The sequence below is a fragment of the Colossoma macropomum genome, unplaced genomic scaffold (genome assembly GCF_904425465.1).
Source record: "Colossoma macropomum unplaced genomic scaffold, Colossoma_macropomum, whole genome shotgun sequence".
Taxonomy (NCBI): Eukaryota; Metazoa; Chordata; class Actinopteri; order Characiformes; family Serrasalmidae; genus Colossoma; species Colossoma macropomum.
Window position 1 is genome coordinate 11,458,996 of NW_023494786.1, and position 144,179 is coordinate 11,603,174.

Sequence of the window (144,179 nt, forward strand, 5' to 3'; positions counted from 1 at the left end):
GAGCTGAGCCCCCTTGTAATCTGACCCTGCTAAACTTCTGCTGCTGCTCTTATCAGGGCTTATCTGGCCACTTCCAGTGAATTTATCTCCTCCACACTTTAAACCGTGTTTGTGAGCGAAAGTGTGGAGGAGATAAATTCACTGGAATTTTAATCTTAACAGATTAGATCTGCCATGTGTCACTGTGGTTACTGTACTGCAAACAGTAGAGTCAAATTAAGACTAGGATTGGTTGAGCCTCAAAGACATGGCAATGTTTTTTTTTCTTTTATTCTTATTAGTTGCAGAATCCATCTGTCTAATTAGGGGCTTTTCCACTGATGCAGTCTCTTTGAAGAGACCTTTTATAAAAATGTACATATATATTGCTGGGTGACATGAAAACAGTATTTTACAGTGTTAAAAAATACTGTTTGTTCTCTGGAGTGCTGTGATTAATGATATTGGCAGAGTGGTTAGACTTTCCCTCCACACTCCAGCACTCGTAAACTTCAAAGCTGCCTCCGATCCTTTCCTTATTTCCTGTTCTGATACTGTCATTGTTTAAATGCTGAGAACTTCCCCAGCCTCCGTCTCCACAGAGAGAGTTTTGTTAGTGCAGGCAAGAGCTGGGGGTCAGTGTGTGGGCTGGACTGGAGCTGAGTAGCTCTGATCTCCACAACTGGGTGACTCATCACTTCAAGCCAAACACTCTTTTCTCATTTCCCTTTATGAATGACACATAGTCACCAAAATGCTTCCTTTTTTACTTTTCCAATGTACTTACATGACGAACTTGAAGAATTACTCAAGCACCTTGTGGTTTAGTATTGCCTGCTCAAATACACCCACGTCAACTCAATAAGGACTTATGAATGAGCTTATGTGTTGAGTTACATGTCTTGGGAGTGGGGTCTTCATGATTCTGGACACTCAATCAGTGGCTTGATTTTTTGCTAAATTCGGCAGACAGATAGCTGTGCTTACAATATGGTCTAAGGCAGATGTCAGTTCTGCTACAGAACCCAATCTTCTCAGTTATCACAATGAAGTGCTGCCTAGTCCCAAAACATGTCACCAACAGCATGTCTTTCCATTGTTTCTGTGTGTAGTTTGGTACATTGGTTTTGATTTACATTGGCTGTTTGTTCATAGAGCATCGGATGGATTTCTGACTCACTCCATGGCAACTTTCATTACCACTGCACAAAAATGAATCAGCTGAATCATTTGATTCATTGAAACAAACAGAATGAATCAGTTTAGTAAAATGAATTAAACTTCCCACCACGATATTTTAAACAGATTTTTTACTTCTAGGGCTGGGAACTGGGTAAACACGTTGTGCACGTCAGTGTATACTTCACGACCAGGAGCGAAACACTGCTGTAGTATATCTGATTCTTTACAAAGCCCTGCTGGTGACACCCCTTTTAAATAAAAAAAAAAAAATGTGTGGCCACGCCGTGTTGACGCGTGGGAACGCGTCAAGATCCTAATGGATGGCCATGACTCAGTAAGACTTGGAAATGAGATCATGCCTTATTAAACTGTGTTTAAGGCATAATTATCTCATTCTCACACCTTACTAAAGAAATTGTAAGGAAGGAACTTGTTCCCACGCCTTATTAAGTCGTGGCCACGCATTAGGATCTTGTTCCCACGCCTTAATAAGTCATGGCCACGCATAAGGAACTCGTTCCCACCCCTTACTAAGTTGTGGCCACACATTAGAATCTCGTTCCCATGCCTTACTAAGTCATGGCCACACATTAGGAACTCGCTCTCACGCCTTATTAAGTCGTGGCCACACATTAGGATCTCTTTCCCACACCTTACTAAGTCATGGCGATGCATTAGGATCTTGTTCCCACACCTTACTAAGTAGTGGCCACACATTTGGAATTCGTTCCCACCCCTTACTTTGTCGTGGCCACACATTAGGATGTCATTCCCTCACCCTACTAAGTTGTGGCCACAACTTAAGTATCTCGTTCCCACGCCTTACTAAGTTGTGGCCACACATTATTTTTATTTATATGGGATGTCACCAGCAGAGCTCTGTAGATTCTGTCTTGCTGAACACAAAAGCATCTTTATCTTAGGTTTCTCAAAAAGGGTTCATCTTTGTGTGAAGACCCCAGACAAAAGCATATTTATAGCAGAATCTTTAGGTCTCCCTCACAGACCAAACTCTCTGCTCACACTGGGAGATGGTTCAAGTGCAAGTCCAAGGCTTCTTCCTGTGCGGTAGAGTAGAGGCCTGGGGGGCACTCTTCAGTTACAGACAAACCACAATTCCTTCGAAAGCCGACTTTTTATATGACAGGATGATCTCACACTTCCTAGACAGGAAGACAGGCCTCAGAGGACCCCGTCCCACTGCGCCATCCTGTATACAGGCTGGGACCTATCCTGTGCACTTCCAAAATACCCTCAATCCCTGACTGTCCACAATTTATGTTAGCACATCCCACATGTTGACCAAATATGCCTCTGCCCTGATTTAGAAGAGGAGAGTTTACATTTTGGAAGTAAAGTTCCCCAGAGAATTGGCTTATATTGTCTACATTCAGCTGAACTCTTATAGGTTCCTCCCCTGCTTCACCCTCTGTTGTTTGTACTTAAATGATAGATTTTGGTAAATCTGCTTTAGTGAATAAAGAATGCTTAGCACAGCTGCATTCAGTTACAGGAGTGAACTTCACCAAATAAAAAGCAATTATTCTCAGTCTCCCTTTCTCAGGGATCAATTGCCATTGTTGATGATTTTAAGTATACCAATAAACACCATACTCAATGTGTTAAACTTAAAAATAGTGTTATTTTTGGGTTATAATTAAACAGTGATGTTGTTCTCACCAAAGTAATATGAAAATATGGAATTTTATTGCACACCACAAGACAGGTTTTTTCATTAATTAAGTTTTGAAGCTGCCTTTTTACTAGCCCACCACCATGGCCACTTTAATTAGTGGTTATTTAATCCCACTAGCAAAAAAATAAAAATAAAAAAACAGTGGGCCAGACAGATGTGTTTACTTCACAGTAATCTCCTCCAAGCATCTCCGTTGTGCTTTGGCGGAAAATCAGCAGCACTGTGACTGTAGGCCAGTTGAGGCTGTATTTCTTCTTCAGAGGATATTGCTAATGTAATGTAATGGCCGAAAGCCCTGTTTCCAGCCCCAGATCAGGCTCAGGTCACCTCCTACTGCCTGCAGGTTATCTAAAGCTATCTGTGCTCGCCCACACATCCCCCCTCCACGTCTGACCAGACACTGTACAGATAAGTTTTGCAGGGCTGTTGCTCTGCAGCTTTTTCCTCTCTGAATCTGCTCTTTGTTGTACCCATAAAAACAGTGGAAGAAGCAATATAAAATGGAAACAAAGAGGCTCGCAAAAGGTGTAATTATGTGCGCCCTGAAATAATATGAGCACGGAAAGAGCGCGTTGCACTTTGTTTGCGAAAATTGTCAAACCGTTCGCTGCTGTTTGTCTCCAGGGGTGGATTTGCCAGGATTATTGGTGCTTAGAGGGGGAGAAAGCACTCTTTTGTAACTTTTTCCACGCAGCTTAATTAAATGCAGTGCTTCATGTTCATCTCTACTCAAGCAGCAGATGGCCACCGGCGGTGTGCACCTCCAGGGCCTCTAAAATGTCATTCATGAGCGACTCTTTCTTTTTGAACGAATCTTTTGGGTGAACAAAGTGAAATGACTCCCCTCCTTGAAAGATTCACTCTGTTCAGCTAATGAGAAGCACCGCAGGAACCTGAAGGAATCAGGGCCAATTTTTGTTCCTGGGCTGAAGTTGCAGGAACCTTTTAAGTTCCTCCTCCAGAGAAAGTACTTTTCTGTGGACTAGTAAAAAAGAAAAAAAAGTTTCTAAAGTAGAAACATGTGTACTTTTATGTACACAGTGTTAATATCCTACACAGAAACATGTAAACTTTTGACTGATTTTATTGACAATTCTTCCAAACTGGAATGTCGGACTGGAATATTTTGGTATTCAATACAATATTTGTTTGAAAATTTTGATCATAAAGAAAACAAATATGTTCTGGATCCTGAGAATGTCTTGTGAAATTTTATATGTGTAGTCCACTCATAGTGTTCACATTAGCTAACCTCAAGTGTACTTAAAGTGCAGTTAAAGGTATATAGCGGTGGGTAGCGCTGTCGCCTTACAGCAAGAAGGGCCTGGGTTCGATTCGACCGGGGTCCTTTCTGTGTGGAGTTTGCATGTTCTCCCCACGAGGGTTTCCTCCGACAGTCCAAAGACATGCAGTCGGGCCAATTGGACATGCTAAATTGCCCCTAGGTGTGTGTGTGAGTGAATGTGTATGTCTGTCTGTCTGCCCTGCGATGGACTGGCGACCTGTCCAGGGTGTATCATGCCTTCCGCCCAATGTCAGCTGGGATAGGCTCCTGCACCCCCCGCGACCCTGAGGGAGAAGCGGCTTAGAAGATGTGTGTGTGTGTGTGTGTGTGTGTGTGTGTGTGTTAAGTTCCCACGACCCTATCTGGATTAAGCGGTTAAAGATGATGATGTTAAGTTCACGTAAAGAAAACTTATACTTATACGTATACTTGCAGTATAAAAATGATTAAACTAGTCGTTTACTGTGAGTATACTTAAAAGGGTACTCTCATAGACTAAAAAGTGAGATAGAAGTATTGTGGCTATGGAGCTGCTGCGACCACTCCTGTACACACACAGCTGAGGACAGATGAGGACTGTCCACTAAGAATGTCTACAGCTCTTTTCCTATTAGACAGTTCTGACTTTGGGTTTAGGTTATCTGGCTAAACTGAGAAATCCTGCTTTGTGAAATACCACCTGGTCTAAAGGGACAGAAAAAAAGGATGTTGAAAGATGTGAGATAAGTTTAGTTTGGTTTATGTTTGTGTTCACTAATGTATAAATAAAGGGCTTCACGTTGCACCTGCGCTGGTTTGTCAGTGTGTGTCTCTGGGCCTGCATGGGCACTCAGCCAGAGTGGCTCGGACCCTCCTCAGGCTGCCACCACAGTATACAACTAGTAAACTTTTAGCATAGCATAGTTCACAATATAGTGGCAGTACAAAAGACTTAGATGTGAACTAGTCGTGTACTCAAATTTTACTACTCTGAAGAATACTTTCTTCAGTATATATACTGTCATGTACTAAAATGTGGACTAGTATTACATAAGCAGTAAACTAACAGTGTATATATTGTAGCGTCCTGGTACCGGCTGGCGCTGACAGCGAGAGACTCTGGAGATGTGGCTAGGCAGATGGCCACACAGTTCATGGTAAGCACACACCCTCTGACAAAGAGACTAGTTGTGTTGCTTATCGTTGTTGTGCTGTTCTGTGTCGAGGGGCGTGTAGGTTTTGTGTTGGGGGCTGGTCAATGTCAGTGTGAAGCATGTGGCTAGTGGTAACCTCCCTTATAGTTACGGACCTCTATTATGTGCCCTTTCTCCTGATGTGTTAAATAAAGAGGATTTGCGGCAGAATCATGGTTGCTGATGCTACACTGGTGCTAGAAGTGGGATAGCACAGAAGTGGGATAGCACAGATATTCACACCTGAATATCTCCGACCACAGTTGCAAAGATCCCAACTTCAAAATAAAAAACAGGGCTATGGCACTAGTGGTCACCAAGCCTGATCCTGGAGATCTACCTTTCTGAGTCTAGTTTCAACCACACCCTGCCACACCTAGGTGTCAGGTGTGCAGGCAGATTGAAACTCTACAGGAAAGTAGATCTCTAGGAGGATGGTTGGTGACCACTTGCAGGCACATGCTAGTTAGGATCACACTGATTGGAACAAAACCATATGTGGCTCTCATCTAGGAAAGTTCTGGAAGTTTGTAGTCGTTTATATGTGTTTATAATAATGGTCAGTATGGCTATTCTATAGGGAGATTTGCCCTAACTGTTGCCTACTTGCTATCAATTCACTTTCATAATGGTTACATGTGTTAAACTGATTCATGAGTGATTTGCTGCTTGTGTGCATAATTTTGATTGTAATGCCTGTATATTTTATATTATATAGGTTTGTCTATGTATTCTGACAGGTGTGGATTTTGTTATTGTGCATGTTGATGTTTCATATGTTTTATGATGTGTTAAGTCACTTTATGGTGCATTTAAACACCTGGCCAGGGACAACAGATGAAAACTCTGGCTTATTTACAGTTCTGTTGATCATCTTTATTAATGAACATTGTCCTTGACAAACAAATTTGTATAAAATAAATAAATAAATAAATCAAATTTTGATTTCCTGTTATGCCCATAAAGATATAAAACATTGGTCAAGTGAGTTCATACAGTACAATTCTTGAGGAAGAGGAAGTCTGTACAGTCATAGCCTACAGGATAAGAGTATTTACCCAAAGGAAATAAATAAATAAAAAAGAGATTTCCTTAATATCCTTAAAAGTTTCTCCTAGATAGCAATGGGATCAGATGGAAAAACAAGTAATGTTTTTTTAATCAGTAATCTCACATGCATCTCCTCTTGAGTTTTAGAAGAGATCTCAATAGTCAGACATTGTGCTCATATTTACCAAAAACAATAACCTTCATCTTTATCTGTGACTAAACTCTCAAACTCTCATCTCTACTTCATCTCTCCTGTGTCTCAAATCTCCTTTTTGATCATTAGGTCTTGGGAGACATCAAAGGGCAGCAAAAAACTTTCCTCTGGGTATCCTATGTGACACACAAAGTAACTACATAGGTTTGTTTGCTTGTGGCACCTGAATGATTCTAAACTAACCATTCTCATTGTGTGATTCAGGGAACAGAAATAACAAACTGTGGTTACACAATCTGAAAATATTTTATTAGGCATTTGTTTCCCTCCTATTGGCCTACTAAAATGACTTATTTTGAGGATTAGATTCATTTAAATTCTGTATTGCCCTCCAAAGAGGAAATTTCACAGTCTGTGCCATTTTTATATTGCACTGGTATGTAAAGCAATCAGACATTAGAGATTACATACATTCATTTAAACACAAAAGCACATGTAAGTACAGACATCCCCACCTATAAAGCACCAACAGAAATATGACTACAAAAGGAGAGCTGTATGACTACCAAACCCTACTAAGTGACAGAAAGTATCATACTTTTGTGCACTCTACTGCCACTTTAACTTTTCCATCCTTCCAATCCTAAAACTGACCAGTTCCATCTGAGACCTACCAACAAAAGCTTCCCAAAGGAGGCACTGACATTATATTCCCGTTCAAAGAGACATTAATGTTCACATAAGCAACTACCCAAACACCTTAGCTGCCTTACACATTTCTTTCTCATGTGCACATAGGAGCTACAGAGACATTTCTGAAGAGATTAGATATGATATTCCACTAGCATAATGAGATGAAAAGTACAGGAAAATAACGGTTTTCAAAACTGGAGTTCAAAAAACTATTAAAAAGATACAGAGAAAATGGGACTCCTTATGCTGTGCAAGACCTGGTAGACCACAGGTGTTTCTGTCCATCCTTCCACTGTGTGAACTCAACACTATGAGTCTGAAAGGATGTGTAGCTGTTAAGAAGCCTTGCTGAGAAAAGGAAATAGACCAGAAAAATGCACTAGAGCACCAACACTGGACATCTGAGGTTTTATAGACTGATTGGCCTAAATTTGTAACTGAAATTACTTGGATCATAAGACGCAAAACTTGCAACCAACTTTGAAGACTGAACTTTGGAGGTGTGGAAAAACATCTTCTCAGATTTCTTTGAAAAACCGAAACCAAATCTCTTGAAAACAATAGAGAAAGGTGAAGACTGGACACATAAACTACTAAAAGTTTTGATATATTTAGTTGTTAAGGCTTCTGTGTAATTTTCTGTCAAATATATCTTTTCTGTTTTTTTCCTGATGCTGAAAAATGAATGACATACTCAATAGCTGTTTTGACTGTAAATTAAAGAAGTGCACAGGTGGTCTCTGACTTTTAAACAGTACTGTAAATGGATTTACAGCTAGACCAATTTGAGGAAGTCCTTTTGGACATGTTTTTGAAATGGAGCCCAGGTGATAAAAAACACTTGATGTGAGTGATTGTGTAGCTATGATTTCAAATTATAGCTTGTGTAACCGGTTAGTGAGTCATAGTTTTCTGGTGCCGCTATGGTTCATGCTCTACTCTGCACTCCTGAAACAATGAATAAGTCAGTGAACAACTGAGAAGGAACACATTATTTGTCAAATGATCAACCAGAGCAGTAAATTAATGGTTACTACCAACTGTTTAGGTTTATTCATATGCCTGATTACACGGCAATTTTGTTAACCTTATGTATTTGTGAAATAGATCCAACAGTGCCAGTACATTAATCAATTAACCACTGAAATTATGCTATGAAAGAAGATGAGTATTCACTAACATTGAATACTAGTTTGCAGAAACTTACTGTTTTCTAATTGTACAGCTGTAGGACTGTAGGATCTACAGCTCCCAAAGCTGCATGGACAGAGCATGGCAAATTGATGGCTGCAGTAAGAGCTTCACATACAACTGTGTCTGCAATGAGCACACACTCGCCTCCCCCCAGGGAGCTCTCATTCACAAGTCCCCTGTCAGTATATGAAATCGTTTTGAGACAGATGGATCAAGCCCCCTCCAGATGTGTGCAGCACGAGGCCTAGGAAAGCCCGGCTCCAGTTCTCTAATTATGGAAAGACGCAGTCTCGTGCATGGCAGTGTAAAGTAGAAGAAGGGGAGCAGCAGCCATTACGCTGTGAGTGCTTTGACCTTGCATAATGGTGAGATAAATGATACGTCTGCCAGCGGCATGTAAACGTGGGGTATTCTTTCATCTTTCATTTAAAGGTTGACATGAGAGGTACTTGCACATATGCTTGAGTCGTTGGGGTGGGGGGTGGGTGGTTGGTGGGGAGATTGGTAGCACCTTCTCAGGATAGGCCCAAACATGTTTGTTTATTTTTGTAATCTAAAATACCTTCTTTTCTCCCCTTCGCAATGGGAATTTCCACGGCGCGAAGAATTCGGGAGTCCGTCTGGAGACAGCGTAGGCATCTCTCAAGCAGCAGATGAGTTCAATTAGCACGCCAACCTTTCAAGCGGCTTTCTCTCTTCAAACACACACTTTGGGGTGGAATCCTGGCTTTGTTGGAACAGTCCCATCTGGAAGCTGCCTGCTGGAGTTGGTGGGTAAACAAGAAGCAGGGAGAGAGCAAACTAATAGATGCATGGTTTCAACCCCACTTGCTTCATTTGCTGCAGGAGACTCAAGTAATTCCTGATTCCTCTTGAGATCTGTCGCCCCACTCTCTGCTTACAAAGACTGCAAGAATCCACCAGTGGGGAAGGCTCAGGGCTTCTCGGCCTTCAGAGAAGGCCAAATGATTTATGTGAAATAAAAAGAACATGTCTTTAGTTCACTTTGATTTAACTGAATCATCATGCTTCTTGTATTACAAACACCGCAAGTATTGCAGTAATTTTGTTTTCAAGTTTAGGTTGAAAACAAAAGTTTTAAATTTGTGAAAACCCCAATGGAAAATTACCCGATCAAGATTTTTTTCTCTGTGTGTGATCTAGGTAGACACAGGCAAACAAGCTCTCCCATTGATTAGGAATTTAGGAACTGAATAGAAGGCTTCACATATCAGGATTAATTTAATTAGGAAATGACAGTGGAATCGACCAATCACATTGTGATTTCCAGTGAGTGGGACCACTTTTGTGAGAAAAAACTTTACTTTAAGCCAGGGGTCAGCAAACCAAATGTTAAGAAGAGCAATTTTTTCCTTTCAACAAAAATCAAACCACCTTGGGAACATTTTATGTCCATTTTACACTCTTGGCTGTAAATATGTCTCGGTACCAATGTATTAGTATAGGCTAAAAATATAATATAAACAAAAACACAGTCTTACTTTGCTCTGCTTTAAGCTTTAACTCAGCTACAGACACTTTTCTCACATCTCTGGCAGGAAACTTTTCCTCAAAAGTAGAACAGTTTCTTGTAAAATATCTCTCAATGTTTGACTTTTCACGAGGCTGAAGTCACTTCTCATTTGCCAGTTTCTTGTTAAAATTTTCCCGTTCCACCTTTAATGGTGCCTGAGGCGCCAGAATGTAACCGCTGCACCATTTAAGCTGGAATGGGAAAATTTGAACGAGAAGGTGACTTTGCGACTTTTTAGTGTTTGACAGTTTCTCATTGCAGATTAAACGTATCAGGAAACCAACTGGAGTGCTTATAAATGCATCTCTAAATAATGGATGTTCGTCTTAAATCTCTCTCTTTGCCTTTTCGTTAGCTACTTGCTAGGTGAGATTGTTGCCTGTGTTGCTATAGTGACCAGCAGTTGGTGTGCCGATCTTCAGGGTTAAAGGTTGGTGAATTAGCACGTATAGTTCCAGCATTTCAGACCAATTCGTGTTAAAGTGGTGTTAGAATGATTCACAGAACTTTATTTTACTGCAAAAGAGGATTATTTTATTTTTTACCTGAAAATGTAATTCTGCTGTGGAGCCACAACAGGGCAGTAAAAGAGCCACATGTTGTCGACCCCTGCTTCAGGCCTTCTCGAAGACCTAGATACATAATTGACTGTGAGTACGAGTGGTAGCCTGACTAATGCATTTCAATCAGATGTTAGAACAGGTCTATGCCAGCGCTCTTTATTTTACTCTGTAAAACTACTACAAGGTAAAACATATGTAAATACATTTATTAGAAGCTACAATAAAATATGGAATTTATAAGCTTTAAATGAATTGCTGTTAGCGTAGCGCAACATACTACTAGAATCCAATAGAATCGCTTTAGCAGAAATGACTCAGAAATTAGTTTTATTTCCTTTTTTTTTACTAAGTTTTGACATTTATGGTCCAAACTGAAGTTCTACCAGTCACAGTTCATCACTGGAATCCACCATAAGAGGACTAGGTGTAGTGTTCTGCTGCCCCATTCTGAAAGCATTCTGAAGGTCTAATGTAGCGGTTATGGTTAGATGCAATGGGGAATGTGATATATTGTACATGTGCAGCGCAGATGTGTTCGTACCAGGGTTGACAGACTGAGGTGACGTTAGACATTCTGCAACTGCCTATGCCTTGTTTTGCATTCACTCATCACAGACAATCATAACGCCCAATCTAGAGTTAAATCTCCTTTAACAGCCTCTGACACAAGAGCCCACATTTATCAATCTTCTTGGAATAAGGATCCTGATCTGGGATCAGCTCCTGCCTTTTCTATAACACTGTAGAATCACAGGAACAGATGAGATCTGATGAATGTAAATCAATGTTCTTATTCTGAGATGGCCCTAGAAGCCCTTCAGATCAGACCTAAGGATGGGCCTTCTAATGCTCTTCTGTTTAGTCTATACTAAACTAACTCCTGTCCTCCATTTGTGCCTGAGCTCCTAGGGCTGAAGCGCTCAGACAGAAACACACTTGTAAGAGGATATTCCTCCCTCCATGCCGGAGCAGCCTCTCAGCGCTGGAGCTCCAGTCCCAGATATTTCCACTACTTGGAAGCAGCACAAGTTCAGATCCAAGCAGACTTTCTATATAAACATCACAGTCCTGTTCTCACATCTCCTTTTTTTCCTCTCTGGAAGAGTGATTAAAGCTCTCACCCACACACTCAGTTTGGAAGAAGAAGACTCAAAGTCTAATCTACATCACTCCTCCTCAGCACCATGCAGAGGAACAATCATCCAATTTCAGCCAGTTCTCCAGACAGATCTTCATGACTCAACTATTCTGCTGAACTGAGTCAAAGGAAAATTGCACAAGGCATGGATGAGAACCTGATTTGTCAACATACTGTCACTTAACTGGTGTAGAAACCACGCATGTCCTAATCCGAGAAATTTGAGAGGTCCCAATATGGCTGTAGACACTGGAGCTAGTTCAAACACTTCCTCTATAAATCCTGTTATTTTATGCAGGACTGCAATGTTCTACCAACAAAAATGAACCTGTCAGGAAGAATCTGTCAACTTATTGCCAAGCGATCCCAAGAAACGATGGTGCCTTAGACCTTTTTTTCAACAAAACAAAAAATAATCGTCAGTTCAAAACTTCACTTTATTGTACTCTATTTGAAGGAAATCTGTTTTAAGCTCCTTTAAACTTTTAGCAATGGACGGACCATAGGTCAATCTCAAATCTCACTGAAGCAGGACAAAAGCTCTTTGCGCCATAAATCCTCTGGGCAAGGGGGCATTCTTACACATTCTTTAAACAGAGGAATGTAGCATTAGGGCCATTAGAGTCCGGCGCCTGGTAAACTGAAAAGCCTCACTCAAAAAGCAGAAGTATAGAGATGAAAAGAGAAAGGAATACTCTGAATATTTTCTTGAATAAACTAAAGGCTTTCATAAACGCAATGCTTTGTTATCACTTGAAAGAAACCCATTTAGCCCCACAGATTTACACAACTTTCTCCTCATTCAGAATCTGGTGAAACAGCCAAGACAGTATTGCGCTGGGTCCATGTTGCTAAGCAGTAATGGATGCTTATACACAGCCAATTAGCAAGCCTAAATCACACAATTGCCTCAACCTGTTGTTAAATAATTTCAGATAGACTTGATTATGTGGTTTCAGACACTGTGGGCCAGTTTTGTGAAAAAAGATTGAGCTTAGTCTGGGACTAAATTATAATGTCAGTGATGTTTACCGTTGAAAGCTTTTTTATTCTAGGACAAGCTCAATCAAGATCTGGGAAACATTCCTATATGATATCCCAGTATCACAGTAGGCATTAAAATGTCATTTTTTCTTCAATGACACTGATGGAATAAGTTTCAGTGGAAAATGTATAATTTACACAACCGGAAGTAAACTGAATTTTTGTCTTCGTAAGTAAGAAAGCAAAGGCGGCATTTATAAAAGTCGCTTTATTAGGTTTAAAGCAGCACTTTGTAATATTTTGTTAAAACTGAAAGAAGTAGCATTACTGAGAATGGAGAATAAAGAGCACATTAAAATATGGTGTATGTGTTCTGCTGTAAGTCACCCTTTAAAGACTGAAATAATGAAGGATGGATTTTGCAGGACTTTTTTGGACCATGTGATACATCATTATGTATTAACAATACACGCACGGGCTTAAAATGAAGGTCTCATGTTTAAGTCTCAAATGCAAAATCAACATTATGCCGATGAAGATATGATGACAATAGGAGATAATTCACTTACATTCTCAGAAGACACGCCCTTCAAGTTTTGACTGAGCTTCTTCAAATACTCTTTCAACGCACTCACAAAAGTCAGATTTATGTGCTTGTGGGGGGTCTAAAGCACAACCAACATTACAAAATGTTCTTCTGCACATTGCATGCAATTACATATTTCCATCAGAGAGCTCTCCAGATCCCAAAATCCTACAGTGTTGCTTTAAATGGCAATTGTATGCAATTTTTTGATAGGAAGGAAACTGCTATTGTCCTTTTTATCACGTCTGTCTTTGTAGAAATGTGTGAATTGTTCCCTCCCCTTTAACTCCCCATTGCTCGTTAGCAGCTTAACACAGAGTATAAATACATTTTACACACAGAGAGCCAACAGTGTCCTAGTTAATTAGATAACAGAGTTAAAGGGAAAAACAACTTATTTTAATAATTTAAATTTATCCCCCATGGAAGCCTTTTTTGAAATATCTGAGCTGATTTCTATTCCACTGATGGAACGTTATTTGGTAAAATATTACCAGCATCTCAGAGGAATGGTCTGAAGGAATTATCCCTGCACTAGCACTTTCGGAGTGCTTGAAATGATTGTGCCAAGGTGGCTGGGGAGAAACACACGCAGAATCTTTAAAAAAAGGTTAGAGCATTTGCCACCTCTTCATGGGAGTTGAGTCTCGACAAGCCCTTATTACATACATACTGTATACAGCAGCTAGATGTTAATCTCTGAATGGAGAGAAAGACGCATAGGGTGGTGTGGCTGCTGCTGATTATAATGGAAACAGAAACAGATACAGGACTCGTCAGTGCACGTCCCACTCAATGGATTACCATCTTTACACCATGCATTGAAGGACCACACCATTTACTTACATTACATTTGTAGACATCCGTTACCAGTAAAAAATTCCATGAAAAAATATCATCATGCACTTCTGTGCTCGGCTCTATTATCTATATTAGTGTTTGTTTTTTTAGGCATGCTGGGCAACTCTCCGCAAGAAATAATATTTTATTCTTAAAAATAACTTTAACTTAAGTTAAAGTGTGTTTAAGTGTGACTAAAATGTTACTATAAAAATTAATATAACATAAATATACTATGTGGCCAAAATTATGTGGACATCTAACCATCACACCCATATGAGCTTTCCAAAACCATCAGCATTAATATGGAGTTGGCCCCCTTTTATATGGCATTTTCTTGCCATCCACCAAACCCAGATTTGTCCTTCAGACTGCCAGGTAGTGAAGTGTGGTTCATCGCTCCAGAGAACACATTTCCACTGCTCCAGAGTCCAGTGGTGGCATGCTGGACACTACTCCAGTTGACACGTGGCATAGTCTATGGTGATCTTAGGCTTGTGTGCAGCTGCCTGCCCCTTTTCATGAAGCTCCCAGTGCACAGTTCTTGTGCTGATATTTCTTCCAGAGGCAGTTTGGAACTATAGTGAGTAACGCAATAGAGAAGAGGCGATTTTTACACATGATGTTGTTCAGCACTCAGTGGCACCGCTTATTGAGTTTGCATGGTCTGCCGCCTCATGGCTGAACGGTTGTTGCTCCTAGATGCTTCCATTTCACAATAATAGCACTTATAGTTGTCTGGGGCAGATCTGGCAGGGCAGGAGTTTCACAAACTGACTTGTGGCAGTTTAAAGTTGCTGAGCTCTACAACACGACCCATTCTACTGCCAGTGTTTGTCTATGGAGAGTGTATGGCTGTGTGTTTGGTTTATACATCTGTTAGCAATGGGCGTGGCTGAAACACCTGAACTCAATCATTAGGAGGGGTGTCCACATACTTTTGGCCATATATTGTACTTGATTTGTGCTTTTGTGACATGCTGATATTCAAATTTTAGGGGGGTTGAAAATGGAGACATGCTACTGTATATAAGGTTTTATATTGACCAGATCAGATTTTCAAAAGATACTTCGCAATCTTTTTTTAAATGAAATTTGTATTTTTCTGAGCAAACTTATCTGTATAGTATCTTCCAAGCTTAGTAGGATCAGGGCACATAGACAACCTTGTCGAACCTTGAAAAATGTGTATCATTACATCACTACTATTAATACTGTCAGTGAGAGGCACATAGTCTGCTCTCCCAAACAACCTTCCTGAAAAGGGTTAACAGCATTGTTAGCAGTGCTGAGGCCAAAGATGAAGATAACACGCTTTGTGAAAGTGGGTGAAACGTACTGCAAGCAGAGCACTGTGGAGCACACATACTGAACTCCATTGAGAAATATGAGATGTGGCAATAAAAATAAAAGAGCAGACCATGAAGTAGAAAATCTGCTGATTCGTTTGTGCTGAGCCTCTTCAGCGGAGGGGTGATTTTCAACCCGGCGCACAGCAGGTGTCGGACGGCCACTCTTTGTCCCACCGCAGACCAATAACTCAGCTCTTTTATGGCTATGGAAGTGTTTTAGTGGTCTGAGCATTGTGTGGCAGGAGAAAAGACACTGCTCCGGGCAACACTGGTCCTGGCAGTGCTCTGTGCATGTACAACTATATTTATGTGTGTGTGTGTGTGTGTGTGTAATTGTCTGATAGCTGGATTGCTTACATGTCTAGTTAATCATGAACTTGGTGTATACACTGTGACTAATCTGACCACAGGAAGACAAAAGGCACTTTACACTGTATAGTGCTGTTCATCAGTAACACGAGGGCTTTGATATCTAAACAGATAAAAAAAGGAAAAATGGAACTTTTTACTTTCTTAGTTGTGTGCCTGGTCATATTAAGCAAAAGTCATCACATCATACAATTTAACAGACAAAAGCTTTTTTTTTCTATTTGTAATAGAATTGTGGTGACTTTTATCAGCCTTGCAAATGTCTTTAGATTTTTTTATTTAATAATATTAACCAACAAGATTATGCTTCACATCCCCCTCCCACCACCACCAGCACCACCACTTATCAGTTTCACTCAGAAATATTTGCAATAAAGGTTAAAAATGGGTTAAAAAATGAAGAGTAGTGTACTGTCCATTCAGAGCCCTTCATTTGTTTAATTTCCACTTAGTAGAAGTTGTTCATTTCTCAGGAGATATTTCTTGAGGAGATCAAAGGGAAACAGAGAAAAAGAGAAGTCTCCAAAGCTGGAACTCAAAAAATGATTAAAAGATGTAGAGAAATGGGACTCTTAACAACCGTGCAAGACCTGGTAGACCACCAAGACTGCCCCCATCAGATAAAGAGCATTTCTGTCCATCCTTCCACTGTGAGAAGACAGTGCTATCAGTCTGAAAGGATGTGCAGCTGTCAATAAGAGGAAATAGACAAAAAAGAAGAAAAAACGCAAATCAAACAAAGAAGCCGCTGGCTTTCTCAGAAGAACGGACTGACCACCCCAGAGTCCAGACCTCAACAATCACTGAATGTGTTTGGGATTATTTTGGATCGTGAGAAGCAGAAACTGCAACCACCATCTAAGACTAAACTTTGGAGGCGTGGAAAAATATCCCTGCAGATATATTTGAAAAACCTGAAAGCAAACAAGAATGGAAGCTGTAATAAAGGCAAGGCATTTGCACACTGAATACTGGAAATATTTTATGCTTAGTTGTTGAGGCTTACGTGTAATTTTCTGTTAAATAAATATTGTTTGCTTTTTTCCTGATGCTGAAAAATGGATAACTTGAACTTAATGGTTTTAACTAAAAATTAAATAAATGAAGGGTGGACACTTTTGAACTTTACCTATATAGTGTACCACATTATGGGTATCCAGGGACTATATGCAACACATGAAAAGATGTATGAAGAAATTTCTTCAACATTCTTTATATTTAGTGTGGTATGAAGTCAAAAATATTTACAACCAAGAAGTATATTTGCTGCTCCAAGTGATTCTAGACTTGTATGCATGTGACAAATATAATGAAAAAGTCAGAGAAAAGGGAATGGACTGTGGTTCTCTTTCACTGCCACCACAGCTGGAAGTACTTTGGGTTTGCACACCACAAAGCAGCAACGTTTACCTGACCTCCTCCCCTCTAATTTATCACTGTGTTGACCAGAGTGCCGGGCCAGCTGACACTGTTTGCTGAAGTTCAGTGCCTGCGTGTTTGCTCTTAACTCCAGTCAAACTCTCCTCCTCCACAGGGTCTCAGTGCTGAGGCTTATCCCAGGTGGGCTTCTTTACCTGGGCCACCCAGTGAGAGGCTCCTCACCTGGGAACAGGAGTGCTTTGGAGCAGCGGCTGCTGTGCATCCTCCCATAGCGAAGTAATGCACAATTTAATAGGCCACTTTGATCACCCTAAACATCTCCAGATGTTGCTCTCTCGGTGTGTGGCACTTCCTCCCTCCCTTTTACTGTCATACATCCCCTTAGGGGTGTAATAAAATAAATGAAAGAACGCACCACAATTTCACTCAGACTCAGTGAACTATAGATAACATAGACAGATTATACCTCCATCTCTTACACTTTGAAAACGTATTAATTTATATTTTAGCTGTGTTTTATGATCATAAGTCTTGACATATGAAATAGAAGGTAAAGATCTTCAGTCCTCTTGGTTCATATTTGGGGAAATGAATGCATTTCAAGCAACATGAATGTGTCTGCCCAGTTCATTTTTTAAGTATTCCTTTTTTCATTTGAAGTGTTCAAAATAGCCCTATGATAGCCAGGCGACCTGTCCAGGGTGTTTCCTGCCTTCCGTCCATTGACTGCTGGGATAAGCTCCAGCTCCCCCCGTGACCCAGAAGGATAAGTGCCTTAGAAAATGTGTGTGTATGTGTGTGTGTGTGTGTGTGTGTGTGTGTGTGTGTGTGTGTGTGTGTGTGTGTTTGAAATAACAGATTAAGTTTATATATATATTGTGACGCTGCCACTGGATGTGAGGTTTGGGCCAACTGAGAGAGCAAAGAGGAGCATGCAGAGGGCGTCCAGAATGCTGGGTGCCTCTCCACTGCCATTGGTTAGTTTAAATTCAATGTTTTAATGTTGTTGGTTATTAGTTGTAATATGTGTTACAACTTGGCTGTGGTTTTTCACATCCTTTGTAGTTAAACTAGTGTGTTCAACGTCTTTGTGCTGTGTTTGGCTGTTTGTGACCTCTCCCCAATTTCCCCTGTGTCAGGTTGCGCCCCTCCTGTTTCAATAAAGAGCATTTCCTGAAGAGAAAGTGGTAAACTCTGGGTCTTCTCCTGCACTGATGCCACAATATTTTCCAGTAGATTTGTGTTAAATTAGACAATTATTGTTTGTTACAATAAATATGCATAATTTAGAGTGGATATAAATATCATTTATTATAAATTCTGTATGATGAAAAACTCAGAGACCACCCTTTCATTTACATAATTCCATCTCAAAAGACAGCAAAATGAATAAATGATGAATGCTGATAAGTACAAATACATTTTAATACATCCTGTAATACCTTCTGAAAAATGTTTAATTCTGAAGAAATTCAGCTGCTGGTGTTCTCAGAACAATGGACTGACCAGGTGAGTTCAGACCTCACCATCACAAAATGTGTTGGGATTATTTGGATTGTGAGAAGCAAAAAAATACAACCGGCTTTTAAGACGGAACTTTAGAGGTGTGGAAAAAAAATTCTGATTACTGCTACATTATATATACCCAGTGCACAATACTGTTATATATAGACATCACTTTTATTTTTTCACATGATATATTTCTTATATATAATCTTATATAAGCATTATATTCTTTTTATATTGCAACTTGTCTTTATTTATTTATTTTAATTGTATGTTTTATATGACTATTTGCTCTTATTGCTGAGCTGACCTGTTTTCTCGTCAAACACATTTCCTCGTCCAGCTGACCTTGTGTTCACCGCCATATGACCACTACTAAACTGAACTGAACTGATTTCGCTGGCTGAGTATTTTCAGGGCGCTGCGCCTTTAAGAGCCTCCAGCGCTGCCATGCCACTGAAACTTTTGGAGGCCGTACTGAGAGCCGAGCTGCACTTTGGATCACGAAGGAAGTGACGGATCTCGGTGAGCGTGCGAGAGGAATGAAAAAGTGAGGGAGCTAGAAAAACAGAAAGTAGCGCTGAATGTAACGCTGAAGCTCAGCATGTTGAGTGGAAGTGAGTGTTGTGTCTTAGTGCGAGCCTTCAGCAGCAGCTCACTCAGCTCTCTCCTCTAATCTCAGCAAGGTCTCTCTCTCTCTCTCTCTCTCTCTCTCTCTCTCTCTCTCTCTCTCTCTCTCTCTCTCTCTCTCTCACCAACTTAGCGGAGTTTCAGCACTGCGCTCTGTAGCCGTTTAGAGAATGACGGCTCCTTCACCTCAGTCTGCCCAGAGAACATGGACGGAGAAGTGAGGAAGACAGGGCGGTTCTGAGATATGCCAGCGAGGTGTTTGTGTCAGGACTTTGGTGGAATGAGCCGAACTGTACTAGCACCACTGTTTCCCCTCAGGACCTCCAGGAGGATTATGTGTCTTCTGTGTGAAGCCTTCTGCTGCTATTGAAGCTTCTGGAAGCCCGTTTCTGCCCGGTCTGGTATGTTGGTGTCACCTGGACCTCCTCTGCTGCTGCTCTGTGCCCTCCTCACCCTCCTCACCCTCACACGGTGCTCAGAGCTGAAGGTGCGAGTCCGCTTGGCTGATGGACACATCACAGAAGAGGTGCTGGAAGCGGACAGCGAGCAGGACTCCATCACTCTGGAGTTCAAGCAGGCTGATGGGACGCTCATAACCTTTGTGGCTGACTTTAAGCAGGTAAGGTGGGAAAGCTGACACAGGTGAGCTGTCCGGAGTGGCCAGTCTTGTCTTTCTTGGCTTGCTGGGCTCAAATCTACACATGGATAAATCATATGTGGTCAGTTTTACTGTCAGCATGGGGCTCAGACCTCAACCTTTACTGTAAATACAGACTTTTTGTGCTACACATGCATGAGAGAGCTGTGAATGGCTTTGTGGAAATAGTATTGGATTTCAGTAGCTGAGTGCAGAGCCAGGCTGTGATTTGAGCAGCCTACGTCCCACGGATTACTTCACATTCGGTCATATTTGGCAAAAAATATGGCCTCGTGGTCTCACTGTAAGTTTTATCCATGCAGTTGCTGACAGTATTTTAACTGCTGACAGCTGACTGAATCCTATCACATTTGAAATCAGTTGAATCTGCTCTTTCAGCTCTTTTACAAAGCTGTATTTCATACGTCTTTCGAAGGAGACGTCTAACCACATGAGAAATCAGCTGCAAATCTCTGTTTAATTGATCTTTTGAAGCAGTTCAGGTCCTGAAATCAGACTTTCCTTGCTGTCATGCCAGCCCGCATTGCTTCAAAGCCTATATTCAAAAACTGAGGGCAGATTCTTAATTGTATGTGATTAACAGCCCTCATTCAGGCGTTCCTAGAAACCTAACTCGTGCTGGAAGCCCTCCGTCAGCACATCTAGATTGTTATACTGACGCTGTCTAGGCCAGAGCTTTGATTGCACATGGCAGGGCTCTTGAACTCATGCTTTCCTCTTTTTTTATCAGTTCCACACAGAGGCCTGTCTCCATTCCTCGCACATGTGTTTCTCATCTACGTCGCGCAGTATCTCGAGGATTTATGGAAAGTTGAATTAACTGTGACTTCCAGCTGCCTTCCTGGATTTATTGTATGCTGCTCCAAGAGTGCTTTCACTTTGGTGCCAGCAGATAAGCTTTCATGCAGACAGATACTACTGCGTGGATCAGGTCACCAGCCTTAGCTGATGCTTTTGTGTGAACTTGCATGGAAATTTCCCTCGAATAGATCTCATGATATACGTCTTTTTAATTAGACACTAGCCGTCATTCAAGAATAGCTGAATTACAGTCCCTAGTCAGAGAGAATGAGCTCTTTCATTTTCTCACAGTACAGTATTTCAGCTGTACCAGCTAATGTGAACCTGGCACCATGTTAGAAATCAGTCGAATCCAGTGGTTTGATGCATCTAAGGTATAAAAGGATGATAAAGGTGGTATAGAGCAGTGTTATGGAGCAGTGGAAGAAGTTGGCAAGATTGTAATCTCTTCAGGACTTTGTCCTGTTGGATAGTCATTAACCAGAGAAAGAGCATTACAAGTTTGAGTTGGCATGATATGTTTTGTCAAGCACAATCCTACTTCTAGGGTCATCTTTGCAAGACTAGGAAACATTTCGTTGAAGACCCTTGAGCAGAGTGCGGGAATTCTATTTTGTCCTAGCAGGGGGCGCAGCTGGGGTCTGGTTTTGGCTTAGAACCAAGTTGGATTGGAGCAAATTCAATGAAGCTGAGTGCTATCTGTGTTTAAATGGGCATTCCGGCCTAAAACAAGGATTTAATGTTATCTATCTTGTTATGTAACATTCAGTACTGCATCACTCGGCCTCATCAGTTTGACAGAATTCACATTTTTTGCGTTTTCATCGATTAGTGTTCTCTCACTACAATGCCCAGCATGCCCTGCAGAGATACATCTTACAACCACTGGGAATCCCCCACACAGCAATAAAGACACGCTCTGATCTAGGTGTGATGTTCGGTATCATTAGCTATCTGGCTTCCTTCTATATTAGCCAGCTAGCGGGGAAAAAAAATCAGAACTTGTCCTCAAGTACATGCCCCAAATCACTTTTTTAAAAGTTCCTCCTACCTTCAAAGTGCATCATCATCTGTTTTCTCATCTGTTCATCTGGAAAGTCTTAGTCTCAGGACTATTGTGACGCCACTGTGGGATAAGAGTAGGCGTGTTTACAACAGATGTTGCCATGGTATCATTTTTTATTTTGGCCCTAGTGTCACTTTAATGACACCTTCACCTTCTGTTCCTGAAAACTAAAGGTTTGGAAGAAATCACAGGTTTTAGAACTGCACAGCATATTTAATACCTGCAGTATTAACCTCTGCAGTGTTGGCATCACATGAAAACAAATCACTTTTTACTGTATCCTGAGCCAAACTCATGAGTTTCATGTTAAATCTTCACCCGTTTTTTATTTATTCCAAGGCCCAGTATTTATAGTGTAATCACAATAAGATGTCTTGTTAATGTCCTGCAGAACACTATGTTGTTTTACCACAAGCTAAGAGCCTGTTATGATTTTGTTTGTTGATATATGTGTGTGTGTGTGTGTGTGGTGGTGGGGGGGTCATGCCAACTAACTGCCTGCGCCAACACTGCTCCTGGACGTGAGGTAATTGGGACCCATCAAAACAAAGGAGATGTGTATGGGAAACAGGGCAATGATCACACGCAATTACAAGAACGTACCATGCTGTAAAGGCGGGAGTGTGAAAGCTCGCACTAGCATTGTCTTAAATCACTCTTTTATCTCTTGTTCTAGCTGTATAGTGTTTCTAGGCCCTCTTTCTCTCTGCCCTTCGGCTGTTTAATATCTAGGCTGCCTTCAAAGAACAGGCAGTTATGGGGAAAAAAGCACACACAGTAAGTGGTGATAAATGTGAATTGATTTATTTTGCCTCACACCCACTGCTGTCTAAGGAGGAGAGCGTAGTGGTTGGCCTTTTGTGCATCTCCCCATTGGGATATCCTTGACCCGCTTGGCAGAGTCCCATCCCTTCTTCTTTCACTGAAACCGCATACAGTATCTCCCAGTAACCTTGGCCATGGTGCTGGAAACTTGGACATTTTGTAGCTATGAATTTAACATTAGGATATTGTTTTATTTATTTCGTAACTACTCTGTGCTTTTTCTTTGCCTCAGTTTGGTTCTTTCCAATTCCCCAGTTCCCAAGACTTGTAAGCCTTTTCCTGTATGACATGACAGTACCGGGGGTTGCACATGCTTTCTCAAAGACGGGAGGCCTGTTGCATCATTATCTTGAGCCTCCAGCCTTAGTGCGAAGTTACAACATTCGTGAAAATAGGTGACAGAAGTGTTATTTGGAGTGATGCCATGGAAGAACTACTTTTGGTTCCCTAATAAAACTTTTAGTGGATGATTCTTTGAAGGAATGTTCCAGCATTTTTCAAACGTACTGTCAGTGCGCCCCATCTGTAGCTCATGATTGCTTACCACAGATAATAATTTCAGTGCTTTTCCCCTTGTTCAGAAAAATAACAGACAACCTGTTTACTCAAAACACACTTAAACAGGAACTGAGCCCATTCTATTATAAATGCATTTTGAGTCAAAGGGTTTTCTGTTCTTGTGCAAAGTACCAGAGGTCGACCGATATACGGCCTGCCTGATAATATCTACTAATATTGATGACCCACTGTATTATCGGTGTTGGTGAAAATAATGCAGATAATAACCAGCTTTTTTGGTCATGGGGTTTGAACATGCAGTCACCTGATAATAGTGTGAAACCTCAAATAGTTTTGCTACTGGAGACCCCAACAAGAGTCATTGACTGTAACTATAAAACAGCAACGCAGTCTGAACTGGTGAATTTTTGTGAACACATTGTGTACAAAATCATGGTTAAAATAACAAAACACAAAATGTATCTAGATCTAACTAGTAGCATGAGCTTGTTTGAGGCTTGTGCCTCTGTTTTACTGTGTCTGCTGCCATTGTTAAAGGAAATTCATTGTTTCCTTGAAATTCAGGTGCAGAAGAAAGAGAAGTGTAATTTTTCTATTCACATGGTTCGTAAACAGCGCATTTAGGCTCGTGTGGGAGTTTCATACTGAGAGTTCCTGCTGTTTATTTGAGTTCAAGAAGTGTGACCATTAAAAAAAACTCACAATTATTTGAGTAAAGCACTATTTAACTAGGTATGAAGGTATTAGGTATGAAACTAAAGTCTAAAATATATATAAATATATATAAATAATATCGGCTGATATAATTTGAGTCCTAAAAAACAGTATTGGTATCGGGCCCTAATAAGAATAGGGAAATGCATTAGGGAATACTCCTTTAAAGAACAAATCATTGAAAGTTTCCTGAGGTAACCAAAAGTGGTTCTTGCATTTGCTCTCAAACCTCTTTTTACAGGTTTACTTTTAAGATTGTGTGTGGTTGATTGGATCTGTGCATTACTCTACAAAGGAGTGGCTTGACTTAGAGGTGGGCAAAATGGGCAGAAATTGAATATCACGATACTACAATACCTGAAGTTTTCACGATACACGGTATCTCAATAAATATTTATTTATTTATTTATTCATTCATTTTTATCATTGACATATGATCAGTTGGAACAGACAAAACAACAAGTGGTGCTGCATTAGAAACAAATACTATCAAAGACCCTGAGCACAACCATTTTAATTCAAAATTTCACATCTTGCCTGGCACTAAATCCAGTTAAACAGGATTAATTATTCTCTCTTTGTATTGAAGTTGTATTGCAGTCGTTCAGTTTTTCTTAAATACCAACAATATCCAAGATATGCTCAGAAAAGCATATTGTGTTGTTTTGTGACATAATTTATCACAAGAACGATAAATATTGTCATATTGCCCAGCCTAGCTTGCTAGCTTGACTCATATCCTCCACTGCTAGTGCAACCAGTTGTGCCTGCCTCAGACTGTGATTGGTGCATGGCATGGCTTGGCTTCACTGTTGTCTCATTGTTGAACGTGCTTCATTGTTGAACATGTGTGAGCATATCTTCATGGGCTCAGTGCCATGGCCCCACTCTTGTTTGGGAACAGGAAACGTGGGCCATGGTGTAACCGTCACATTCATCAGAGTAAACCCCTACACAAACATGTTTACCGCCTGAGTGGTTAATGTTCCCTGTCTGGATTTGAGTTCTCCCAGCTTGCCTGCTGCGTCACTTGCAGGAACTTGTCATGGCTTTTATGTGCCAGTGTCACCTTTTCCGGGCAGCAAGCACTCGCTGTGTCTCTTTAGGTGCCATCTAGGTGTGTGCACTTGGATTTGAGCAATCCTGCTTGTTGTGTGAAGTCACATGGGAACGGTGTGGCTGCAGGCACTGGCAGTAGCTCTTTCACCTCCTGTCAGTTTCACAGCAGTGACACAGTGACTGTTCAAACAGATGATGTGGTGGATTTGGCCCTTCCCCTCTGTTGTTTTCAAAGGCATTCTGAAGTGAAAGTCACTTCAGAATGTAAGTGATACCTTGGAATAGGTGTAGCGGTTTGTAGTGAACTTTGTTGGCATGCACAAATGGTGGGCAATACGACAACACGTTATCTAAGGGGTGGGTGATTATAACACAAGTACAATATCATGATACACGAATAATTTTCAGGATGCACAATATGTGTCACAATTACAACAGTCATGCGCTTAAAATAATGAATTGTGATTAATCGCGTTATTTTGTGTAGTTAATTGTGATCAATTGAATTTGTCTTCTTTGCTGAAATTAGAGAAAGATTTTTTTTTTCATTTAAAAAGCAGGGAATTTTGATGTAGATGTACAAGCAGACAAAATAAACTTCATCAGAATGCAATTATTACTTTCAGTAATTCAGTAACATTATTTTCATGATGTGAATGCAGGGTTTCCATGAACCTGAGCATGAAAATTACGTGATAGGATGGACACAGTTTTCCATTTTCATGGCCATCCAGAAAGAGCAACAATGACTTGTTTGTCCTTTGCGATTGTAGCCTCTCGCTTTCATACCTCTACATTATGTGTTGTTTTGAGGAGAACAGGAGCTTTTCACTTTGCTGTTGCTTTTGTTAGTTTGCTGCTTGTTAATTTATCCACCGTTCTCCTGCAAGTGCTGTCCATTGTAGTTTGCTGAAGGCATCCCCCAGTGCTAATATTACTGATGTTACCACATCAGCACAGTGTTTTGATTACTTAAGACTCAACACCCTTCTCTGATAAGATTCAAGGCATTGCAGCAGCTCAAAATAACTTTCACTTTATCAAGACAGCCATCAGTAAACCTTCTTGCCATTTAAAGACTGTATTTGAGCAAGAGGTCTACAGCATGCGAGCAGCTGGGCTTTAGGATGGAGCTACAGAGAGTTCAACTAGGTATATGCATTAAATACTGTTGTTAATCATTTGTTGTATTAACACAATACTTTCACTCCACTCCACTAATCACAATATTTAGTTATTAGTAAATTGAAACCGGCAGAATAACCAGTAGTGTCACATTTCAAAAATATTATCAAAGGTGAGTACAATGATTTGTGTACTGCATTACAATGAATCATAGCCAATTAGAGCTGGGTGATATGGCCAAAAACGTTACGATAATCGATAAACAAAATTCATATCATCCGATATCGATACATATCGCGATAAATGTCAAATCATGATTTCTTTCATGTTTGAAGGCTGATTTTGCTCCTGGGTGGTTAACTGTGGTTTTAAACTATCACTTATGGTCCGATCATGACAAAACCTCGGCAAACAGTGGAACATTTCACTAATCTGTCTTAGGAGAGTGGGAGAAAGTTTCTGAGCTGTTTTTATCAGCTTGAAATGCACAGCTGCAATTTTTGTAAAAGTCATGATTTAAGAAAGAAAACAGATTATTTTTCAGCTGTCTGGTGACGAGCGCTCGGCTACCCCGTTACAAATGCTAAACAAGTGGCCAACAACAGTGCTAAACTCTTTAGTTTCTCAACAACAGCAACTCGGTTCGGGAGGTCACTGCTGTCACTCCTCCATCCATGTCAGAGCAGATCACAGTACTCAGACACCAGCTAGCAACGACTGGATTTCTCTGTGCTATCGTAGTAGTTTAAGGGGTGAACCGCAGTATATCTGACGTTCGCTGTGCAAAAGCATTATCTGCAGTGTGAATCTCTCACACCAGACAAACTGAGTCCTTCTTTTAGGTATGTTTAAACTGAAAATGGTGATTTTGTGTCTTGTTTGATCTACCGTATCATCAATTCACCGTGTTGTGCCGGAGCGCTGCTTCAAGTTAGCAAGCAGCTAAAAAACAGCTAGCCTGGAAAGATAGCGCTCTCCTGCTCTCCAATGCCTCACAGCTTCCTCAGTTTACTTTCGAACATGAACCCACTTCTTTCTTTCACTTTCGTTGCTCAAGAATGCACTAATACTAAAATATGACGGTTTGGCGCTGTAACGCGGCGCTGCAGACGTGATTTAACACCGCTAAAGTTGTTAGGATGCACGGAAAGAGGTGAGTTCAACGTAGGACAGTACAGTTACACCACTGACCTTGTCACTCACACTCGGTCACAGGAGAACAGATCGCCGGTCTCTCCACTCAAACAGGGACTGTATAACTCCGCGTTTCAGACGTTGCTAAAGTATATTTGGCGACCCTTTCTTTACTCGTGGCCCCCTCCCTCTCTAATCAAGTCAAAAAATTCGGAAGTGCGCCCTCTCTTGGCGACAGCAGAGTAGTGTCGCTTTCCTTGCAGTAGAAAACGCCACCAGGGCTTTCGCTAAAACGTGGAAGTGTGAGAGTGGTGTGTTATATCGAACATTTATCGAACCTGTCTTATCGCTCTATCGAGGAAAAGTTATATCGCGATACTTATCATTACCGTTTTATCGCCCAGCCCTACAGCCAATTATGCTGTTTTTTTTTGTTTTTTTTTATAAAATGTGCAGTTGGTCAGTGTTCTTTAAATACTGATGATATCCACGATGTGCTCAGAAAAGCTTATTATGACATAAATACCATTGGTCAAATATATATGGACAGCTGACCATTACACCTATATGTGCTTGTTGGACATCCTATCCCAAAACTATTTGGATTAATATGGAGTTGCCCCCCTTTTTGCTATTTCAGCCTCCACTCTTCAGTCAAAAGAGCATTTGTGAGGTCAGGCACTGACATTGGAGGAGAAGGCCTGGCTCACAGTCGCCATTCCAGTTCGTCCCAAAGGTGTTCAGAGAGGTTGAAGTCAGGGCTCTGTGCAGGCCACTGGAGATGTCGGAGCTCACTTTGTGCACAGGGGCACAGTCACGTTGGAACATGAAAGGGCCTTCGCCAAACTACTGCCACAATGTTGGAAGCATATAATTGTCTAAAATGTCTTTGTATGCTGTAGCATTAACATTACTCTTCACTGGAACAAAAGGACAGAACCCAAACCCTGAAAAACGGCCCCAGACCGTTATCCCTCCTCCACCAAACTTTACTGTTGGCACTTTGCGTTACTGTAGGTAGTGTACTGGCATCTGCCAATATCAGATTTGTCCATCAGACTGCCAGATAGTGAAGTGTGATTCTTCACTCTAGAGAACGTTTCCACTGTTACAGAGTTCAGTGGCGGCATGCTTTAGCAGGGCAGAAATTTCACAGACAGACTTGTGGCAGAGGTGGCATCCTATGATAGTGACAGGTTTAAAGGTGCCGAGCTCTTTAGTACGTTCCATTCTACTGCTAATTTATGTCTATGGAGATTGCATGGCTATGAACTTCATTTTAGGAGGCATGTCCACATACTTTTGGCGTAATTTATCACAATATAATAGGCACATTGTCCATCTCTATTTTATCCTTATTGTGATGAATTACAACACAATGCATTTTTATGTATACATTGCAGGTATTGGCATTACTTCTAGCACAATGAGCAACTGCATGCATCTTAAAGCAATTTAGACCAATTATAGACAACTTGTAGTTGTAGTTATATAGAAATTATTTTAATGCTATTTTTTCTACATTGCCCGCCCTTAGCTTGTGCACAATATGTGTTCCTGTAAAAAAATTGATAATCAGATTAGTTAAGAGTGTTTTCCCCATCCATGGTTTCCACAGCCGGTCCCGCAGTGGACTGTCCAGTGTCTCTTTGGCCACAAGCTGATCCTTATTCAGACCAGAGTCAAGCAGATGTTGGCCTTTTGAAGACTGTAGATAATGAAAAATGTCCCAGTTCCCACAGAAAGAAAGGCAGACGTGGCTAAGCAAACTGACTCACGATCAGCTGCTCCATATCACGTTTCACCAGTGACAAAGCTAGAGTGCAGAGCTGTCACTGTTTATTATATTAATAATCAAGTGTTCATTTTCTGAATTGAGTTTTTAAAAAAGGCCAGTGGACTTGAACTGAGAAATAACAAACTGTGCACAGCCTTTCAAAGATTCCAGAATACATTATTGGAAAAAGATAAGCTGGCAAGCCTTTAAAAAGATTTTGTTTCAAAGATATAAAAAATGACAGTGGGGAAAAATTGCGACTAAGTGGGTGCGTCCATCTTCTTGCTGCTTCTTACTGTAAGACACAGCACTAAGAGAATTTAAAATATGCTTTATGCAAATTGACAGCTAAACAATACAAATTTATTGAGGTAGTAAAGTTAAAGTACCGTTAAAGTTAGAGTATCATTCAGGGTCCATTCAAAGCTACACTGTGTTTTGGGGATTTACCTGAGCAGATAATTCTGATGGTTGCTAGTGCGTTAAAGGAGCATTCAGAGAGGGCCTTCTTTTTAGCCTGCATGTGTGACGTTAATATGTAAAATTAACGCAAAAAATGACGAAAGAAAGAAACTTGCGCAGTATCCGAACCGATACCTCTGACTTTGATTATTTCAGGCTTTAGACTTGCAGAAGTGCACACGTGGCATATTTTAGCCTGTTTTTTCTTCTGACTCAGCAGTGCTACTTCTTTTAACCAAAAATCTTGCATAACACAGCTTTAACAGATGCTCTTAAAACCGTATTTAATATGTACTTTTTGTTTGTACAACTTTACATTCTGTATTTAGCATATCTTAGAGTATCTTTTACATAATCTTAAGAGCTTTTATCCTGTGTTTATTTCTAATCAAAGTTCAATTTCACTTTCTGAGCAAGTTGTCCTCAGATGCCACAAGGGAAGGAACAACCTCTGATTCAGTCTGATTCATTGTGAAACACTGGAATTTTCTTGCGAACACCACCTTCCTGGTCAATGGCCTACAGTTCAGTATCAAGCTAGTTCCTAAGAAGCAGTGTGTTTTGTAGAAATGAAACTTTACCCCCAGAGATAAAAGAAACATTGTGTTGTCCGTGGAGTTTAAAGCGCTCATATCTTTCCCACATTTTAATGTCTCTCCTGTTGTTGTGCAATAGATTTTAGCTTGATAAGCTGTGTTGATATATTGAGTGAGTGAAGCTGCTGTGAGACCAGCTTTATGAACTTGATTTATCATTGAATAGTGTAAATCTGTGAGCTGAACTGATGCAGAGTTAGCGTTTTGCTGGCCTTGAGATGGGGGTAGGGGGAGTTAATTAGCCGTGCCACGTCGTGCAGCGCTGTTGGCTTGTTTTTCAGGGATGTTTGGAGGAGGAGAGGTTGCAATAAAGCAGAACGGTCAATGTTCCGTAGAGTTAGGAGGACAAATATCCAAGCAGTAGAGTGCAAACATGGTTCCAGCGTCTAGCACCAGCATTCCCTTGAGCCACACACATAGAGGCCGAAGATCGGATGTCCTTTCTGATGTCACCTTTTCTGATACAAATAAATAATATATACAGCCGATTCTAGGGTGTTTTTCACAGAGAAGGATTTCTCAGTTGAGCTTTGTCCTGTAGGAAAGTCCCCTATATCTCCTCCTATTGGACAGTCTTGACTTGTGGCTTCAGTTATGCAGCTAACTGAATTTTTCTAGGGGTATTTTTGAAATCCCTGTAACTAATCTGGCCTAAAGTTCAAAATGTTATTTGACATGTTATGTACTATTCTGCAGCGTAGAAGTTTGACACAATTTTAGTATTGTTTTCATGTTAGCTTTTATGAGTTTTATCTCACTACAATACCCAGCACACACAAAACAAATACATCATACAGTCATTGGGAATCCCTGTCGCCAAACAAAATTGTAAAGAAAGTGGTGATTCTGTCTTTATTCAGATCAAAATGAAAGCCAGAGACAGGTTTTTACCCTGTTGTGCAGAGAAGTTAAGCCAAACTGAGGTAAGGTATCTAGATAGCCTTGCTAACTGTATATTCTGGTTTGTTGTCCTTGAAGACATTTACCATAGAAAATATGGCTACAATAAGATATTCGGTTTTCTGGAAATTATTTAGATATTGGCCCTCCTTCTGCATTCACCAGCTAGTAAAAAATAGAATACAGTAATAAAAAAAAACATTTCAAACTGCCTGCTCCCAAAAATCAACCCTAAAACATTTCCTTATCCCTACACTAGCCATTGAGCTATACCCTGCTGAAAAACACAGTGCAGACCAGCATGAATTCCATGCTGGTTTAGTGCTGGTCTGGTGCTGGTACACATGCTGGTTTTGCTGGTAACCAGCCATGCTGGTCTGTTTTCTAGCAGGATAGGCAAATAAATGCAACCAAGCACTATCTTTAGTGTAACTCTTACTTCAGTCATCAAAAAATAAAACCTCAGAGACTAATTCCGCCCCCAATAATCCACCTCAAAGCAAACGTAGTTCCCACCTTCAAGATACGTCATAATCAGGATACTTTCAATTACCATGGGTAAGAAGTTCAATGCATTTCTCTAAGGTTGCACCGATATGGGAATTCTGGGCCAACGTCGATATCTAGTATTTTTCATGTACAGATCTGTTGAAGCCGATGCCAAAATACATGAATTTATAAAATGCAGAAATTGAAACTAAATCCACTTGGATTTCCAATACAGAGAAATATAAAATTTGTGAAAGATTACGAATGCAATAAAATGAATAAAATGCAGACATGTTTAGCACAATAACCCAGCATCACCTAAACCATCTGCTCTTCTGTGTGTGCTCTTCAGTGATATGACTGATATCATTGTGCATCCCTACATTTCCCTGTTCTTCCTTGAAAAGAAAACCTGGTAACTCCAAACTCATTATAACAGAAAGGGCAGTTTCTGGCTTCTATTACAACCATATTTTGACACATTCCATTCTGTTTTAAGTACATGGAAACAAATCGAAATGATTGTCTGTAATAGTTCGTTGTTATAGTGCAGGTGTGGCAGATACAGATTAGGTTGAGAGATGCCCAAGTGATGCTAGAGAAAAATGCTGGAGCATGTTTCTTTAAAAAAAAGTGCAGTTTTCAATTCGCAAGAGCTGCAATTTGAATTCTGTCTTATATCATTCAGCATTGTTATAAGTGGGGAATTTTATTGTAAAGCTTGTGAACTGACTGACTGGAACACTACAGCTTTTTAGCCTCAGGCTTGAAAAAATGCATGTGTGGTCTTCTCGGTAAAACAAAAGCCTGGAGCTTAATTTATAGAAAATAATACCATTTAAATCACAATCGTAATCAGAAAAATTGCAATTGGACATCTTCCCCAAATTGTTCAGCCCTACTTGTGAACACCCTTCCAGAGCAGCATTATAGTGGTCTATGCTTTAAAACATTAGCTCGAGGCAGAGTGGTCCAGGTGTGAGGGGCTTTACATTCCTGGTGTAATTAGCCTCAACTCTCGCATTTGTCGCCAGCTCGATAACCCCCACACCCCCCACTCTTTTGTCCGGGTTTGCTGGTCTTTACAGTGAGAGGTTAAAAGACTGCTGTGCACCTGTGCCTTTTCACAGGGCTGCTTGGGCCGGCAGTGTAAATACCTCCACTGCAGCAGAACAAGCTGTAATCCCCCTCCGCTGTTGAGAAGGAAACGTCAGACAATGCTATTCTCTTAATTTCTGAGCTTGAAGCCATCTTAACCATAAACATTCAAATCCTCATGCCGTCCTGCTTCGCAGCATGTTTGCTCGGCTTGCAGTTTGTTTGCATTAGAGCTTGGCTTTGCGCTGCTGTTAGGTTTCAGGCGTCTCCATGTGTGTGTGTGTGCTAGATAGCCTTTGTACTCTGGCAGAGCAGGAGTTCTGCCTGATCTGTGCTCCGCTGGGTAAATTATGTGGTAAGGTGAAAGTAAACAGCCTTATAAAGTATACCTGTATTCTGACCTAGTGGTGGAGTACAGGGCTCGAACTCGACAAACTTCACTTCATTTCAGGCTCATGGTTCACTTTTTTTGAATGAAGGGTTAAGCAGGCCCCATCAAACAGACCTGCTCTATGAGGAGCCTGGAAAACAGGAAGTGCAGAGAGCTCTCTGGAGACCTTTGGCAGAAAGCTGCATTGTCCATGATAAGGGGGGCTCTCTGTCAGTGGAGCGAGGTGTTCACACTCCAGAGCACACCACACACACTCCAGCTGCTGCCGACTGCTCCCACAGAAGTGGTGAGAAAGGTATAAAGTAGGGGCGTGGTTATTCAAATATCTCTACTTCAAGGAAGTTTGATGAAAAAGTCAAATTATCACAATTGTGATGTGATTTTTGTTGTATCTTTATAAATTATTAATCTTGATTTTTCAAACTGAACACATATGTTTAGTGATAGTATTTTTTTGGTCTATATTTAGCATGTCCATCTTCTGCTTTTATTACAGCTTCTATGTTTTTCAGGAGACTTGCTTTGAGTTTTTCAAAGAAATCTCCAGATATTTTTCCAGGCCTCAATCGATCCAAGTAATCCCAAACACATTCAGTGATGTTGAGGTCTGGACTCTGGGGTGGTCAGTCCATTGTTCTGAGAACACCAGCAGCTTCTTTGTTTGATTAGCAATTTTTCTTCTTGTTTGTCTATTTTCTTTTCTCAGCAATGGCTTCTTTTCAGATTCATAGTGTTATTGTCTTCTCACAGTGGAAGGATGGACAGAAACACCTGTGGATTTTTTCAGATCTGAAGCAAGAGTGGAGCTTGATTGTCTCTCAAAGTTGTACTGTTTATCTGATTGAAACCTATTTTTTTTCTGAGTATTTTTTTCCTGAACTCTTATTTTGGAGACTTCAGTTTTTTCACATGTTTGTGAAAAACAGTAAATATTTTCTTGTTTGGGTATTCAGATGCCATTCATTTTAATATGTGTCTAAAATGGTTAAAATTCCCATCCTAGTAAAATGTCCATCTAGATTGGGTGCTCCTCTGTAATGTGTTTCTCTTAGGTGGGGCAGGGTGGTCCCATTCTGGCCCTGGAGGCCTGGAGTCCAGTCAGTGGTGGGCAATATAACAATATTTATTATTATCATAATAAATAAAAAAAAATACATCAAAATATTCTTTTCTGAGCGTATCATACTCACTGACCAACTGCATGTTTCATTAGAAAGAGCTGAATTTTCAGTCCCTGGTCGAATTACATGTTTTTAAAAGTAAAACGTTAACACACTTCTGCACATATTAATGCACATTTACTGTTCATTTTCTGCATTTTACATATTTGGGGAAAAAAGTTAAACATAAAATGTGGCCTGTGGGGGTGGCACTAAATGTTAATCTGCATTGTGAAAATACTTTTGATCGTCTGTCGTCCATCTGTAGTTCCAGTCCAAGTGACTTCCTGCTCAAACACACTCAGTAAACCTGGTAAGTAACTGCTGAGTTGAATCAGGTGTGTTTGAGCAGAGAAATCACCAAACCCTGCTGAAAACTGACCCACCAGAACCGGCTTTAACACCTCTGTCTTAGTTGATATTACAGTGTTGGAGGAAGCTGCTAGGGCTGTTTTTTGACCCCCAAAACTACAGTAGCAAAGGTTCAGGAAAACTTGTTTGTTCTAAGACCGAACGAAAGGAATAACAAAGTTTCAAAGCCATTTGTTGTTCCCCACCCCAGCTCAGAGAGAACATTTGAAAAAGCCACTAATGTAAATTTACAGCCCCTTGTGTGGCAGTGCAGTACAGTATGTGAGCAGCAGAAAGTCTTCAAATAACTTGCATGGTAAACAAGTATCTTAATTCCCTCTTGGGCTCTAATGTTGATGGTACACAACATTTCTGTTGGAGAAAGAAGAAATAAAAAAGGATCAAACATTAAGACACAAAAAAGAGGAGCACAAAAAAACCCTTTAAAACATGGCTTTAATGTTGCACATCAGTCTGTGTGCTTCCATGCCTTGAATTAAACTTCTCAAGACTAGGCTATATGCAAATGCACAACATGTATAACCTAATAATGATTTCACAAGTATAGGTGATAAATAATTGAACAAGTGCAATCCCACAGACAACACAGAAAGGTATCGTTTGACAAGACTACGAAAAAGAAGACATAAGGTATTAAGCTTGGGCTGGGTGATTTGGGCTAATGATGGTAAATCAAGTGAAAATAATATATATGAGAGCTCTAAGTTCAAAATACACAAAATACAGATTGGGAGAGCAGAGATGTATTTGCCAATAACTTGTGGCAGTCTAGAATAGATGTCTGGCTGTACGGAGATTTTTCCAAATTCATGGTTTTGTACATACAGAATACGGTCATATTGCCCAGCCCTGCTAGGAATGTCTGATTATGTTGCACTATTATAGAATCCCTTAATGGTAGTCTTCTGCAATTAGCTAACTGCAGTGTCCAAAACTGGGACTAATGCTCGATTAATTGCCCAGCCCTTAAGCATAATCCCGGTGAAAGGAGCCTCAGTTGAAAAAGCCTGTTCAAGCTGCTTTTCAGCACCAGTCTTGGCTGGCCTGTGAGAAAATGGCTCAGTACGTGTTAGCTCATTAGAGTCAGAGAAATGAGCTGAAATGAGGGGCGTGGGATGAAGCTTCTTTAGCAGCTTTAGGCTGGTGCACGGAGTGGATGGGATGGGTCAGGGGTCTAGTCTTGTCTGTGCTAGACATGTGGAGCAGTGGCCAGACTTTGCTCAGGCCAGCCGCCAGTTCCACAGGCACAGGGGAAGTCCTCAGAGCCAACAGGAAATGTTCCACACAGACTGCTGCACTTCTCACTCCATTTGCAGCCTTATCAGCCCTCATCACTGCTGCGAGAAGCAGCGTGCGTTGTGTGTTTGTGCAGTGAGACGGCACAGCGTGCCACAAAAGCGTCAGGCGCATCTCGGATTGGTTTACTGTCTGTTGTTTCTCAGAAATAGTTGAGCTCCATCGCCTTGAACCTGCTTACTGTCGCTATAGTAATGGGCCTGAGCTTGATTGATACGGTCTTTGGCTTTAAAATGGCCTTGATATACTAATCAAAGTCAAAAGCTTTGTTCCAAGCATGCACAAACGCACACAGATTCTCTCGTTGGGCTAGGCAGTGTTAATTACTCAGAATTGTTCTGTGAGTTTATGGGTCTAATTTGGCTCCTTTAAAGTCTGCATTTATAATTTGGCACTCAGTATTTTCCTCCAGTGCCTGCTCACGTTCAAATGTGTTACACATTCCTTTAAAAGTAATGTCCTCCAACTTTCACAACACTACCAATTTCCTTTGCAGTGAAACTTGTGATTGTGTTTGTGCATTCCTTCCATAGCAGGCTCTCATGTTTGTACCTAATGCTTTTCACAAAAACATTGCAACAATAGTTGGTTGAATGAGTCTGACTTGTAGACAACTACCTTCTCACTGTTAATTATGCACGCGCAATTGACCTGTTCATGCTCCAGATGCATTCTTTCCTAGTGAGTATTGCGAGGTTGGACAAGTTTTAGAGAATGCTGACAAAAGTCCCATTCACCCTAATGAATGTAGGTGCAGTTTAAATTCGCCACATAACATTAAGGTTTCCAGTTAAAACTTATATGTTTGTGGTAATTAAAACTAGACAGGGTGAAAACGACAACAAATTCTATCACCATTCTAATATTAATTTGATTACACAATGACCAAAGGAAAAAAAGAAACAACAATCTATCCTAACAGTGTGACCTTTCACATGCATATATAATAACACTCTACGATTCCATGTTTTGACAACAGTTGTGGGCTACAGTTGAAGTTGTGGGCTTTGGTTGCTCATGAGGTTTAATAAGAGTTTTGGCAACATTCTTTAAATCTTGTCGATCTTCACAAAAGTATGGAAAGTACAGATTTGTGGTGGATTTTTATAGGGTTACAAATGCAGTGAAATGAATAAAAAGCAAATATTTAGAATTAAACAAAATGTTTGGAATTAAACATAAAATGTGGCCTGTGCAAAAGTTATGGCACATTGTATATTTTATGATTTTTTTTCCCAATATGTTAAATTCAGCAAATAAAAGGAAATTGTGCTCTAAAAGTTGCTATTGTTAGTACAAACCAACACTGATAAGCTACGTTTCAGTAACAAACGAGAACATAATTAGTCCCATCTAATTGGATCACAGTGTGAGAAATGTTACATAAAAATGGACTTATCCGTACTTTTCATAGAATATACATTTATAGAATTGGGCACTATTGGTCCTTTTTTGTCTGTTCCAGCTTATCAAACCTTAGAAAACATTTTGTCCCTCACCTGGCCGCAGTCCTGTATAGCTGGTTTCCATCTGTGTTAGTCACAATTGAAGATGACTGCCACATGTGAGACATGCCTTTATTGGCTTTATTGTTGCGTATTGGCCTTTATTAAGAGCACTTTCCACGGCTGTCTGTCTGACTGTCTAAAGGCTTCATTGTTTCTGCAGCCAACAAGAATGCAATACACATGTTGCTCATGTGAATAGTTGCTTCAAAAGTATTTAAAATAAAAATTATTTTTTATTATTGTGTTGTTAGATGTGTATATGCTAATTGTTAGGTTATATATCATTTAGGCTATTGCTTAATTTGATTGCTCTTTACGTATGTGTTGTCCTGCTCCTGCCAGCACTCTGCCCACTCCCATGCCCCACACTGAAAATTTTCCCTGCGCCACAAGATATTGTGGTGGTTCTCGCAGGACTCCCATGGTAATGTAGACCTCTACCTTGAAGTATAGTGATGTGATCCTGATTATATTTTTGCCATATTGGCCACCTGTGGATCGGTCATTTAAATTGCAAAGAAGTAACCAGTGTTACTTAATCCTGCTTTGCAACCGCCAGCACTGCACGATTTCCTGATCCAGCTGTTCAAGCCCTTTGTGAGCTGGATCAGATATGTTGGGGCAGGGAGTAGTTGAAACCTTGCAGTGCTCAGAACCATGAAATCATGGTGATAATATCATTGAATTGGACAGATCTGTTCTTCAGAATGGTACCCTGTTGTTGGGCTTTACTCTGCTGATCTGCCTCTTTGTACTTGATAATAGATGACAGTTTTATTTCTGGTGGAGAGGGTGTATGTGTGTGGTGTGTGTGGTATAAGGATCATTTGAAGCTGGTTGGTTGAGACGTGCCAAGCTCTAGCGGTAGCTGGCACTGTGCTGACAGACGCTGGCTAATTCCAAACAAACACTCCATGGGCAGTAGGCAGAGGAGCAGACCCCTGATGTTTGCTTTGTTTTCTGAGATGACACCCATCCAACTAATACTGTCAAAATAAACACTGTGTGCGTCACCATTTGTGTTTAGTCTCATGACTGGCTCCTCTGTGTTTGCCTGAGCTGCTTTAGGAAGGAGGATTTGAGGGTGTGTCTGTAGAAGCAGTATTTACTATGCTGTGAGTGCATGTGTGCATGTGTGAGGTTAAGCCGAAGACCCACCAGACTGCGCTGTTTATTCACTGTCCTGACTCAGACATGTTCCCACATGGAGAAGGGTCAACCAGAGGATTGAAGGAGGAGCTCAGGGGGCTGCAAGAGCTGTGGCAACACACGCATAACCACACACAAAAAGAGGATACACACTCCAGATAAGGACGAAGGACATTTCCAAGCAATGAAGATAAGGCTTTTTTGCATAATGGGAATCAAAGATGGAACCTCTGATAAGAGCTTAAAGGGGAATTTTGATTGTTGAGACGTAAACAAAGTCATTCAGAGTGGTTTGATTTGAAATTGTTAATTGTTAGTTACAGAGAAACTTACCAAATCAGATTTCTTTACAGTGACAGTAATAGGATCCAAGGGTCACTATGTCTTCAGCATAAATATAGCCATTTCATTTGCTATGCAAATTGACCAGTGAACCTACACGTGTGTTCTGAGGTGAACAATTCTGACACAGTAAGTTTCTCTAGAATATATTTTACACCAAACCACTTGGAATGACTTTGTTTACTAACTATTTAATTGTGCATACATTTTGAAAAACTGGTGGAATTCCCCTTCAATCTGGATAACCACTGGTGAAACAGCATACAAGAGGCTTTAAAGACAGGCCCATATGATGTCACTGGGCACAGGTAAGTAATACCCGGTGCATGCCCTCAATCTGCTCCTGGGTTTCTCCCTCCTGTCAGTGAGGAGGTTCCACTAGTGCACTGCTGATGCTTCCCTGTAATTATTTGGTCCTGTAGTGCTCCCCCTCCCCCTCTCCTTGCCCCTCTTTCCCTCTGCTGGCTGGGAGGTCTTACTGAAATAACAGCTGGCTGCACTCCCCTCTTGTGTTCCGTTGGTGTTCCGTCGTCTGGGCCAGGAGTCCTCCAGGTTGGCCTCTCCTGTCCCTTTACGAGCCTGTGCTTCTCCTCCTATTGTGAAGATCCATCACATCCAACCATCTGCATATCCAGATTGGGAAAGAAACCTACGACATTACGGCTTTAACTGACATTCAGTGCAAAGTGGATTGAAACCTTGCATTCAGAAAGCTACTGTAATGACTAGTCCCTACATGCAGCATTATATAAACTTATTACAGCAAACAGAATTTGTCTTAAATGGCTTTGTTCATCAATCTGATAGAGTAGTCATTTACCGAATCATGCAAAACATCATGACAAACCAAACAACATTTTACAACAGCATTATGGCTATCCTACGTTTGTGAGGGTACATCATTTGTCCACTGTTTGTTGCAGTGAAACATGTTATGAGTGCCCTTAATAGAGTCTGCTGTTTTTTGGACACCGCTACAAAATGGTAGACTCAAAAAATACTGCACTACACAGTAAACAGGGCATAGTTTAAGACCAGGGTATTCAATCCCACTCTTGGGAAGCCAGAGTCCTAGTTAGGTGACTTTCCTGGTCACGCCTGAATCAATTCCCTCTGTTAATTGTTGGGTTTTGTTGGTGTGTTAGAGCAGGGAAAACACCAGACTCGGCTGAACACCGTCCCCCTCAGGGCCGAAATGAAATCTCCAGGTTTAGGACATAGCTCTGCTGTGAAGAATGGTGGTGAAACAAAGTGAAGTGTGGAGGTATTTAAACTGTCACAAAATCTCAGTCTTTGTAAAGCAATATAGGAATATTTATGAACAGATTAATTAATTAATCACAAAAGAGCATAAGATTTATGCAGTAAATTACATTGTATTGACATAAGGGGCCCTAAACTAATCACTCCCACATAATGCACCTTTTAAGGCAGAGACCTAGTTAAGAACACAGTATATCAGTTCTGTATATTTTTACTTAAGTATGAAAGTACAGCTTCTATTAAGGAGACTATGTGGCTGCAGGCATGAACAACTAACTCTTTTTCATGTCTATACACACAAGTCACACAGTTTTCCCTAAAAGATGCTGTTCATCAAAAAGGTACTTAGTATGTATATGATAACTGAAAGTACTTTTACTTTTGGTATTCAAATACATTTAAAAGTAAGTACTTTTACACTCTAGAAGAAATACAGATACAGAACATCTACTCAAATACAGGATTTTTGAGGATATATATACACTTATTGAGCATTTTATGAATGCCTGTATTTCTATGTAATGTGAAATGTGATCTCAGTGATTTTGACCATGGTATGATTGTTGGTGCTAGACGGGACTGGTTTGGTTATTTCTATAACTACTGCTCTGCTGGGATTTTCACACACACCAGTCTGTAGAGTTTTCATTAGAATGGTGCAGTATAGAAAAAAACATCCAGTGAATGGCAGATCTGCAGACTGAAACACCTTGTTGATGAGAGAGAGAATGGCCAGACTGGTTCGAGCTGACAGAATGACTAGGCTAATTCTGTACAATTTAGGTGAGCAGAATCCATCGCAGAAAAGCATCTCAGAATGCACAACACATCAAACCTTGAGGTGGATGGGCTACAACAGCAGAAGACCCTTTCAGCCAAATTGTAAAGCTGAGGCTGCAGTGGGTACAGGCTCACCAAAACTGGACAGCTGAAAACTGGAAAAACGTAGGCTGGTCTGATAAATCTCAATTTCTGCTGAGACACACAGATGTTAGGGTCAGAATTTGGCACCAAAAGCATGAATCCATGAACCCAACCTAGCTTGTATCAACAATCCAGGTTAGTGGAGGTGGTGTAATGGTGTGGGGAATGTTGTCTTGGCACACTTTGGGCCCGTTAATACCAATTAATCATTGCTGGAATGCCACAGCCTTTTTGAGTATTGACCATGTGCATCTCTTCGTAGCCACAGTTTACCCATCTTTTATGTATATATGCGTGACTACGCCTCTAGAATAAAACATCTTAAGTTATCTTACAGCATAAGCTATTTAGAAATATTAAAAGTGTTGCTTTGTAAATATGTTATTTATGCTTAGGCAGTACAAATCCATGACTCTTTCATTATGGAGCAGCGGAGTGGCTGAGGAGGTCTTGGTGACCTGTGTGTCACAGCTAAAGTGAGCGTGTGCCTTTCTGTTCTTGCATTGACACTGAGCAGTTCTTGAAAACAGATGGAAAGTTGGAGATGAGAGCACAGCAGAGCAAACAAAGACAGTTTGTCTCTGTTTATTTTGATCATCCTAGAAGAGCAGAGGCCCTTGAAGCTGGGCTGCTTTTGCCGAACGTGTGTGTGTTTCCTAACAACATGCAGAGCCCATCAGGGAGTGAGTGATCTGATGAATGGATACAGGTCTGTGGTCTCAATCTTGTCTCCAGGGATTCCCATCATGCCCTCACATGGAACTCTTTTTAGATGTGGGAGCGCTGCCAGGGTTCCGGTCCTGTTGCCGATGGCAACCCAGTAATTTCAAATATACAGTGTCTCTGCATTGTCCTGGCTCAGAGCGCTACAAAATCTTTAATTCACGATCTGACTGCAGTCTTTTTATTTAACAGCAGAGCTGGAATTTTAACTGCCAGGGGAGTCGAAAATAAGCCCACCAGTGGCCTCACAAATAGCCAAGAACTTTTAGCCATGAGGCCATACATGTTGTATATTGTGTATGGGTAAGGCTGTACAGAAAATATATGTAACAGAAAATTACACCCAGGCCTCAACAACTAAATATGTCATATTTTTCATCGAATATATCCACACTTTGCTTTTACAGCTTCCACTCTTTTCAGGAGACTTGCTTTTTTAATTTTTCAAAGAAATTTGCAGGGATATTCTTCCACACCTTCAAAGTTTAGTCTTAGAGGTTACATTTTTCTGCTTCTCATGATCCAAATAATCCCAAACACATTCAGTGATGTTGATGTCTGGACTCTGGGGTGGTCAGTCCATTGTTCTGAGAACACCAGCAGCTTCTTTGTTTTTTGTCTCTATTTCGTTTTCTCAGTAAGGGCCTCTACACATCCTTTCAGACTTATTGTGTTGAGTTGTCTTCTCACAGTGGATGGATGCACGTAAACACTTGTAGATTTTTTCAGATCTGAAGCAAGAGTGGAGCTTGATCTTCTCCTCTCTCTCAAAGATGAAAGCTTTAAGTACTGTTTATCTGATAGTGACAGTTTTGGAGGTCTTGTAGGTGTTGCATGGTTGTTAAGAGTCGCATTTTCTCTGTATCTTGTTGGTTTCAGCAGCCAGTAAGTTTTCAGCATATGTCTTCAAGCTTGTTGAAAAGGCGTCCCAGATGGCTCCTCATGAAACTGCTTGAGAGAAAAAAAAAATCTATGAAGCTGCATGAATACAAAGTGGGGGGGCTTTTTTAAAGAGTCCAAAGTAAAATTTAACACTAAACAAAATGTATCCATTGTATAATTGCATGTGTTATGTTATAGTTTTGATGTTTTCAATATTACTGTAAAATGAGGAAATTAATTAATATAAGAAAAACTGTTCTATGAGTTGGTGTATCCTCTTTTTTTGACTGGGACTGTGGCTGACAGTACTGAGGTAAATGGAGTAAAACTGTCTCTCTGTGTTGTGCAGGATGTGAAGATATTCCGGGCATTAATCCTGGGTGAACTGGAAAGAGGACAGAGTCAATACCAGGCCCTGTGCTTCATCACTCGCCTCAACCACAATGAGATCATCCCCAGCGAATCCATGGCCAGACTCCGACAGGTCAGTCCCCTTCTCTAGAGTCCTCCACAGACGGAGAGAAAGGCCAGCAGGGTGCCAGGTTGGCAGGTTGTAGAGACAAGTTGTAATGAACGGCCACAGCTTAACTCCTTAAACTTCACAGACATCCACATGCTAAAGCTTATTTTTAAGTACCTACATGGAAAACAATGTAAAATAATTCTGTAATTATTAGTTATAGGAGTGAGCAATGGACCTCTGGATTAAAGTCATAGGTTGGTTCATATTCAAATCAATATGTTCACAGTTTTCTCCTTGGCCTAGTATAATAGATCAGCCAAGACATATTTCGAGAAGGTTGCTTCCTGTTTTGCAGGGGAGCCATGAAGCTAATGTAGCTAACAAGCAGTTTCACAAGCCAGGCTTCTGTCTTTCATCAGAGAGCCTGTTAGTCACTTTAATGTGGCCGAGAACCATCTAATTTGACCAGAAAGTGTAATTTGACTGATATGCAAAATAACCAGCTACAGACTGTTGTTTTGGTGGGACTATGGGTTTAGGGTGTAGGGGTTAGGGCCGAATGATTTGGGGAAAATATCTAATTTGTGATTTTTCTGACCAATATTGAGATTGTGATATAAATGTGATTATTTAGGAGATTTTAATTACACTGTCAGATAATATAATGTGCAGGTACATTTTTTGTTCATGAAGGTACAAATGATGTAAGTGTCCCCTTAAAGGTGTAACAGTGGTTTTAAGGTCCAACTGTGTACCTTAAATGATTTTTTCTCAGGGAAAAGTAAATATTTGTTTTAGGTTAAATTTCCCCAAAGAAATAAAGTACAAATACATGTACAAAGTACAATGAATAGACATAAAATTGCATTCCTTGCTAATTAATACACTCTTTAATTGCACTCTTTCAAATTTGCTATATTGATTTAAAAACAATCATTCAGCCCTAGTAAGGGAAGGCAAATTCTAACTGGGCTTTTAAAATGAAAAGACTTCTGCATAGGCCTATGCTGGTAACAGTCTTCTAACTATGTAACCGTGTGGAAGATACAGAAATACAGTGGTAGCATGTAAGTTGAATATTAATATTTGTCATATTATAGAACATATGAAAGTGCAGTTCAGTAAAATTTGTGGTTGTAGTATACTGTCCTTTTTAATTTGGCTATGAAACTAATTAATCTAGTAAGAAAGAACCGAATTGTGAATGTAACATGGATTTTACCATCTATAAGTTTGCAGTCACTTAGCCCTTTCCCTTTTTCTCTGAATCTAATTTTGCCTGAGGCCATTTAGAATGACCTGTTTTGCCTGATGAACAAGAGCTGAGACACATTTAACTTGTGTTCTTTCACAAGACCAAAGTAATTCAGTCTGAAACCTGATGCTGTGGTGGGTATTTCATTTACTTGCTACTAAATTCTTTAAAGAAAACTATTGAATAGCTTTTAAAGACATGATGACATGAAATTTACAAACATTTTTTCAATCCAGCGACTATATCTTCCTCCAAAATATTTGGCTAATGTGCAGAGTGGGCAACCGCACCAGAAGTTTGCTTCTAATCAGACAGATTGATCACAGACACGGAATTGCGTACACACGCAAAGTCCAGATAGTTGTGGCCAGCTTAACATGTTGTAGCTATCACAGAGCGTTTTAGACTGAGACTAACTAACAAGTAATGCAAGTTTACAACCCACCAGTTAGCACTGTGTAACCTGCATGGCTAAATCATCACACACTTGTATCAAACTCCGTCTGACTCAAGTGCTGGCTCATGCTGGTCAGCATGCTCTGATTGATCTAATGTTTCTTTGGGTTCTGCATACAGAAAAACCCGCACACCATCCGAGCGGCGGAGGAAAAGAGGGCGACAGAGGCGGTGAGCATGAACGTGGCTGTGAACTTGACACGGGCGTGGCAGCTGAGCACCCACCTCTACAACACGTGCAGCATGGCCCACGAAGCTGTGTACACGCGTGAGGCTGATGTGCGCCATTGGCTGGACACAGGCAAGCAACCTCTAATTACACCCTGCCCAAACCAGCACACTCTAATACAGCACCAACCTACTGCCATTTATGTCTTAAGTATAGTGCAGGCCCAGTCATTTCCGTTCCACAGAGTCAGTATTACAGTCATTACTACATATAGCAAATGCACAAGTGCACAAACATTCATATATCTGGCAGACTGGTTTTATAGCATTGTTTTGCCTACAGTGCAAAGTAAGCACTTTGAAAGAAAATCCGCCGTTGATTAAAGGTGTAGTTTCTCCGAAAGGTAAAGTTTAAGTTTACTTCTTCAATTTTGATGGTAGGTTATGTCCCACAAATTTGGCCTGTACACATAGCAAATATCACTATGTTCACTATGTAATATAGGTAAAAATAGTCACAGCCGCCATGTTGAATCCTGTTTTTTTATGTACTTTGTCAGTTTTTATAGGTAACAGCTCAAATAGAGAATCAGAATTTTTGTATGTTCCCATATTTAAGAACCAGGAGATATCTCAAGTCTCTACTCCACCAGAGGGCACTGTAGAGCCACTCAGAGGTTCTAATTAGCAACACACCCAAATCTGGTTAGTTCATTTGAAACTACACAGCAGGAGATCCATGGATACAAGGATGTAGTGGAAATGAAGCATCCTACATGTAGTTTACTTACTTTTTAGAGGGCTCATAGATCACATTGATGCGATCACTGTGAGCTTAAGAAGAGCTTCTGGGTGACAGACCAACATTACTGTGCACTAACACAAACTTATTCAACTTCCACTGGGTCTGCCTCTGATGAAATCTAGCCTAAATCATTAAACACACACAAAAAATAATAGCATTACTTACCTGTTAACCATGTTTACTGGCTTAAGCAATGTTCTTTTTAAAAAATGTGTTTCTAATTCCTGCTTATAGCAGCCCTACTATGAAGATTATTTATGAAGAGCTTAGTTTTTCATAGCAAGAGCTGCACAGGCAGATGCCTAAGGTGAAGTGCAGACATCTCAAAGGTATTTTGTGATCAGTGTTTGTGTTTACAGTGGCCAGTGAGCAGTTTTGGCATGAAATAGATAGAAGGACTCGATTAAGCTAGCAGGGTAGTGCTCTTACATGCTCACCAAGTCTGAAAATTAAACAAAGAAATATTATGCAACCCCAAGATGTTTCCTGCATTCCACATGCTGTGAAAACATCCAGGCTTCACTGGTAAATAATAGACCTCAGGGATACCAGTTACTTTCATGAGCCAATCACAACATTATGTCTGAAGAGTCCACTTCAAGTAGACCCTCCAAGTAGCCAAGAGTCGACTTTCAGACTCATTTGAGTCCATAAATTAAGTCTTTTGAAGTCGACACCACTTAACTAGTTAATATATTTAGTCCAGCGAAGGAAGCATAGAAAGACTACTGTAGCCATTTACAGGCTACTGCACACCAGATGAGAAGCATCGTGCTGCGTAGTAGATAGTACAAAGCTCTGATAATAATCTAGTTCATTTTACACTCTACTTATAAATTGAATGGACTAAAACTTTCAACATTATTCATCAAATTAATCTTGATTAGTGTCAGCTACCTCAGTCTTCACAAACACAATGTTTTTGAGCTAAAAGCTATGAAATCATTCTTAACGTGACAAGCCTAGCAACATTAGCTGAGCCAATACAGAGGCTTAGCATTTGTCTGTTTAACTTAAAGACTTGCTGGCTTTCTCATTGTAAATTTCAAGCCACGTCAACTGGAGATGGGCGATATGGCAGAATGTAATATCATAATGCTTCAGGAAGTTTTTTTATGATACTTGATACGTCACGATAGTTATGTTTTCTGACGTCTGATAAGTTAAAGTGCCACATTTTAAAAACACTATCAAGAACTATACATTCAAATTACTTGTATTCAACATTTTATTTACTCTGCTGCACTAAATCCAATTAAACAGGACAAATTATGATCTTTTAATCAAACATGCAGATAGGAAGTGGTTTTTAAGTACTGACAGTATCCATAATATGCTCACAAAAGTATATGGTGACATATTGTGATGTACGTTGTCATGATAATGATAAATACTGTCATATTGTTCAGCTGTAATGGTCACCTACTATGGATTTGTGGTCTGAGTCTGGGTTTCATAGAGTACAGTAATAGTGATAATGATACTTAATATCACTTTAGTTGGACATTGGGTTTCATCTGCCTGATGTGTTTGCTATGCGGTATCCTGTAGCCTTTATACTCATATATGGAATCAGTTTATGAAATTTGACTGAAATGCCCATTGCTAATAACAGTATGTCAAATAGTGTTAGACACCACATAAGCAAGTCTATGTGAGATTACTAAACAGCTTGATGCAGTTTGAGGCAACTATGTAATAATACATATGTATAGTATGCAGTTTGCACAGTGCTAATTAGTGGCCAATAGCCTTCATTGCTAAGTTATCTACATGACCTTGTAGCTCTGGTGCTAAACATAAGAAGCAAACTTCAGACGTCGTCATGACATGATTGATTTTTTAAAGTTTTGCTTTAGCTAGAAATCGTCCGAGCTGTGTGTCTGAGCGTGGTGTTGCTGTGTGCAGGTGTGGAGGGCTCCATGTTTGAGATCCTGCCGCAGGGTGTGGAGGTTCCTGACCTGCAGAGCTGTCGCTCAGTGAAGGATCTGTGGCAGCCGTGCTCCTGCAGCTACAGCCTGAGACTGGAGTGGTACCCCTGCCTGCTCAAATACTGCCGTAACCGCGACGCCGTGGGCCGCGGCACTCCCTACAAGTGCGGCATTAAAAGCTGCAGCAAAGGCTACAACTTCACCTACTATACCCCTCACAAACACCTCTGCCTGTGGGAAGAAGAGACCTAGCATTGATGGGCTCTATATCTACAGCCAGGACAATGCTTATTTTAACATTTCTTTCCCTTGAAATCCTCTTATTTATGATCAGGCCTCTGGATTTCGGTTTAGCCCTGGGCCGTTTAAGATGGGGCCGCTGAGATTATATGTGGCTCCTAAAGTCTGATGCCTTGAGTTCGAGATAAGATGAGGAGCAGCTTTGTCTCTGTGCAAACGGTGCCGTTCATGTGTCCCTCCAGTACAGTTGTGCTTTTCTGGAAATCTTTAGACCTTTTCCCGTTAATTAGCTCTTCGAGTCACATTAGAACTGGATGAGCATCTACAGAACCAACACAAACTGTTCTGTAGACCAAAACAGACTGGGATGAGATAACTGTGAATCAGTCAATAATAATGCAACAAGCTAGAATCTGCCGATTAGCTGGATCATGTTCAGTCAGGTTGCCGAGCTATTTTTTTTTTTCTGAACCTGGTGTTATTTATTGTTTTGCTGTGGGAAATTACTGAAGAAACTAATGCACATGTTTGGAAAGAAACCCGTTTCTTATTTTCGTTGGAACACTTTGTTGCCTTGTGACATTGTAATCAGATGACACTTGAGAGCGCTCTCACGTTTTGTGGATGTTATGGATTCACACCATTTTGAGATTTTTGTTGGGGTTTTTCCCAGGTTTTGAGATTTTTGTTGCTAATGTTTTTGGTGCCAGCTGAAATTCACACTTCATCAGATCGTTAAGTATCTGTCCATCACTCACAATGAGCAGAGGGCATTTGTCATCACAGTCACAGATGGTATATGTCCATCTTTGCAGATCTGTGGGCCTTTTGTTAAGTTTTTAGGGGCATTTCATCAGTATTTTGCCTTTGTAGTTTATATATAAGCAGCACAGATTAAGGATTTTTTTTCCATCAGGGATGTAAGCATCTATTTTAAGCCTTATGAAAAACCAAAATAATGTCTGCAGTGCTGTGTTTTTAGTAAAACAATACGGCAATATTACCGCAACAGTTGGAAGTCTTTATCAAATTGCACCCAACACTGCCATCTCCTGGTTACACAGAAAAATACTGCTAAGACTCAGACTCCGTACAGTTTAAAGGGCCCATGTCCTACATTTCTCTTGTGTTTTATATTTTATCCTGAATTCCTTTTAGAACATTTGTGTTGTTTTTATGAGCCAAAAACAGTCATTATTCATTTTTTACATGAGAATTTCCCCAACCTCTTTATCTCTACGAATTAATCATGATGGTTTTCTTACTGTGCCTTTAAGACTGATGTATGTAAATGGACTCTGTTCTGATTGGCTGCCCTGTTTTGTGCCTCCAAGCGGAAACACTTTCTAGAACTTAAGCATTAATGAGAGGATAAACTGTTGTAGGCTGAACGGGTGGCTATATGTGAACACGTCAGATTTTGTGACATCACAAACACAGTGATTCAGAATGGGTTGTTTTTGCAGGTTAGTTTCCATAAACTGTATGGACTGTTAAGACTGAAAAGTGAACAGAACATTTTGAGACTTTAACAGTGTTAATAACATTGTTAACCCTATAAAATCTGTGTTTCCAATATATGGGCCCTTCAGCTGAAAACCGCCAATCAGAACTAATGAAATTAATAACTGTACCTCAAGCTTAAAAAGTTGACGTTATCAAGCAGGACCAAATTTACAACATGATTATTACTGAGAGTAGGAGCTTTGCATTTCCTTCCCAGGAGTTTGTCAGTTCTTCACAGCGTAACTTGTATTACTGTTAAAATAGTCGTCCATGGTACTAAAAAAGTCTGAATCGCTTTAACCTGTCACACAAAATGAGGGAGTGATGAAAGCTGACTGCCCAGTTAAGTTTAACTGACCTTAAAAGATTAAGTGCCTTAATGCTTCAGTGTTTACTGATTCTTTTATGGATAAACATAAAATAAAGAAATAAAGTGTCAAAATTATTTTTCTATGAAAATGTTGGATACAAATATGAATGTGAAGTAATAATTTGAAATAAAATTTATATTCCGTAAATGACAAAGCTGTTGTTTTGGTTTGTGTGAGAAAATTACTTAAGATATTTTGTCTAGATAATACATATCTATCTTTGTCAGCGTGTTTTTCTTTTTTTACAAATGGAAAAGCTTGGACATTTTTTCAGCAGTATGTCCTACCCCTCAAATGGTCCTACTGAGCATGTACACATCATTCGCACATCGTAGAAACTTTGTGTTTCAAATGTTTTATTGTGTTTTTAATGTTAATTTAGTACACTGTAATCTCACATTTTGCTTTAACTCAAATAAATGTCTGTTGTATATAAAACATAAAATAGTTGAGTAATATGTGAGATATTAGATGTATATAATTTAAGGGAGCATTTTGATAATTTTGTACGTTCAAATGGCATTTTTGAGATGAATTTAGTTTAGTCTTTTGCCATTAGCAGCTTTGAAACCACCAAAAAAAAAAAGAAAAAGAAAATGCACTGCTGTTAATTTTAATCGTTTTTCTCTCAATGTTACTCAACACATTTGTGGAATGATATGGAACTATGTAAGCTGTATTGTTTCAATGAAATACAGTGATGTTTATGTCAACACAGTCTTGTTTTGTGAAAACTTACACATTTAAAAATGATGGTTCTTCTTTAGTAAAGAAAATGGTTCGACATCTTTGCATGATTAAAGTGTTGTTTGCACCGTGAGTGTTTGTCAGACTGATGGAGAATGTGTTGTATACGGTTCTATATAGCACCGAGAAGGATTCTTCTGTTGTTACAAGCTTGACTCACAGAACAGTAAAAGAACACTTTTAGTGCTATGTAGAACCCCTTTCAGAAAGGTTCTATGAAGACCATCTACAGCACATTCTCCATCAATTTTGAAGAACTCTTTCACTGTGCTAAGAACCCTTTAATCATGCAAGGGTTCTTTGAGTGTTCATGGTTCTATATAGAACCATTTTCTTTTCTAAAGAACCCGTAAAGAATCATCATTTTCAAGAGTGTACTTCTTTCCCTTTGGCTCCTGGCTCTGACAGCAGCTCCATATGTGAGCTTATTTGGGCTAACAGTGCACAGACTCGACTTACCATCACTACTTATTCCTAATAAAGTGATTTAGTCTATCAAAATAGTATTCTTTTAATGCTGGTAACCTTTTCTGATAATTATACAGCCCGTCTCAAATAAGTACTGGGCATTTCGACAAGGACAGCAAAGAGAGCTCCATCTTGTCTCTTGCATGTCCACACCGCTAGGGGTCGCGATGCCATTAGGATCAGTCCACTATCCCGGCTCTTATCTTTGCCTGTCTGTTGTCCGCCTCGCTGAGCCGCAGCTGTAGGTGGAGAAGGCGAATGTGGCTTTTGTTCGCCTGTGGAGCTCCGCGCTGTCTCTGGTGATGGCGGAGCTGCGGCCGCGCTGCGGGCTGCAGGAGCCGCGCTGTGGCCGAGAGCGCTGATGGACACGGCGGCCTGAGGGGCTCCAAAAACACCGCCAGCTCATGGTGCCAGGGTGGGTTTCCTTTGATACAGTTTGATTATTTACGGGTCATTTTTCAGTGTTTCACACGCCATTTCTGAGCGTTTCTATTCGAACATCATATATCAGTAATTTCTTCATTTCGTATCGAATATAATTGGTACATAATTAGCAGGCTGCTAATAAGCTCCAAAATCGTGTTAAAACGGCTAAAGCTAATTGATAGATGCGCAGATACATACAGAATAACATGTAATAGCTAATATGTTTTAGCTACGGCTGTTAGCGCAGTTACATTTCGTTTATATGCGTATTTAATGTGTATATAAGCAGGTAAAAGTGAGTAAAATCAGTCCACCTGAGAATATCAGTATATGTAGTTCTCCTTAATACATACACACTACTGTTCAAACGTGTGGAATCATTAATAATTTATGTTAACATATACAGTGTAGACAGAAACTCTAAGCTACACTCTTAAAAAAGGTGGTCCGTAAAGAGAAAAGGTTCTAAACAGTTCTAAATGGTTCTTAAATAGTTCTTTGCGTGCTAGAAAGTCCTTTTAAAAGTGGTTCTATGTAGCACCAAAAAGGGTTCTCCTGTTGTTACCATGTCAAGCTTGTAACAATAGCAGAACCCTTTTGGTGCTATATAGAACCACTTTCAATAAGGTTCTATATAGAACCATGTATGACACCTCCATCAGTCTGGTGAACCATTTCACCATGCAAAACATTGAAGCATTTAAGCATGAAATGGTTCTATATAGAACTCATGATTCTAAATAGAACCAGTGCCTTTACTGAAGAACCCTTGACGAACCATTTTAAGTGTAGACACCAGAAGGCATTTCAAAGGAAAGCCAAAAGCTCTTCAGTGATAGTTAATATTCTGTAATTATCTATTTATAGTAATCTCTTGCTACGTTTCCTGGCGTTGATCAACATGTGGCATTCTGGATATTAATTTAGTACTAATCTTAGTATTAGTTCATTTTCAAAGTTATACAGCTTTCTTAATCGTCAAGCAGTCCTCTAAAGCTCTGTTCATGTTGTTGGAAATAGCTAACATTACCTTTTACAGCTTCCTGCAGATTAGTTAATTATTAATCCATAACCTTGCACAGTGGAAGCTTCATAACAGAATCATTTAGCTTTATAATAGCATCGGTTTATACATTTAACTGTAATATTATTTTTGATTTGATTTTATTGAAAACATTGTTGACATTTGAGTGACATTTTTGACATTTTTGAATTGTGATTCCAAACCCTTGAACTAGCCTATATACACAAACATATGTGAGTGGGTGTGACAGATACTGTTATCAGACTTGAAACACTTCAGGCTGTTGTTCTCTGGTGCTCCGCCTCCCCTGCATACTGTTCTGAACAGCCTGTTGAATCTGTTGCACTTCTGTGTACATGAATCCATCTGGACATATTTTGTAAAGTACTCACATATTTTGAAGTCTGGCTGGCATTTGATCACTCCCACAATTTCAACAATGCATATTTACAGCATATCTGTCATAACTACACAGATGCCTCTTGCCCTGTAATGATAGCTATAGGCTGGACTGCTGCTCAGTGTTGGCCTACAGGGTTTAAAATGGTTCATGTCAAACTGGAACATCGCTTTTCTTATGTGAGACTCACTGCTGTCTCTGAGCTTGCCACAGTTACCTTTAGTCTAGTTTTGACATGAGCTGAAGTGAGCCAGGTTTTAATCGTTTCTCAATGCATGATGTGCAACCCTGTTGTGTTCCTTCATGCATGGGAGTGGTTTTAGAAGTAAGGCAAAGTGTCCCTCTCTTAAAACAGCAGAATTTGGGTGATTTACTGAAAGCTTTGAGGGTTTAAAGTAAGTATTCTCATAAATATTAAACTTAGCACAGTTAACATTGCCATGCTTTTTGGTTATTTGAATTTGAGCACCCAAAAGCTCATTAAAATGGATCAAAATTTCAGCCCACAGCGTCAAGATGTCACCGCTGGTTCTTGGAGTTGGTGCTTGCTTAGCCGGGTGGATCGCTCTTTATGCTCTGCTCTGCTACACAAATGGCTCTTGTGGCTATGAATGGAACTGTCGGCTGGTTACACTGTTCCACGGAATCCTGGCAATCTGCATAACTGCCTACATAGGCTACATAGATGGACCTTGGCCTTTCAGCTACCCAGGTAAAAAAAATCTAATAGATGTGCATACAATCATATCTCTCTGTTTTATGTGTTAGCCAGAGACGGCCCAACCCTGTACAGTCTACTAAGATTAAATTCAAGCCTAATTGTGTGACATTAGAAAGAGCTAGGTAAGGCATATTAAATGTCACAGATCTACCAGTTTAATCGCACAGTCTCTCCAAAGGTGGCGATTTTGAAATACTAGAATCAGTTATAATCGGTGATAAGATTTCTTGATGAACTATCAATGATCAGTTATCAATTTGCATATTTTAAATTTCCTACTGGGCTCTCTTACAGCAAGACAGTGCGTCTCGTACAGAGCATTTTTGAAGGCTTTTAACAGGCTCTCTTGTTTATCTTTTTCTAATCATGTATTTTTAAATCTTTAAATCTTTAAAAAGGCATGGTTTTGTCTTTTTATAAAAACCCTGATAACTCATCATTTAAATAATATACTCATCATTTAAATAATATATTCAGTACAGTAATATACAGTAATATTCAATAAATTATGTGACCGTTGTGTGAAATTTGATAATTGATATTAGTATGGTTTGATTTTAAAGGAGGGCACTACAATAAAGGTAAAGAATCCTTGTGAGGTCAGATATTAACTGAGAGATGTTAGCTTTAGATTAGAAACACACTGCAGGGTGGTGGACTTGGATTGGGCAATTTTTTCCCAAACTTGGGCTGTTTTTTCAAGAATCACAAATGGTGATTTTGAGTAGGATTGAGCAGTTTGCTAATATCTGTCTTTATTGAGTCACAATGTGCTTTTCTGAACATACCGTGAGTATCTTTAGTACTTAAACAGCACTGACCAATTGCATGTTCCATGTGAAAGAGAGCATAATTAGGCCTGTTTAATTGGATTCAGTTCAGTGCTGTATGTGAAGCATTAAACAAAATTAATTGTATTGATAGTTTGATATAAAAAGTGCCACTAGTGGTTCTTTTTTGTCTTTTCCAACTAAACATTAGAAAAACAAAAGATCATATGCATACAATGTACCATGAAAATGTCTTGAAGTGTTGTGATATTATACACTATATGTTTAAAAGTATTGAGGCACCCTTTCAAATGAGTAAATTCAGCTACTTTCAGGTGCACTCAAAATACTGACACAGCTGATCAATTGCATGCACACAGCTTGAATGATTGTCATAAAAAAAAGCATTGACCAATAGAACAGGGCACTCTGGAGCAGCAGCACATGAGCGTAAGATCACCATTCCCAATGCCAAGCATCTGCTAGAGGGGTATAAAGCCCCCAGCTTTGAGCAGTGGAGCAGTGAAACTGTTTTCTAGAGTGATGGAGCTCCATCCGGTACCGCTAAGTTGGAGGGACTTCCCTTTACTTACTCTTATTGTAGTTTGTGATCTAGAACTGATCATCTAACATCTGTATCTCCCTTAAGCTTTTGTGGTTGAATGCAATCCAATTCTCACAGCAATGTTCCATGGTGTAAACCATTCCCAGAGGATTACTGTTACTTGAAGGCTGTTACTGTAGCAAAGAGAGGACAAAAACCCCTAAACTTATCCTTAATTTCTAAAAAAAAAAAAACATTGGATGAATATAGTGACATATAGTGTATTTTTGTCATATTTTGTCATATCGTCCACCCTTATTACTTTTTTCCCTCTTATTTGTTTCTCATTTTCAGGAACAAAGAACACCACCCTCCAAATCTCAGCTATGGTGCTCAGTCTGGGTTACTTCATCTTTGACATGGGCTGGTGCGTGTACTTTCAGACGGAGGGCTTGGTGATGCTGGCCCACCACACTGTGAGCATTCTGGGTATGCTGCTGACCCTGTGGCTGGGCGAGTCTGGCATCGAGGCGTGCGCTGTCATCTTCGGCAGCGAGATCACCAACCCCCTGCTGCAGACGCGCTGGTTCCTGAAGCACTCAGGCCGCTACGACACCTTCCTGGGTGACCTGGTGGACGTCCTGTTTGTGCTCTTGTTCGTGATCATGCGAGTGTTCGTGGGTGGCGCCATGCTGTACTGTGAGCTGATCTCACCGAGGCCAAAGTTCTTCATCAAGTGCGGCGGTGTAGCCATGTACGTTCTGTCGTGGATATTCGTGGTCGACATCACCCGTTTTGCCTACCATAAAAGCAGCGTAAAGTACAAGCGCTGGAAGAGCCGTCATGTACAGGCTGATGTCAACGGCCAAGAGATTAAGAGGGAATAAGAGAGCTCTCCTCAAACTAAAGAGACTGCCTCCAGTTTCTCAACTTGGACATCATTCCTACCAGCGAATACATCTCTGCAGCTGTTAAATGTTTACTTGTTCTCAGACATGATTTTGTCTAACCTGATTAACATTTTTTATGACTATGTAAACGTCATTGCCACACACTGGCTTTTATTTGTGGTAAATACATAGTACTTGTATTGCTTAATTGTTATTAAGCCACACTGAAATGTTTTGATAGACTTTTTTAACTTGTGCAATATTACAAAGTCATCACAAAATATGACACATTTTAAGTTTTTTTTTTAAACAGATGACTAAAACTAATAAAAATGCTAATGAAAGCAAAAATGATTATGCTGTTGTGTATTTATTTTGGTGCTGGGAGCAGCATAACATTTTAGTTTTATACTAATATTATAGTTTCAAACTGTGAATGAGATGTCTGGGCGTTACATTAAGAGGTGGGCAGTAACTGGATGTATTCAGTTACATACACTTAAGCAAAATTGTGATGGATTTGTATTTGGAAATTTATATTTTTACTTCTACTCAAGTATATTTGTGAGGAAAATAAATATCTTAGCCACTTGCTTTCTACTACTAGTTCTCTTTGTGCTTGGTTTCATTTTGCCCGGGAGGTGAGAGCACCTGGACTGCTTTGCTGTTGTTCAGACCTCATTTTCATGTTTTTGCATTTCATTTCATATCAGAACAACCGCAAAGAGAAGAATGAGGCTTAAGCAAACTTCAGCTGCAGACAGATGCAGCATGTACTAAAAGGCTCCACTTCAACCTTTTACTTTTGTACTTCTTCTCAAATTGCTTCCGCTAGGCTACATTTGCAACCCTAGGACTTTCAATGAAGTAACAAATACTTTTACCTTAACACACCCACTTTATCTCAATAATGGACTGTTTATGAGCTGATGAGTTGGATCAGGTGTGTTGGGAGCAGGGAAAACACTAAAAAGTGCAGGGCAGTAGGCATCCAGGACCAGGGATGAGAAATACTGATCCAGCCATCTCTAAAGATAAAACATGAGGTCTTCAGTGTGTTGCCAGCAATTCAAGGGCTTTTAGCTTGTAGTGTTTTAGGTGCCCATGAGATGGCAACCTAACACAGATATTCCTGACTGCATCTTCAATCAAGGTATATCAATGGACTCGATTTCAGAAGTCCGAGTATAGTTATTTGATATATGTAGACCTACTTAAACGTAAAATATATAGAGGACGACCGAGTGTTTTTTTGGATATAAGTATAGTTAACATTTTTTTCGTCAACGTGTGTTTTAAAAAGCATAGCCAGTGATGTTTATGAACTATTTTTAATTTTTAAGTTTTAATATTCACTTTGTTTATTTTCGAATGTGTTGATGGTATCTCGCACTGTATTTATGTACCTGGTTAACTTTTGAAGCAGGTTTGATTCCAGCGGGCTTGGTGATTTGGTGAGAAGCAGTGAGGTTCATCTGCTGAATGCCTGTGGCTGTCTGGGCTGAAGCGCACTCCGCTGCAGGACTCATATCAGAGTGGACTGGAGAAACATGGACGGAGAGCCCACGACGCTTCGGACTGTATGGACCTCACAGAAATCCTAACTGGAAAGCAGAAAAGTGTCTGGAAGCGGCTTACTGCGGATGCGTCTCGTCGTATAAACGCTACGTTAGTTAGGAGTTTGTTTCTGCGCGCTTTTCGCTGTGTTTTCTCTCAGGACGAGCAGAGCAGCTTCTCTTCAACTGAGTCGAGTTTTGGCTGCGCTTGATGGAAAATCTGCGGTGGCATCAGCCGGGACTTCACTAAAGACTGCCGTCTGACTACCCTGCTAACGTGCGAGACCGCATGGATACTTCCTTTTATCGTTCCACCCGTGGACTGGTACACGTCTGAAAAACTGGTGTCAGTTTTTATCCGTTTTTTGGAGGGGAAAAATCTCCCGGCTCCGCAGTAACTAAGTGTCTTTAGCAAGTGAGGATGCTAGCCAGAGTTAGCTAGCTTTAGCTTCAGTAACGTTAGCTACCGTCGCTCGGTTCACTGTTAGGCCTCGTAATTTACAATGAAGACTGCAGTTACTCTGTGAACGGCTGGGCTCAGTAGAGTGAGGGAACAGTTTAATTTCGAAAAAGCTTTTTAAATTTTGCTTTTTTTCCCTTCAAAGTCAGCAGAGGAGTGTTCGTGGACCTGTAGAGAAACTACAGGCTAACTGCACATTAGTGGAAATTTCTTGTAACGGCTCGTCTGACATAGCTAGTTGGAAAATAGTTGAATAGTTAACGTTAACCTAACTATTTTATCCGTTCCTCGATTAACAATAACGTTAGCTCACTTTGTTTCTTTTCCTCGAAGTTATTTCTCCACTTTAGAGGAATAAAAAAACAGTACAGTTTCAGATATAAGTAACTTCAGAGGTGTTTCGGGTACGCGTTTTGAATCCAGGTTTATAAGCTAACGTTACTTGTAGTTTTTAGTGCGGCTGTTGGGTAAATCAATGCACGTTACTGTTACTGTACATTTTCTTTGTTGTATTCGGTGCTAGGTTTCGTTCTCAGACATCTAATTGTTCATGCAGGGATTTTGGAAAATGTGTAACTCGGGATAACATCGTCAGACTGCTTATTTTCCTCACGTCGTCCAGTTTTTCTAGTTTTACTTTTTCAGTGTTTGGTCAGTTGGTTGAGGACGGTACAGTAGTTTCAGTATAAGTCCGGTCCGGTTAGTAAATACAGTCTAGACTGCCGTGTGTGGAGACGAGCTGTCCAAAAGAACTGATGCTCAAGTCCTGACGCTCTCCTCTGTACTTACAAACATGCCAGTTGGATGTAAATCTCATAAAAACTGAAAACAGAAGCCCAATGAGCGACACACAGCCAACAGTGACGGAGAGGTAAGCGCTGTTTAACATTCACCACATATAGTGGTGTGACCACATACAGATGCTGGTGTCTTTTAGTTGTGTAGTTGTAGTTTTAGTAATGAGCTCACTGAGATGTCAAATAAAACCTCGCTGGGTTTCTGATGTTATTGCAGGGATACACATTTGTATGCTTGTGGGTGCAGCCTGCCTACAGCTGGTGCTGCTGCAGGCACTGGGCAGCTTGCTCCTAGTTCATGTTGATTTATGGACACTAGGCAAGGCCTGCACATTGGTGCATAGCAGCCCTTCACTGAGCTGGGCGCCCAGGGCTCTCAGAATTTGCTTGATGGTGTCATACTTTATGGGATTTGCATGCAAACCACATTAAGTGTATTTCTGTAATATTCAGAATGGCAAGGCTTTCCTCCTGTGTGAAATAACTTGATCCCACTGGTGTTAGCGGTGTTAAACTGACATGGCTGACAGATTTTCACTCAAAGTGCATGAGGTAGTGACAAGTAAGGTCGGTATAGTAAGGGTTGTCATGTACAACAGACTCTTGTGCACCATCAAAAAAGCCAAAAAAGTACTCCTCCACTTGGCCAGGAAGTCATCAATAGTGTTGGACATGGTTCTCTTTTAGCTTTATGCAGTATATAGTGCTTGATACAGTACAAGAAACCTAGACTAACGATTTGATTTAGTTCAATAGAGTACCGTACAGTTCAATACAATACAATCCTCATCCCTAAAATTTAAGTTCAGTCTTGAGTAATATTCTAGATATGAGTAGATATAAAGGGCTGGTTTCACAGGCATGGATTAAGTCAAGTCCTAGGCTGAAATGCAGTTCCAGTGGTGACTCACCACTGAACATTCATTTTAGTCTAGGCTTAGGCTTAAGGTGGATCTGAGGAACTGGCCCCAAGTGTAGTACAGGACAAGATAGAACTGGGCAATATGACCATATTTATCGGTATTGTGATAAATTACGTTGCAGCATGTCAAAATATTCTTTTCTAAATTCTGACTTCTTAAAAATCCCTTCCGACTGTGTGTTTAATTACAAAGAGAGCATCATTAGTCTTGTTTCATTGGATTTAGTGCAGCACAGAGTGTGAGATGTTGAACACAAGTAAGCAACATCATAGTTTTGAATAATATATTTAACATGTGGCACTGCTTTGTCTATTCTAACTTACCAGACGTCAGAAAAACATTGTATATTAAAAACTTCCTGAAGTATTGTGATATTTGCCATATTGCCAACCTCTAAGACTAGACTTAATTCCTACCCGGAAAACTGTTACTACTGCACGGCTACTGTACTAAAAGATGTAGTAAAATAGTAAATGTTATATCTCTACCTGGTACTAATCCAGGTAGATATAATCCCACTTTTTACGTTTTATAGCTAAATGTTTACAGCATTGGAAGATATGTACATGAGAACTATTGGGTATCTGCACCGAGCCGTGGTTCCTACAACGGTGCATCCCTATAATTAATATGCCCTGTGAGCGTTAAAGGATGTTTTGTGTATATTGAGAAGATACTTTTACATTTATGTAAGTGGGAAGATGAAATACCGTTAGGATCATCACGATTACATGATTGAACCTGATTACTTGATTGGAAAAAATCACTTAAAATTTACATTCTTAGTTTACGTGGTAATGCACATTTTCAGTTCTCTTACTGCTCTCCGTACAGTACAGCCTGATGGACACACCCATTCATATGTATTTTTTGTGAGAATGTTTGTTTAATGTCTTAAAGTTTTTTCCGAGTATATTTTTTTTGATAATGTATTTCAGGCTTTTTGAAAAGCAGCGTAAAGCTTGTTATTGTTCAGTTAAGACCATTTACATTATTTTCTAAATGAAATACAAAGTTTTGTTTGTATTGTCATCAAGCCTTGTTTTTATTAATTATGGAGCGCGGCATGTTTTATTCGGCTAATTCAATTAGTCACGCTTTTTGTCATTCTGTCAGATCTGAAGTGAAGTAATGTGCTCTCTGGTAAGAATTTAAAGATGCAGATGATTGGTGGGATTCATGCTAGCTTGATTATTTATTTTTTTTATCATGATCACTGTGGCAGTTCACATCTGGCTGAATTTTCTCAGTAGCCTTACGTTTGCAGCCAACATCAGCTCAATTATAACTTTATGTTCAACAGTAGTCAAGGGAACTGAACAACTGAGTGCTATATAAAGACCAGGTCAAATTGAAGTCTTGGTCACTATGTGCTCATTAAACTTCTTTGAATGAGTTATAATCACAGACTCCGCTTAAGATAATTAAAGGTTCAGCAATCTCCAATGCCCTCTAAGTCCCGCATGAGGAATATTTAGCACAACACTAAAACATGAAGCTGATATACAGTTACATTTAGACAAAGTCATTTGGCAGCTAATGACTGTTTGACAAATTAAGTAGCGTGCAGTGTTGGGCCGCTGGCTCGTGAGTCGTGTATTCATAAGATCGTTTCAAAAGGGGGAAAAAAGAAAAAGATGAAGACAAACAGATACAAGCAGCATGTCTGAATCATAGGTTACATGCTGGTGGAAAATCTGGAATTGCTAAATCATAAGAGAATGAAATATAACTGGCCTACTTTTATGGGTTTTGGCAGCCACAATAAGGACGGATTGAGTACTGATCATTTGTAATTCCAATAACTGTGACATTTTTCATATATAATAAGTTGGTATTGGAACAACCTCTTGAATTGTTCTTGGATTTGTTGTTTGTAACCATAACTCAGCTTTAAAAGACCATATAGCAAGGATTTCAATATTTTATCCAGCCTTTGCAGGCTGTGCTGGTAACAGAATCCTCTTATTTGGATAACCGTGTGGAAAGTAACCATGGTAAATGGTTAATCTGTTTTGTTTTATATTCAAAAATATCCAAAGAAAATGGGTAGTTTTCTGTGTTGAATGATGGAGGCGACCTAAAATCAGCCTGAAGCACTGAGCGCGCTCAACCAACGTAGTTCAACTGGTGCGTTTCTGCCGCAACAAATCGCTGTTGTCGGTAGAAAACCTAGTAAAACCTCCAAAATGATAACATTACAGGAGAAGGACAAAACATACTTTACTTTTAATGTAAGTCAATGGAACCAGCTGTTCGAGCTGCAATTACGTCAACGGAGTTCTGTGAATAGGATTTTAGTCCCGTAGTTGAAGTCGAATTGTCTGTAATTCCGTCTAGCGTTTGAACAAGGAACTACAGGGTTCTGTGACCAAGCGGCCTTGCGCAAGGCTGCAGCAATCCTTAAATATGCCACGTATGTTTTATGCCACTGATCAGCTCTCAGAATCGGCCGATCGATCCTTCCATCTCTAATGTTTACTGTTACTGGGGGGTGTTAACGGTGGGAACTTGGTTACCTGTCACCACGTGCAGACCTAGTAGGCCTACATGAAAAACAACAGTGGACCCTGAGGAACACTGGTTAGGTTTTGTGCTAACAAAATTAACCTTCACTGTGCTACTTGAACCATCCCACAAGATGAACCAAAATGGAGCACAGGTCTGTTGTAAAACAGTGTAGCAATGATCATCTGGTGATTCACAGTTTTAAAGGCAGCCAAAAAGTCAGGCGAGTTGAGGACAGAGGTCATGGTTTAAATGGCTTCAGTGACTGCCAGGAGGTTGACCAGCTTTGTACCCAGACTGTCTGGAATATCCTTCTGTTGCAGATATGAGGACAGCCATTCAGTGACTTTATGCTGTTTCTGATATCAGGTTTGTTGTGTTTCACATGGGCAAACCTGAAGGTGGCCTTCTCACTTTGTTGGCTAATGAATGCCTGTTTGAGGGTGGATGGAACTTGGCATGTTGGTGAGATGCGTTTTGGGATGGTCGGAAATGATCTACAAAGGTCAAATGGATGGTTTGTGGAAAATGGTGGAAGGGTAGGGATTGAGTGAGCAGGTTTTGGGAGATTTATATGTAGCAGAAGAGAAAGACAGATCAGATCTTTCCTCTCAGTTATTCACTGAGATGTTAAAGAACTGCAGGCTGATTGTTGAACTAGTTTGGAGACAAGTAGAGCGCGTCAAGAAAAGAAAGGGTAGTTTCATGAAACCAAACACTGTTGCCTTGAAGCTTTCAGTGTCTACAGCATAACTTATGAAATTTACCCATATTTACTGTGTAGACTATGTGCAAAACAAATGTGTTTGGCATCTCCTCAGCCAGTGTATTTACAATACAGTAACAATTGCCTGTGGAAAAGAGGCGCCCTTATTGATGATTGTGCTTCTTAGCAAGCCAGGAAAAACCAGACAAGCAGAATTGCTGAAAGATCAGAATTTAGGCTAGAAGTGGTTGCACTCATTATAGAGAGGTGATAATAGTCATGGGGGAAGTTATGTTTCTTGCATAGGTAAAAAATTAAGCAGGAGAAAGAAGAAGGATACTGTTCAGTTTGAGTTGGTGTAAATGAAAGAAGAGCTAGGGAAAGGGCAAAGACACAGCGGAATCCTGGAGAGGGGTCACTGTAAGACTAATTGTACAGATTCTGGAGAATGACCTGTTTAGGTGTTGGTAATATTATTTTGGGGGGAGAACTATGAGCAAATAGTATAAATGTATATGATATAATGGTATGTAATAACATTATGGAGATCTACTTCAACCTCCAATCTTGAATGAAAGTTCACGTGCAGTGCAATTGTATCTTTAGCTGGGGTATCTGTGACAGCTCAACAACAGTGATGCCTCAACAAGCTAACATTTGCATCACCCACTGTAGGGAGATTTTCTGTAGAAGATAAGTCCCCCTCAGCCACTACAGTGGTTGACTCCACTGTTAGATCACAAAGGGATAGCCTTTGTAATAGAGGTCTGCACAAGGTGGGTTCATCTGCGAGTCTCGCGTGGTCTGCAAAATAATTTGTTGGTGAGATTAAAGGAATAGCTCCACAGAAAATCTAATTGACATGTTTCAGCGCTTACCTGAGATACAGTTGATCAGGGAAGACATGTTGACATGTTTGATATCTAATGTGTGTACTTTTTTTAGTTTACAACAGGAGACTCTAAGCTAACGTTGTTAACAGACACTGGACCTAGACTGTCTTCAAAGTTATCACTGTAAATACATGGCAAAATCTACCAACATTTAAACTAAAATTGGAACTACGTTATCATCCGCATTACGTCCAGCCTTGTAGTACTGTAATTCTGTTTTCAAATTGGACTGTGGCATCCCCTGGACCGGGGGTGTGTTGTATGTCAAAACATCACTATGCAGGCCTCCGTTTCTAAGCATAGCTAAAGCGTCATAACTGTAAGACATGCATCTCAATTAAATAAAGCTACAAAAATCAGATGTTGCATTCAATGTTGTATAAACAGTAAACAGAGCAAAGATGTAGTCCAGTATTTTACCACCGATTCCCTAATAATACAGAAACATGCAAACGGTGGCTTTTGGCAATGAACTAGAAACTAGCAAGAGTGCTGTTTGATAAAAGTATTGTTGAGAGTATTCATTGATCATTTTTCATCTGAAGGTTACAAACGAAGGTCGCAAAAATTTCTGTGGATGAGAAGTGAATTTGTGGTAAGCTTTTTCTTAATGCTTGACAAACGTTTGGCAGTAGAAATTAATCAGCACATTTTTTCATTATCTTCAGTGGCAGTTTAAGTTTCAGTAGCTCCCATCTTCCACTGCAGAGACACACTGCCTCAGTTGGCATCACCTGGCACTCGCCACAAGTACACTCAATTCAAAGTCGTACGAGGAGTCGCAGGTATGTCTGGTGAGTCAGTGGTGGGTTTGGAATCCAGTTGGCTCATTTCCTCCTGTCTGTACTCAGATTCAAACATATTCGGTTGAAATTTGTGCTAAAATCAGACGTTTAAATTTTCCAAGTACATTAGCCTAGCTTCTCTGCCAAGTTACCTTACTTACCTTATTTATGTGTGTCTAGGAAACCAAATAGTGCTGCATTTGGTCATCTTGCACAGATTGGTAACAGTGTAAGTCCAGTGTTTATCAACGTTAGCTTAGCATCTCCCGCTGTAAACTAAAGAAGCAACCTTAATAAACCGAACATGCCGTGGCTGATTTGCATATAGGGCAGGTGATGAATCACATTAATTTGACTTTTCACTGAGCTATTCCTTTAATGTTGAGCCGCTGCAATCATAGTGGGTAAAGAGCCAACAGGTTGCAGACTCATTCAGGTAATAAATAAGCTCAAGTGTGCCGCACAGAAAAACACATTAGTAATTAGTACATGCTTCATACATGTAATGAACCTATATAACCTCTGCTGCATAACTTATGCACAGAATTAAATTATCCAAGAAATGCCTGACTTGTAGATGCTTTGCTGCAAAATTAGCTAATAGTATAATGTTGATATAGAAAAAAAAAGCAGCAAAGCGAAGCTGCTTGGCTGTGCTGTCGCACACTTGGCTGTCAGCAGTGACATCACAACAGATGTTATTTTTGTGGGTGAATGTGTGAAGCTACAGTGGATCTGGAGCCTGTACCACTGTATCGTAGTGGTCGCGTGGGCATGCTCTGCACTAGTGGTGCGAATTAATAAAGGCTGAACACAAGGACAAGGATCATAGCCCAAGGTAGGTAGTTGCGAGTAGGGCATGACGTGTAATGGAAGCAGCTAGGAGCAGGCAGGAACAACACTAGAGTTTGTAGGCGCAGGCAGATGTGATATGTGGTTGTAGTGGGCGGGTGATGGCATTAATATTCAAGCCTGTGCAGATCTCTAATGTGTAACTTACTTTCCTTACTTCAAATAAAAGCTAACAGGTTGATCTGTAGTGGCTAAAAGATTTGCCTGATTTGTAATGACCAAAGCAGTTTATTGTTTAATCAGAACACATTTCTAAATGTAATTATTCTTAATAATAATTATCTATTTATTTATAAAATGCTTTTCACACTCAGCTCAAAGTGCTTTACAGACAGGTGATAAAGCTGAACAGTAGTACAAGAAATTATAAGTATTAATTTAGAATCATTTAAGACAATGACAGATTAAAAAAAAGATAAATCCCAAAATGTAGATGTAGAAGTAGAAGTATAGCATATTTTCCTTTGTGTTCTTCTAATTCATTTCTGATTTTTTTTTGCCTTCTGGTAGCACTGTGATACCCCTTAAAATATAGGCACACAGTTGTGTCTTAAACAAATTTTTGAATGCTTTATTATGTGCTGTGAGCTTCCAGACCAGTGAATTTCTGAGGTTGTTTGCTTGAATTAAGGCAGAGTAGTGCAGACTCATTTGTAACCAAGTCACATTACTGCATTAATGTATTTTCAATATGCGGAAGTATAATCACAATATGGTATTTTGTCTTAGTTGTACTCTGACTCATTTTTTTCCATTCCTGTCTGGTGAAAGTCATCTCTGTAGCATCCTACTCACTGTAACCATAAAAAAAAAAATCCACAATGAAATGCATCTGTGTAGATTTGTCGTTTGGCTTAAAAGAAACTAGGCTTATATTACTCGTCTCTGTTGCTGTGCGAGGGTCCTGGTGGCTAGAAGACTGACAGATGCTCTCACTGGAGTGCAAATGAAGTGTCGGGGTGGGCCGGCCTCACACACTGCTGCTGCTTTGGCATTCATAGACCAGCCCTCCACCACTTTTTCTTTCTTTTTTCTCTTTCTGTCTGTCTCGTCTCTTTCTCACTCTGAGTCACAAGAGTACTGTTTCACCCCTAAAACCTCATCCCCCTTCTTGAGAATCACACCTGTAGTTTGGGTGAAGAAGTGCTTCTGAAAGCCTCTCCACACACCTAGTAACCAGATGTTGACAGTTGTAAATATGAGTGTGTAAGCCTAGCAGCAGGTGAGTCATCTGCCTTGTCAAAGTACTCTTTGTAATGTTAGGTGTTGCCCTAGCCTGCAGAAGCGGTGCAGTGGCTCCTCCAGCTACTTCTGCTCCTGCTTAGCCTGTGTGCTCAAAATGATCCTGGTGGAACGCCTGTTTTTCAGATTGCGATGAAAAGCGTGTTTATAGTCACTGCTAGGCAGGCATGTGACTGTTGCAGTCAACATTATCTTAAAATCTTACCTCCCAATTATTAATCGGTTGTCCATATAACCAATAAGAGGGAAGAAATTCGTAAAGCAGTGTTTAGATTAAACTAATTGGGGCTATCTTAAGATGTTCCATGCAAATTTCTTAGTGCTGTCTGTTTTGTGCATTACTGTTTAAAAGTCAGAGCATATGCTTCATTTTTTTAATTCAAAACTGAGATTAAGATTTTTTAGGGGATATTTTTGAGGAGAACAGATATAAGATTGCATAAGGAAGGGGAAAGTCAAAAGAAAACGGTTGAAAAAAACGGGTTTTTGAAACAGAAACAGGTGTGACACTGTGAGAAGACAACTCAACACTGAGTTTGAAAGGATGTGTAGCTCTCTAACCATTACTGAGAAAAGAAAACAGAGGAAAAAAGAGGAAAATTTGCAAATCAGACGAAGAAGCTGCTGGTGGTCTCAGAACAATGGAGTGACCAAACCAATGTTGAGACCAGACCTCAACATTACTGAATGTGTTTGGGCTTACTTGGATCATGAAAAGCAGAAAATGCAACCAGCTTCTGAGACTGAACTTTGGAAGGGTGGAAGAATATCCCTGCAGATTTCTTTAATAAACTGAAAGCAGGTCGCCCATAACGAATAGAGGCTGTAATAAAGGCAAAGGGTGGACACACAATTAATACAAAAAAATGTGATGTTTAGTTGTTGGTGCTTTTGTGTAATTTTCTGTTGAATATACATTTTCTACTGTTTTTGCTGATCCCCAAAAAATGAATAACTTGTGCTTAAAGGCCAATTTGACTGGAAATTGAATAAATGAAGGGGGTCTCTGACTTTTTGCAAGGTACTGTGGGTCACCGCACTCAAAGAAGTTCAACAGTCAGTAATAAAGGTCACGTATTTGATCTTCACAAGCTTGTGTTTGGTCTCTGTAATCGCTCTGTCCTGGTTGTCATACTTGGAGCTTAGCTTTTGGGCTATTCTCCACCAGTGAAAAAACATTTATTGTTAACTGAGATTATGATTTCAACTAGGCATCTACTGTGTATCATATTGTGTTACAGTGTATAATATTGTATCACTCTATTGTGAATAACCAGCTTGAGGCTAACCTTTTAGGTTGTGATTAGAGCTTTAGCTTGTGACTCTATAAAGCACAGCGTTTTTTTCAGACATTGTGCTTTTAAAATGCAGAATGCTCAACTAAACTGAAAATGGGATTACTAACCTATTAACTTAAACATTTTATAGCCACTTCTTTTTGCTGAATCCAGACACCATAGATTCATGTTAAATTTATAATAAGTCATTCTTAAGTTATTTTTTGTATGCTAAGTTTTTCTAACTTTGCTTTCTCTTGAATTGGTTAACTATTCACACCTTTACTGTTAATATGAAATGCATTTTAGACAGAGAACGAAGATTCTGTTACAAAAACCTGACCTAAGGTATGGAATAAAGGCTGAGTTCTTCAGCTCTCCAGATCTTACTATTGTAATAGACAGGAATCTTATGCTTGACAAGACAGAGCATGAATATGTAATGAATGCTTAAGTGTTTTCTGTGGGCAGGAGCTACTTCACCACTGGGAAAAACATTGATATGTGGAATCACCATTTTGTTTCTCAATCCTTTATGCAGTTCTGACACTGCATGTATTATATGGTGATTTTGGAATCTGCTCCTGCTGATGCTGTTTCCATTATTCTGGACATTTATAAAAATACAGTCAGTATTGATACAGGTTCAGCAGAATTTTTATTTGTCAGCATATCTAATCAGGTTTTAACGGATGGTGCCCATTCTCCCATTAAAATTTAATTTAATTGTTCGGTGTCTGTTATTCTGTCTGCAAACCCTATTTGTATACCAAATTTTGAATATCTGGTAAGGTGCAAACTGATACAAGATCTTTGGAACTAATACTGATATTGATGTTAGACTACAGGAAATCAGTGATGATTGATATTTATGCTCGTGTTACTAACATTTTGTCTGAAGTAGATAATCATGTTGATCTATGTAAATCAGATATTCTGATTAAGAGCATTCCAGATTGAAGATCTAGCAAGTGTAAAAACCCTTTAAAAGCCTTTTTGATATCATAACAGTATCTCATCTTTCAGGTTGAATTCTGTAAGCTTACATTGTCAGACACGGAGTTGGTGTTTTACAGTGGAACAGCTGAACACCACTCTAGACTCAATTGAGTTTCAGTGCTAAATTGTGCATTTCACATACATAAAATGGAGATGATGCGTTTGCCAGTGTTGTAGATCCTAAGTTTCCATGTAATTTATTTGAGTGCAGCTGATGTGAGCCAAGAAACTGAACAAACCGTCTTTCTGAGAACTGTGAAAACCTTCAGCTTCAAGTAATGTTACATTCTCCCCAGACCGCTGGGATAAAGACTGCTCACCCTACTGCTCTGTTCCATCCATTATAGAGGTGTTGAAGCCAGTATGAAATGGCTGTCTGGTATTACTTTCTTGTTAGCTGTTTTTGTTTGTACTATCTGGTTATTTCTAGACTTTATATACACACACTTTTATTCAGTGTAATCCAGACATGCTCTTAGGAAGTGGGATTCACTCTGTTGTTGAGCCTTGTTAAATTGGTCAAATTAAAGGGGCACCTTTTAAGCTTCTTAAATTAAGTAGATAATGTAGTCGGCCTAAGATGATTACTGAGTGAAAACATGACTAACTAGGCCTAGTGCTCTTTTCCCTATGTTGAAAGTGAGGTAAGCTACTACGCTTAATATAAATTTATACATGATGATTATTGTCTGCAGAATTGTTGTGATAAACAACACAATTATGATTCAAAGTCAGTTGTGAAGTAGCACATGTGACATTACAGAGCCTTCCCCTATAGCTTACATCTTCCCTGGAGGTAATATAATTAGCGTTTGGGTTAGCTTCTACTGTTGTTCAGTCTTTTATAACACACCAGGTTGGCGACATTTTTGTTTCCAACCAAACAAACGTAAACAGCTGTTGGATGCTAACAGTGTTACATACTGTCTTTGCAGAAAAGAGATTGTTAGGTAGGGTGGTAATACTACATATTTGCCAGCACATAAGTGTAGACATCATCCAGCTCAGTCTGGTCCTTAGCAGAGGAGAGGGTCTGTCAAATCAACTGACTGGCAAAATCAACAAACTAACACTGTGCTTCTATACAGGCTCATCCATTTTACACTCTTTTGTTTCTTTTCTGTAATTTTTTTTCAGTACTTTTTAAAAATGTTTGTGATATTTAACAATATTAGTAACCAAACTAAGGCTATATGCTACACACAAAAAAGACCCTGGCAGTGGTTGTTTGGAAGTCCTTATATATCTGTAAACTAACACATTGACGGCCTCACTGTGAGACATCCTCTTTCACCCCCATGTGCAATTTGTCCCTTTTTGAAAAATCATTAATTTTTTCTTGTTTTAGAAAAAAAAACATACAGCATCAGCATAATTTGATAAATGTTTGTTTAATGGTCTCACAACAGAAAAGGAGTGTTTCCGTACTTTTTTTGGTTGGAATGCTGATGAAGCTCATGTTTGAGACAATTAAAGAAAGATTTAGCAAACTATGCTAGTGCTGTATGGTTCTTCTCTATATTTGTCCTTTTTTAAACAGCCCATTTACATCTCTCATCTCTTTTTTATTGCGTGGTTAATGTGTTTGTACCAATTCCATTTTGAAAAAAATGGAACATTTTGTAAAATACAATACAAACAAGAGTCTGTGATTTGTTAAGTATCTTGAAACTGTATTTAACTGACAAAAGTGCAAAGATGTCCATTGTTTTCACTAACCAACTTAATTGTGCTTTGTAAATACACACAAATTTAGATGCCTACTACACACAACTACTGTGTTACACCATCTTTCCTTTTAATTACTCTTTTTAATCATTTGGAAACTGAGGATCCTAATTGGTGCAGTTTTGCAAGTGGAATTTTTGCCTATTCCTGCTTGATACAAGACTTCAGCTGCTCAGCAGTCTGTGGTCGTCGTTGTCTGGTTCTCCTCTTCATAATGTGACATACATTTTCAATAGGAGACAGATCTGGACCGCAGTCAGGCCAGTCAAGTCCTCGTGTTCTGTGTTAACAAAGCCACGCTGTTGTAGCATGAGCAGAATGAGGACTGACATCTTGATGGCAGCATATGGCTCTCTAAAATCCCAATTTTTTATTTTTATTTTTTTCTAATGCAATGCCATATGAGGGCTCTAAGGTCACACACATTCAGCAGTGGTTTCCGGCCTTGCCCTACGCAGACTGAGATTTCTGCAGATTCCATGAATTTTTTTCTGATTATTATATATGGTAGATGGTGAAAGACCATTAAAGTTCTTGCAATTTTGAGTTGAGAAATTTTCTTTTTGAGCTGTTTAACAATCCTCACACAGAATTTGGCACAAAGTGGTGAACCACAGCTCATCTTTGCTTGAAAAGACTGCCTGGTCGTCGGTCCTTTTATACCCGGTCAAACATGTCACTATTATTTTGATCCATCCCACCTTTTTTCGAGTGTGTCATAGGCATCAAATTCAAAATGTCTTTATATTTACAAAATGCAATCAAGTTGGTCAGCCAAAATATTAAATGTTGTTTATTTGTACTTTTATGAGTTAAATAAAGGCTCAAGAGAATTAACAAATCACAGATTCTTGTTTCTGTTGTGTTTTACAAAATGTCCCATTTTTCCAGAAATGGGGTTTGAACGTTACTTGATGAAATGTAGAAAGCTCACCGTTGATTCTGTGCTGAGTGGATTTGTCCAAATTTGACTCGAAACATCAAGGCTGCAAACAGGACTACTCGCTGTGGGTGTAAAACATGCAGTTGAATGAAGTTGTTGGATATTGAGATGAAATATGGGAAGCTATAAAGCATAATTAAAACAGTCTGGGTGTGCAAAAAGTATAGCCTTTTTTGGCTGTGTAATTTCTTCTCCTTATAGACCTACAACAAGCAATGAAATATATATTTAACTCCTTAAAAAGCTCCTTATGATGATGCAGGTTTTTGTGACAGTAGCTATTACTGTTTCACATATTTGATGCCCAACTGTGGGAGTGAGAATGGTCATCATGTTTGATATATTATGACAGTTTAGTTAAGGATAGAGTAGGCTGCGTAGTTTGAAATTGCCTCTATAGCAGAGTGAGTAAATCCCTAACTCTACACAGAGAGGGCAGGGTTTGTGCTCAGCTCATGGCATCACATCACTTTATTAATGCTAGAGAAGTATTCAAGTGAACACAAAACAGACGTGTGTCTAATATAGTTTTCACCACATGTACCATATCATATTGTATCAAGAAGTTGGCAAGTGTTAAAGATCTCTCAGCTAGCTGAGATTGATAAGGCTGGAGGAAGGGGTGATGGGCACAGTCGTTACTGTTTGACCAAAGATTACAGGAAAACAACGTAACGTCCTAAGTGGCATGATATAATGAATTGTGCTTCATATTACCAGGCACATGAACTAAGCAGGTAGAGCAAGCTCAGTTTTGCATCCTTCCTATTAACTCCCTCCGAGCAGAGTAATAAAGAAGAGAGTTTTAAACACAACCTCCTCTCAACTTTGCCACCTCTTCTTTGTTTGAGTTTCGAAAAACTGAAGCAGACAATCTAGCGTAAAGAAATGTACATCCCCAAGCCTTGTGAAGAGTGGGGATTGGACTTATTGGAGCAGAAAGGGAAAATCTCCTCAGGCTCTGGCAGTGGCCCCGCACACTCTTCCCCCCAAATGTGCTCTGTGATGTCATTAGGAGGGAGGGTCCCAAGCTAGTGGCCTCACTCTTCTTTCTTTATCTGACATAACCTTAACTGACACATCCCCATTCAACGATCTTTCCTTTCTCCTTCTCTTTTCCTGTCTCCTTCACCGTCAGTGCCCCTGAAAATGCTCTCGCCATGGCTTGCCTAAACGCACATACACGCTCACTCTAGTCTCCCTGGATGTTGTTGTTACTCAGTCATCACTGTTTAATGTGTTTTAACAGCTGATGCTGCGAGCAAATGTAGGCTCCTCGTGGTGCCAGTTGGTGCCTTTAGGACCATAAAGGCTATTCAAGACTCTTCTCACTGCAGTTGCCTGAACACCATTACTTATCACTAAAAATGATGCAGTCTTGTTATACCGTCTTGTTATACTCATCTGTAGGGCTTTTTTCCAGAGTGCATGTCTTCAAGGAGAAAAAAAGCAACATAGACACAGAAAAGAATCAAAATTTGATAATGGTGGAGATAAAAGTCCATAATGGTCCTCATCTTGTACTGTATTTAAGAGTTTGACTCACAGTCCATGATAAACTTTATACTCTAGAAAATGTATTTCGTGCAGTAAAGTTGTTCTTCTTTATGACAGTAGATCATTTTTTATTTAGATCATTTTATTATATTGGTATCAGAATATGCAGCTGATTGAATCTGAATAGTACATTTGATTTAGTAGAGTTGATTTCTGAAGTTAATCAGACCTTGAATATATAATCAATCAGCTAAACATTTGCACAGTCAGTTGTGCTGATTAAAATGTGATTATTTATAACTTCACTAATCATTAACAATTGTTTAAGTATCTCAGATACTGCAGTCTGTACATTGAGTGTAACATTATTACAAGTGATATTTATATTTTAACTTATGCTGCATATTTGTCTGTTAGTAATATAGACAATGATATCGCATTAACAAAGGTGTTTTAATATCTCTTGTGTGGATTTGTTTTGAAGCAGAAAATTAAAACTTCAATCCTGGCATTTCAACTGTGTGTAATTTATCTACCTATTATGCCTCAGGTCTGTTTTCTGCTGTTAACCACAAGTGACGTGGCCAACACCATAGAGAAAATAAACTCCAGTGATGTTTTACACTCGCAAGTCACAACTAGTTAAAAATAATGAAAGCATAATGGAAATGTTTTGCTTTACTGGATGTAATGCAAAGGTTTAAAAATGTTCAGAACTGGGAGGAAAGAGCAGGCTACAGCGCTCGTGTTAGTGATATGAATTCACAGCGTTGCATTTTTTTTTATTTAAAGAAAAGCTCTCAGTTCAGAGTGTGTATTGCTGTGCACATATCAAAAATTAAGTCATTTTGCTGCAGGATGTTATGGTAACTGGTAGCCAAGGGAAATCAATAAACTGGATCTTAACCAGTGTAAAACACACTGTAAAATGTTTAAAAAGAATGCCAAAAAACTAATCTGTCAGTCTAGAAAGTCAAATTATGCACATACTAAAAACAAAGGCTATTTACTGTAATAATTTTTAACTTAATTTGCAGCCTAGTAAATCTGACCTGCATTGTGTGGCAATAATATCTCTGAAGGCACAAAGATTGGGTCGGTATCGGCATCAGTATTTAAGGTGCTCTGTTCAGATCGACTTGGGGAGCAAAAATGCTGGATCAGAACATCCCTAATGTAAATACTAGTGGTGTCAATCAATATGATAACACTTTATTTATAACTAAATTATTAACTCATTCTTTTATACCTATATATAAATTTTATACCTATAAATAAATCTTATATAATGCTAAGGTTGCACTGATACCCATACTGTATTGGTATCAGCTCCAATGCTGGCACTTAAATGATGAGGATACCGAAACCCATTACTGATAGCAATGCGTGCCATTAGATGGAACGTCACAACAGTCCAGTGTTGTGGGTTGACAAGCAGCAGAAAAAATGCTTATGGCAAAATCTGCAACGCCAGTGTTTTGTGGCAGCAGTAGTAGTACATATAGACGGTTTGGAATTCTTCATAAGCAATTGGTTTCACCGATATGTTACAAATACACCAGATAACATAACATGCAAACAGCATAAAACCTCAGCAGTTTACCCCAGTGGCTGAGCCAGGCTTGTTTCAGTAATCACTCATCTCGCGCTGTGTCGACATTTACAGTTGAGTTAATGTTGCGGGACTAATTTTTAGTGCTGTGCACAGAAGCGGGCGGAAAACCAGCCCACTGCAGGCGGGAGCAGGCCGAAGCATGCGTGAAGAGAAATCCCGCCAATTAATGACCAGCCTAAATAAAGTAGAATCATCACTAAATCATATATATAAGCAATATAAAAGGATAACAGTAAAGCAATTAAAATGAATGAAGCCATTCTAAAGAGTTGTGAAGAAACCGTTTGCATGAACAACGCGCTTATTCTCGTAGCTTGCAGAGATGGCAGTGTTTTCAGTCCAACGGCCACAGCTGCCACGCCCAGCAAAACACCAAAAATAACCGCTCTGTGGTTTAATTTTTGCTTTGTGTTTACTGGGAATAAATGGCATTTGGTGAAGTTTCTTCACGGTGATTCTGATGACCACGACTGCCATGTTACGTCATCAGAAAATAATGTATTTGTGAATAGCCTGTGTCAGGTATTGGATGTCAGTTCACAGACACCATCATTCTCTACAGTGGATTTCCTTCCGAAACTGAGTAATCCACTCAGACACAAATAAAAAGTGGCATATGCTGCCAGCTCTGATTTGAAATACTCGGGTTGGTAAATCGGATTTATCTAAGAAACACCCATGTTTCCAACAAAATTGACCTCTTTAAATACCTTTTTCAAAGCAATTAGAAGTAGCTAAGCCATAGTCAGCTTAAAATGCTAATCTTTTTTTATAACAGTCAGTTAAAGTGTAGCAGAAGTGTATCCAATGGAATGATATATGAAATGTGATTGTTTCACATTTTTGGTAGCTGGCAGCAGGTAAGAATGATAAGACAGAATGCAGGACAGAAGGCATTTTTTAACTAATGAAACAGCCACGTAAAGTATAGACTTATAATCACAGAGAACTCAACACGAACATTGTTTGCAGTTTACAGCATTTGCCTTGTTTCACTCTAGAAAAGCCTACTAACACCTGACCAAATAAGTAAACTTGCCAGCTTATACATATTATACTTATACATATATTTTGATTCATAGAGAAGTGTCTTTCCTTTGCTTGTTAGTCTTTGACAGCTTTGTCAGTTTTCAGTTATTGATTGCCAAATACAAGAAATCTGTTATTCAAAATCTACCAGCACTTAACATTTATACAGGAAACTTTGTTGTTCCCGGATGCCTCCCTATGCAGCCTTTTCTCATTACTGCGAGCAGTGGTTTAAGTTAAGTGCATTGGCACGGCAGCTGTGCTCTGACAGATTCGCAAACGTTGGTGAAAGGAAACCAATCTGGCCTAAGTGGCTGGTTTTCTCCTGCACGTCAGGGGGAACCATGCTGAAAGTAACAGCTACAGCTGTTTAGAGCATGTTCATTTTAAATTGTGTGCACATTGAGACCAGATGAGGTCTCTCTGGGTTAGTCATGAATTCATCCTAGATCACGTAAGGCCGCTGGGCTGTACATATGAACATCTACTGTGTTGTACGCACTGTCATCCAGTGTCCAGCTCTTGCTGTGACAGATGTATGGCCTCTTCTAGCTGTAAGGGTGAGCAGGGTGAGGTTGGAGGAAAGTGATGATGTCATGCTTTGGACCACAGGTCTGCTGGCCTGGCCAGAGTGAAGCATTGTTCAGATACAGCACCATGTGCTCTCTTTATCTGCAGACATGAGTCAGGGTTCTCTCTACCATATCTGGAAGTGAGTCTCTACTTTACCAGCCAGCTTGCTGTGAGCACTGTAGTGTATTGTACTCTACAGATGTTACTATTCAGGGTTTTATGTTTGTTTGTGTTTTTTTTTTGTTGTTTTTTTTGGTAGATGCAAAAGCCTATTTAAAAAAAATAAAATAAGTGCAGACACATGTCTGATGAATGAGGAAATACAGATTTGCTTACTGAAACATGGGCTCAAGAACCCTGTGATGTCAGTCAAATCAAGAAAGTCTTTCAACGCCCGTGAATTCAAGTGGTGGTGCGCATAGATGGGCTAACACTGAAGCTACTCAGGGCAGTGTTAGATGGTGAGTTGGATTAGTCCTAATGAGGTCTGAAATCAGATATCAATTCAATGGAGTGCATTAGTATTTTGCACAGAATATGGGCTGTGTTTAAAATATTGATTTAGTAATATTGTGAATAAGCTCTTGGCTGTACACTTATCAATACAGTAATACTGTGATTAAGTGCCAGTATTGGAACTGATACCAATACAGCTTTGATATCTGCTTTGAGACTTTTTAAATGCAGGAGCTGTATTGGTGATGGGGATACCAATACCTTGAAGCAGTTTCTTCGCTCATGAACTTTGTCGACGGTATGGGTTGACAAGCAGCAGAATAAATAACTCATGACAAAATCTGTAACACCAGCATTCTGTGGAAAGGCAACAGTAGTGGGTGTGAGACCAGTTAGAATTCTTCTTAAAGTATTAGTTTCACCCATATAAGCCAGTTCACAACATACAAACAGTTCAAAACAGGCTAATGGTAGCCCCTTACCTGAAAGGCTGAGCCAGGCTTCTTTCAGTAATCACTCATCTCTGGTGTGAAATCAGTTACAGTTTGAGTTAACTTTAGTTCAGGTAGTTATTAAAGGAATGAACGTCACTGAGACCAGTGGAAGGGGACGCCGCTCTCTTGGGGTAATAATAGCCTAGGTTTAGTTTAGCCTTTTGCATGTCAGCCCACTAGTAGGGCTAGTGTGTTCACTATCCCCGCCTGCGATGCAGCTCCGTCGGTCAGCTGCATCAGCCAGCGGCATGGTCTTGCGCCCTGTTACATGAAACAACCCGATAAATCTTGTGAAAACTGCTGCTGCTCCCAGCATTAATGACTGATGTAAGCGCAAGTGTATGGGAAGCACATGCGAGACAAATGGCTTGAGAAATTCGATTGTGAAACAACATTCAACAGCGTTTTTACCAAGCCAGAGAAGCTGTTGCGTGCTAATGTGTGCACACTGCTGGTTAAGCTATATATTGTTCAGTTCTATTTTGAACTATTTTGCACAATAGAACTATTTTACTTTTACTTCTTATTATTACATTAACTTGTTATACAGTTGTTAAATATGGTTCTTTTTATTAGTTATATTGTACTAAATACCACTCACAGTAAAAAAACAAATTGTTTTTCTTAAGCATCTAAAATAAAATACTTTCACACACAGACTCATACAAGTAAATGCCATTCATTTAAGCTTAGGCTAATTAGTTTTATTTGTGACAGAACACAGCTTTTTTCTCTTCTTTCTTTGCCTCTAGGAGGTTTCTCATACAGTGTTGTGAGTTTCATGGTCAGTGTATCCCTTTTGCAGGCTGTTTTGACTTGGTCCGGGCCACTTTTTTCCATAGTCATACAAAACCTCAATTGAGTAGTGGAATCACCCCTCCAGGGTTTCTTTTCCACATTTCCTGTGCCCTGCAGACCACCCCCCAACCTACCCCCTGCTTTAGCCCACGTCAGAAAACTTAGGTACACATGCGACTGGGAAGTCCGCCCACACGTTTGCTGGAAAATAGAGTCGGTGTTTGGTGCTGTGTGCCATTTTCCACAGCAGCGTCAGCTGAGGCTCGACAGGCTGTGGACCAGCCTAATTTGCCAGTTACATGGATTTCACCACTGTCAAAAGCCAATTTTGGCATTCAGTTAGTCCATGTACACATGAAGAAAATCATATTAAAATTATAAAATATCACTTGGGCCTGTGCATATTGATTATTAGATGTTACATTTGGTACAAAACTTGCCATGGTTGTCAGAAATAAATCACTTTTGCTGGAAACTGTTATGCTTGTATACGTTGGAGCAAAATGTCGTTCTTCAGGCCCCACAAGTTCAGAATATCACTCTTAAAAGATGGTTCATCAAGGGTTCTTTAGTAAAGAAAATGGTTCTATAAAGAACCATTGCATGATTAAAGAGTTTTTACATTGTGAAATGGTTCTTCACATTGAATGAGAATGTGCTTTAGATAGTTGTATATAGAACCTTTTTTGAAAAGGATTCTATATAGCACCAAAAAGGGTTCTGTATAGAACCATACAAAACATATTCTCCATTATTCTGATGAACGCTTTCAAAAAGAACTCTTTAATCATACAGAGGGTTCTGCAAGTGTTACCATGAACTATAGAACCCTTGAGGAACCATCTTTTTTAAGCGTGTACAGTAAATACACCAGAATATGTATATATTCTGCAGGACATATACTATGTCCTCATAATCGCTCATCATTCAGCTTCAGCTCGCTCTTGTGAGAGGTGGTGAGTCTCCCCCGTGTTGTCTTTTTTGTAGACCCAGTACCCAGTATATGTTCCGTTTAGTTTTTAGAGTGTTTAGACAGAAAAACGCTTTGGACTTGGTTTAGATGTCCCTCTATGTTAAAATCGCATCTGTTTTTTTTTGTCCAAAAAAATCATACTTGGTTTGAATAGCCCTTAACAGTCCAGCCCCAGCCTTGATTTGTATTGGCTGTCAGCGATTGGTATCGGGCCCAAAAACACTGAACGCACTGAACATGTCAGTAGTTTATTTGTGGGAAATTTCAGTGTTGTGTTAGCCATGAGCTAACAGTAGTGTACATTCACTTCTCTCACTGAATTTAATGCTACTCATGCCAGCTCTACTTAAACACAGAAATTTAAAGCATTTAAAGCCTGTAGCAGATATTCACATTGCATGATCTTTATATGTTGTAGTTTTTTCTTCAGTAAAACATTACTCTATGTATAATTGGGGTAGCCTTTTATCCTGTTAGCTGTCTACTGAGTGGTTCAGCCTAGATTTAGTTAGATAAAAACTTTTACTTCATACACATGCAATTTCTAACAGCAAACATTTAATGAGAATTATGACTACAAACTTGACTAGTCAAAGATATGTGTGCATTGGTGAGATGCTGCTGCTGTGGGTTTCTTTTTTCAGTGGTGCGCCCAAATAAGACTTGAGTGTCTTAACATCAAATTTACCAAGATGATTCATTGAGAATGTAACTTGTAATTTGTTTTTTTTTTTCAGTCGAGTAATTGAGACAGCCCAAAAACTGTTGCTGCTGTCCGTTTGCTTTTGTCTCCTGGTGTTTCACAAAATTATGTCACGTCAAAGACTTATCATGGCCGGCGTTTTGCTAACCCAAGTTCTTCCCTCAAATGTGCCCCGTCACCATATATGATTCAGAGGGAAGAGAATAACAGACGTAAAATGTATGATTATTAGCGCCGCAGCTTGCTTGTGCTTACTTTTCCATTTGTGCTCTGTAGCTTCAGGCTTCAGAGGAACACACCATGGAACTTATTACATGCACACTCATAAATGGCCCATTCAGCTCCTTCTGACCACTCTCAAAGGGATTCTGTGTCACCAGTGAAGGCACTGGTGCTGGTTAGAATACTGTCTGGGACAAGCTCTCACCCTCTGGCTAAAGTTTGACTATTGTTTTTAAGGTGCTCATTTTTGTTTTTCATTTTTTACTTTTCATTTTCCTGTGTTATTGCCATGCAGGAGCTGATATTAATGAATTCTGGAAAGTTCCACTGAATAATGGAATAATGTTCCTTGGAAGTACTTGGTCCACGGTTGTCCTTTCTGATATCTGTCCAGGGTGCCGCTGGTAGCGTAGCTTATTTACTGTTAGGAAGTTCTATTTGAAGTCTGAGTCAGCAGAGCAGACTGTCCTAAAGTGACTTGTCATGGCTTGCTAGGTTAACTTTGAGGGGGAAAAAAAAAATCTCTGGTCAGGATCGCTTAATAATGGATGACCGCACAGCTCAGTCAATTTGGAGACCATTAGCTCTCCTACTATGCCTTTGTTTTCTAAGGTTTCCAGGCATTCCTGCTCAATATTTCATGATAACAGCATGGTTCATATTTGCAAAGGTTTTGAGGGGACATGAGCAGTATAAGGCCACTTTCACACCTGCCTTGTTTGGTGCTGGCCAATTGAATTTTTACTTTAGTTCAGTCTGTTTTGACAGGTGTCAAACACTCCACCAAAAAACGCAGGTCTCACTTCCAAGCAAACCGTGGGTTAGTTTGCTGCTGGTGGAAATGTGTTTTTATGGTCCGCACCAAACAAGGGAATTCAACAGTAGAGCATGCATTTCTCGCCTTGTAGCAGCACATTAGCGCTGTACAGTCAGCCAAATTTAAAACATTTTAATAACTTCAGAAGGTATATTTGATAGGTGGGACCAGCGTGGGCAAGGTGATTGGTTGCATTAAAATTATTTTGCGTAAAATTAAACGTAATTAAACCATGATTAAACCAAATCATAAAGAAATGGTGACCACGTAAGGTTTATTTTCATTACTCTGATTGTCAAATAGGTAGACATTGAGCACCATAATATGTATGATAATACATTTTATCAAGAATATAAATGAGATATGGATCTATACTGTTTGAAAGTTAAAATTAGTAGTACTTCATTTAATGGAGACAAACGTGAGAGTAACAGTGCTGTTATCCCTGCCAAATTCCTGACCAATCAAAGAACATTTCCTTGCAATATTTCATACACTATGTGTAAAACTAGCTGAACCAAAGGGAAAAAGCTGTCACAAAAGCACACACTCCAGGGCAGGCTTTGTCACCTCTGACTGCTGCTTCTTGCTGTCATTGGTCTTCTTCAGTGTGTATCAAAGACATTTCCCCAGGTGTTTACAACCATAATCTGTTAATTACCCTCATAAACTCTCATGTAATGAAAAATGGATGCTTTTGAAGAATACCCAATCATTTATTTAGTCTGAGTGATAAAAGTTTGACTTCATGTTCTACCTGGGAGAGAATTATCAGGAGAAAGAAAATCAGTGACATAAGCAAGATCCCACAGGCTCATTAAAGGGGCGATCATAATGGCAGCTATAGGTATAAACAGGGTTTTTCCCTATTAGAGAATTACGAGGCGTCTGCCTCTGTCAGTTTTCTTGTTGCCTACAGCTTTTGACAAAACACTAACAGGTCTCTTTATGCAAAACGTTATTTTCTAACACGTGTTGCACTCGGTGGATTTGTCATTTGTAACTGCCATGTGAGGCCCTCTATCGTATTCAACACAGTGCATTGGGAAAGACGCCGCCAAAACTGGAACAGCAGTATAAGCATGGCTGTAACTTGCTATGAGGCCACTAAGGTAGACAAGAGCCGTAAACTAAACCGCCCACTGCGTTTATCTCTGTACGGGCCGCCATGCTAACGCTACACAGAGCAACTTTGACTTCTTGAGATGTAACGTTACAGGTATGAAGCACACATACTATAGGCTAACATACAACATAGCTCTGACTAAATATGAGAGTTTATGAGTGTAATCAACAGATTATGGTTGTAAGATGCAACCCCCATGACTCGTTTTTTATTTGGACCACTAGTAACGTTGCACGTAATCAGCATGCTTCAGTCTAGTTCTAGTTGCTGCTCAGTTTAGGCTGCAGGCTCGGTAGTTGGCTATATTAGCGATTAGACAAAAAAATTGTTTGTTGTAGTTGTATTGTGTTACCTACTCATACTACAGTGAGCATGTTCACTGTTAACCACTATACTGACACAGTATCATGTAATTTAATTACATTTTACATATAATTGTATTTTCAGGTGATGATAAATGTGTAAATAAATGGTTACGAAAAACTATGAAATAGTTGTTTTGAAAAGTAATTACTTACTTGTTACATAATTATTAGAGCATCTAAAGTACTTTGCTTTAAAAATGTTTTCTTGAGCCAGTTGAAGGCACGGTACATGTGCACATCTGCACATGATCAGATGGTACAACCTCTGCCACATTTTGATATTTAATGTTTTTTCAGAAAGTTTTCTAAAAATAAAATTATCTCAGATTTTAGATCGTATGTCTGTCACTTTCTTAAAGATAAATATTCTGAAATTCTGATGAAATACATTTTAACCCACTAGATACAAGCTCTTCCTGTGGCAATTTTATTGCCCTCAGGATGCGAGAGTTCTATCACCGAGTGGAGTGTCAAACTTTTATCTATCTGTCTGTCTATCTGTCTATCTACCTATCTACCTAATAAGCTAATCCAAAATAGGGCTTTACAGTGATTGAGGTAAAAGATCACATTGTATATTTTTGCAAACCTAGAGACCGTTTTTAAGTTGTTTTTCGAGAGAGAGATGCGTAAATGCATTTTGCTTGTGTTTTGCCTAAGAGGCATCTTGTGTTTCATGCACCCTGGGTGGGGCACTGTTAAGCATTCTTCTGTGCTGAACAATCAGATGATGGTTAGAAGAGCCTGTAGTGACAGATGGGGGCAAGACTAGGTGTTGTCGTTGGCAAATTCCCCTGAACTTGATGGTTTCAAAATGAATCAAAACGATCATGAACATATCAAGATCACAACTAGCAATGCTACAGCATTAACCAACTAGCAGGACTGACAGGTACAATTCTGTTGACATGTTTGCTATTGCAAAAAAATGCAGCATGAACCCCCAAGAAAGACAGGGTAACACAGGGCACCTGCTGTTTTTCAGCCTTCTGACAAACAGCGTGATCCCCTACAAAGTTGTTGTGGATCTGCACAGTGTGAGGTAGCTGCCTCAGGCTTATCAAGCTTTATATGAATAACAGTCATGCTGTAGTACTGAAGAGTCTGTGTTGCACTCATTAGGCAGTAAGCTTGAGTATTCAGCCAAGCAGCTGTGGGATCATACAAAGGGGGCTTAACAGATTGTATAAAGGGCCTTAGATTTCTTGCTTTGTTTGTTCATAGAACATCTATTTTAACCTCCTTTTTTTTCTTTTCACAGATTTCCCAAAAAAGCAAACAGGTAAGCAAGTCACTTATAACAAAACACTTACACCAGTTTTTGCCACCAGAGTTATCTCTAGAGACATAGACTGTCTGAAGAACAGCAGGCTGGGTGCAGCACATGGCAGGCTGTTAGCAAGCATGCGCCAAACAGTGGCCCACAGTGAGGCACAGTGAGCCAGACCTACAAAGGGCCTCTTTTGCTGTGTAGCCCATCTCTGCAGTAACTGCCCTGGAGAACAGAAGACTCTTACACAACGTGCTGTGCAGGGAGAAGTCTAAGACAGGGCTTAGGAAGCAGGCACAGGGTAGAGTGGTGCTGGGCTGGGCTGGGCTGGGCTGGGCTGGGTTTAGCTGGGAAGGACATTGAGGCAGTGTTCTGTTTACTTCACACACCCTGTGCCCTTCCACACATTTAGACTCCAAGGGTTGGCTGCTTTGGTTGTGTGTCTTGCTCACCCCTATTTTTTTGGGCCAAGGCTCCACCAGTTATGTGTTTGTTTTTGTTTTGTTTTTTTTGTTTTGTTTTGTTTTGTTTTAGTATGTGAGCTGACCTCTGACCCCCCCCAACCCTGTCTCTGTTTGCAGAACCAGTAGTATTCTCAGCAGAGACCATCCCCCTGACAAGAGGCCCAAAAGTGACAAACCTGCCATTCCTCCAGTGCATGACTCTACATTTGACTCTACAGGTACAAGTTCGCTCTCGCGCTCTCTCGCGCTCTCTCTCTCTCTCTCTCTCTCTCTCTCTCTCTCTCTCTCTCTCTCTCTCTCTCTCTCTCTTTTTCTCTCTCTCTCTCCCTCCCTCCTCCTTTCTCTCTCTCTCCCTCTCTCTCTGTATAGACTGAGTACTCTGCAAAAGCTTTAGGCACCTGAGATAATTATATTTAAATAACTATTTATCTGGAAATATATTTTTTAACCATTTCTAAACCAGCATCTGATTTGGCTAATCGATACTTCAGTATGTTGAATCAAGTATGCTGGTGATGGAATTTAATAAATCTGTGTGATGGCTGGAGGCTCCCAGGAAAATCTGTAACCAAACTTTGTTCTTCAAACTAGCTCATAAGATATAGGCTACTTTTTTTTTCTTTTTAAAAAAAACAAATATTCTGCATTTTTTTTTTTATTTTTAGGTCACTTATTCTAATTTAAGCACATTTGTGATACTGAACATGTTTTGAGGCTTTTGAATAGAAGGTCTGATTCTTGAATCTTGACCCTTCCATTGAAGCTTGTGTTCCGACTCTCAGGAGGATTTGATGTGGTCATCAGAGGCTTTTACGCAAACTTATGGAGCCCACGCCAGCTTGAGTGCACACAAAACAGGGAAATGCCACCAAATACTTAGAAATTCTTAAATTCATGTGCATATTTTAAAAATTCTACTTTTCACACATATTGTTATGCTGGTAATGTAATTTGTAATGACATGTTGTATTAAACTGAAAAAGAATGCAAAATATAAGCATTTGCACTGGTGGCCTCTTTTGGACTTCTATATGTGTGTTTGTATTTTGGTATTTGTTCTCTCTTTGGCTTGTCACTCTCTTTCCTCATCCTAATGAATTACTGAAGAACACGTGTGGTTTCTGAGGGAACTGAAGTGCTCTATGCTTCTCGCATTGACACTCAGCTCTTACAATGGCAACGCTTTTCCTCTGCGCAAGGCATACACGTGAGCTTGTGCTTATCCAGTGGCTGCCGAGGAACTGGCTCAAACAGCCCTATGATTCAGAGTTGCTGACCATAAACTATGCATATGTTCCTGGCCCTGTTTTTGGCAGTGAGCAGGCACTATTGCAGATGGAGGAAACTCCTTTTTTCATCAACTATTGGGAAGCAGAAAAGCGAAAGAAAGTTTTGTGCAAGTGGTCATTTCATGTGGTGATTATGGTGGGTCTATCATATTTTACGATATGGTTGACATTGTGAGAGACTGAATGATGAAGAAAAAGCTTTTGCGTGCAGGACTGTCATCAACAACCAGTTAATGAGAAAGTGTAGGCGAAAAGGGGCAAGACCAGCTATTCTCAGAAGTCTTTTCATGACTCTGAACTGTCAGTAGAGTTTCCATGAGAGCATCCTTCATACTTTTCTTCTCTTTGTTTGTAATGGAAAAAGAAAGTCATCTTGCTATTAGAAAATGTCTAATTTTGCAATTAGAGACATGTTAAAACCTCAGTGTTGAAACTGTTGAAACAGAAATGAAAGCGATGACTGCTTGAAACGGCTTAAATCGGATGCCTAACTTGTTAAGTAATGGTGCACTTGAAATGTTGCAATGTTCTGCTAATGTTAAATGGCCCCTAAAAGTTTTGAAATGTCTTTTTCACAGTTCAGAGCATTGCTGCAAGCTCCTTGGCTGAATGAGAAAAAACATACTTGTAATTATCTGCAAATTTAAAGAGTATGTCACCAGTAAGCCTGTGTGGATTTTTGACTTTCATTTTTCTAAAATACTTTGGATAACCTCCATAATTGCAGTGTTCTTGCACAACAAAACTACAGATGTTTTAGCATTGCTGCACCTTAGGAGTCCGCTAGTTCAGTTTCTCAGGTTTGTCATACTTTTTTTGCATAAAGGCTTGGCCACACCGGCCCTTTGCGGATAAAATTGGTAACCCTTGTTTTAAACAATAACCTTTCACTTGTGATTAGGAGCCTTCCCTCCCTAGGTGTTTTCAATCAGAACCGAGCCCGTACTGCGGTGGGAGGCACCGTGCATTCGCGTTAGCTTAGCCCAGCAGACGACAGCTTAAAGCACTACAGAACAGGTCCTGTTTTGGCTTTTTGTCACTCCACCATCAATCAGTCGACTTTGCTCTTGCTGTTGTAAGTGTTTATCATTTATACTTGCGATAGCTACGTCGTTACGTCATCCCACTGAACAGTTCTGTCGCCCCGAGTATGGTTAGCTAAGACTGAGCCCTTTTAAGTGTTCAGTGTCGAACCATGTAGAAACTCCACTGTATTGGTTACCCCCCCGTGCTCAGAGCCCTTTGGCCCTAAAGTGGAAAAGAGGCCTTTCATACGTTACGGTAGTGTCTCGATATGATACGTTTTTCTTTACAGCAAAAGTACCAGGAAGTACCTGAGTGCCTTGTGTTCATATATTAATGGTCGTAAATCTGTACAGCAGGTGCTTTAGGACGTGGATATTTTCAGGTTTGATATTTTTTTCCAAGGTCAAAATTCAATTCAAGTTGTGATATTTTATGTGTTAAATATTATTTTAAAGTTAAAAACAATTATATACTAACATAAATCCCTCCCATCACACTTTATTCTGATAGGATGCATCCAGATGCCTTGTAGACAGTGGTTTCCACAAAGTAAGAAACATGAAAGACCCTCGGAAGAGGCGTAAGGGCGTCAGGAAGACTGTTTTAATTTTCAGTTCACCGTTTTTTGATGCATCTTAAAATTGCTACACCTTTAGAATAGATTGTGTGTGCTCATTTCTCCTGCACAATCCTAATTCTTTCCTCATGTTTGCACTTCTCCTGAGGCATGAATCTAAACCACCATAAGTTCAATGTGTTTTCCATTGCGCCTTCATTTGTTCTCATTATATATTCTGATGAGTGTTGGCTGAATTAGTATTCAAGATAAGAACTTCTGTCCAAGGTTGGTTAGATGGTAGACTTGAGACTGCATAACTAATTAATAAAGGCACTAATTAAGAGCTGTTTCATCACGGGCAGTAGACGTGTAGCTGGTAATTGCCAACGCATGTCAAGATTGAAGCCCCATCATCTTTAAGTGAAGTTGTGTTATTGCCTTATTTTTCAGCTTTTGAGAAAAACTGAGGCTAGAAAAATCTATATTGAAGTGATCAAGTCTTCATGCCCATGTTTTTTATTTTTTTTTTACATGACCTATAACTGCCATGGGATACTCCACGGTGTGGTAGCTCAGAAAGCTTAACTGAAAATTTAGCTTCTCTATCACATGTTGGATTGATTGTCAGAGAGAAATACAAGAAGTGATGTAGTATGTAAACATTATTACGCTTTCAAAACATACTGTTCACTTCCCATTTCATGCTGTCCATGGAAACTAATTTTGGGTTGTTTTTGCCATGTCTCAAAAACCTATTTACAGTATATCTGCCCGTTAACATTGAAATTTTAATCAGTGTTTCAGCCTGGATTGCTTTTTGATTGAGGCACAGTTAGGACCGAAAGATTTGGGGAGAATATTGTTGATTTTTTTTTCTGACCAGTATTGTAACAGGGATTTAAATTGTTTATAAATTAAAGTCCTGTTGTTGGTCAAGATCATCAACACATGGCCAGCATATCAACATTTTCTGGCTTCATGCTTAAACGCTGCCAGTTACTGCCAGTTAGTTTTGGTTGTGTGGTCTTGGACATAGCACTTAAGTAGGATTGTAGGATAGCACGTAATACTTTTTTCAAATTGCAATTTTAAAATAAATTTTATTAATCTTTCAGCCCAGGGCACAGTAAATTTATATTTATATGTATAAGTCTCAAAGACACAACATGTTTTATTGTAAGAGATAAAAAGAGGTTGGAAAATGGTCATGTAAGAATGGATTATGACTAGTTTTGGTACATAAAACCACCATTATATAATTGGATCTCAGGGGAAAAAATAAAAGAAAAATGTAAGATGTGGGCTCTTTAGGTCTCTAAGAACCTGTAAGTGGGTTCACACTTTAATTCCTCAATCTCAAAACTAAAAACTTACACTGTGGTTTCATAGTAGATAGACAGTAGACAATAATTCATAGTAAAATAATTCCTAGCTGAATAATAACTACTAAAATAATAACAGAATAAAAAGTATGCAGTTGAAGGAGATTTAAAAACCAGCCACACTCATTCTTTATTTATTTGCATTCTTTTACCATTGTCATCCTGTCATTTGTCTTTGTTTTGTCTGCTGTTTGTGTTGTGTTGCTCCGTGGGGGGTGGGAAAGAAGCGCTGGTACAGAAGAGTGGATGTGCAGTGGCCGAGGGAACCCCCGAGTCATGTGGTAAGATCTTTCTGCTTCTGCTGGGCTGGGGCTCCTCTGTCTCGTGACCTGTCCTCTCTCTCCAAGCTGTCCACTGAGAGCTGTATCTGTCTGGCAGGCCAGCCCTGTGCATGCACTGCACTCACACTACACCTCAGTTACTCATAAACCTCTAGTTAAAACTGTCAGGCTTTTCTCCATGGTGGCCAGGATTTACTGTGATTTTAAAGGCAGAAATAGAAAGGATTTTTTTCCTCACATGACTGATGTCACCTTTCTTTTCCACTGCGTCGATTTTTCATTGTTGCTCAAGCACTATCTTGGATAGTTACGCTATGAGGACTAACAGAATCTTTTCTCAATCCATCTTGGGACACAGCCTAGTTACATCCCCATCTGTGCTCCTGATACCGAGTGATTTGGTGTCAAATCCTCAGATTCTCTTCCAAAGCGCCAAACTGCCAAATTGCAGTGATTACTTCTTTTGCTTTTTCGCTTCATGAATATCCTACATAAACAGTGTACATTTTTCAGTGCTTTGAATAATCTTCAATTCAAAAACAAAATCTTCCTCCTTAAAGCAAACCAGATGGGAGCAAACCAGATGGATCCTTGAAAAGCTGCTGCAAGTACCTTTAGAGCTGGTTTTCTGCCTTGCCATGGAGCTTGGTACTTGTATTGCTTATAAAGAGGATTAGGAGCTTTATATTTACACTTTTTAATTATTTTCTTTTTCATACTGCTTTCATCTTTTCACAACATTTGTGTATGTCACTTTTGTATTACATACAGAAAGGGGTTGGACAGTATAGTTTAGGCTTGTGTTTCTCAGTCCAAAAACCTTGTGTGCCCTCTCCTCTGCACATTTTAGTGTTCCACTTTACCTGCTCCTGACACATGTCAAATGTGCTGCTCTGCTTGTGCGTGAACTGGCTAATTTATATGAAGAAACACCCCCGAATATCCATATATGGTTAACAACAGCCACAGTAGGCAATGCAGCATGTGTACAGCTGAATTGAAGTAGTGCAAATAAAAATTTACTACTGCTCATGATTGTGCTTTTTTGCTGGGGTTTCTGTACAGTCATAGGCAAAAGTTTGAACACCCCTGGTCAGACTGCATGCTTTGTTGAAGTGAAAATACATCGATCAGCCATAACATTAAAACCAAAATCCTTGTATCTACACTGATTGTCCATTTTATCAGCTCCACTTACTATATAGGTTCAATTGGTAGTTATACATTTACAGACTGTAGTCCAGACTGTAGACCGCTCTGCATACTTTGTTTGCCCCCTTTTACCCTGTTCTTCAATGGTCAGAACCACCACAGAGCAGGTATTACTTGGGTGGTGGTGTGTTAGTGTGTGTTGCGCTGGGACGAGTAGATTGGACACAGCAGTGCTGCTGGAGTTTTTTAAACACTCACCGTTCACTCTAGACCTGCTTGTTGCTCCACCTTGTAGATGTAAAGTCACAACAGACAGCAGCTCATCTGTTGCTGTTTAGTTTATGTTAGTCATCATTTAGTCACAGGACGTTGCCAACAGGATGCTTTTGGCTGGATATTTTTGGTTGGTGGACTGTTCTCAGTCCAGCAGTGACACTGAGGTCTCCAGCAGCACTGCTATGTCTTATCCAGTTGTATGAGCGCAACAGAGTAATTACAGACCTATTTAAATCTTAAATTTAATTGGAAAAATGATTGAGAAAATTGTCTTCAAGCAACTCACTGGCTTTCTGTCCTTAAATAGCTGCCTAGACAAATTTCAGTCAGGATTTTGTCATAGTCGTGGTACTGGGACTGCTCTAATTAAGGTTATTATTGACATCCTAAAACGCCTTTGTTCATACCTGCAAGGAAAGGACTACTTTGTCTGATTAGTAGCCAAATACTACAAGACTGTGGGATATCTTACCACAGCTATGCAGATACACTTTACTTTGCCCCCTTTCCCAAACAGCTGTGGTCCCCTTGACTCACTTTGTAAGTGCATTGAGCACATCACTAACTGGGTGAGACAAAACCTTCTGCAGTTGAACAAACATAAAACAGATTGTTTTATTCAGGAATAAAATGTTTGGACCTAAAATCTAAAGAACTAGCATGTTTCCTTTGTGTACTAATAGACACAGATCTCAGTTTTAGAAGTCATTTCAAAGCAGTTACTAAATCAGCATTTATACTGTAAAAAGAAAAGAAATGGGAAAACATTTCACTTTCAAAACTACAGTAGTTGGTCTCCTCAGTTACACTTAGTGTTGTTAAAAGAAGAACTGACGCAACACAGTGGTAAACATGACCCTGTCCCAGTTTTTTTGGAATGTGTTGCTGGCATCAAATTCAAAATAGGCATATAATTTCCAAAAAACAAAAAAAAATTCTCAGTTTCAACATTTGATATGTTGTCTTTGTACTATTTTCAATTAACTGTACGGTTTAAATTATTGCATTCTGAATGCAATCTCACCTTCATGTGACCTGATTAAAGACTGCAGAATTATTTTGGCCTAAAGTATTTCTTTATTGGGTCTTGTGAATCACAAAATGCTTTTTTTGGAATGTCTGAGATCAGGATATTCACAGCACAGAATGCAAAACTGCAATTGACATATTTTAGCTCCCTGTAATTAGTCTTGCAAAAGCCTATATTGTGCTGATGATCAATGTAGACAAATGTTAAATTTCTTAGTGCCAGTTTAAACCCTGCCCAAAAAAAACTTAACTGTGTTGGGTTGGTTTCAGTGCTATTTAAATTGCAGTACACGTGGTGTATCTGAAACCTGTTATCATTGTATCACCAGATAACATCCTGAAGAAGCACATTCTGACCTCGCTAGCCTGCATTCCAACAGCTCATAGATTCTGTTATGCAGTTCTTGATGAGGTGCATGTTTCTAATTGGTTTTTAATTAACGTAAATCAGTGTGTTCATTTCTCATTCACAGTCATTGGGTCTTTATTTGCCACTGATTTTATGCTTGTGCGTGTGAATTCGTGTACACGTATAATTTCAATTTCCTCATTGTTTCAATTTATTCCAGTTCATTGATGCTTCTTATTGCTGTAGCCTGGTTAATTAGCCCCTGGCCTGAGTTCTGTTTACTACAGAAAAGCTTTGCGTTTGAAACACCATGTTCGATAATTCACTGATGAAAGCATATGCCATAGCAGGCTTGTGATGAAGCCTGCCATCAGTCTTTCTCAGTATGAAGTTCGATTCTCAGATATTTTAATGCACAATCCTTCATCACTGTCTAACTCACTGACTGCTTTTCAGATTACACTCAATCTGGACTTTCTCTCTCTCTCTCTCTCTCTCTCTCTCTCTCACTCTCTCGCTCTCTGTCTCGCTCTCTCTGTCTTGTTTTCTCCATATGTGTCTTTCTCTCTGTCTTGCGCTCTTGGTGTCTCTCACTTTTTGTCTGTCTTTTTTCTATCTCTCTGTCTGAATCTCTCTTTTTTTTTTTTACCTTTATCTCAATTTCTATCTCTTCTGTATCTGTCTTTCTCTTTCACTCACTATTTTATCTTTCTCACTCTTGTCTCTTCTTTCTCTTGATCTTTTTCTCTGAATTTCTGCTTTTCTTTATTTTACTGATCATTGTCAAACTCTTTTTTCTATGCCTGTCTGTCTCTCTTCCTCTGTCTTTCTCCCATCCCTTTTTTCCTATATATATTTTCTCAGGACTGGTTCAGAGATGTGTGATCATTCAGAAAGATGAGAATGGCTTTGGGTTAACCGTGAGCGGAGACAACCCTGTGTTTGTGCAACTTGTCAAAGAGGGTAAGTAAACGCTCTCTATCTCTCTCTTGCTCTTCACCCCTCTCCCCACCCCCACTGCATAGGATGAGGGGCTGGCTGTTCTGTCGGCTCTTGCCGCTCTGAATTGCGCTGTACCCTCAGCACTGCAGCAGGCAGCTCGAGGGCTAGAGGCTGATGTGGCTTGACAGCAGGTCAGCACAGGAGCTGATATGTTGTGAGCACTGCCAATTAGAGGAGTCAGAGGAAGCCCCGCGCAGTGGGAGGAGAAGTGAAGCGATCGAGCTCAGTGGAAGATCTTTAGCTGTTGTGATCTGTGGCGTGACAAGCAATACTAACACGTTTTTTCCAAATCCATTCAATAAATAGACTTTCCCTTTATGTAACACGGCACATGGAGCACGGGGTCGCATCGATTGTTGTCCCAGCCTCTTTGAAACCACTTTGGGGTGGGAGGGGGACATGTGCAGGGGCAGTGTGGGGATTGTTGTTATACGTTTTATTTTATTTCCTGTTATAATACAGATGTTACTCTACATGCATCAGCGTGATTAGCGTTTGACACAGTGTGGTGTTTCTGATGCGACAGAGAGCGAGAATTATTGTGTGTATGTGTGTGTCCCTTTAATGACACACTCTAATGCTTCTCCCTGTAATGTTGTTCTCAGTGTTATCCCATAATCAGCAGTCTTTGCAGGGTGGAGCTTTCAGTCGCTCCTGCTCTCAACCCCTCTGTGGGAATTGACTGGAACACGATGTCCCTTTCCATCACATTTAAGTACAGGTCCTTTTTGCAACTATGTGATGGTTTTTCACAAAAGCAGTTTTGCCAATGAAAGAGATGCAAAGAAGTGTGTAATTATGAAATCCATGACTGATTCATCTCTCTGTGTCTCTTCTCTACCTATAGATGGCGCTGCCATGCGTGCAGGTGTTCAGACTGGGGACAGGATCATTAAGGTAAGTTTATTATTGTATGCAAGTAGAGGTATTGCATGGTGTAGTCACGGTGCTGCAGTTCATTTCACTTCATTGTATTGCGACAGTTAAAACTGCCACCTGCTGGCCACATCAGTGCATAACAACACCCTCTGTCAGGCTTTGTGTGCATTTGCAGGGACTCTGGAAAGTGTTTCAAATTTGAAAGTGTTTGGAAAGTTGCTGAAATTTTAAGCAGCATATGTGTGACACAGTGAAATCATGTACAATTATTTGCCTTTTTGATTTTTTATTTTTTTGCATAATATATATCGAAAAGAATGTGTCATGCCAAAATTTGTCAAGATATGACCGTATACGCATAAAACTGACAAATTGCTGATGCACATCCAGTTCACTCTGCTTATTTCACACACACACACACACACACACACACACACACACACACACACACACACACACACACACATACACATACATATATACACAGATCAGGTATGACATTATGACCACCCCCTTGTTTCTACGCTCATTGTCCATTTTATCAGCTCCACTTACTATATAGGTGCACTTTGTAGTTCTACAGTTACAGACTGTAGTCCTTCTGTTTCTCTGTGTGTGCGTTGCGCTGGTCTGAGTGGATCAGACACAGCAGTGCTGCTGGAGTTTTTAAACACTCACTGTCCACTCTATTAGACACTCCTACCTTGTCAGTCCACCTTGTAGATGTAAAGTCAGAGACGATAGCTCATCTACTGCTGCACAGTTTATGTTGGTCATCCTCTAGTCCTTCATCAGTGGTCACAGGACGCTGTTCACAGGACGCTGTTGGCTGGATATTTTTGGTTGGTGGACTATTCTCAGTCCAGCAGTGACACTGAGGTGTTTAAAAACTCCAGCAGCACTGCTGTGTCTGATCCACTCAGACCAGCGCAACACACACTAACACACCACCACCACATCAGTGTTATTGCAGTGCTGAGAACGATCCACCACCCAAATAGTACCTGATCTGTGAGGGTCCATGGGGGTTCTGACCACTGAAGAACAGGGTAAAAGGTGGCTAACAAAGCATGCAGAGAAACAGATGGACTACAGTCTGTAATTGTAGAACTACAAAGTGCATATATATATATATATATATATATATATATATATATATATATATATATATATATATATATATATATATATGTCTATAAAATAGTCACATGCCATATGCTGAGAATGATTGAAAAAATGAATTAATGTATTTAACCCTTAAAAGCCAGGGAGCAAAGTTTCATTACACACTTCTGTAACCTAAGAATAGCTCAACTGCATTGCATTGAAGTCCCTGTAATTACATAGTAAGAAACCTTAGTATGTAATAAGCCTGGGATTGTAAGGAGGTGAAAGGCAAGACATTATTAGATTGTTATATATTATTCACATTTATATATATTACATATATTTATTCTATTAGATTATATTTGAGAAAAGATTAGGCCTCTTTGGGGCTCAGAACTGGCCTACAAATCTGCCTGCACTTCGCACCTCAGCATGCTTGTGTTTGGCCCTGAAACAGTCTGTAAGTAGCTTTTGCTAATTTCTGTTAGCTGGTCAGAGGCTTTTCCCATATTAAGTTAGCATCAAGCTAACGAGTTCAATACTGTACAGCTCTAGCCTACATACAGCTATACATAAACATTTGAATCTTGTAACAGACGTTCAGGTAATATATATATTTTAAATTTGCTTGTTGCAGTTTCTGGTGTGCTGTCACTGCAGCTGTGTACGCTGTACATGTTTACCTATGTCTCTCGTCCTCTCAGAGGAGGGACTGTAACACGTGATTAAAGGGCATGCAGGCTGGTTTTACCTGGTCTTTTTTTTCTCTCCATTTTAGGTTAATGGAACCCTGGTGACACATTCAAACCACGTGGAAGTAGTGAAGTTAATCAAATGTGAGTTTTAAAATCTGTTTTTGTCTGAAATGTAGAAATAGCTTTTTATACTTTTCAAACAACACACTGGTAATATACACTTATCTTAAGTCTTTATGCCCTATAGCGGGCTCCTATGTGGCCCTCACAGTACTGGGACGACCCCCTGGGTTACCCCAGATCCCTCTTTCGGAGGTTGATTTGAACCTAGGGCCGGTAGAGGGTCATGGAGCATCCTCAGCCATGTTCCCTCACTCTCCAAGGCAAAGTGCGTGCAACCTGGAGTACAAAGCTGCAAAGCGTGCCTCCTCTCCACTGGTAACATGGGTAAGAACTTCACTCTCCTTTTTGATATGGAGAATGCTTTTTTTTTGTTTTGTTTTTTTGGATCACCCATTCGCCTCTCTCATCTACTTCTCCTTGTCACTTTTTGTACCTTCTGCCCAACCCTGAATGGCTTACTGGGTCCTTCAGGAGGAGAACAACATTGTGCACAGCTTAAAAGCAGACATCTTGCAGAGGATGCTGGCCAAAGAGCGTCAAGAGTTACAGGTTAGGATGCTGCCAGTGATTTGTTTAGAGTCAAGCTTGATAAAGGAATCTTGAATCTTGAGCGGAAACTCTTGCTTGTTTTGCTTTTGCCTTTCAGCTGAGTTCAGCGGCTAGTCTGTTGCCTTATGTCAAAGACTTATATGTAGCCACACAGCTCATAGTATTAGCTCTGCAGATAGGAATGAGGCTTTTCATGTTGTAGACTAGCTGGTAGCTGAAGTGCAGTAGATCAGAAGCAGTATGTCTTTTAGTAAGCTCCTCTTGAGTCCACAGAGAGTGTGCAAATAAGGGAGTATGTTATTGATGCACACAGTGAGCTGTGATGGCTCATTGAGTTTCTCAGGATGTTTTTTAGTTTTGTTTTAGTTTACATTTTTCATTTTTTTTAACTATTTTTAGTACACATAGTTGGTTTCTAGTGTTTTAAGGTTGTCATCCTACTAGCCTTTTTAACCTTTTAACCCTTCTGTAGGAGATGAAGGAGGAATACAGCAGGAACCCCACACCCAAACTGCTGAGGGACATCCAAGAAGCCAAAAAACACATCCCACAGCTTCAGAGTCAGCTCACCAGAGTAATACAGGTACTGCATTTCCCACAATTCTCACAATATTACAGATATTGTGCTCCAGTAATGTTAATGTTCTTTTTACATACTGCCATGTTCTGTCTACATACTTTGTAGATATTCTCCACGTATTGACAGTAAAAATGTTTTCCAGGATGGCCTGCAAATGGAGGACAGTGAGGATGGTGTACTGGACGTTGACCAGACCACCTCAGATGGGTTCTGGAGCTCCGTAAGGCCATGCTATACTATACTGCAAGACTTCGCTACAGCAAATACCATCATCTATTTACAGATCACCATCCATTTATAAGACTCTGTGTACAAGACACTACCTAGGTTCTTTGTTCCAAATCCCAGCTTTCAGGACCCCCTGCACTGAAATTTTGTGTTTTCCCTACTCAAACACACCTGACCCAGCACACAAAGGGGGTTGTTAGCTGGTTAAAGAGTTGATTCAGATGTTTTAGAGCAAGGAAAACACAAATGTGCACAGTTTGAGATACCCTGGACTGGAATTAGTAACCACTGCTTTAATTCTTCTTTGTTTGAAGGATAATTGCTATAAGTATGCTTTAGCACGGCTATTGCTGTTTGACAGGTCCTGCGTAGCTACCACCCGGCCTCACCGGAGAGCCTTTGTCAAAGAGACTCAAGCAGTCCAAAGAGCACACCTCGTGATAGCCTCAACTCCTGCCCTTCCCCTGAGACAGAGGACACTTCTGACCTGGTCAGACACTACAACTCACAATCACTCAAACTCTCCCTCTCCCCAGGCTGCTCACAGTCCAGCATGCTCATATCTCTGTTCCTTTCACAGGACTCCCACCTCCGTTCTACTGTGGGGAGTCCTTCCTTCCGCATGGCCTCTCAGATCATCGGTGCTGAGGATGACTACTTCGATTCAGAGCAGGAGCAGGTAGGTTTCACCTTCTTCCCCTACAGTCTGTATGGAGCTCCTACTTAAATTTCTGCTTTTTAGTCTGGCCACTGTGTCCTGGTGAAAATATCTAGTTAAGTAAGAGTACTGCTGCTGTATAATTTTTTTATTCTTCTGAAGTTTATTGTTAATTATTTAATAAAGCAATTACTTTGGGTCACTTAAAATGTATATTTGTGTTACTCATGCTTAAGGTTTCATTATGCTTACTGACTGCGTAAGCTAAACCATTACCTTTGCACTGACTGCTAACTTAAGTTAGCTAAATTAGCTAGCTAACAGACACTTGCAGTAGAACTGGAGCAACAGCGTATTAGTTTTAATAATGAGCTCTTATGCTTATTTTTCTAATACAACAAAGCAAAGAAAATAGTAAAAGAGCAAAGTAGCTGTTCAGTTAAAATTAGTTAGCTAGCTAATTGCTTACTCTGTTTTGAAGTTGAACTGTACTTTTTTGTATTCTAACACATTTAAAATTAAATTTAAAAGAGAGTTGAATTATACTTGACTTTATTTCAACTGAGTGAAATTATTTTGATTTAACTATACTCAAAACATTACCATTTATAGGGAAAATGTACTCTGGAATGAGAGCATATGTAATTTGTTCATTTTCATCTCTGGTTCCAGTTGAATGGCCAGTGTAGTTGTTTCCAGAGTGTGGAACTGCTGAAGTCCCGGCCCGCCCACCTAGCAGCCTTCTTGCACCATGTGGTCTCTCAGTTCGACCCTGCTCCTGTGGTAATAACCCCACTGCTTCACCTCAAAAATACACTTTGGCCAACAGTGTCAGCATAGCTAACGTTAAATGGAAGTTAGCAGACCACAAAAGAAATGTTGACATGTGAACTGCTGGGTTTTATGCCCTGCAAGCTTTCGTTTGTTGTTAAATGCATTAGTCTTTACATTTATTTATATTGACACTATAGAGGCACATAGGCCTTGTTCAGACTGCCAGCCCAACTTACAACAAACTGATTTTTGATAGTCTGGACAGCAAAAACCCACATGAAATCCGATTTTTGAAAATCGGTCCAAACCACATTTGAAGGTGATTTGAAATGCAATTCAGATTTTACAGATGTCTTTGTCTAGACTCTCAAGTTGGGTTTCATAGTGTCTTTTGCATCACTCGCAACACAACAAACAAGTGTCAAATCCAGAGTGATGGAAGTGCTGTGATTCAAGAGAAGCACTAAAGATTCATGCCTATGCCAGAGAATTTTGAGGAGTTTGGAGAGTGAGATGATGCACCTCCGTCTTTTTGCATCTGCGTTTGAAATCCACGTCACCAGCACAGCTACATAGTTACTGACACCTACATTCTTACCACAGCAACCCATGCAGATAGACTGGTGATGTCTGGACACACCAATCCGATCTGATCACTTGCAAAGAACAGTGCGGACAGTCGTCTCCAAAGATCTGATTTGAGAAACAAATCCAATTTACCTGCAGTCTGAACATAGCCAAAGAGACAATTACAAACACTAGTTTCTGATTTTGTGTCATTAATGTTCTCTTTTTCAGCTTTGTTACCTTTACGCTGACCTCTACAAGCAAACCAACTCCAAAGAAACCCGTCGCATCTTCTTGGACTTTCTCACCTTGTTCATTGACCGGGGGGCTGTGAGTAGAGCTCATTTTCACATCTCTGCTCTTGTCTGTTCTCATCTTCACAGCTTATGTGTCATTACCTGAGTGAGGCAAGTCTGAGCAGCGGCCAGTCCCCACGTGTGTAGCTTTTGTCCTGAGGTGTGTGTGTGTGTGTGTGTGTGTGTTCGTGTTCGTGTTCTTCTAAATCTTATTTCTTCTCTGCTCTTAAGTAATCTCAAGACCAAGAAGCTACATTGCTCTCAGACACAGATGAGAAGTTAGATTCATTTTTTTCCCAAAGCTTTTAGAAGTTTAATCTGACATGAAATTCAGATGTAGCTTAAGAACATTCTGCCCAGGTCTGGCCCAGTCACGTTCGCAGAACCAACTAACGAATCCAAACCCGACTTTAGACCACCAATCAGAAAATGAATTAAACTACAAAAGCACGTGTCTCTTTATTTTTTAAACTTTTATTTTTCTACATCAGTTGAACACAGCAGGTGACCTTTACATTGTGTGAAAAATCACGATGAATGGACCATTACAAAAGGTCCTAAATTGCTTGGAATAAACTCTTTTTCAGGTCAAGTAGGACCTGATTAACTTACGTTAAAAGTAAAGATGATTTTTGCCCTCTTCTGTAAAGTTACCACTATTTTTTTTTGTGGACAGCAGCGATTTGCAATCTGTTTAGTTACCCAGTAGAAACAATGACAGCCGTTCTCAGATGAACAATAAACAAAATCAAAAGAAATAATCTAATTGTCAGCTATGCATTAAGTTTAATTTTACAATAACTTAAGCAGACCAAAAACTATTCAAGGTGGGAGAATGTGATATCTGAACCCAGCCCAAGCCCAACAAATATTTGGGCAAACCCTGATGTAAATAGTCAGGTCACTTTGGGTTCAGACAAATAGTTCGAGCTCTAATAGCTTTCACCCACAACCTCTCAGACACTCTGAGTGAATGAGTTCATCTGTATCTAGTGTTAATTAGTCTTGAAGCACATGGCAGGAGTTTGCTGCTATGAATGGTTTGTTTAGCTGGATTTGGCGCACCTCTTCTGTGATTGTTCTTGGCTGTTTGGCTTCTGAATTAATATACTGTGCTTGCTTCTGCTGACATTTTATAGCTATATCAAATTACAATGCAGATTAATTATTTAATATGAGCCATTTTCCCTGTTCATCTGAAAATTGTTTCTTGTTTAACAGAACTTAAAAGTAGCTGTGCCCGAATCCATCTCTTCTGAACTTGGTAAGTTTGCACTGAGACTACAAATTCTTTTAATACATGTGGGATAATAAACATTGTAGATTGCAGTTGTAATTAGTTGTTTTCGAGTTGTGAGTTACTTGGCTGTAATAAGTTCTTGAAGCATCTCTTGCCGCTGAGAGATTGTTCCCTACCCTGCAGCTTTTCCTATTATGCATTCAGATGTTGTGCATTTGTGTATTTCTTAAAACTGCGGTCTAAGTAATCATTTCTCAGCCCTCCGTGGAAGAGCCGTAATTGCGCTGGGTCTTGCTGTCCGCATAATTATCATGTTAGCTCACAAAGCGCTTACTCATTCAGGCTTCTCTTTGCACGCTACACCAGTTGGAAGCATGGGCCATGTGCTCACAAAAGGAGACCAAATGATGAGTTTACACTATGGTTGCAACTCTGTTTGTGTGCACTGTCCATAGAACGGCGGAGGCCAGAACTGATTCCTGAGGACTTGCACAGACAGTTTGTTCAGACAATGCAGGATGCGCTTCTTCCTGAAGTTCTGAAGATTCTGGAGGACTTTAGGTGAGATTACAGACATTAATATTAGCTTACCAAATGACTTATGTTACTCCTTCAGCAATGAAAGCACTTCAAATTGTGTATGTGTGTGGTCGCGCAGACAGAAGCGTAATATGGGACTGACCCTGGCTGATGGGGAACTGGCTCATCTGGACTCTGAACAAATTAGAGACAGCGCTGCTCTGGAGAGGGAAAGATTCTGCGCCGAGAACATTGTCTCCAAGATAGATGACGTCTTGTAAGGGTCACACTTAGTCTTTCTCAGACCAGGGGTGGGCGGTATGACAATATATCATGATAAATTATTATTTACAATTTTTTCTGAGCTTAACATGGGTGTTTTCAGACTTCAAGAACACTGGCAAATTGCATGTTTTTTTAAAGCAGCTTAGATAGGGGTGGGCAATATAAAAGCACAATCCTTGAAGACATTTCCATGATGCACATTATGTATCACAGTTAGGGCTCTCAGTTTTCAGTTTCAGCGATATCCAGGGAGAGCAACACTGAATGCATGTTCCAACTCCTTCACGATTGTTACACCGCTGTGTTATACCGTGTTTCAGAATAATTGTGATTTTATCAAATGAGCCATCAGTGGATCTTGTTGTCATTTAAAAGCTCTATTTGAATGAAAATGACCCATAGGAACAGCGTGAGACCAGCGGGCCTTCAAGTTGGAACTATCAATGGTTTGAAGGGTCAAACCATGAAAATGCATTAATCGTGGTAAAAATGTGTGAACTTTGACACCACCAATTCCAATTATTTATATTTAGAACAATATATTTATAACAGTTTATATTGTTTATTTCTGAGGTTTGACAAGGTTGAACCGGGAAAAAATCCCCAGTTGTGCCTTATGCAGTAATTTTTCTTCAGCGTTTTACATACTGTGCTACAGTAAATCCAGAAACAGGACTAGTTGTGCTCTTTTTGTGATGAAACATGCTGTTGATCAGTATTCTTTAGTAATGACAATGTTCATGATATACTTAGAAAAGTGTATTGTGATGCAAGTTTCCATGATGGTGAAAAATATAGTCATATTGCCCATCCCTACTCCCAAAGGTCTCTTAGATTTCCCTTTATTAGCTGCATGTTGTCCAGCTAGCCTACCACAGTTTAAAGATTCTGCTTAAACACATTTTCACCTCTCTGTGTTCTGCAACAGGTTCACTTCGCAAGCCTCAGAAGAAGAGAAGTGGTGAGGATAACCTCTTTCATGTCTCTCCTGCACAAGCACTAACCAGACTCATTTACTATAACACTTTAAATCGTGCCAAACGTTATAAACTATAAACAAATATGTATGTAAATTTTAAATCTAGAGTAAGCAGCTTAAGTCAGAGGTGTTGATGTTCTAGCTTTGGGCAAAACACAAGCATAGTAAGCAAAGCACAACTTAGCTGAACGGCTCAGTGAGAGCTCCAGTCTTGCTGCATCTCTCCCTGCTCATTTAGAACAATCTAGGCAAACATATTTGAGCTGCCATCTGGCTCCACTGTAGTCCATATGATTTATGAATGTACAGGACACGTGCAGGGCAAGAGAGAGGAGCAGAGAGCGAGATTGTGACATATGGCAGAAGGCACAGTAAGACAGGAGGGTTGTGGAGCAGAAGGAGATGGCCACATGGAGCCTGCAATGCTCAACAGGCCTGATACTAACAGAGTGCACAGGCTAAATGAGGAAACTCCACATCAGCATGCTTCGGATTCGACTGGGTTTGCCATGCTGGGCCTCTGTTTCTGAATTGTTGAATAGTAAGAGGAGATAAATGAGGACATGTTCTGAAAAGGGCTCCTTTGAATTTTTCCAGCAATACAATACAGTATGTGATCTTCACCTACATGAAGCACCTTGGTGTGAGGAGCAAGGAACAACGCAACCTGGAGTCTAAGCGTGTGCGCATCAATTTTCTCCCCAAAATAAAGGTATGTTTTTTTCTTATCCCCTCTTTTCCCTTCTTGCTCCATTTTAGTTATTAAACTTGTTCGTGATTCTTGATTTCATGGTGATCACCTGAAGCATCACTCTTTTCCTGGATCTGTGCAGAAAAGCAGCAAGCCAGAGAAGGAGGGAGAGGAGAAGGTGAAGAAGCCCCGTTTTAACATCCTGGGACCCTCATTCCGGCCCAACCGCATTGATGCTCCATTCGGTAATCCTGACAGTGCAGCAATTCTCTCAGACAACATGCTTAAGTGCTTAAAGGCATAATGCAACTTGGTCTAAAGTGCTTTGCTGGTTGATCTTTTTTTTTTTAAACTTTTAAACTTTCTAAACTTTATGCTAGAGCCTTGATGTCTGTTTTGACTGGTTCAAAAATCCTCTACAGCGGTAGTTCCCCCCATTGGCTCTAAAACAGTTCCCCCCTGCGCATTTTGTGTTCCCTGCTCTAACACGGCTTGCTAACAAGATGATTTGTTGGTTGAGGTGTATTAGAAATCACTCTAACTTCAGAGGCAGAATTTACAGTTTGTATCTTTATGCTGTGTGTTTGTAAGCAGCAGGGCGTTCTGTGGACGGTAGCAAGCAGAGGCCTCAGAAGCAGCTGTCCCAGCCAGTGATTGGAACATGTGAGCCAGTAGATGGTGTGCGTTTGCGTGGCAGCCAATCTAGCGAGGGCTCCGACTTTACTCAGAATCCTGCTTTCATTGCTGCATCCCCAGGCAGTGCCCCCTACAGCCCTGCCTCAGACACTTCCTTCAGAGATTCAGACTGTGGTAAATACTGCACCTCTTATTTCAAATCAGTAGAGTAATCCTTAGCTACAGGATGTGAGCACTACTGTTCTAGTTATTACATGAGCAGGCTTCAGTCCTGGAGACCATCCCTTACACTTCAGTTTTGTGTTTTACCTGCACCTGAGTCATATGATGAGTCCTTCTTGAACTAAACCATGTATGTTACGGCAGGGAAATCACAAAAATGTGTAATGCATGAGGACTCCACTACTGGAGTGTGGAAAAAGGTTGATGTATGCTGTTATGTGTATTCTGACAAATTTTGATGTGAGATAAACTGAGAAATGTCTTTACATTGTATCTCTAGCTGAAGCCAAGTACAGTAGCCATCTCAATGCAATGCATTAACATTCAAAGCTGTAATGATTATTTAAAAAGTTGTGATAAAATCTATAATTAAAAAATCCATTCGAAAAACTAGACCTTTACCTGTTTTTTTGTTTTTTTTTGTTGGCTGGAGAGGTATCTTTCTGGAGCAGAAAGAAACTTATTTGGATTTCACCAGCAGTAAGACGAGTACAGCAGAGCTTAGTGGTTATTATGGTATACATTATTTGTTGAGTGGCTTAAAGTACTTGAAGAACGTTAAATCTCAAACATGGTCACCCCTCGCTCATTGGCAAGAGGTAACTAAAAGTAGTTTTCATTTTTTAAAACAATATGATGCTTTCCTGCATTACTCATCACATTCAAAGAATCTCAGCAGGCTTTGCAGTACATCCCCGAATTGGGCAGGAGCCCATTGTATAGCATTTTATTTTACTGTAAGTTTTAAAAAAATGTAAATAAAAATAAAATAAATTAATAGGATCCTGCAATCATAAAAAAGCAAGTTAGCAATAAATGTTTTCTTTTTCTTTTAGCATATTTTCTGGTGTTTATAGGAATGTAAATATATACAGTATTTTTAAAAAAACAAAACAACGCTTTACAGATCTGTTTTTGCCATTTGATTAAGTTGTTGTTCCGTGTAATTTCTTGCTAACTTTCCGTGATGCAGATTAAGTGATTTCCATATTTTAATACTGCCACTTATGGTTAATGGTTAACCAGGTACTTGAGTACTCATGTACACCATACTGTAATTTGAGGCATCACTCTTAAGGTTCTTGAGATGATTGTTGTTTTCTCCAGGTGGGAGCCCATCCTCTGTGATTTCGCGACTGACCGAGGGTATGCAAGCAGGAGAGGGCCTGGATGGCCCTTATCCTCCCTGTGATTACATCCCCTACAGCCTGGAGCAGCTGGAAGAGGAGAGGGATGGTGACAGGTACACAGCCAGGATTCTCCCTCTGCTCCAGCACTGCTGTCAAAGCTTTGCTTAGTCATGTCCATCTGATGCTAATTTAATGCCGCCATGCATTTGCAATTCTTCTGTGCAAGTGTAAACTCCTGTACTGCATGGCAGAAAACACTGCATGAAGTCCTGTGTGTGAAATTGATGTAAATGACCAGATGGCTTTGATTGATTCTGTTTGTGTGAGAGGAATGAATAGATCTGTACTGTTTTCTAGACTCCAGGATGTGGGCACGCCTAAGCTGAGCAGGAGGTACTGGCTGATGCATGCTCTTTTCTACTCTGTTTCAATGTTTCATCTTTCAAGCACCTCCACCGTGCCTGTCAAATACTCAATAAACAAATCTAATTAGTTCCAGGTCTGGGATACATCATCATCTCTCATTCAGCCTCATTTTCTCTCTCATTCTCTCTGCCTTTCCATCTTCATCTGCTTTCCTCTTTCTCTCTCAGGCTAGAGGAGGTGCTGAGTGAGGATGATGGCGGTGGCAGCGTTTACTCTGATGTGGATCCTCCGAACTGGCAGCAGCTGGTGGGGCGGGAGGTTTTGGCTGGACTGACTCCTCATGAGATCAAGAGACAGGAAGTCATTAACGGTAGTGTCTCACGGCAGAACAGTAGGGCTTGACGAATTGTGAAGAGAACACAGAGTTTAAAGGCATTGAGAATTCTCACATTCTTAGGATTCATTTGCTATAAACAATGGTTTAAAATTTAGCTTATCGAATAATCATCAGTGATTAGATGGCAGTTTGCTTGATGTTAAAGGGACCTTCTATTAAATGTTCAATTTTTTTGCATAGGCTTTTTTGGAGGCTTTGAATACTTCAGATGTCTGGTTTCTTTTGTCACCACTGTAAATAATTGCTCTCTTGTACTGTAAGAACTTAAGGCTGATGGACACACTTATTTGCATGTATTGTTTTTGCCATGTACTGTTTTTATATATTTTATAATGCCTTTTTAGAGGCTTTGTAGTTTATATTTTTCCAGTAAATTATTAATGACACATTTTAATGCCTTTCTGGTTATGCAAAGCCTGTGTATGGTTTGTTATTAATTTCTTATTGTTTAGCCTTGCTTTAAAATCATAACTTGAATAATTGTAAAAAATAACCAGTAGATTACTAGATGACTGTTTAATTGATAGTGGTAGCCTTTTAGGATGAGAAAATAATTTATTTACATTATGAATCTCCACAGAACTGTTCTACACCGAGCGTGCACATGTACGCATGCTGAAAGTCCTGGATAATGTCTTCTACCAAAAACTGACCCGAGACAATATACTGCCCCCTGCTGACATCAAAAACATCTTCACCAACCTTGAGGAGATCATCCAGCTCCATGGTATGTGTGCTTGCAATGCACGTCATTTGTTTTTCTCTATATCCATTGAGACTAATAGTTCCATATAATCTTCTGTACTAAATTTCAGTGACAATATCGGAGCAGATGGCAGGCATACGCAAGAGAAATGAGTCATCAGTTGTTGACCAAATTGGAGATGATTTGCTGTCTTGGGTAAGTGGCATCTTAACAAGTTACAGTTGTTGACAGGTAGTACATGAGGGAATGCAGACAAACCCGTCTCTTCCATGTTCTAGAGGAGAGGGCAGTGGGTGGTGGATGAGGTTGTTTAAACTGCAGCAACTAAGGATGGGGACCATCATTTGAACCGCTATTCAGATATCCACTTTTTAAACAAATGGTGTTTGAATATCCCAGTGAGAATCATCTTCGTATTATTATGATTGAAAAGCAGAGAGTTTAATATTGAGTTATCACCTGCAGCTGGCATAAAGAGATGATCCATACCTGATCGTTCAGGTGATTTCTGGGTGGTAACTTACACTGTACAAATGTTTTTTTTTGTTTTTTTTTAATATTTCCAAATGTAATTCCAAGTGGATGTAGGTATTTCATTTGACGTGAGTCTCATTACACTTGGCCAAAAACCTACAAGATAATATCAAATTTGTTTCATTTTTCATTTATTCTTTATTCCAAATTACGCATGCATTTTTTAAATCACCAATTAAGTAAATACTAGAATGAAGTTGAATAATGAAAAACCATGCCTATGTACCATGGTACCAGTCTCTCAATGCTACCCCGGTATTGTGACCTCTGCTGTTTCATCTGGCTTGCTTTTCTCTTCCAGTTCAGTGGTGGAGAGGAGGAGAAGATGAAGCGGGCAGTAGGAACCTTTTGCAGCAACCAGCCCTTTGCTCTGGAGCTCATCAAGAGCCGGCAGAAGAAGGACCAACGTTTCATCACCTTCATGCAGGTGAGCAGAAGCCCCTCTGACCCTGGGTCTAGTTCCAGCTCCAGCCTGGTGGGTTGTAATGAACGAGTCAGTGGAGTGAAAGGAGCCTGGTGCATCATGAAGCTGAGAGAATCAGGACAGACAGCAGGGCTCTTTTCAGAAAATTGTACAGAAAGCGAAAACCTGAAACAACCCAGGTTGTTTGACCTTGATGAAGAACAAAAGAAAGTTGATTCTGCACAACACATAGATCAGGTTCAGACATGCCTTTTGTTATTTAGTATTGAGCAGCATGGATGGTGAATAAATGATGTTTGTTCTTGCTCTGTCTAGCTGTGCAGAGTGTTTTATTCAATTGATATGCAAGGAAAATAAAAACAAGGATCTTTTTGCTTGACATGCAAATTCTGTTCTTCTGTGCATTGTGCAGAAAACACGGTTTTCTCTTTTGGCTTATTAGCTTTGACTTCATGAATCTGGTACAAGCCAATAGATAGAGCACCATAATACCATCTGTCGTGCTCTACATCTTCATCCAGAAATGAGTGTTAGAATGCGTTTATATTTGTTGTTCGGTTCCATTGATCTGGACCAAAGCAGAAAATGATGCACTGTTGCATTTTTATTCTGCTTCAATTAGTATTCACACTGACATATTTGACATATTTGTTTACAAGGCTGTAAACGAAAGTTATATGAACAAAAAATCACCAGACAGATTTTATAATGCACATTTTGCGACCACAACTGGGAGAATAGCCAACTCTCTGAACCGTTGATTTATCTGTGATTGTTGGTTTTTATGGGCGTATCATCCTATTATAATCCACAGGAAAAAATGTGTGTTCCTGCGATTTTGCCACAATGTGAAGTGGAGTAAAATGACCGTAACATGCTGCCTTGAGTGGCTTAATCCTTGTATGTGTGTGCGCTGTCAAATGTGTGTATATTGAGAAGGACTTGGAACCTGCCCCACCCTCATTTTAAAAACAAAGCTATGAGTTTGATTGTTAACTACTGATTCAAAGCTCATAAAGAGTTGCATGCACATATCAAAACAGTGTCAGAAAGTCATCTGTTCCATGTACCAAAGAATGTCTACAGAGAGAAGAGGACAGTTCATTCTGTGTATGGTCCAATTATGCTTTAACTGAACCACATCAGTTTAGGTCAGTCCCTGAGAAAACTGGTCTCAGTCCACTTATTTTGCCTGCACCAGAGTTCGAGTGGCTTCTTCTAACAAATCAAACCCACCAAGTAATCACACCAGGATTTGTTTTAAAAATGGTTTAAAAATGTGTTTGTTCAAACCTGCCAAGTGTTAGTGCACCCCTTATGCCTTATCCAAGCTGGATTAGTTTTATCTGAGGAGGTCTGGTAAGCTGGTAAGGTGAGTATTACCCCAGATAGCCCCAATCAAAACGCTGTAGTCCAGATGTTCATGTCGCTTTTAAGATTAGAATTTAACAGATTCAAATAAACAAACAACAATACGCGATTTCCAGTTAATACCACGTAGAATAGCACTAAGGTGTACTTCATTTAACAACTGTTACCCAACCGGTTCAAAATTCCTCTGTCCTGTGAAAAGCACCTTTACATATAGGTAAGACCAAAAATGTTTGAAACCTGTTTTAAACTTGAGGATAAAGGAACCATGCCAGGAGCTCTATTTTAGTGGTTAGCCTTGTCTCCCAATCGCTAAAAAAAACGGAGGGGCCGATGTCAGTCACTAGCATTGGCTATTACATTACCATGAAGTCAGTTCGAACAGGACTTCTATTACTGAAGGAGTGTCGAGTGTGAGGAATTCTGTGAGTGGAAGGTAATTTGTGCTGGAATTATTACTTAGATGACTTATAAAAACTATGGACGTCACAGTATGAAAATCACAGATCTTATCAGTAGTAACTCAAATTACAGCACCTCCCCTGGTAAAACTAATCCAGCTCGAATGTTCCAGCAATCACCTTAATTTTTATCTCTACAGTACAAAATAACGCCTTAAATGCATAGTGTTTTTATAGATCTGTGCGTTTTGTCACTGAAGCACTTTTTGCCTATATAACTGTTCAGAGGAGCATCACTAACAGTGACAGCTTGAAATACAGGGCGTCTGTGCGTCTTTCACCAATGCCATTTTGACTGTGTGCCAGCTACGCCAGTGCAGAAGTATCACTGAGACGTACTCGCAGAAGAGTCCTCCTTGAGTGAAGGACGAGAAGCGCGTTTAAGTTTCATTATGAGATGCCAGAGGCACTCGGCAGAGCAGGAGGTGTGACGTGGGTTGGCGTGGGGTTTTGTCATCCATTAGCATGCGCTGTCCTGAGTGCCATTGTGCCATTGTGTGTTCTGTCTGCAGGAGGCGGAGAGTAATCGGTTGTGTCGGAGGCTGCAGCTGAAGGACATCATTCCGGCCGAGATGCAGAGACTCACTAAGTACCCATTGCTGCTGGAGAATATCGCCAAGTACACCGGTACCAACACCTGTCACACACGTTTTCATTCATATATGGAGCTCTCCAAATTAGTTGAAGCTACGGTCCCATAATAAAAAAAACTTTTTAAAAAAATTAAGTAAACCTTAAACCTTAGATGTTTACAAGGCTTATGAATTGACATACTTTAATGCAAAGCATTACTTGAGATAGTTATAAGCTAAATATATACAAGATCATCATTTACAGTGTACTTTCTGTTGGAAGGTGGCTGCCCCAAACCCTAACCACTAAATTTCAACTTGTGAAAATATTTTTTTCCATATCTTTATTTCATTTAAAGTGAAGTCGAAGGATTTAGATTATTTATTTAAGATTTATTTATTTAGTTAGTTGTGTTGTCAAAAAATGCTATCCCATGCTTAACCCGTTTCATGTCACTACCAAAACTGAGTTTCAGTCCATAGGCAAAGCTTTACCAGAACCCTATATTTTAGAGCCCTCATGGCCACATGATGAGCCGTTAGATCCCATTGTTTTGAAGTAAATGTTTCCCAAAGTCTAAAAATCATTGTGTAACATTTAAGAATAGTCATGTCTGAAACACATTTTCTGCAATAAAGTAAACTTTTATTGTGTTGTAATAAAAATATAATGATTTTTATGTGAGTACACTTGTTCAAGGCTGTATTTTTTAGTCATATACTAACAAGTATTTGAGTTATGCTCAAAATTAGCTATAGCAAATAGAATCTTTAATCATTTATTTTAATGAAATAAGCATAATTACATAATTAATAAGCATAATGTGTTTTTTTTTAACTCTGACTTTAAACCAATTTGGTAGAATGATCCATACATGTGCACTCATGCAGTGTATATACACAGAAAACCTCTACATCTATACTCACTTTATTTACACAGACATACCTATGGTGATCTAACATACTGGCGCTCATACACTTTTACTTGACAAATTTCTCTAGTATACGCTAACTACACTTAGATCCACACCAACGATTTGCTACTGGTTTGACTAATACTGCTAACTTAACTAACATATGGTTTGATTGTCATGGTCCAAGGTCTTAACCCAGAAGTATATGTAAAGTAAGTGTGCAAACACAATTGACAGTGCATGGACAGTGCTTTAAAAACACCTGGTCCTGCTGTACAAACTGTAAAAAATGTGTGTTCTTAGGTTACTGTGGCAGTTGAAACACTCAGTACTCAAGGAGGTGATAGAAGACATATATGAGCATCTGTGAAAAGAGTCTGCTGCTATTCCAACAGTCACAACTACTAAATGTACATGTGTAAATGTGTGACAGTAGAGGAGTGTGTGGTGCTTAATTTGTTCTTTTAGAATGAAGAAGCAATTATATATCAATTTTGTATTATGAAAGGAAATCAGTTCTGTAAGAGACTCGTCAAACTGCCAGTCAGTCAAGACAGTTGGGCAGCAGAAAGCACGTTTTTAAACACAACAGCATGCGAAACAGTTTCCATTGCTCAAAGCATTTGTGTTCACGTACTTGAGTGAAGTATGTTTCAGGCCTTGGCAGTTCATGTCACCTTGCAAAATGGGCATAACCAAAGCTAGTCCAGAAGATTGGTGACCCATGAATGCATTTAGAGAGCTAGCTGACTAACCATAAACAGTAATGACACAAATGTGACCCTAATTATATCCCAGCATGTAACATTAAGAATTACATAATTGTGGGAGTGCAGTGCTGTACAAAAAAAAATGTACATGCCAGACATGACTTGTGTACAGCTGTAATTAGACAAGGAGCTAACATAGAAGTTAACAAGCTGGCTAACTAGCCTTCAATAAACAGTAAAACCGGAAGTGAACATAGTTATATCAGATAACTATATACTTGGCACAGTGTAGTGGTACACACTGATGCATAGCAAAAGCAATGGTGCGGACAGTGGTAGGTGTGAATTGCATGCAGCTGTGCTTAGTCGTTGCTAACATCACAGTTAGCAGGCTGGCTAACTCGTCTAACACAAGGGCTGCAAACCAAAATTAAAGACATTAATACAGTTTCCTGACTGACTACACATCATGCAGTCTCACTTTCATGTGTTTACTTATAGCCAGTGGGGAAGAAATGTGCTGGTCAAATCAGTGTTTCATCTGTTTTAGAGGTTCAGGGCTGCTATGTGAAGCCCTGTCCCTTCGGAGGTCAACACAGCCAAAATAGCAGGGCCAAAGGCCCTTTTCACATTTCCACATTTTTTCTGCTGGAAGTACTGGTTGCAGCATTACGCAACAATAGTAAGGCAATAGCAGAATTTCTTTTACTCTGCGTTTGTTTACTTTGTTTCTTTCACACACACACACACACACACACACACACACCCACCCCTATACATACCCATATATGTATGGGGTAAACTAAGATGGTGCGTGCCTATTCAAGTCAATAGGGTGAAGAAAGACTGGGCAGCTGCCTGAACAAATTCTTGAATCCTCTATGTATTTCCTTTGCTTTGGAGGTTCAGTCATAGAATTTGAATTCAGGAGAATTGCCACTATAATGTCTTCTGGGTTTGTCAGACACAAGAGGGCACTCCTAAGCGAGTCTAAAATTAATATGTGGCTTTCATTCAAAATCATTCATTGAAGTAATGTCCGTACAGGCATCAGAATGTAACTGCTACATTATTTAATGTACTGCTACATCTAGTCTCTATCCACTGTATGAGTCTCCATTACAGTAAACTGGGGCTGTATCACTTGAGATGGCAGCTGCTGATTTAACCCTTAAATTACTACAGATATACAGTTGGATGTCACATTTACAGTTTGAGCGTTCTTGTGTTGTGAGTTTATTCATTAGGTCACAGTAACCAACCAAAAACACTATCGGCCCAAGGGGAATTCTCCCAACTCTCGCTATCACCCACTTTGGCACTGAGTAAGCCCATGGATGCAGTTTTTTTCAGATGCATTGCCTGTGTTAAACGCTGGCTCGACGTTGTCACTTTCTATAGATTCCGTTGTCTCATCTGTTTTATTTTTTTCTTCCTTTTTTCCCCCCGAGTGCTCACTGCTGGGACCTGTAAGCCATGAAAGTAGCCAATCATGGGTTCACTCTGCTTTTTTTCCCGCTCCCACCCCCCTTTACATCCAGTAGGGAGCCGATTTGAGCTTCATTAGGTGCCCTTATACAATTGCTTGATTAAAGAAATGCATAAATATGTGGATAAAAAAAAATAAAAATATTGTTAAAGGTAAAATCACAACCGTGTTTTGAAAATGTAGTGAGTTAAAATTACAGATCTTTCCTTTAAAATCTAGTGAGTAAAAGTAAAAAGTATTAACTGACAGAAATGCTGAAGTAAATTACAGATACCTAAAAAATTACATAAGTACAGTACCAAAGTACTTGTACTTCGTTACTTACCAGTTCTGGAGGTTAGCACATTCAGATTAAAAGCGGTATTGTTTAAAGACATTAATTGGCCTGGCAAAGTTCACCAAGGTTGAATTCTTTAATGCTTAATTGGTCATTGTAGCAAATACCATTGAATACATTGAAATGAGTGAATTTTGCTCTTGAAAATCCGCAAGCAAACTCGACTGTGACTTGGCCTTTATTCTTTTCAATGCTCTTTGCAGTTAAGCAGTTAGTTTTGCTGGTATCAGCAGCTGTCACACACACATGCCATGCATGCTTTTTACTTTCTTACACATGTACAGTAATGTATGGGTAGACACAGCCACACCTGCACTTTTTTTTTTAAAACCTAATACACACAAATAGTGATATAATGCATTCACAGATGTCTTATTGCACAGACAAATGATCTAGTGCACACAGTCTTCTCACCTGTACTCGCATTTAATGATCTCTCTCTCACTGTTGTTCTTACTCAGACATGTGTATGGAATATTGATCTAGTGCGCACTCACACGTTCGTTCTTCTCACCAGCATACACACATGCAGTGATCTCTCTTTCTCTCACGTGCGCTCTCATACAATTCCTCATTCTCACCCAGTCTGGCACCCTGTGCTATCTGAGTGCTCCTCTGGTGGTATAACGTGGTGAGATCAGCGTCAGTGAAGGCTCCGTCCTTCCTCTGGCCTGCTGCTGTGCTGTTCAGCCCACGTGCCCTGCTGTGGCGGCTTCAGCAAGGGCTGCCAGAGGACGCTCCTGACCCATCCCAGCTCAAGCGGGAGCCTGCAGAGGCTCAGCCATTTCCACCCCAGCTCACAGTAATGAAGGCTTATTCAGGGGGCCAATTCTGGATGTTAGCTAACCGTTACCGAATTACAGCTGGACTCTTCTTAAACAGAGATTATCGTTTCCAAATTTTTCAGAAAAGGCATAATATACGTTTTGGGAGAACGGTTTGGAGCATTTGGCCCAGCTCGTTTAATCTTGGCTCACTTGACATTCCGAAAGAACCAAAATGAACATAAAATATATCCTGCAATTAAGGAGAGCTAATGCCCTCTTATTTGTCTTAGCCTGGGAATGGACTCTGTTGTAGCAATCTGTTCATGCACTAGGGAAATATGAGCCATTTGGCTCGCCTGTTTCTTCTTGGACACCACATCTATCTCGTGTTTCAGTGTGTGTGCCTGTTTGCCTGCAGATGACATTGAGGAGAAAGACAAGGTGAGGAGGGCGGCTGATTGCTGTCGGAAGATCTTGAACCACGTAAACCAGGCAGTGAAAGAGTCAGAGAATACACAGGTAAGCAATTTGTCCTGATTGAGCTGCCATTCTCTCCTTACTTACCAAATACATGATGACACAGTCAGTTTGTAACCTCAGATTAACCCTGAATTGTGTCTCCACTGTGGTTTCCAATTGCAGCAGACATTGGTCTGAATGAAACTGGGCATCTGTTCTTGCATCACCTTTATATAAAGGAATTCACTGACTTCTCCCATTCCCATACCATTCAGACCTTTGTGCAGTTGTGTAAAAAGGCTCAGTGAATGCATTCTTGTTTTTTATTTTCTTTGTTGAGCTTATTTTTAAATTCCATGCATTTTTCATGATCATCTCATGAGGTGATGCAATGACACTTTTTCAGTATGCTGAGTGTATCTGATGTGTCACTGGTAAAATCTTTTGTTTGTGTGGTTGTATGTATTATTCAGCGGCTGGAGGACTACCAGAGACGCCTGGACCTCTCCTCACTGAAGCAGAGTGAGAATCCACTCATCTCCGAATTTAAGGTCAGCCATACTAAAACTCAAGCTTGGATCAGAGCTCGGATATATATGCAGCGATGACAAGTTTGTTATGCACTGTATTGTGCATTTCAGGTCACATAACATATTCTAACTGTTCTTTTTGTATCAGAATCTGGATCTAACCAAGAGGAAGCTGATCCACGAAGGTCCGCTGACCTGGAAGTTGAACAAAGACAAGACTGTTGGTAGGTTACTGTGAGATTACTATACACACTATTCGTTGTGCTGTAGGACAAGGCAAGTTCATTTATAAGGGCATTTCAGAAACGCGTGCAGTTTTACATAATATACACTTCATTACTTTGTGGATACAGTTTGTGCCACAACATCCTATGTCCTTGACAACAGAGAACAGTTGGTCATACAAGACGGTGAATTCCATTATTTATTTTAGTTGTGCTTTGCACTTTATTACTGTTGTTTGTGAATTTTTTCACAATTTCAAAAACTGGCTACAGTTGGCATGAGCATGATGGCAGGTCCTTTCCTTTCTGCTTCTGTTGTTTTGCTGCATTCTGTGGATGTCATGCTTTCACATGTTATCAAACCTGTACGAAAGCAGCATTTAGGTGGTGTATCCTCTCTTGATACTTGCCATGAACAGAGATGATCAATTTAATGTCCAAAAACTCGAATAAAAACCATGAAAAGCAGTGCTTTTTTTGACCATTATCAACCAAAAAAAATTGAGTGGCTGAAATTTTAGTGCATCCCTACCTTACATAAATAAAAGCAAAGAGATGATCTCGTGTGCTACAGTACAGTAATATCTGTGTGATGATGTGCGTGTTTGTGTGTTCAGAGTTATACACTCTGCTCCTGGAGGACGTCCTGGTCCTGTTGCAAAAGCAGGATGAGAGACTAATTCTGAAATGCCACAGTAAGAACCGGGCCGGCACTGTCGACACTCAGCACATCTTCAGCCCTGTCATCAAGCTCAGCACTGTACTGGTCCGTTCTGTGGCCACAGGTGAGCTTTCCCAAGACACACATACTCAATACGTGAATGAAGAATGGCACCAGTTAACACATCTCTCTACAAACAGATAACAGATCCTTCTTTGTGCTCTCCATGTCGGACAATGGAGCCCAGATCTATGAGCTGATGGCCCAGACAGTGTCTGAACAAAGAACGTAAGTATTTCTTCACTTCTCCAGCTCTTCTTCCCTCTCTCTCTCTCTCTCTGTCCCTTTCTTCGTATCTATATCTCTAATTTTTTTCCCCATCTAATAACCCCCCCGACAAAAAAACAAAAAAAAAAACAAACTAGCAGTGTTTATTCCAACTAGTTTTGATATTTGAGTTTCTGTAAGGATCAAGCATATGGAAATATGAAACATTTGAAAACATGTTTTAGTATTCAAAAATAGCAGAAAGAAATCATGTTGGATGAGTAATACAGGCTTCGCTCTCTCCCTCAGGTGGCAGAGACAGATCACTCAACGAGCAGAGGTGATGAAGGCCAAACCCCACACTGTCATTCCTCTGCCTCAGTCTGCGTAAGTCTCCTACCCCCCGCTCACTGCAGGCTCACTATATTGAGTAATTCAGACACTCACTCATTCTTTCATTCTTTCATTCATTCATTTATTTGTCTATTTATTTAAGTGGGGAAAGAGACAGCATGGAGGTTGGTAAACCCAATAAAGGCCCAGAGCGCACATCATCTGGCAGCATGCGGCCCTCAGGTATCTTCAGCACTCTGTCTTTGCATTGATGATACTAACTGGCTCCTCCCATTCTCAGTCACTGTGCATCTGGCCTGTGGTCCGTTTTCTCAGATAAAGTTCGTGGCAGGACGTCTGTTGCCCTGCACGGCTCCAGTCCCACCTCCAACCCTGAGGAAGAAGAGCAGAGTCATGACACTGGTCGGGAAGAAGGCTCTTATCTGGACTCAGAGCTGCTGGACGGCCGGGACGCATACTCTCTGTCCTCTTCCAGCAGAGCTGAGGAAGCCCTGAAAACCTGTGAGTGGCATAAAAAAGACACACGTGCCCACCCACACACGCACACTTTTTTTTCTTTTTTTTTTTTTTTAAATAAATAATGCAAAATACTACACCTTGTACACAACAAAATGTTGTTGAGACATTGCAAGCACAGCTCCAGAGGGATCTAGAACAAAGCACCAGTCTCAAACTCAAGATGTGGAGTGCTTGAGGGAAGCCTGGGAATAGCAAAGTGTTTTGCTGTGACTTACATAAGATGTAAGGATTGTGCACGTGTTTGTGTTCTGATCTGCTTTCTCAGTGGCTGCACTGAAGCAGGTGCTGGTGACCCAGCTCATGGCCCATGATGATGGGGAGCGACTGGGTCGGCCGCTCGGCGGGCGTCTCCTCAGGACAACGTCTCTGCGCACACCCGTGGAGCACAGCTCAGGTCGTTCGGCCTGCAGGGCACAGGACGCTGCTTCAGGTGACACTGGCTTCTACGAGGGCTCGGAGGACTATGGTGAGTGGGTGCTACTAGCACCTGTTTGTTTAAAGGGAACAGACTCTGTCGTTGCAGAACTAAAACTAAACTCTGAGAGAAGTAGCACCATAACATGTAAATAAAATGTGTGAATTAAGCTTAATTCCAGTAGCTTTAAGGAATAGACCTCTGAAATCGTGTCGTCATTTTGTAGTTGTAGTCATGCCCATATTGGGAGCTCCAGGTCTAAGCTGGTATTCTCTGTGAACCAGCAACCTCACCATAATACCCCACAGAAACCAGCAAGCTCTGCCAAATGTTGTTAAGTTGCTTTGGAAATAGCAGCCAACAGTTCAAGTAGCTGGTGTTGGTAACAGTGTTGAAGTACAGTAGTAGACTTACTTTCATGCCATGTTATTTTAGTGCATAGGAGTGGTAGCTTGATTTATGCTGCATTATTAGTACTTTGACCGTAAATTAAAAAAGTATAGGGCACAACTGAGGAGATTTTCAAAAACGCCATTTGTTTGTGTCATAGAGAAAACCTGCTTAGATCCAGAGATCCTAATGTGAGCAAGACACAGACTACAGGTTCACGCAAGACTTCAGAGGTTATTTAGTGAAAAAAGTGGTTATGTTGTCCCTCTTTGAAGGCTGTTTGGTATGAATTGCACAGAGTTAGTAAGTAGTCTCATATAAACTTGCTTATGTGGTTTCTGACACTGTATGACATGCTGTTATCAGGCAGGCACTATTACCGTTTTTAGCCATGTGACTTGCTTTAGCCATTTTATAGACAATACTGTTTCATATGCTGTCTGAAACCACATAAGCAAGTCTACTTGAGATTAGATGAATAATGTGACTGTTATGTAGTGGGTTATGATCTTTCATTACTTGGTAGCCATTAGCTTCATAAGTCTATTGCAAAACTGAAGAAATAACTTTGACACCAAATGCCATGGCTGATGAACTGCTTTTGGGGCAGCAAAGCCATTGGTTCAGTCGAGGGCTGTCTCTCAGACATTAAGTCTTCACGCTGTGGCGAAATTTACCATTTTGAATGATGTGTGCCATTCTCGTGAATCCTGTAGATTTCATAACTTTTTAATTGTGCGAAGGAAGAATCTGCTGCCAACAGAAAGTTTTAAGAGAGAGAATCTCTTCTCTCCCCCAAACACAGCAAAGCAGCAGGTCATGGTCCTCATCTGGCCAACCCATAGATATAGTATTTCATTTTTATTGGCCAATCAGAACTAAAGTAGCTTTGCAGAAACGTGAAAAAAAGAGATACATTTGGTAACAGGTGAAGTTGGTTTCTTTTTCGCATATTCAGGTTTCTTTCTTATCCACCTTCAAACGCTGGGCACTATAGTTAATATGTGAAAATGATGATTGTTTGCCACCAAGATAATCAGCTACCCGTCCGTATGTCTGAAATTGATTTGGTTGATTTCTGTGGAGTGCAGTAACCACTATGAGAGCTTAAGCACATCACAACCATCAGGATCCAAGTACAACATGCCATTTTGGAGCCAACAGAACACAGATAATGGGCAAAGTGACTTCTGTTTATAATAGATGGCTCTCACAAAGTCTGCCAGATTTTATACATATTGAGTTTTTGACCTTGCAACAGAGTTTTAACACCTAGTAAACAGTACAATTTTTGAATCATGACGTACTTAAATTCAGTTTAATTCAGTTAACTAAGTTCCACAGAAATTACCCATGTATTTTAGTCTCAGAATGCATAAGAATGCACCATGTTAAAATTAGTAAAATTTCTTCTAGGAACAAAACTGCTGGACCCCACTACAGGGGATTGTTTTCTGAATTTGTCACCTTTTTCGCTCTTCTTAAGTTTTCGTGTGTATGTGTGTGTGAATGACAGCAGTTATCTGGTGCTGGAGGGCTATGGTGGTTCTGGAGAGAGCAGTACTGATGATGATGTGCAGGTTGGGGGGATGGAGCTGGGTTTGTCCCGCGGCTGTGCTGCTGACTCGGGCATCAGCCTCAGGTTCTCTTCAGCCTCTGTAGAAAGCATGTGCCGCCTCAGCCGGCAGGTCCTTACACACCTGCGCGACCTGCAGGCCAACCTCAACCACCTTAAGGTCTGTCCACATTCAAAACAGCTCTGCTTAAGTTGAAAGAAAAATTGTGAAACGTGTTGACAGGACTATTAACTCTGGATTGATTTTTCAGGAGGTGGAGAGCAGGTATTACAGCATGTTACGGCAAAGGCATGCAGAGTCATCAGCAGACACTGGGGAGAGCAGAGGTGCAGTACACTATGTTTAGCATGAGCATGCACGTGTAACTTTGCAGTTATAATAGTAAATAATAACAGTAGTTTTATGTTGTACTTTAACTACACAGATTTACTTTTTATTATTATTATTATTGTTTACAAAAAAAAAAATTATCTGTAAACACACAGTTGATTTTTCATTTTGTATTTCATGTATCCATCTCTTTTACCACCCCCAGATAAGAAATAGAGCTGTGGAAGTTCCTTGGCTCCAATCATTCTGAGGGCACTTTACCAGTCTATGCTGAGCTCCGCCTCCAGTCTGTCCTGCTAACCTCTTGGCGCTTCTGCCCGACAGAGAGAGAGAGATTATGAAAGAAGAGGGTGATTAAGTGAAAGGGGAGGGTGTTTGGAATGCTCTGTCTGCACAAAATTATCAGGGAAGACGGACAGTCCTCAGCCTTTCTTGTTCCTGCAGCATGATCCTTAGTTCAGCCAGAACGGGCTGTTCTGTCCCAGTCTTTCCAGCAGTTTTAGCTAGAGAAAAAAAATAGTGATGGCAAAATATACAAGTACATATAAATATATATAAATATATGTATAACACAAGACAAGAAGACAGAAAAGATTTTTTAAAGTAATGCTGTAAGAAGTTTTTTGTTTTTAAATCTTGGATGTATTTATTTTACATTTTTTTTCCAAAGTTTCTTGCATGCTTTTTCAGGCCAAGCTCCTAGGTTGTTACATCTGTCAGTAAATGGCTCGTAGGTTTCAGGACTGCCAGGAACAAGGACTTGGGTTTTGGGCCTACAGTGTATGATCACAAATAAGCAAATCCACGGCAGTAATTCCGTCCTCTCCCAGGCTCCTCTGCACATGGTTCATGGTTTGTGCTGGACTCCTCTGTCCTCCTCTTCGTCCTCAAGAGGAGAGCCAGAGCTCCAGCTGAGAAGATGAAGAGAGCATGGATCCCAAACATTCCTGACACACAGCGAAGTCTAATAACTGCTACACAAGCAGAATATATAACCTTTGAGTTGGCTAGTGATGCAAAATGTGGAAATAAAGATGCAACGACACACTGTTTTTTTCTGCTTTCTTTGCATGCAGTTTGGGATAAAGTAACAAGTTCAGTGATCAAAGCTTTTCATGCCCTGTTGTGTCCAGTTGTGTAGGACGCCACACTTGTCATCATCAAAAGCCCACAAGCCTGTGACCTATAAATGCCAACAAGCACAGACCATAGGGAAATTTGCAGCTTGCTGTCCCAGTTTAGGGCACAGTTTGTGTTATATCAGCATACTGCAACTTGTTTTTGATATAACCCTCCTCCTGTTTGTTAAAAGTTCTTAGTAGATAGTCAGCATTTGTGACCAAATTTCTAGACCAGGAGCATTTTTATTGCTTCACTGTTTTAGTGCCCTTGTTTTTTAACCTTCTTTTAAGAACATTTTCATCACAAGTGTAGTACGTATGTTAAGGACATAACAATACATTATCCACTTTGTCAGTGGTAGGCCAGTAGGGGGCAGCCGGCTCCTGCTTTCTGGCGAGAGACTGCTGGTACACCCTGAAGGCTGCAATGACATCAGTGTTTCTGGTTCAGCTGGTTTCTTCTCTTAGCTTACCTTATCCAAAGCATTCACAGAAGCATGTATAGCACAAATACAGTACCAGCTTTGTTTTTCCAATTAGTTACAGTGATTCATTACTGCGAACTGCCTCCTCAAAGACATTGTCACAGTATTCACCAGTAATATTCTCTTCAAGCCTGTGTCACAATTGTCTAACGCAGTTTTACAGAAGACCCTCCCTCCCTCTTGTCTTTGTGCTCTCTCTTTCTCAGAGGGTAATGCAGGGAACTAGGTAACCTGTGAATCTCTGTGGTCGCTGTGACACGACTGCTCTTTGTTGCTTCTCTTCAAGACATGTTGCAATTAAGTGGGGACAAGCAGAAAGAAGGGCATAATGGATTGTTGCATTCTCCACATGCACTGGTCAATTATCTAATTAAACCTGGAAGGTGGGAGAGGACTGTGGTGTCACTTCTCTTTCTGTCCCCTAGCAGGTCACCTAGACCTAGGCTGGAGCATCACTGTGGTGGCTGCTAATACTTTTTCTTTTCTCTGAGGAGACTTCGCACACTCCCTCTGTCTCATGCACTCAGATCTGCTTTGGAAATCAGTTCTGACACGGCGTGTCTTGGAACGTCCAAAAGTTTGGACGTAAATATCTCCCGTCTTGTCCTTAAACCTTGACTCAAAAACAAATGCAGTCATTTTATTGTAGCTCCTAAGCTGCTGCTGTGGGAACAAGGAGGATCAAGTCATTGCTGCTGCTGCTACTGTGTGTGTGTGTGTACATTGGTCTTCTGTTCTGCTGTGTGTGCATGTGTGAGAGCATCAGTCTTCTGCTTCTGCGGGGGCTTTGTGCAAACCTTGAGTCATCGAATGCCATGTTTACCAGTGAGGCTTTCGTGCATTTGCTCCTAATTTGTGCTTCAATTTTCCCCTGAAGGCGAGCTAATGCTTCCCGAACGCTTTCAAGCCACCCCACTGTTCTCCTGTGTATGAGAGGCAGGACAAAAGCCGTGCCCACGTAATTCCAGATTTCTTCTCTTCCTGAATTTTGTATTTTGCCAATTTTAACTGCACAAATTACATTGAATACATATAGGCTAACAGGTACCCTGCAGAGCACGCTGCATTGATTGAGGGAGAGCTGCAGCCTACTCTGGAAGTTATTCAGTCATTACTCCGTCCTTCCAATCACTCACTGAGATCCACTTTCTTTCTCACGTCCCCATTTGCATTTAAGGTCGATGATACCCACACACATGAACAGCACAGTCATCTAAAGGCCAAATAGAAGTGCTCTATTTCTGGCAGCTTTCAATTCAGAGCAATAATCATGGAATATGGAGTCATTCTAAACATCACTATTCTTGACAGCATCAGATAAATCATGCCTTCAGTTGTGAGTAATTGTAGGGGAGGGAGAGAACCTGTTGCAGCAGCTTAGTATTTGTATCTTGGGTCTTCCAGGTTACTTTGCACTTTTTGGAATGCAAACCCAGATCAAGTGTAAGCAACATTTCTATATTATGCACCTCAGATTTGGAAGCGCCTAAAGTCAAATGAAGCTGTCTTTCTTTCAGCTGAGCATTTGTTCAGGGTAATGTCTTTTCATCGCTACAGTTTTCCGTTAATTGCTTTAAGAGAATATTGGATGTCTTTTCAGAGCGTGATTGATTGTTTTCTGTAGTTGCCTGGGTTATCATAGATTCTATTACAGTGCTGTAATAGAATGATGCAACGGCATGTCATTTAAGAACGTGATCCTGTTAACGTGTCTCAGAGTAATTAGCCCTCTTCATATTGACTTGCCTGAGTGAAACATTCCTTCATGTGCAGCTAGAACATCACTCAGCTGTAATCATGTGGCAATCAACATACTCTTAATATAGAATGAATTAATGTACGGAGACCACTCAAAAAACATTTCTGAAGAACGACACTTGTGTATATGGAATTCTCGACAGACTGCATTAGAAGCTTGATTCTTGACAGGCTGCATTAGTTATGCAAGAACGATTATGTCCTTACCTAACATAGACTTATCAATATTAATATTCAAGGTTCAAAACCTTGATGTCATTGTCGCTGTCATGAAGGCTTTGCTATAGAAGGAGCAAATGTAAAAGGCAGCTGGTGTTTTCAAAAAAAAAAAGAAAGAAATGCCCTCATTGAGGTATTGATATGACAATGATGTTATTCATGCTGATCCTGGGAACAAGTGTTTACCTGGAAAGTGCCGAACGATTTGTATACAATGTGAAAATGAAGTATTTTGATATGGGTCTTTTGACTGCTGCCAGTTTAACAGCAGTGGCATTGATTAGCTTTAACCACTGAATGGAACAGGGATGAAGCTCTGCTCAGCCCCTCTCCCTCTCCCCATTCTCATTGTCTTGATGTCACACCGTCCTGCCTGCAGGGATGGCTGTGCTGGGCTCAGTCTTGCATGAATGCGGCCTCGTATGTTTTAGCACTTCTGTCTCCTGCAGGGCGCCGATGACATTGGCGTTCTTATTGAGCTGCTGGGAGAGAGCAAGGCAGGGGCCTGGGGTCTAGCTGCTCTGTGGTTAACTGGCACCTCGCCGTGGACAGCATTGAAGGCTGACCCCTGCTCCACTGTGAGAGAATGGGACTAGGAATGAGATGACCTCCTGCATGGACACTGCCTAGTTGCAAGCATCTCCAGACATTCGGACAGTGGGAGAAATCAATGACTCATCCTGTTGGCTGGACTCAGCACTGTGTAATTAGGGTGGAGAAGAGGCAAGGATGTTATGTGTGTGCGCACAGCGTAATTAAGCACACATTCTAGCCTCAGCAGTGAATCATCCACCTAGCGAGTGCGTCTCGCTTGACCAGGTCATACTGGACCCAGAAGCATGGCTGATCAGGTTTGCTCAGTCCCAGATAACAGGCAGACCTGCACTGTCTTTTTGGCAGCCTTGTACTCATCACTGTGAAAACCCAAGTGGAGCACCATCCTGAGTTCATGTTATCTCCACGGTGGGGTTGTATTACTTGTTAAGGCCAATCACGACCACGCTGGTTTCTGCTACCCGGCGTGCATTTGAATATGGTCCATGGTCAGTGGCTGATGCTTACTCAATTGGGAGCTGCAAATGGTTCGCAGGCCAACTCAAAATCAGGTGGTTTAATCCACCTGAAGCAGTGTCATGGAGCTCAAATCAATACCATCCCTATGCTAATGAAAATGAGAGGAGAGAGAATCCTCACAGGCCGGAGGAGGAGGTGGCTAACAAGAGCCTGACTGGAATGAGAATGACTTTTGTGCTGTTTCCTGTAACCTCAGTTGGCCAGGCCTTTGAACCTGGTCTGCCTGCTATTCTTGCTGCTATGAAACATTTGACAGCTCCCTGGCTTCTGGAGGGGGGGGAAAAACAGAACCCCGATTTGCCAGCGTGGATTCTCCTCTGCTCTCCTCAGTGCAGGTCAGCAGCCCTGTGCCGTCCATGAAAAAGTTCAGAAAATCTTTTGCAGACTATTATTATTATTTTGTCAGGTTTTGGGATACCCATGCCTTTTCTTTTCACATGAGGCACAGAAATTTTAGCAATAGAGCTTTTCTGTTGAAGAGATCCTTTTTTCCTGTTTTCTTTGGTAAAGGCCCAGTTATGCACTTACTGTAAAAGGGTCCAGAAGTGTTTGTGTGCTTCAGCCTATTAAATGCTGTGGGATCTTATCGCTTACAGCCAAAATGCTTCTCTTCCTCAAGGATGAGTGATAGCATTGCGCTTCGCTTATCCGAAAAGGTCTTATTAGGTAATGGCTGACCCTGAAGGAGCTTTCATCTCGGTCTCTTTAAGAGGGGACAAATTGATGGCTCTACTGGCCAAAGCGTAAGATGCAGTTGCCTGATTGCAAACACTCTCAGCGTGAATTCAATCCCCGGGAGAGGGAAAAGTGCCTGTTTACTCTGGTTAGCCCCTAATAAAGTCAGGGTCTTTGACTGACACTCAGGTAGACCTTGAGTAAACCAAGGGAGGACGAGGGGAAGCTGCAGTTACAATACACAGACACCAGGACGTGCTCAAAAGAAGATTTCAGAAATAGAGTAGAGGTGGGTAAGAAGTAGTTCCATTTATTCAGCTGCATGTACTTCAATAAAGTACTTGAATACGTGAGTATTTTGCAATGGCAATAGTTTTATTCTGGTGTGTCTGAGGAAAGAAGTCTGCTTTTTCCTCGGTTCCACTTCAGTCATTCACACTGAGGTGCTTGTTCCTTTCTTTGTGTTAAATTTCATTCAGTTCCATTGGAGACAGCGCCTTGCCGTTGCCTCTCACCTCTCACTGTCGAGCTTTAGCATTTAATATAGGCTAACAGGATCCGAATAGGAGAAAAACACCACCTAACCAACTTCAGTTTCTATACTGACAGATGATAGATGTAAGAAGTTCTGCAGCAGTTCTGTTGGGAACTCTGGATACTTGGAGTTTTGACTTGACACTTTACTCCTTGTTTTTGGTAGCTACTTTTATTTGTGATAGTAAAGTACAAAGTAACGATACTTATACTTGAGAGTGGTTTTAAGTTACTCTGTCCACCATTATTAAACACCAAACATCAGTTGAGAATCTTTGGTGTTTGTCCTTTCATCACTATAGAGCTGTAGTTAGCCTGTGAGCTTTTTACCCAAGTAGCTTCTTGTTTTTAAGATCTTAAAGACCTGACAGTTTGTACACTCATTTTTGTTCCTAGTACATGCAGTTTGCACAAGTTGCTTTGTGTTTAAGCTGTATGTCATGCGCCTGCCTCAGGATTTTCAACTGTATTGGCATTGTCTGGGAAAGTGATGTGTGCTTTTTTAAGCTCATTCACTAGCAAGAGTCATTGATACCGTCTCCATGATCTAATTGTGGGATTGTTTGTAATTTGTGCATGAATGGCAGGGCTGTTGAAATAAAATGGCCTTCGTTTTTGCAGCATCAAAAACACAAGGCTTTCTGTAGCTGACGGCTGGGAGTGCGCCAGAGCCATTAGGCAGCTGTCTGTCTATGAGAGGACAGGGATCTATACTGCTGGCTCCGGTGGAAAAAACGCAGCAACACAGCAGCGCATTGAGGCTCCAGAATGCAGCCAGTGCCTTCTGATTCATAGCTAATGAATATTTACCAGTCCTGTCCTTATCCAGGCCCGCTCAGGTTCACTGGCATACTGGAGCTATTGAACCAGCCGTGACTGAGTGTTGTAAATCACTCTCTCTACATGGGTTGACAGGGTTAGGCTTGGGGCTTTTGTTCTGTGTGTGTGTGTGTGTGTGTGTGTGTGTGTTTGGGGCATGCATGAGGACCACAGCATGGCTATGTTAGTATGTCTGCCGTGGAGAGACAGCAGCTCGCACAACACATGGCCCATCAGGTGTGTGTGTGTTCCTGGCTCCATGTTAAAATGGCAGTCCATGGAGGCCTTGTTGACTCAGTCAGCTGTGATGCACTCTGCCCTCTTCCCTCTCTTCTTCTCTCTCTCTCTCAGATCCATGCTCGGTTTGGAGAGAGCCAGCAATAGACAAGCCTCTCCTCTTTCAATATTAGCTGAGCCACCATGCCGCTTTGGCAAGTACTGTTCTGTGATCAAGCCCTCACGGTGCAATTTAAAAAGTGATTTCCTGACAAGGCCGTCTCTGCCTGGTATTTTGGTGTTGAGGAGATCTGTTTTACAGATATGACGGCTTCCTTCTCTGTCTGATCTGTTTTTCAAGGCGGACCCATTTGTGTCTGTCACGTCTGGTCGGTGCCGCTGTCACTGCCGGTGGAATATTGTAATACAGTTCAGTTTATTGCTAACGCCCTGCAGTCTGTCCCGTTTCAGCGTTTCATTCCAACACGCTGTTTCTTTAAGAGCACTCTCAATCAATAGCCTTGCATCAGTGCAGCCACCCACTGCTCTCTATTAATGTATCACCTATTGCATGCTGATTTGTACTTTGTGTTTGGAATTATTCCGTGATAATGAAGTGCACCTGTTTTCGGTGCTGTCATCAGCTTACAGAGGCACACATGCCCACATTCATGCCCTCTCAATATGACAACCAATCTGCAAACAAATCAGCTCCCTAGCCACCGAGCTCATGGCCAAGTTCATAAATCCAAGTAATATAAAAAAGCAAAACGGGACAGTGCATATTGTCTTTGGTTTTATTGATGAAGGAAATGTCACGGAGCTACTCGAATCCTCAGCGTAACAGCTGTGTTTTGGATAAGGAGGGGAACGTCTCTGCTCGCGCAATGATAAACCAGGCAGGAGATATTTATCATCAGAGGAGCAGGCCTCATCACTCTGTATCCATTGAACACCAACTTAAGGTCTTGATTTCTACCAAGCTTATACATTTATTCCCACTGTAATGACATTCCCATCCATGTGCTTCACAAAATGTCAACAACAATCCCATTCGAACTGTATACAGCTTCACTAACCTTGCAACAGCAGCTGCAAATGAATGCATTTGTGCGCATGGATACGTCATCTGGGCCTAATGGCTACACTGTTAGTTTGGGTTTTGTTAAGAGCATTCCACTCATTTTATGGTACTCTTAAGTACAGTTTCGGATAAACGTATTGTCAAGGTCGTGATATAATGGAAGGCGTTAACTTTTTCATGTTAATACTCCACACCGTGTCTTGTTTGTACCCTGGGCCATATTATAAATGAATAAGCACTTCATCAAAGGAAATGTTAGACACCATTATTGAACTAAGCAAGCTTATTAAGCTAGCCCTCATTACGGTCAGGGACAGGGAACGTTAATGTATCTGCTTAAACTAAGCACACAGGATGTATATAAAATCCACACTCATTATGCCTCAGTTACTACACAGCAGAGAGGCCAATTTCCATAGACCTACATCTGTATGACGAGACGAGCACAAGGCTGAGCCCTGAAATGCTATAGGTATGATTTATGAGCTATTATTCACGCATTAAATGATATTTTTAGAATCCTAGCTATGAGTGGTGGGGGGGGGGAATACATATTTTCTCCATGTAACAGGTCATTGAACGGTCTGGTTATATTGATGAATTGGAAAGGCTCATGAGGAATGTGGACAAGCTCTCTACTGGCATATTAGACGTCAGATATCACTCATGGGTTGTGTGATGCCGTCTTCTTTTCCACCCACATATCTTAGAGGGCGCGGTGCGCTCCAATCCATTGTAATGACAAGGCACATGATTGGTATGTGTTGGAGGGAAAGGTCACAGAGCTTGACATCTATTCCCCTTATTATCCAGTAGCGAAAATTGACTCTCGGCAACCAAATGTCAGGAAGATGTGGATTAGATCTAGCAAAGATGGCTGAGGCCTTTTGGAAGACCTCACCTGTTCCCTTAAGACTACTTTTGTGAACTTTCAGAACAACTTAATGGCCTTCAGATTATCTCTTTTTGCAGCTACAGACCAGCAGCCACTGCCTTGAGCCTTGTAGCACATTTTCAGGCCAAGATTATGAACCCCTTTATCCAAAACCCAGCCTTCTTGCCCGTAGACATGCAGCAATGCTGCAGTCACGCTGATTCATGAGCTATTTCTCAGTGGTGCTGACACTGTAGTGAATATAGGCATGGACTTGTTTGACTATACGGGCTTTAGCCTGTGCATTAAACTTTAAGTGCAAGCCGTTATGACCGGTGCCAGATGGATGTTGGATTTCATTAACAATTCACTGCCCAAAGTTGTGGTCCTTGAGATAATTGCTTGTTTGGTACAATCAAGTCTAGTCTCTTGGTGCTTTATGAATCGGTGGTGCTTCAGTGAATTTTATTGGGACAAGCTTTTCATCATGGGGAGGAAAAGCGAAGGGTAAGTGATTCATACAGGTGAGGGGACGCTATCAAATTCTCGTCATGTTCTCATCTCATCCATATATTTATTCAAGCGCAACCATAAAATATTGAGAAGACAAAATGGCCTGGAGAAAATTGCTATACGGTGATACAGACATCCCATTCCTTTTTTTCCCCAAGATGTGACCTAAGTGGAGTACGGGCATACTAAACACTCAGTGTTTTAATCACGACCCCCACCTGTCCTTCATATTTGTTGAAGGCTATGTGAAGATGCTGTCTTAAAGGGGAATTCCACCCTTTTTTTCCTGCATAATTTAATATTCAAGATGTAAACAAGGTCATTTATAGTGGTTTGGTGCCAGTGGTGTTCGGAAGCAGACGTCTGAAGAGTTTAATGCCTCTAAAAGCTCCTTCACAGAAAGTTTTAACATGAAATGCTTACAAGTTTGCAGCCTGAGACACTGTTTTACGATAGTTTGGAGAGAGGAATTTAACATAAATGCATTTTAGTACTCAGGGCGGAGACATACAGGGTGTTGTAGAGCAAAATAGTTCCCAAAGACAGCTTATTTTTTCAGTTCTACCACTATTTTACCATTACATATATAATCTCAGAAGACACGTATAGGTTCACTATTGGTTTTGGATAGTAAATGAAAAGGCTATATTTGTGTTGTCAGTCTTTGTGAGCCCTGGTTCCCATCACCAACACTGTAGAGAAATCGAAATGAATAAGTTTCTCTACAGTGAACCATTTCACGCCAAAAAACTCTGGATGGCTGTAAACATATTAATTATATAGACATTTTGAAAAACTGGTGGAATTCCCCTTTAATAAGACCCACGAGATTTCTCCCACCAAATTATCATTAGATCTTTATCTCTTAATTCAGGCGCAGGCAGGTTGAACATGGTAAATTGTTCAGGGCTCTCTGGGGAAGAAGCTGAAGGCGCTGTGTGACTCATGAGTTGCTCATATTAGCATATATGCTACGTTCACCACGACGAACACAGACCGGCTGCAGACTGTGGTGGATGTTCACCTGTGGGAGAGCAGCCGAAGTGCTGGCTTAGCGCGCTCTCTCTCTCTCTCTCACACACACACAGTCACTCACTCACTCAGTGCCCACGGCTGCGAGCATCTGACTGTCCTTCTCTGTTTATGGAGGCCACTTTTCCACCCAGCCTGACGGGCTGAGTGCCGCGGTGACTCGACGAAGCTCCACATGTTTCCAGAAATGTCGCGGGTCTCTGAGTGATGTGAGCTGAGAGGGAGAGGTTTTATCTCACACGACAGGAGTGAAAAAAGCTCAGCTCACGCGGAGCTGCTCTCCAAGCCACGGCGAAATCTTCCCCTCACAGGAGGAGCAGAGCAGAAAGGAGCTGCTGCCTCTCAGCCAGTCCGCCTCGGAGCGGCAGAGCACTCATCTCCGGCAACAGAAACAGGTAGCGGCGAAGTGAAGAGAGGATTTTTAGACTTCATTTGACACAAACTAACCCACCGACTCCGAGAGAGGGAGAGGGAGAGAGCGAGGAGGAGAACTGATGTGTTTCTTTGCTGGGATGCGGATTTTCTTTCCACAGCTCTCAGTTGCCTCGCGTCTCCGGCGTCTTTCGGATGTAACGGCTCTGAGGAGAAGAACGAGCGCAGTTTAACTGAAGTGTCCTTAACAGTAGTTTCTGTTTTTGACTGCTCATCGCTTCTTGGCGCTTTCGTTTGGCCACGAAGAAGAAACATTGCAGGCTAATCCCTCCCGGGTCCCCGAAATAGCCTCTCAGAGCTACACCTCAGGACAAAATCACCAGCCGGGAAAGAAGAATTTAAAGAAGAAAAATCAAGGAGGAAAAAAAAATCAGCCAGGCAGAAAAGAAAGAGCAGCTCAGGTAAGGCGACTCGGTCATCTCAGTTCTTCTTCTGCGTTTAGTTTCCTCAGCTTGTGACTCGAGCCTCGCTTTCCGTGTTTGAACATTTTATCTGAGACTGTGTGTCCAGTAGTGAGGAGGTCGGTGAAGCTGCTGGCTCGGTAAGTGTGGAAATGTAGTTATACACGTTGGAGGCGGCGGGTGGTCAGAAGACGCCGCTCGGCTGCTGAAGATGCTGGACTGGATGTTTAAGCGAGTCTCGTAGAGGCAGTAGTGTGGATATAGTTCGGAAAGTCTGTCCCTCTCCGTTCCCACAGCACAGGGGCTCTGGGGTCTGGCTCTGAGAGAAAGTGGGAATTAATTAAGCTAATTTTGCTCAGAGAATTACGTGTATGTTGTTCTCAGTAGCGAGAACAGCGAAGGACGCGGTGCTGCTCCTCTTCCTCTGCTCGGTAGGCTGTTCTCCCAAAAAGAGGAGTGAGGGAAAAAAAGGTGGAATAATCGTTTTGTGGGGATTTATTTCTCTTTAAACATTCCTGGATGGTCACACAAAGATGGTCCACTTCAGGTTGGGTGATGTGGAGGCACTGAGGTCTGTGCAGTTACTACATACATGGTGCAACATGCAAGCCTTTACTTAGCAGCTCGCGCTGGACTGGACTGGACTCGCCTTTACCGTTTAGTGTAAGTGGCTGTGTGAATTTAACTAGTGCTGTATGTTGGTTTGTGATGTGGCTCAGATGACCTCATGTACAGGTGGGTAGGCTGTGTGCGTAATCTCATCCTTAGCTGGCCGAAGCGTGAGCCTGTGTGGTCGTGCGTGTGTTTGTATGTTTATTCACGTGTATTAATATCTTTGTGGGGTGATGGTAGGAAAACATGAATATTTTTGACGTTGTGGGGACGTTTGGCTTGCCTTCCCAAAATAAATAAATAAACACATAAATAAACCATGCAGCTTTTTAAAATGTAAACTTGCTAAAAGATTTTATTTTCCAGAGCAGCGTTTAGATACTAAAGTGCGCAGGTCAGTAAATAATACCCTATAAAGACGGGAATACAAGCAGCGTGTGTGCCTGCCTCTGTGCGTATATGCATAGAGGTTTCTCTTTCTAGGTAACAGGAGGAAAGGAAAACATGAACATTCTGACATTGTGGGGACATTTAGCTTGTCCTCTTGGAAATATAAAAAACATGAAAAAGGATATGTGAGGTTTCTGAGGTTAAGGTCAGGTGTAGGCAGCGTTATTTAGCTATAGTAAAACAGAACTGAGTGGAAATACGTGCATGGTCTCTGGATGGAGTTCAGTGGTCGAATGGGTGTTGTCTGTGCACCCCCTAGTGGCCCCTGGATCGCCTTCTGTGTTGCTCATTTTCACATTTTTGAAGTCACTGGTTCACACAGGTGTACCTGTGAAAATCATCAGAGAACTTTCCAAAGGTATGAGGAGAATTATATTACCTACTTTATGTAATATAACTCAGGTTATATTCCTGAATTCAATTTCAAAGGTCTATGTGGGGCATTTCTTCCGTCTTGATAGGCCGTTTAGATACATCATTAGCGAAGGACCCAGACTTCTTAGTCTTTTCGTCAAAATGTGGAGCTCTTTTTTTTCCTCCTTAATGCAAGTGAGAGGGAAAGGGAGTGTATGTGTGTCTGTGAACAGGCGTGCAGAGCCTGTGACAGGCTTTCCTGGGTGCTGTCTGATAGTGCTGAAGGTTAATTATCATCTTTCCTGAGTCGTGTGGGGGATGGAGATGGAGTTACCAGTCTTTTAACAAAGTTTCATTTCCTCCAATTGGGCAGTCGCAGTCTCAGCAGTGCTCGGTGGCTGCCTGGCTCTATTTAGCGTGATTTACACAGCATTAGCTTGTGCTTTGTTCCTTTAGTAAACCTGGGATTTTGCGCACTTAGGTGGTCTGTGTGTTTACCCTGACATTTCTTAGCTCTGCTTTAGTTAGGGATGCACAGTGTTTCAGCAGCTAATATATTTTTCATCAGTAAATGGAAAAATGTGATTACTGTTATCATTATTATTTGTCTGGTATTGTAATATCAACCTATAACTAGGCACCTGATCAGCCTTAACATTAAAACCACCTCCTTGTTTCTACTGCTCATTGTCCATTTTATCAGCTTTGCTTACCATATAGGTGCACTTTGTACTTCTACAATTACAGACAGATCTGTTTCTCTGCATACTTTGTTAGCCCCCTTTTATCCCATAAATGGTCAGGACCACCACAGAGCAGGTATTTGGGTGGTGGATCATTCTTAGTACTGCAGTGATGCTGGTGTGGTGGTGTGTTAGTGTGTGTTGTGCTGGTACGAGTGGATCAGACACAGCAGTGCTGCTGGCGTTTTTAAATGCTGTGTCCACTCACTGTCCACTCTACTGTACAATAATCTACTATATTTGTTTGATTTATATGTTTTGGCTATGGACCCAGTGTTTAAAAACTCCAGCAGCACTGATCCACTCCTGCCGGCACAACACACACTAACACACCACCACCACGTCAGTGTCACTGCAGTGCTGAGAATGATCCACCACCCAAATAATACCAGCTCTGTGGTGGTCCTGGGGGCTCCTGATCATGTAAGAGCAAGGTAAAAAGGGGGTAACAAAGTATACAGAGAAACAGATGGACTACAGTCTGTAATTGTAGAACTACAAAGTGCACCTATACAGTAAGTGGAGCTGATTAAGTGGACAGTGAGCGCAGAAACAAGGAGGTGGTTTTTATGTTATGGCTGATTGGTGTATAGTCACTAGTGTGCGTTTCCGTTCTTCTCACACTCAGTGAAAATGGGTAGCGTAGTAGATTAAACCACAGAAAGATCGTTGAAATCCCCGCTCAAGTAGTAACACCACCAATAAGGGTCTTTGGGCTCCATGCCTAATGCTACCATTGTAAGTCACACTTGTCTGCAAGACGTAAATGTTTACAGTAATTGTTTGATTGATGTATGTTGGCTATGGAAGTAATCACTGATTCAGTTTGAACTAGTTTGCACTTGAGGTATGGATTATAATATGAACTTGTTTCAAATGCAAAATAGTACAATAATCGGTTATTGTTATTAGTGTATTAACTAATACACATTTGGTTAAGCTGGCCGCAGTTATTTTCCATAGCCGTCACAGTCGCTGCAGCAAACAGACTGTAAATTAATCATGTTTTGATGTGTTAAATTGAAGCAGATACATGTAAATAAAAGAAAGTGGAGAGCTTGTTCATTGAGATGCGTCATGGGTCTTAGAAAACTTCAGACTGATGCAATAACACCTTTAGAGGGCAGTGGTGAGTGATGTTTGTTTATTTAAGTGGTTGGTGTGTGTAGTGGGTAACACTTTTGCCTTCTATGCTTAGGCAAGCACCCTACACTATACCAATAAGGGTCCTTGGGCAAGACTCCTAACATTACCTTCACCTACCTGTGTAAAATGGTAAAATTGTAAGTCGCTCTGCATAAGAGCATCTGCCAAATGCTGTAAATGTTTTTTGTGAGCTCTAGCTGTGTCTGTCGTTAGTCTGGAGCTACAAGTTAAATTGTTAAACGCAGTTATTTATATTGGCAGTTAATCGCCTTAAATTGTCCACAACTAAGTGTGATTTATTGGTTTTCGTTATCCAGAAATTCCATAATGCTGCATTCCCGTACTTATCTGTTCCTTATAATGCTGCATTCCCGTACTTATCTGTTCCTCTAATGGACTGTTTGTGTACTGTGTGTCTGCTTCCAGGTATTTAGAAGACTGGACCTGTAGTGCTTGTTTTTTGGACTGCAGTGGGCCTGTATAAATTTACTACCCTCACCAGCACATCATTATGGTTGAAGGTGGTCGGGGTGACGTTCATCGGCCTGTGAACGTGGATTTGGCTTTATTTGAAATATACTGCAATAGACTAAACTCAAGCAGAACTAAAAGAAGCCAAATTGAAAGGGCACACAAAAAGTCCAAACAAGCTCAGGAGGCTCAGTGGCTACCTGGTAGTGCATACAGATATGAAGTTACAAATGGCAGCCTCTGACAGAATAGTGGAGTAAGATGCATGATCTCATCGAATGCTTGATCAATTGATGGATAGGACGTGGAGAAGCACAACTCCCTGTTGTAGTGAAGGTTAACTAGCCTGCTGTTGCTATCAGTCAGTATCTGAAAGAGAGGTCTCTCCAGAATTTAAACAAGGACATCATTCAGCACTTTGACCATCTCAGGCCACTGGTAGGACGTTTGCCAAATCGTAGAACTCATACGGGACCCAGTCTTCCTGAATTGAACTCTCTGGCCGTTTTTTTCTCGAATAATGCTTGCACAGGAACCTGTATGAAGAGCACATGTATAGTAAGTAAAACTTCAGTTTAGAAGATTTACACTGTATTGAGCTTAAATGAACTAAATTGGTATGAAACGGTCAGTGAATGTGAGATTTGGTTTGTATTCATGCTTTGATGTTTGGGCTACACTCAAAAACACACAGAAAACATGGTTCTTCAAAGGTTGTTTAGTAAAGCAAAAAGAAGTGGTTCTATATAGAACCATGAGTTCTGACAGCAGCGACATAAATGGGACATTCTACAGGAACGTCCATTTTTTTGTGCCTAGCGTTTAAAAATATATTACACTTGTAAGACATGTTAGGGTTGCAATTTATTTATAAAACAAAGTTAACAAATAAAACTAAGTTATTTTAACAATTACACCTTCTTAAGGCATCAATTTAACAATATTGGCTTTTAAATCAATTATCTAGAATTCCAAGCACCACAGAAGTGCTTATCCCCACAGCCATGTGTAAAGGTTTAGTGCCATATTTTGATGCCAAATAAATATTATAAAATATGTAATGAAAGTTGTGGTCCCAGGAGACGTGTCACTGGTGTTACTGCGTAACAAAAGATCTTTAATTTTGAAATAAAAATCACACTGATGACATCACTTGACTTCCTTTAACCTATTTTCTGAAGATCTATGAAGAAAAGCACATGGTAAGTCCACTGTGTCTTTTCAGTTATCAGAAATTTTCTCACTTAGCTCATGATTTCATATGAAGCTTTTAGCTTAAGTCACTGGTATGACCTACTTTATCCTTAGGTAATTGTGAAAAAAATAGAATACATATGAATTAAATGACATATTTTAGTGGATATTCCATGATTGACAACATGGTTTGATGCTCTGTAGCAGCCATTTTGTCAAATGCATTTTTCATGAAAAATGTTTCTGGTGTTACCTTTCTTATGTGGAACACCAATGAGGATTGGTAACACCTATGGATAGATGAAAAGCTGGACGTTTCTATATATATATATATATGATATATATATATATATATATATATATATATATATATATATATATATATATATATATGAACGATGCTTGTAACAGAAGAACCGTTTTGATGTTATATAGAACCAGGTCCAATACATTCTCCATCAATCCAAACAACCGTTTCCCAATGCAACCATTTAAGTATGAAATGTATATAGGACTCATGGCTGGTTGATAATCGTGGTTCTATTCACTGAGCATCGAGCATCGAAGTCTGTTTAAATTCCACAGCTCAGTGAAATGGTCGAAATGTCTGAGAGCATAGGCTATCTGTGTCTACCCTCGGAGCACAGTATTGATTGTGTGCGGACAGTAATGTTGAACTGCATATTTAAAAACTGCTCTGTAGCAGGCAGGCTCAGTGCTGCCGGTTCATCATGCTTAACCGTTATTGACACAAATCAACTTAGTCGAGGTGGACTCCCGAACATTGCCATCGCTTTGCTATTTTCCTCCAGGCGGACATAAATCCATCGCCCTCATGCTGTTCATTTACCCTCATTGTTATGCAGCCTCGCTTTCTCATTCACAGAACAACTATGAAATACACAGTAAATATTCTAATGTGCCATTCTATAACTAACACTTGCTTTATAAATGGTAGAGGAGCGGGGGTTAGCTGTAAGATATGCTAATAAGATTTCAGGTAGACATTTCCTAAACACATTTTGATTTAGGCGAAGCTTTGTATATATGTCATCTATCCGCTGGGAATGCTTAAAACCACCTCTTTTATGTTGGCTTTAAAGTCTACAGCCTGTCAGACTCTACACAGCGAAAGTTTTCAGGGATATTAGGTTTCTTTGAGGTTTCTATTTTACTACAGGTCTCTGTGGATTATGTTTAAACGTTTTCCTTCCTTATATCATTTTTATAGCTGCTCTTTGTAATATGTTTTTCAAAGTCCATCAACGTTAGCATGACGGTCATTGCCACTTTGTGTCATTTCCTGATAAGCAAAATGGTAGAAAATTCATTTTCTGTTGAATGTAGTATTAGTGTGCTACAATGCAGATGTCAGAGACTGCCCTTCATTCATTTAAATTTCAGTCAAAATGGCCATTAAGTTATCCCTTGGTTAACTTCAGGGGAAAAAAGCAGAAAACATCAATTTAACAAAAATTATACAGAAACATCAACATCTAAATGTAATTTCAAATTTTTCAGTATTTGATGTGTCCACACTTTTGCCGTTATTACACCTTAAAATTTTGCTGCAGACTTGCTTTAAGTTTTTCAATGAAAATAACAAGGTCTGCATCCCTATTTCTCCACACCTTCAAAGTTCAGTCTTAGAAGTTGGTTGCGTTTTCTGTGATGTTGCGGTCTGGACTCTGGGGTGGCCAATTCGTTGTTCTGAGAACACCAACGCCGTCTTAGTTTGACTTGCAGAGGTTGTTCTGTTTTGTTCTGGACAAAACATTGTTCTCTTCACACAGTGGAAGGATGGAGAGAAATACCTTTTTTTTCAGATCTGAGGCAACGGTGGTATAACATACTAATTTTCTCCTCTCAACGATGAAAGCTTTAAGTACTGTTTATTTGATGGTGGCAGTGTTGCACAGTCAATCAACGGCAACAGCAAAAAACGAAAACTCTCTCGCCATTCTTCTGCAGCAACCGCTTCGTTTTGGTCCCATCAACAAGAGGTCCGATCAGGTCTTGTCCAAAACCAGCAATGTTGTTAGGGGAGTGCAGTATATCACAGTGAACCTCTGTAGTGCAATCTGATGCCTCTGTTCTTCAACAGTGCAAGTGCAATTGAACATTTATGTGCAAACATGTAACAAGTCCTGTTAGCAATGTAAAAGCAGCACTGTTTTGGCCACTATTGCACAAAATTGCCTCATGTAAACAAAGGAGATAATGGCGCATGCTCTGACGTGAAATAATCAATCAGTAATCAGTCAATTATTTTCACTTCGGAAATACATAGAGGATGGCCCTCATTTTCAATGTAGCTGAACATTTACAACAATAAAGGGATTGAAAAAGAAATTAAAATGGAATTTAATCAGGTTAGACTAAACTTAACAAAACTACACAAACAAATTAACAGAAAAAAACATAAATGGCAAAATATTTAAGAGAACAATTAAGATCTGATTAAGAAGGATAAATAGGCAAACTAAAATTTAGAACAGTCAAGTAAAATGATTATAAATAAATAAAAAACATAGAAGAATAGAGAAATTAAAATGAAATAAAATAAATTTATTGGAAAGAAAAAAGTAAATAAAAAAATAATGAAATTAAATAAAAAGGAGAAAGGAAAAGTTAAACTCAACTAAAACAGTTACGGGCTGTCTGAGGGTGGTTAGAGAATAAAAGTTTAAAATGATCAAGTGACTCCAGCTAACTGAGTTTTAGAGACTCTCGTAGTAAATTCCAGCTCACTGCGCTGTAGCTAAAAGCAAATATCCAGAGTTCAGTTAAAACTGACAGGTGGTCCAGTCACTAGAGCGGGTCTGATAATTACTGTTATTTATAGAGATTATAGATGAGATATAAGCTGGCATATGGCTGGAGAATGATTTATTAATAAAAATAAGCCAAGTGAGGACCGACCAACTTTATCATGCAGTCTGCAGTGGTGAGGGTAATAAGGCTTGCCAGTAATGAATCTCAGAGTGGAGTGATAGACTGAGTCCTAGTGGTTTCGGGTACTGGTGGATGCATGTCTATGAGCTACATCACTGTAGTCCAGTATTGATAATAAGGTTGACCACGGCTCTTTTTCTGGCATACATAGGCAGACAAGATTTATTTTGATATAGGAATCTGAGCCTTTGTCTGCACTTACTGACTAGTTTATTAATACAAGATTTAAATGTAAGCCTCTCATCTAGTCAAATGCCAAGGAACTTATACTCTGAGACTCGCTTAATGCTGAATCCTGTCAGTGTAATAATATTCACAGTATTAAACTCAGTATTTGAAGATCTGGCGAACAGTGTAAACTTAGTTTGGCATTTAAAACTCATTTGTGCTTGTACAGAGTATTCTGTAAGGCATTAAATGAGCACTGAAGTTTTTTTGTTGCTGCATGAGCACATTTGGCAGAACAGTATAAAATCGTGTCATCTGCCTGCAAGTGCACTTTGCAGTCTGAGGTGGAGGCAGCGAGATCATTGGTGTATGTGTGTGTGTGTGTGTATATATATATATATATATACACACACATATATGCGTAAAACTGGACCCAGGATTGAGCCTTGTGGGACTCCTTTGGTTATGGAAGTTAAATTTAATATATGGTTACCCAGAGCTACGCACTGTTTCCTGTCCGAGAGATAATTTTGAGCCCATTGCATTATTCGTAAAGCCAATCATTTCTAAGTATCCCAAAAGAAGACTTAGGTCTACAGTGACAAAAGCTTTTATTAAGTCAATAAAAAATGGCAGCATGGTGCATTTTCCTGTCTAAGGCCATGTAGAGATCATTTAAAACCAGTGTGATCGCAGAGGTGGTGCTGTGTTTTTCTAATGCCAGACTGAAAGCCAAACAGGACAGAATTTTTATAAAGAAATTATGTGAATTGGCTATTTACTAAAGATTCTAAAATTTTAGCTAAACATGACAGTTTGAGATTAGTCTTTAGTTATTTAGATCTGCCACATCTCCTCCTTTATGCAGTGGGTTTATGTGCTGTTTTCCAGATACTGGAAATTCTACAAGGTAAGACAGAAAGATTAAAAATGTATGCAATATGTTCTGAAATAACCAGGTTTGTAAGACAGAGGAAATCAGGGTTCAAACCATCCTCACATCCTCAAGGTAAAGGCCCAATGCAGATTAGGTTGTTTGTATGTATGAAATCATTAAATCTGTCTGCTTTATTGACATTTCATTTGCGCTTACGTGGAAGCTGGTCCTAGCTCTACTACCAGTAACTACTGGAATATCTGAACAAATACCACTGAAGTTGCGTAGTCATCTACAGTTAAAAACTGAGTAAAATATGTTGTGTCCTCAAATCTGTGGAAAAAGTCACACCAGTACAGAGGCAGGTTTTTTTAAGCCAATTCTAAAGGTTTAAAATGTGACAAAAGCATCCTGCACCTCTACCCAAGGGCAGGATTGGGCCAGAGGTAAAACCAGCTCTCCCACAGTCTTTTATAGAAGAAAGAAGGGATGTGAAGTCTCTTTTTAACAGTTCTGTGCTTTGGGCTCTGATATCATTGCATCCAACATGTATGATTATCCTCTGTACAGAATCTTATCTCTTTTCAAAGATTGGGAAGCTGCAATATAATGTCAGAGACTTTTGAACCAGAAACAGAGTGAACAATGGCTATGTGAGTTTAATATTTCTGATAATAGAGTCCCCTACTGTCAAAGTAGTTGGTGGGGGGTGGCAGGTTGGTCGTCTGAGTGGATCCTGAGAAGCGGAAGGTCGATAAGTCCATTGCTTGGCATTCTGCGTTGGGTGGTGACGAGCGGACTGTGCAGCAGTATCCAGAGGTGGGGAGTGGTGCTCTTGCTGCCCAACAGAGACCAGTGGTGGGGTCTGGTGTGGGGACGGCCTGATGTTGTTCACAGACAGGGGGCAGCACTCAGGCTGTCTGTTAGGGACCAGTGGGTGTGCTCAGTGGAATGGTCCTGTAGTAGAGGCCTGCAGAGGGGAGCACCGTTCCTGCTGCCCAGCCAAATCCAGCTGAAGGGTTTGAAGCTGAGAGGTGGAGTGGTGAATCAGCTCACCAGTGGGGTCCCAGGACAGATCCAGAGAAATGTGAATGGCCAGAGAGCTCACTCAGATGCGCTATGCCCATCAAGTGGAAAGGAAGGAATGGTGTCTTCCAGCACGAAGAAGTTGTTACTCAGCTGGACTTTTTGTGGTACCATACCCCCACCAGCAGCGGATCACAGCTCAGCCAGGTGCAGCACACCTCCCTAGCTTTGGGTTTAGGCCCTAGCACAGGGATCCTCGGCCTGGTCTGCCGCAGCAGCTACTTGGGAGACACTGCCATCCAACCTGGTGGTAATAAAGGAGATATCGGTGCATACTCTTGACGTTACAAGCCAGAAACTCCATTTTCACTGTCTACACGACTCTGTCTACACGACAACTCTGAAAACAGAGTTTCTGAATATCTTCACCCAGGAAGGAGTTTTTTCAGGTTCGTTTTCACTGACCTAAAATGCCATTTGTGTGTGGACAAAAGGCCGAAACATAGAAAAGCTATGTTTTAAAAAAGAACTGTCTAAGTGTGGACAAGGCCTAATATTTAGCTAATGTTTCTAGATGGTATAAATATCTTTTTGTTGTTTTTGTTGTTTGGAGCCAGGGGGTCATCCTTTGGCTACATTACTCAGAAACTGAATATCAAAAGACAAACATCAAAGGCAAAAACAGATGCACATGTACACCGCTGTCTTCCTCTGTCCCATCCTCACCCTCTGGGTAAACCTATTCTGAACTTAATGTGAAGTGAATCTTCCCAACAGAAGTGAGACTCTGTATTACTATTATCGATTTTCATGAATTGTAATGTGATCCTAAAATATAAATAAGGAAAAGTTAATGAAATACTTTTCAAAAAATGATCGCTTAATGTTTGCTGAGGTACAACAAAGCCCAGAGGTGAGTCCTGATAAATGCCAGAGCAGGATCTTTAACATTAATCACACTAATGCTCATCGAATGCCTTTCAACTCCCAAAATAGCTTTTATTCAAATGGCTATCATTTTACTGTTGTCATAAAAGCATCCTTTCATGGTATTCTAGTGCAGTATTTTTCCAGAATTGTTGCTGAGGGAATAATATCTCCCAAAGGGCACTAAATGGAAGGAAGATATTGAGTACTTTTTTCTTAATATTATTGTAACACTTCGCTGTATATACAAGGCACACTAGGTGGGCCACATGGCTTTGATTTTCCATTTCTCGTTCCACTAATTTCTTCAGTTAGACAACCCTGAAAATGAGCTTTGTCGGGATCACTTGCTCCACACTACCTTCAGATTTCCCTCCTTTCTCTGCAGCCCTTTACGGCCTCGAAGATCACTTTGAAATGGAAATGTCTGTTTTTGTGTTTGGTGAGTCATTTCCAGGTAGAGCAGTTCTGCAGTGTAGTTTGGCTGGCTGACTCTTCTCGTAAAGTGGTCCACATATGTTCCTTATGCCTTCTCAGTTCTGCAGCATCTCTCCTTCCCCTTCGTGTGTCTCGGAGGTCCATCCACTCTGCTTTGAACAGATGGGTGGGAATTGAGTCTGCAGCATGTACATTGTTAAGAAGCCTGCCACCATAAACATGCTTCTCCTGCACGGAGGGAGAAATCCATGGGAGATAAATGACATACATTTCTCAGGCAGGTCTCAGCAACTGCTGTGATTTGTCATGTTGCTAATGGGGGATGAAGGGCCTGGTCCCAGGCCGTCTGCTCCCAGCATGCCGGCTCTAGCAGGAGCCACGAGCCCCTCCTGACTGTGCTAACTCTCTTTGCTAGCTCCTTGCAGAGCAACATGGAAGACCTTCTCTTTTTCCCCTCATTACAATACACCGCACCTACAGACAGAATCGCTAATACCCTGAAGACACCTAAAGCACCACAGAGGTGACTTCCGAAGCTTTCTAATTGGCCGCCCATGCGTGACATATGGAAGCTAGCTGTGTGATTGACAGGGGCCGTGGAGACGAGGAGATCCCTTGCGGAATGCTGGAATCTCCTGCTTCCTTTTTAATCACTCAGTCCAGCATCGTTGATAAGAGATTCTGCGATTAAGGTTCAGGGAGGACGTCCTTGCGCCGGGGCCAAGAGATTACGCCCCATGTTGAAGGGAGTGACTGAATCAGTATTCAGTAAGCAGGAACAGCAGGTTACATGGGTTGGCTTTAGCTCATAACCCCCCGCACATACACACACCCCTTCCGATCTTCAGCATGCATTTCGCTCATTTTTACAAGGTAATGATTTGACAGCCAGCCCATTTCCATACTGTACTGAGAGCTGATGACGATGATTCTCAATCTTTTAGTGTCTGTCTTAATGTTCCTGAAGTAATGGGTTGTGCTAAATCATGATGTATCATTCAGAGCCTTCTGTTAGTTGGTGAGATTAAAATGATATTGTTCATGCAGTGAGATATTGCAGTGTGAGCCATGCAAAGACTAAAACTTGAAATACTTTTTATCAGGCTCTAATGTTTACCAGAGCTAGAGTAAGTTATTGATGTGTGTTGTCAGCTGTTGAGATGCAACGTATCAGTGATATAACAGACTCCCTAGGCCTGAGCATAGCACAGCACAGCACCAGGCAGACCCAATTTGGCTTTGTCCACTCAAGCTGAGCTGCACAGGGACAGGGGAGATGGGTGTCCACTATCTTGGGATAATAATGCTGACCACTGAAGTGAATGGGGAAACTCTTCAGCACCGTTAAGGCATGACTCTGCATTTCCATTTCCTGCTTGGAATGTCCTGACTCCTTTCAAAATAGACAAGTGGAGGAGAAGAGAGCATAGGAGCATACTAAACAGTTCCTACTGGCTGTAATGACAGTTCGCTGATGAGACCATGGATAATGCAGATACACTACCACTAAAGAAATTAAATCAGTTTTAGTTTTACGTTTATTGTATTTATTTATTATATTTGTTTATTGTATTTAAGTCTATAATGGCTCATGTACTATAGATTTATGCAATATAAGCCAGACACTAAAATGTTCTTTAGATGTTTTTTGCAACCGTTCAAGTATTTTTGGTAAGAACCTCCTCAGGATATGATCACCTTGCTAAAATGAGCCAGTCTGGATGTTTTGATATGTTTTGATAGATGTGTGGGACTTTTCAGTGCTATACTGTTTTCTCAGCAATACAACTCTTCTCACCCATCTGCACATCTTTCTGAAGACACAGTGTCTGATTTTTTTTACTATTTGATTATTCATTTGCTTTATTGCAGCTTGAGTAGTACATCATTTGTTAATTTAATTGCAAGTCATTAGCCACGTTTACATGCAGCCTGATAATCCGTTAATAATCCAACTAATAGCTCAATTGGAATAGAATACGTCCATGTAAACACTTCAATCGGAATAGTCTAGTCCGATTGCGGCCATTCGGAATACAATTTCTATCCCAATTGAACGAGGTGGGTAATCCTGTAAATAATCCGTTGAATATAAGAATAATAGCCATGTAAACGCAGATTACATTTCCAATCGGAACATGTAAGTACGTTCTGCGCATGTGCGTCGCGTCATATCAAAAGCACGGAACTCAAACAGGCTCTGGCAAAAGTTATATAACGTTCAACATGTCGGGGGAAAACTGGTCTGCAGAGGAGACTAAGTTTATGCTCTGATCTTTAAAATACAGCAGTGGGACGGACGTCCAGCTTATGTGTCTCAAAACACGACTTCTTCCTCTCGGTCTTCTTTAATAAGGACATGTGAAGGACGTTTTCCTGAGTCTGACATCATTTTAAAGTAATTAAAAACTCCAGCGCGCCAACTGGAAACTCATCTCACTCTAACTGGACCTCACATGATGCTCGCTGTCATGGTAACATTTACTCTAAGTGGTACTCCACGCATGCGCGTCATTTTGGATCAGATT

General features: G+C 40.4%; 3 protein-coding genes across 9 annotated transcripts; all 3 read left to right on the forward strand.

Annotated features, from left to right (window-relative positions):
* The first annotated feature begins 19,121 nt into the window (after positions 1-19,121).
* On the forward strand, positions 19,122-49,869 carry oafa (OAF homolog a (Drosophila)). Of its 2 annotated transcripts, XM_036560902.1 has the most exons (5): positions 19,135-19,207; positions 19,421-19,906; positions 42,870-43,004; positions 44,815-44,995; positions 47,576-49,869. In XM_036560902.1, exons 2-5 carry the CDS (start codon positions 19,691-19,693, stop codon positions 47,848-47,850), a joined length of 807 nt encoding a protein of 268 aa, XP_036416795.1. In that variant the 5' UTR covers positions 19,135-19,207; positions 19,421-19,690; the 3' UTR covers positions 47,851-49,869. The 2 variants fall into 2 exon arrangements, with proteins under 2 accessions (XP_036416789.1, XP_036416795.1); XM_036560896.1 differs by having other exon boundaries at positions 19,122-19,906.
* Positions 49,870-51,165: 1,296 nt separating this feature from the next.
* On the forward strand, positions 51,166-56,059 carry tlcd5a (TLC domain containing 5a). Of its 2 annotated transcripts, none has more exons than XM_036560905.1 (3): positions 51,166-51,345; positions 53,283-53,492; positions 55,170-56,059. In XM_036560905.1, the coding sequence occupies exons 2-3, from the start codon at positions 53,297-53,299 to the stop codon at positions 55,700-55,702; spliced, it is 729 nt and encodes a 242-aa protein (XP_036416798.1). In that variant the 5' UTR covers positions 51,166-51,345; positions 53,283-53,296; the 3' UTR covers positions 55,703-56,059. The 2 variants fall into 2 exon arrangements, with proteins under 2 accessions (XP_036416798.1, XP_036416799.1); XM_036560906.1 differs by lacking the exon at positions 51,166-51,345 and adding an exon at positions 52,458-53,175.
* Positions 56,060-56,959: 900 nt separating this feature from the next.
* arhgef12a (Rho guanine nucleotide exchange factor (GEF) 12a) lies at positions 56,960-120,098 on the forward strand. 5 transcript variants are annotated; one of them, XR_005006298.1, is made up of 41 exons: positions 56,960-58,592; positions 83,304-83,324; positions 83,894-83,994; positions 88,257-88,313; positions 91,984-92,082; positions 92,969-93,018; positions 94,886-94,943; positions 95,050-95,249; positions 95,397-95,474; positions 95,947-96,057; positions 96,197-96,274; positions 96,644-96,772; positions 96,863-96,961; positions 97,613-97,723; positions 98,513-98,611; positions 99,799-99,841; positions 100,273-100,378; positions 100,476-100,613; positions 101,550-101,582; positions 102,198-102,312; positions 102,434-102,536; positions 102,883-103,101; positions 104,257-104,392; positions 104,637-104,672; positions 104,873-105,015; positions 105,623-105,769; positions 105,858-105,943; positions 106,584-106,709; positions 109,051-109,165; positions 113,746-113,846; positions 114,260-114,337; positions 114,465-114,540; positions 115,158-115,325; positions 115,402-115,489; positions 115,778-115,855; positions 115,965-116,044; positions 116,138-116,323; positions 116,607-116,807; positions 118,663-118,882; positions 118,974-119,049; positions 119,259-120,098. XR_005006298.1 is itself a non-coding variant. In XM_036560908.1 (41 exons), the coding sequence occupies exons 1-41, from the start codon at positions 58,561-58,563 to the stop codon at positions 119,267-119,269; spliced, it is 4,233 nt and encodes a 1,410-aa protein (XP_036416801.1). In that variant the 5' UTR covers positions 56,960-58,560; the 3' UTR covers positions 119,270-120,098. The 5 variants fall into 5 exon arrangements, 1 of the variants encoding a protein (XP_036416801.1); XR_005006310.1 differs by having other exon boundaries at positions 88,260-88,313; XM_036560908.1 differs by having other exon boundaries at positions 88,260-88,313; positions 116,607-116,811.
* The last annotated feature ends 24,081 nt before the right edge of the window (positions 120,099-144,179 follow it).

Coding starts and splice junctions, on each gene's coding strand:
- tlcd5a (XM_036560905.1), top strand. CDS start 53,297: ATGTCACCGCTGGTTCTTGGAGTTGGTGCTTGCTTAGCCGGGTGGATC. Junction 53,493..55,169: donor TTGGCCTTTCAGCTACCCAG/GTAAAAAAAATC, acceptor TCTCATTTTCAG/GAACAAAGAACACCACCCTC.
- oafa (XM_036560896.1), top strand. CDS start 19,691: ATGTTGGTGTCACCTGGACCTCCTCTGCTGCTGCTCTGTGCCCTCCTC. Junction 19,907..42,869: donor TTGTGGCTGACTTTAAGCAG/GTAAGGTGGGAA, acceptor TGTGTTGTGCAG/GATGTGAAGATATTCCGGGC. Junction 44,996..47,575: donor GCGCCATTGGCTGGACACAG/GCAAGCAACCTC, acceptor TGCTGTGTGCAG/GTGTGGAGGGCTCCATGTTT.
- arhgef12a (XM_036560908.1), top strand. CDS start 58,561: ATGAGCGACACACAGCCAACAGTGACGGAGAG. Junction 114,338..114,464: donor CACTCATCTCCGAATTTAAG/GTCAGCCATACT, acceptor TTTTTGTATCAG/AATCTGGATCTAACCAAGAG. Junction 115,856..115,964: donor ATTCCTCTGCCTCAGTCTGC/GTAAGTCTCCTA, acceptor TATTTATTTAAG/TGGGGAAAGAGACAGCATGG.